This window comes from Artibeus jamaicensis, unplaced genomic scaffold (assembly GCF_021234435.1).
Source record: "Artibeus jamaicensis isolate MK-2021 breed Jamaican fruit bat unplaced genomic scaffold, CSHL_Jam_final scaffold_537, whole genome shotgun sequence".
NCBI lineage: Eukaryota > Metazoa > Chordata > Mammalia > Chiroptera > Phyllostomidae > Artibeus > Artibeus jamaicensis.
This window is the reverse complement of record NW_026522047.1, coordinates 12,797,628-12,941,806: the sequence shown is the minus strand read 5'-3', so window position 1 is coordinate 12,941,806 and position 144,179 is coordinate 12,797,628. Positions and strand designations below refer to the sequence as shown.

Below are 144,179 nucleotides of genomic sequence, written 5' to 3'. Positions count from 1 at the left end.
CCAGTGCTTTGGACATTCTCCGTCCACACAACAGGGTACCAAAGTGTATTTTGGTGACTTAGCAATTAATAAATGAGTGAATGATGTTTTCTCTATATATCCTTGCATGAGGATGAGGTTAATTCATACTTACTCTAATAAACCCACAAGGGACTTGCATTTTGAGGCACACATTCAGTTCCAAGGATCTGTATCAGTAGAATATTCAGCTGCTTTTTGTGATAATATTTGACATAAAAGATTTTATTAAAATTGACATTGCTATCTGTACAGATATTTTTATATCTGTACAAATTAAACATATGACAGAGGGAAATATTGCTACAAGTTATGAAATTAAGTACTTGAGGAATGCCATAACCAAAGTAAGCAATAGCGAGTCCAGTTTTTGTTCAGGGGCAAAGATGTAAAATCAGCATGGCTGAATCTACATCCAGCTCATCTCCCTGCTAGAACTATAAGATACTAATTTACAAATGACCTTAAAAAATCTTTTATCCCACTTCCAAACCATGTAAGAATCCCTGTAATAATATCTGTGGCAGTGGCCCTCTAGCCATGATTTTAATTCTCCACAACTATATCCTTAGAAAACTCCAAATAGAGATAATAATGATCTCGATAGCTGCCTTACCCGAGGTCGCAATCCGTCCTGAGCACTGTGCTGCATGTTCAATATGCCTCACCTCGTTTAGTTTTCACAGTGACCACATTAACTAGGTGTTATCGGCTCTACTAAACGGTAAGAGCCAAGGCAGAGAGAAGTTATGAAGCAAGTCCAAGGTCCACAGCTAACAGTTACTAGTGGTGAGATTTTACATTCTTGTCTCAGTGATTGTGACACCCAAGGCCGTTCTCATAGAATATTAGACAGGCTTTCAAAGAATGTATTTCCTCATACATATAATTAAAATGTCTTATTTTTTCTAACTCATGTATTCATTTTAGTTTTTTTTAGATAAGTGCAGAAAAATCTCATCCTTCTTTTTCAGTCCTATCCTTCAGAAATTTGAAAATCGTTCTTATATACCTTCTAATACTTTTCTAATGAAACGTAGACATTGGCTGTGAATTGAATTATGTCCCTCCAAATTTCATGTGTTGAAGTCCTTACCTTCCATACCTCAGAATGTAACCTTATTAGATGGTAGGATGTTTACAGAAGTAATCAAGCTAAAGTGGACAGTACTCCAATACAACTGATGTCCTTATAAAGAGGGCAAGTCGGACAGAGGGACCTGCCTGGAGAGGAGGTATTGTGAAGATATGGGAGATGCCAGGTGCCAGCCCCGAGAGCGGCACAGAGCAGCTCGTCTTCACAGCCTTGAGAAGGAAGCAGCCCCGACAACACCTCGGTTTTGGGCATGTAGTTCCCAGGACTGTGAGACAATACAGTTCTCTTGTTTCAGCCACCGCAGTTGTGGTGGTGCTTTGTTAGGTAACCCTTGCCAACTAATCCAACCTCCATAGAGCCTCCAACCATCTTTCACGGTATCATTGTCCTTGTGGCCTTTGTGACAAGGCCACACTTGAAATCTGATGCCAAGACTAAACAGTTTATTTCAGATATGGTCTGACAAGAGAATAGAAGAGAGGAATGGTTAGTTTCATTTTTGTCTTTTTTCTAATTACTGTTCCCCCATGAACATAATGAAAGTTGCATTGAGTTTTAACAGCAAAAATGATGGACTTACAGTGCGAGTTGGCTTTTATAGACTCACAAATGATGCTTTGAAACCCTTGAGGAAGGGAATGTTCCTCCACAAGGTCAACAGCTAATTCATCATAGATTCAAAGAAAAAACTTCTGTTTTTCTCCACCTTTTCTCTTTGATGACATGGAAATGGAAATATATCTTTTCTAATCTATCTTATCTCAGACCACTGACCTGAGGATGATCTAAATAATGATGTGTTTTCAGAATAGAGAAAGAGATGAAGGAATGGCTAGTGAGCAAAAGTATCTGCCACAGCTGTACAGTATACATATTAAAAGGAGCATTTCTAGTTAAATATGTATTCAGTTATATTAGGTTGAGTGCTGACTCAGTTTTGTTACGGAAGTTTTGTCTCTGCAAGCAGGTGATTACTATTGAAAAGGAACATGCATGAATCGTCAGACTGGCCCTCTCCGAGTAAGTGCATTGTATCATTAATGGCAATAATACACTTTTCCTCTAACCTGCATTCTTTAAACACCTACAAATATATGTTACACATTTTTTTCTTTCTGTCTATCCATGAACACAGAGATAGGGTTATACTTTCAGCAACAATTTTTCTTCTCTTGCAGAGCTAGGTAAGTTCCATGAGTATCGAGCATATGAATTTGCATCAGTGGTCCAAAGGAGCTCATGGGTCAGATTTCAGACACATTCCATATGGAAGCATTTATGGAATTATAGTTCATAATTTTACAAACACATTCACATATTCACACAGAGACAATGTGTGGGCACGAGGTATAGATGTTTGAAGTCATGCAACACAGTATACTGGTAAAGCCTCGCTTAGGAGTGTGAACTAAGCTTTTCATGTTCAAATTTTCAAGAATGACATTATTTGAGAGCCACGATTTGAAAGGCCATTTGAATGAATTGGGAACTGTGTTGATGCTGTCGTCACCGAGCGGTGCCACCTTGTCCCTCGCACAGGCCCTCTGCCACCCCGTCAGTCCCTGTGAGCCACACTGCTGGTGACCTGTTGGTGCACTGTGCTTCCTGGAGTGGGTAGGGGGGCTTCTGCATTGTTGTTTTAACATTCGCTGTGACAGGTAAATGTTAAAGCTCTTTTACACCTCAGCACGATGTGTACGATTTACTAAACAGTAAAGCTTGTGCTAACGTGAAAAAACACCCTTGATTATCATGAATGTTGGAAAGGACGTTGAATGTAACATAAGGTGCGCGTGTGGCAGGCAGCCCGCTAGGATGGCCCCACGGATCCCTGCCTTCTAGTTTTCCTAGTCTTGTCTTCTCTTCCCTGCTTCAGCGTGGGCTGGGCCTACTCACTTCCAGTGAATAGAATATAGTAAAAGGGAGAAGATGTCCCTTCCCAGACTGTTACAAAAGGCTGTCTTCAGTGTCTCTCTCATTCTGGCTTTTGCTCTCGCTCTTTCTCCCTCGCTCAGTCTCTGTCTTAATCTCCTTCTCCAGCTCTTCTTGCTCACTTGTTTTGAGGCAGCAAGATGCTGTGTAATGGAGATGCCCATGCGGCAAGGAGCTCTGGCCAAAGCCTGTGAGGAAGTGAGGCCCTCAGTCCAAGAGCCCACCCAGAACTGGATCCTGCCAGCAGCCGTGTTCCCAATGAGCCTGGAAGCGGGTCCTTCTGCAGCTGAGCCCTGAGATGATGGCAGTTTCCCTCGACACCTTGATTGCATCTTGACCGTGAGAGACCCTGGAACAACAAGCTTGCTGAGCCGTGCCCAGATTCCCAACAGGCAGATGCCAGAGGTAATAAGTAGTATTGTTTCGAGCCACCACATTTGGGGGTAATTAGGGGTCTCATTCAATGGACAGTTAATCACCACGTTCTGTCTTGTTGTGAAGGTAGGGAAGCAGATTCTGTGAGATACGAGAGAGAATGCCAAGAAAAGTAAAAGCAGGAATGCAGAAACACAATATCCTGGCTTTAGAGTTACCCTCTGGATGAATGCATTTCACCTCTTCTACATTTATTCCTGTGGGAAAATTCACCTTGAATTGAGTGCATTGGGAGTTCCACGTGATGTTCTAGAACACGTCCCCTCCCTCCACATGGCTGAAGTTCGTATATTTTAACTTTACTGCTAAGATGACAGAATCTTATTATTCTATATAATCCGAATGGCACTTTTGATAGAACTTCCAGATACCGAAAGGTCTTGTCCTTGAACTGCTGGTGATAATAATTTGAATCTTTCTCCAATTACACATATCTGTAAACTACTGATATAGATAACAAAATATACCATAAGGTTTAGTTTGTGTGAACAGTGCTCAGAAAGGCCAACGGCCTTCAAACTCAAACACCAACTTGCCACAGATAAAAAAAAAACCATGGTGATTTTAGGGGAAGGGAACGCTTTTTTTGTTTGTTTTAATTGTTGTTTTCAAACTCTTGTTTCTTTCATGCATGAGTCCGACTTTGTCCTGAGGCTGTAGCGACACTCCCAGGGCACATGGGTATGGGAATCAGCCCCCTTTTGCCCCTGCAGCAAAACAGTTCCCAATAATTTGAGTTTAAAGAGTTACTATATCTGTGAGGAAGGAGGTGCTTCATTTTGCCTCTGTGTGAGCGGAGGCCTCTCAGATGTTTAATTCATACGCCAGCCTTCCGAGGTCAGGATTATTATCCTTCTTTAGAGGATCTGGAGACCAAGGGGAAAAGGTTGAGTAATTTATCCTAGGTTGCAGGAGGGATCAGTGTCTGAGCTAGGATTACGGTTCAGAAAGCCTCCAATTCCAAGACCTGTGCTCGGACTGCACTTATTTCGAGCTAACTTGGCCCACTTAGAAAAGTCCTCCCTCCCTCCTTTCTGCCCCCAGAGCCCTCCATTGAGTTTGAACTCTGTCAGCAAATGTCAAAGAGGCCTACAGACAGTGTAGGAAATATTCCAGACGTGGGCTGGTTGCAGTTGGGCTTTATTATAGCTTAACAGGCAGCTTCTCTTCCAAAATGGGTTTTTATGTAGGGACATTGCATGGTGGTGGTTTTTTTTTCCTCAGGTAGAGATTATTAAAACAATTTAGTTTGCCTTTATTATTCTTCGTCTTGTGCATCAGAACTTGAACAATTTATGAGTAGGAAACAATAGTGATGGAAGCTGCATAATGATAACAGATACTATCAAAGTCCTTTTGTATAGTTTTAGGAACATGCTGGAGTCTGGCTTCTTTCTGTTCAGAATTCTTCCCAAGAAGGGTTTCTACATTTACCTCCTATGTTCATTTTGGTGTCTAGAGTTATTTGTGACATATACAGTGAGATACAAAGAAAAACAAGTGTGCACGTGTATGTGTGTGAGCAGTATTAGAGTTAATATTATTAAAAGTAATACAGTCCCTGAGCGGGGAGCATGTGTGGCAGAGAAAGGGAAGTTCAGAGAAATGTTTCAGAGCGCTGGACTACAGGGGCAATGCTTGGCTTCACCTCTGCTTTTTGCCAGCTTTAGGAACTTGAATAAGTCACTTGGACTCTTTGACGAAAATCCAAACAGCACTTTCTCAATAAATAGTTCAGAGTGGTGGGAATGATGGGTGGATACATGACTAGCTCTGATGCTGTGTAATTTGTACTATATTAGTGTTATGAACAAAGTGCTCAAGGAGCATCGGGGTATGGATATTCAAGCCCTGTCTTGATGTTCACTGTGTGCAGACAGAAAGTATTTTAATTAGCAAGGCCATCCCAGGCCTGAGGAGTAAAACTGCACAGCCAGGGAGAGAAAGGATAATTCTGGATGAGTAGACCATTTGAATGACCAGACAAGCTGAGGAAAATTACAGGAAATGAAGAGGCAAAGGAAGGAGGGGGTAAATCCAGGACAAGGCTAAGAAGTCTAGACTATCCTGTGGAATGAAGGAGCTGTTCATGAATACAGCCAGCCATCTATCCTTCCCTCCCTCCCTCCATCCCTCCCTCCCTCCCTCCCTCCATCCCTCCCTCCATCCCTCCCTCCATCCCTCTCTCCATCCCTCCCTCCATCCCTCCCTCCCTCCCTCCATCCATCCATCCATCCATCCATCCATCCATCTATCCCAGTGCAGAATCCAGGCACCAGGATAGATATCTAGCAGAGGCACACAGGTTAAAGACACAGTACCTACTTCAAGGGAGCTCTCAGTGTGGGAGGCCAGGAAGCAGGCAAATACAGAGCAGCAATGAGTACTGTGAAATATCAATGCACAGGAGCACAGAAAGAATATTTCATGTTGCCTGGGAGGGTAGTCCACAGACTTCCCTGTCTGTGGGAAGTCCACAGACTTCCTGGAAAAGGGAGTCCCTCGGGTGAGCCTTAGTAAAGAAATAGGAGGAAGGAAAGGAACGGGAATGATGGGAGGGAATTTGGGACACGAAAACAGCAAGAGACACCGATATGATAGTTCTGCTTTAGCTTATTCATAAGGCTATGCAGAAATGTTACTTATGTTCCCAGCTCACCTTAGAAGTGTGGGAAATGTAAGATAACCCTGGCCTAGGATGCACCGTGAGGGGTCCCAGTCAAGGACAGATTTAAATGGAGACTAAGCAGCTGTCCCTCCTGTGGGTTACAGAGAGACACCCTCGGGATTCAGATGGCGCCTCACGCCCAGGATTTGTCATTGCTTGGGGTCAGGACAGTTGAATGTGAATTTGTTGAATTAAGTTCTAATGATGCTTGCCTCTTTTAATTGCTTTCCTGGTCAGGAAATAATTTATTGTTCTCATCAGATTAATTATAGATTGAAAAACCAAGAAATGAGAGGTTGAGGAAGGGGCTTATGAGAGCCGAGGATGCAGAAGAGAAGAGACTATAGGGAAGAGAGGGGGGTGGGCTGGCAGACTCCATTGGAAATGGAAACATAGGTAGTCCAAGAAATCTTTGAGTCATATTTTGTAGAGTTAATTCTGAAACATATATTGTACTTTCAATAATTATTCTTAACCTTATCTTCTATTCTTCAAAATTCTCTATTTCCTATTTTTAAAAAACAACTTCACACTTTTCTCTTTTTGAGTGACAATTACTTTGAGGAAAACATGTATTATTTATAGATCAAGCCCTGTTAGTCTGGAGAGAAGCTCATAAATCCATTAATCACTGATATTGACAGTAAAATAATACATTGTTTTAACCAATAAAGTAATTGGAAGAGGTGTTTTTTTATGATCAGGTTTTTATTTAACAAATGAAAGTTCAGTTGTCTAGATTAAGTAACTGACAATTATGTGTGTGTATTTATCATCCAAACTCCTTATTGGAAATCTTAAATATTAAATACTGATAATCCTAAAGCAGATGATAGTAAGAGTATAAATCTGTCCCTATTATTTCATTTTCTACACTATTTTTCCTTGGCTTTAGACTTGAACATTAAATATTTTTTGCTTAATTCTTTTTAAAAATTTTTATTTTAATTAATTAATTAATTTTTATCTGTGTGGGAAAAATTTATTGAGGCCTAAAAAGCAGTGAAATTGACAAAGTAATACAGAAAGTTATGATTTTATAAAGATGAAGCATTTTGGTACACTTGAAAACCAAATATACCAAATAGACCAACCTACTAACCAAACAGAGACCAATACTAGAAATCTAATAGATATTTTTGAATATCCAAGGATTTAAATAACCACATACACTTTCTCTCTTGCAATGAAGCAAAGGAGAACAGCAGAAATAGAAAAATAAGGATGCTAAAGGAAATAAATAAAAGCTTAAAAAACTTGTAGCAAGAACTCACACACAATAATAAATGACAAATATAAATGAACAGTCAATTTATACACAAGAACATTTATGCTACTAGAGCAGTAACAGAACGCGGGGAAAGGCGTTTCCCAGGGAATTTGGCGAGGTGGACGTAACCCTGACTCCTCAAGCTCAGTGCAAGCAATTTACTTAAAGAAACTGAGCTCAATTACTTTTACGAAATCCTATAATCATCTTAAAAGATTCTGAATTTTTTTTTTATAATTTAACACCCTTTCCCGATTTTAAAAAATGCTATGGAGCTAAGATGGAAGGAAGAGTCTGCAGCTCAATAAAAATATCCACCAAAAACCTAAATCAAAAGTCACACTTATTAGGGAAATTTTGTAATTATTCTCATTAAATTCAAAGTTGTCTGTTATTGATGCTATTATTCTGGAACATTTTGGAGGTCCTGGCCAATTTAATATGTTATACAACTTAACAAGTTAATTTAACTTGTATATGTGGTGTGTTGAGGGCAGCGTACCTATGAGGTTGACCAGGTAAAGCCTCTGTAATTGCCTATGGCTGGGCCTGAAAGGACACACATAGGTAAATTTTATGTTCAAGCAACTGGTGGATTGATTGGCTTTACAATTTGAACATTAAATATTTTTGACTAACACACTTCTTTTAGAGACCTCTTTAAATAAAACAAAATTGTAGCTATTACCTAAACTTTAATAATTCTTCCGAAGTTCAGAATGGTTAATGCTTTTCTCTACAATCACACTGTTAATTTAACAATGGAAATCTATTCACTGTAGTAACGTATCTACATAGTTGTAAAATAGGAAAGGATGTGCCCTTGTTTAGAATGAGCCTTCTTCCGTGATTCCGTAACTTAGTGAGAGGACCAGTAAGAGACAAGCCTTTCAGATCCACAAGGACAAGTGCAGTGAGTGAAGTGAAGGGAGCAGAAAGCAAATGATACAGTGATTCATGGTGAATGCTTCGCTGTAATTATCAAAGCATAACTAAATGCATCCAAATATTCTGGCTGTAATGGGGGAAAAGTCCATTATTTGGCTACTTAATTTTAGAAAAGGGAGCTGTGGCCAAATACTAGAAAACATTGAAGTGAGAAGTATAAAAGAAACTTTTAAAGTCTTTAGGCATTGGGAGCTGCTTATTGAAAACCCAAGAGAAATAAATGGCTGGCACGTGTTAAATAGTCTGAGCTATTAATAAAATCCCTGTATGGCTAGGTTATAAAGTAAAATACAATCCCTCTTTGGGGGAGGGGAATGTATGATAGATCAGCTAATTGAGGACAGAGGAAACTATAAAATGTGACAGATCATATAAATTTGAAACCAGATCAATCTATATTTCATGTACTTATTTTTGAGGAGGATATAAATGATATAGAAGGTATGTCTTCTGAGCTAAGGGATCTTACTGTCTACTTGGAGAAATACGATGTACAATGGAAAACACTGAAGAATTGCATGAAGTAATCGGGGTTTAAAATCATGATAGCATCATTTAAATTGCAGCTGCTAAAGGAAAAATCACATTCAGAGCATCAGTGAGACTTCCTGGAAGAGGCAGGATTTAAGGATCGATTTTTACAAGGTGTAGCATTTGATTTCATCAGAAGGAAGGGAAAAACCATTTGCGTGTCAGGGTCATAAAATAAATCAAAAGGAAATAAAGAACGTCCAACAAAATAATGAGAGATGGAAACTTGCCAAAAAGGCAGATCATTACATAGAAAGCTAGAGGACCAACTTTCGGTCCTTGAATGTTTATCGGACGTCATATGTATGTGCCCAACTCATTGCTAGCTACAGTGGTGAAATATAGGAGCAATTTCTTCATTCAAGAGGCTTAGTCTGCTGTGTATGAGATGAGAATATTTGAAGATATTTGTATCACTCTGCAATGGAATATAAACTTGTGCTATATGCTAATTCGTGTGGCACAACCCTACACTTAATAGAGTTTAGGAAACAAAAAAAAAGGGCCAGAGTGAGAGTCAATGGTTTCAGGAAGGAAATGCATTTATCTGTGCTTTGAAAGATGCCTAGAGTTCAATACATTTCAGTGCAGGGAGCGGAGTGCATGTCCTGAAATCAGGCAAATTCATTATCTTGCAGCGGTTCTTCCGGGAGATTGCAGACACAGGGGGTCTGGAATTACTTCGGTTTGAATAGATGACTTTTGGGGGGCAAGTTTATGCCAAGTTCATAGTGCCTGTGTTCATTTTGTTTCTTTCATTTTCCCCTTGGTCATACTAGATGATGCTAACTGCCCATCTGACCCTTATGACAAGGAAATTTCTAAAACTGTTGATTTCCTTGTATTGTTCAACTCAGCCAGAGAGAAGTCATAGACTATGATCAGTATCGGGTTCCTTTTCTAATACTTGTTGAAGTATTAAAATTTTTTAAAGCTAGACTGTTTTTTAACTATTATTGTCATTATTCCCTTAAAATGTGTTTTCAGTATAATTCAACTATATGATCTAGGTGATGGGAATGGAATCTTATGAGTATTTTCGACAGACTCTGAAATACAAACACACATTTATTCCATTTCAAAAGCACGGAGTACCTGCTGTGTTGCCCCCCCCCCCCCTTGGGAGGTGCCCTGTGGGAGAAAGGGCAATTGGAGGCTCTGAAAGGGAGACAGTACAGGTGAAGGTTATGTCTCAACGAACAGTCTGTTGCTAAGAAAATCCCATATCCTGGTCAATGTGTGGTCTTCAAGCACAAGACAGTGAAAAACAAAAGAAAGAAAAGAAAGAAAGAAACACATTATATACCTGGAGGCACTGCTTATTTTATTTTGGCCTAAAGTGACATATTTTATGATGAGGGTTAAAATTGTTTGTGCTAGGCTAAAAATTATGGAATGATATTGTAACCGTCCCCCTCAACACCTGAGTAGAGCTGAGTGGCTTTACGGTGTCGTGGGCACGGGCTGCTGAGTAGCAACCAAGTTTATTAGTTATTTTCAGTGACGGTGGAAACCGGTTTCCCTCCCTTCCAACTGGACGGTGGCTGGACTCCTTTCTGGTTCAGGACCTGGAAAGTGCTATTATTCTTTGTTCTCCCAACTTCTGACAAACTGCTAACAATTAAAGGACATTAGTAAAATGTTCTGTAAATAACCATAACATTACTTTAGATAAGGTCATTTCTGAAGTTACCAAGAAGACCTTTGTATTATATTTACAGATATAGTTTGGACCCAGAATTGAAAAATGACGGGCTTCGGGGCTGGAAAGATCAGGAACAAAATTCCCAGCCCACTACTTTTGCTCTTGGGTGAGTGGCTGACCTCTACCAGCCTGAAGATCTGGACTATTCATTGACATTAAGTAGCCTGAACTCACAGCCTTTACTTGGAGAATTACATGAGATGACCAACAGACAGTCCCTCTTACCTTGGTGAGTGCTCAGTAATTATTAGCTTCCTTCCCCTGCTCAACAAAGTACAGGTCATCAAAAATTGGGATGGTCAGCAAAAACTGGAGGTTTCTGCCAACAAATTCTAGCCTATGAATCCTAGATAATTAGAATGACACACGAAAGAGGCTATATTTACAACGTTTGCCACTTATTTTTATAAATCACGCACTTCCACTGAAACCTTTTGATACTTCAAAAAAAAAAAAAAAAAGGGAAAAGGTGACAAGTTGTAATTATCAGGGAGGAGCTGTGAGGGGTGAGTATTAAGAATCTTATTTGCTAAGTGGCTGACCACAGACCGTTAAGGGGAAAACTCTCATAATTTTAAACAATTTGTGATTTCCCCTTCAAAGCTGGATTCTCAAGGGGAACTGAATATAACCTCTGTCTAATTCCACTCACTATGTCATTTCTGTTTTGTTTGGAAGGTATTAATTATTAAGTGTGGTTCATATTGATAATTACCCTGCATCTTATTTATTAATGACTCACTATTAAGCTTAAACCTAATCTCTCCAGAGGTTCTCAGATCTCTGCTTTTGCAGGTCACTGCTCTTTTGGTCTTTGCAGGACTGAGTGCTGAGAAGGTTTTGAGGCTTTGGGGTTTATGGTAGATGGGTCTTGATGGTGTGATTACCCACGATATAGTTCATTACCACTGATGGAGTCACCCATGCAGCCAACGAGAGAAAAGTGGGCCTGGGAAATAGTGGACTAATAGGCAATAAATTATTGCACCAGGGAAAGCAGTCATACAGAAAGGCAGTAAATGACCAGGGCCCAATAGAATGTACATGGTTTTTATATTACCTGAGGTGTGTGTCTCCTTTCGGTTCTTTTTCAGAAGGACAGATCTCATATTCAAACCAAAGTTTATTTCTTTCCTTTCTTCTTTGTGCCATATTCGTGTAGATATGTCAAGAGATACAAAATAATCAAGGCAAAAATGGAATTGAGTCCACCTCATGCGGCTTCCTGTGTCCTTATTGCCTTGTTTAGGCTTCTCTCAAATTCAGAATTATACCCGGTTCCTTCCATTCAGTATCTCAGTGACACAGATCACAAATTTACATTCAGAAAGGATAAAAGCTCACTGGCTTCTCCCATACGGGAAAAATGTATCCTAACTTGCAAACATTTGTGATATGGGTTTTAGAGTGAGAGACTTGATCACAAGAATAAACTCCTGTAAACCTCAGGTCTACAAATCCCATAGGCTCCTGAAGGACCGCAGTGCCTTTGGGCTCAGTCTCCCTCAGTCAGGAATCAGACTCTGAGAACTCAGTCCCATGCCACTGAGCAGATGAACTTTCTGCCCCCAGACCCCCAAAGGCCCCCCAGAAATTGTTTTCCTGTGGTTTACTGCCCCCAGCGCTCCCCTCTTTTGGGTTTACTCCCAACATCTCCAAAGTAACCCCTTTCTTGATTTTCACCTCAAGTGACAAAAATTCATATTGAGCCTTTTCTCATGCATAAGAAAGGAAGCTTCCCTGTGGCTTCAGGGCTCAGCTGAGATTTTGAAGCTCCTATCCATCCTTGAAATTGAAAAACCAGTATCTTTCATCCAGGTAATTCTCCTTTGCAGCCTCTCTTTTAGTCGTAGCCAGTAGTATCATCCCCACTCGTCCAAGGTGAGCCGTGACCCATGGTGGTTCCAGGTTGAAGACTTTGGGCTGCATTTTACATCATTTTATTCTTGGGGTGGTAAGTGTGCGCGGTCAGGAATGGGAGTATATCCTTTTGCACTGTTGCCTAGGAGGTTTAATATAGTTTAAAACTTTATTTTTTAGTGGTTTTAGATTTCTGTAAGGGTTGCAAAAGTAGCGCAGAGAGTTCCTATCTATTCACCTACTGTTAACATTTCCCATTACCATGGTACATTTGTCACAGCTAGAGGGCCAACATTAGTATATTATTTTCATTTGTTTATTTTTCCCCTATTGAGGTTTTAAAATAATTATATGTAGGTGTACAATGTGATAATTCGGCATCTGTGTACATTACAAAGTATCACCTCCCTAAGTCTGGTCACTATCCATCTCCATACGATTGACCCCCTTCCCCATCAGTACATGGTTACTAACTGAACTCCACATGTTGTTAGAGCCTTGCTCTTTTTTCCTTGATGTCCTTCTATCTTAGGGTGCACGTCACATTTAGCCATCATGCTTCCTTAGCTTCCTGTATGACAGTGTTTCTGACTTCCCACATTTTCGAGGACTGGACAGTTTGGAGGAGCATTTGTCATATGCTTTGTGCACTGTTCCTCTGCTTGTATTTGTCTGAGGTTTTTTCCCACCATTAGACTGGGGTTATGTTTTTGGAGGAAGACCGCAGAGGTGAAGTGCCACAGTCATCCTATGATATTGGGTACACTTTCCATCAACACCACCCATCCCCGGTGATGTTAACCTTGGTCACCTGGCTGAGGAGGCCTGGCCAAGTTTCTCTGCTGTGAAGTTACTCTTTCTCCCACTCCCCTTTCCATATGATTCTCTTTGGAAGAAAGTCACTAAGTACAGCCCACACTCAAGAATGGGGACTTTAGCTCCCCCTCCTTGAGAAGGAAATATCTACTCAAATGATTCTGAATTCTTCTGTAAGGGAGATGCATCACTTCACCAGGTCAACTTTTAATTATGAGAACAATAATGTGAATACTCTTAGGCTCCCAAGAAATAGTCTTCAATATCTATGAAAATAGACTGTGATATTCATGACCTATTTAGGTCTGTATTTGGACCTAATTCAATGTTATAAAATGTTTTGGTTTAAAACATCTTTATAATTTTTTTCTCAAAGACTTCACATACAAAAAGTACAGGAGTTTTAGATAAAGTCAGATATTTTCTTTTTTACCCAAAATACAGGATGCATAGAGGCCTATGTTTTCCTTGGAGAGGGCAGTCAGTTTTCCACTGAGAAGGAGCATCATTTTGTACCTTGTGTTCTCCACGGGAAGACATGTTCAGATGGGGAACGCCTGTTGGGGGCCCACGGTCTTCCCTGAAGATGTAAGATGCTCAAAGGGGTGTCTCTTCTGTGGACCATAATTACTGTATTTGGATTGGAACAGTATAGCCTGTGTCAGTGTGTATACAATTTAATTTTAACTTAGGCCAGTAGGTTTTATTTGGTTTAGCATAAAAAGACTTCAGACGTCTTTGGACACAGTGATAAGTAAATATGTTTTAAATGACATTGGTTTATGAAGCTTTAGACCACAATTTTGTTCACTTGTTTTTAATCAAAAAATATTGCTTTTAAAGATAACTGTCCTATCAGTAGAGCTTTGTGTGTGTTATAGAGCACTTACTTCTAAAACTGGAAACATAAAAAAAAATTAATAAAATTTTAGAAGAGAAATAGCTGTCCTAAGGCAAACGTTTTTCAATAAAAGAGGTATTTTAAAATTTTTTTCTAAAGTGCAAACATTCTCTAACATGTTTTCACATGTGCTGTCCAGGTAAATTGTCTCTCTGGGGGAAGCGAAGGTCCTGGCTCACATCAGCATTTGCTGATTTCTGTGTTGTAGATTCCTCCGCTCTGAGCAATTTTACACTATGAAAATGTAACAGCCAGCTCATAAAATTCCTGAAAATTTAGCAATCAGTTTTAGGGAGTCTGTAAGAGTAGGTTCTAGTATGCCTACAAAATAATTATTTTCTTTCTCTGGAAAATGTGACTATGGGCCCTACCTTGGTTAAAGTAAGAACTGTGTGAATTTTCTTTTAACTGTTACTACTTTTCTGGTCTTGGCCAGTTTTTGTTAATCTCGAGAGAACAGGGCAGTACCCTTCTGACTGTGTGGGAACTGAACAAGGTCATGGGATAGTTGTGACCCTTCATTTGTCTGAGACTTGTCAAGTTCATTGCAGCTGGTCTAAGCACTCGGTGGATATCATTCTGCTTTTTCCTCAAGGCCTTCCCTTGGCTTCCAAGGGATTTATTTCCTTTGTGTCTAGAACTAGGCTCACAGCATCGGTGTGACACAGTCTCAAGTAAGTGGAAAAGCCAAGCATTGACCAAACTTGGGGCTTGAATGCAGTATTTTCTCAATGCTAATGTGCCACTAGTTGCAAAATATACCTTTGATTTATTAATACTTCTCATGGGAAATAAAATAAACTATATGCAATATAGTCAACAATCCTACAGAGCATCCTCTTTCAGGAAGACGGGTGTGTGTGTGTGTGAATGAAAACTAAGACTATAGACCTTGGAAATAAGAAAATAAGGCAGGTAATATATGGATAATTTTGAAAGCTTTGGTATAGTGAGAGTACACCCCAGACCTATCCCTGTTTTTTTTCTTTTTTCCAATGGGGAGAAACTGACTTTTCCTCCTTCAATAGTTTTGCATCATTGAAGTTCTGTCACACCATTGATGGGCACTGTGTGGACTCCAAACTTTTCTGCTATCACCTATCAGAGAGTGATGTTTGCCAACAATGTTCCTATTCTTAGTCTTCTTTAAAAATGTCTAGCACAACCTCAGTTTAAATTACTAAGCAAAGATGATGCCCTAATGCAGAATCTCATGTGCAGGTGAGGGATGGAAGTACTGAAGCCGCCTTCGTGATGTCAGCATCTGAAGCAGAACCACATACTTACGTGCCTGACATTGGCATTGTTACCTTTAAGATAAAGAAATAAAAAGGATTTTACACTATGTGATGCTGTTACTAATATCATCATGTCCATTAATAACAATAAAAAGTTATTCAGTACTCTTTCTTTTTTTGCTACTGATTTTTTGCTGAGCTGAGAATCTTATGTTATCCATTCCTTAGTTTCCTACTTGTTGGGCGAAATGAGAAGTGTATTAATTATACCTAATTCTCTGTGAGGATTCATTTAAGGGAAAGGAGGTGAAAAACAGCTTAAACTATTTTTATTGATAAGTTTTGAATTTGTGAAGGCAAGAAACAGGTGTTACATGATGAACACATTGTTAATTCATTCAGTGTGTACATCAGTGTTGGGGTTAAAAAGACCAATAGGAGTGGGTTTTTAATGTGTTGTGGGAAATGTAAAAAATATATAGATTTCAGAGTTCTATTCAGACCAAGAACACCAGAATCTCCAGGGTTTGAACCTGAGCATGTATCGTCAGGAAACCTACAAATCTAGTTTTAATAACTTTATTATACAGCCTTGTTTAGAAATCTCTGGTGCCTATATCCTATATGATCCATAGAATAAGTCAAGTTAGCATTCCGATACCTATTTTCACTTGATTTAAAAGGCATACTACCTCTTTTAACTTTTTTTCTCCTAGCTCGATGTTTTTCTACAGAAAAAGTGCTTTCCATTTTTAACTCTATTCACAACTGTTTGACACCTTCTCTCAGACACACTTCCCACCTTCCTGAGTCCTCACCAGAGGGACACTTCCAGTGGGGGAAACTCAACTAGACAGAAGTCATTTATGTAGCCCTCAGTTCTACACTGCTTCTTATACGGAAACAAAGAGCGTTTTTATGGGGTCTTCCTGTGGTTCCTGACATCCTGTGCCTCCTTAATTTAATGAGCCCCTTGCCCTATGGCATACTGAACTTGGTAAGGGAGGAATATACCAATAAATACCATGTGCGCTGGAGTTCCGCTGGGGGAGGTCAGTGTGATTTAAGTAAGTCTAACATGGGACAAAAATCAGATTCATAATAATAAGTGGGAAGTTTTCATATTTCCAAGACTTCTTGGGTGCTTTCCTTTTATTTCCACCTAAAGCAGCTCAAGACCCCATCCCCCACACTGCGAGTTCAGGTAATTTCTAGAGTTTCCATGGATTCCGGCCTGCCGGGCCGAGCCATCTCCCAGAGGATGGCCACCGCATCTCCAACTCCGGCTGTATTCTGACAATCTCTTCTCATCAAGTTCTGCCTGGCCTTCCTCGACCTCAGGACTTTACCCTAAGTGTTGACCTTTCCCGTCCTTTGCCCAAAGAATCATTGAGTAACTGAAAATCTAGAAACAGTGGAAGTTCTTTAGAATACAGAACAAGAAACCAACTAAACTTTAATATCAGATGTTATTCCGAAGTCCCCCCCTTTAGTTAGACATTCCTGGTGTGTGGAAATCTCTCGTTGTCTATTTCTTTGGGTCCAAGACTTTCCACATAGTGCTAGATTTACCCTCAGAATAACCCAAATCCACCTTTGATCTCTATTTCCCTGACGTGAGATAAATTTTCCAGTTGCCTGGTGGAATCAAAAGTTGCTGATACTCAGTAATGCAGAACAAATTCACCCCCATTAATTCTAACCCCTCTCCTCTGAACCGTTGTGAGAGCCAGTCAGGGTACAACCAATGAGCCCAGACAAATGTTTTACAAAGCAGGCTGCCCTCCTTCAATATCAGTTGGAACAGCAGCAACTTCTCTCTCCATTCCATTATAGACATAAAAACAAAGGCTGTAGGGATGTGTAGCTTTTAGGATGAGACCTAAAACCTGGGAAGGGAGGGAGAGTGGGAGAGAAATTCACTTTTTGAGGTTAGGGACCATCTTTCTTCACCATGTGTCTAAATGCTCAAGTAGTTCCTGGCACAAAATTGTCACCCGTTATATGCTCATATACTGACTAGATAACTGAACACTTAAAAAATGTTTCTGGCTCTTCTGGCCATTAACTATGAATGCCAAATGGTTTTCCAAGTCTAGGAGACACGCAGCACCTGTGTGGGCTGAGGAAGGCGAGGTGGTGGAGTGTGGTCTTGCACTAAAGCAGGCAATTAATTTTTCAAGATAATTTGTTATTTAATTGACCATTCAGGAATGTTAATCCATTTCAATTCCTAATTAATCTCCATTTTATTTAAGGCATGTTATATTTATACCTCTGATTTCTGATTTACCCGTGAGTGGTCCTGACTCCCGGAGTGCACACTGCTAAGCACACACGTGTACATTCACACCTGGGAGCAGGGAAACCAGAGAAGTCAAGTCAGCCACAGTGGCTTCTTAAAAGACATTTAACAAAATCTGATGGATCTCATTTCACAGAATTCTATTAAAAAACATAGATTATTCAAATTTTTTAACCTGTTTTTTTTAGACCAAGGGTCACCAAACTTTCTCTGTCAAGGGCCAGACGGCCCTTTTTCTTGCCTCGTGGGCTACGCAGAACTGCCTGACAAACATGGATGGACAGTGCCACGTTCCACTGAAGCCCTGGGGTGACTTCTCCCGGGGGCCTCGTTTGCCAGGCCCGCTCTAGACCCCAGCACGTGGTTCAGATGCATCTATTCCCAAGTCCCAGGACTCTCGCCCTGGAGTGTGTCTTCCCGCTCTCTTGTTTTCACGTCTATATGGTCTCTCAGTCTTGACAAAAGTTTTTCTGGTTAAGAAAGTGCTATTCTAACTAAAATATCTCCTTGTCTATCTCCTTCATACCTGCAACCTTCCTCTTCTACTATGTGTTGTTCCCTTATTGTTTCGGGTGCCAATTGCCTAGAACCTCTGGAAGCCTGCAGCCCTGGTTTTGTTTTCCTCTTGTGCCCAGCACCAGGAAAATCCAATAGCTCTTTTTTCCTACTAGATGGTTCAATGAAGAATTTGAATTAAAATATAACGTACTTTGACACAGAAATATGCATAAATCTTAAGTATACAACCTGAAGAATTTTCCCAGAATGTTTTGTTTTTCAATTTCCATTACTCTAATTCTTCAGAAAGGGTCGCAGTGGTTAAGAGCGCAGGCTTGGCAGCCAGATTACTGAGTTCAAAACACAGACCTACCACTCACTAGGTCAGTGACTGTGGGCACATTATTTAATCTCTCTCTGCTTTGGTTTTCTCACTTGTAATACACAAATAGCAATACTACCTACATCATAGGGTTCTTTTTCTCAACTCTGCTGAGACAGAATTCATATACATTGTGTAAATGCAAAGTGTACAGTGTGTTGACTGGACATACATACTGCCAAATGGTTACCAGTGTAGCACTAGTTAACACACCTATCATCTCATATAATTACCATTTTTGTGTGTATAGTAAAAATATTTAAGACCTACTTTTTAAAAAGCTTCCAAATATACAATGCAGTGTTGCTCATTATTATCGCCATGCTGTGCATTAGATCCCAGAACTTATTTATCTTATAGCTGGAAGTTGGTGAACTTTGACCAACATCTTCCCATTCCCCCTCCCTCAGCCCCAGGCACCTCCCCCCACTCTGTGTTTCTGGGAGTTCAACTTTTGTAGATTTCACCTGTAGGTGAGATTCTACACTTTTTGTCTTTTCTTGTCTGACTTATTTCACTTTGCATAATGCCCTTCAGGTTTATCCGTGTTGTCACAGATGGCAGAATTTCTTTCTTTCACATGGCTGAAAAACACTCTGTACATAACCAACACCTCCTTTATCCATTAATTCATAGGTGGACACTTAGGTTATTTCCATATCTAGGTTATTGTGGATGATGGTGCAATAAACATAGAAGTTCAGATATTTCTTCAATATCCTGATTTCATTCTCTTTGGGTACATACTCAACGTGGGATTGCTGGAATACAGAGTAGCTCTATTTTTTAGCATTTTGAGGAACCTCCACACTATTTTCCACAGTGGCGGCACCAACATATATTCCCACCAACATTACACAAGGGTTCTCTTCCCTTCATTTCCTCACCAACCGTCGTCACTCATCTATTCAATGAAAACCATTTAATAGATGTGAGGTGATCTCATTTTAGTTTTGATTTTCATTTCCATGATGATTAGTAAAGTCAAGTGACTTTTCAGGTACCTGTTGGCCATTTGTAGGTCTTCTTTAGGGAAACGTTTCATCATTTTCTCTGCTCCTATTTTAATCAGATTGTTTTCTTTCCACTATTGAGTTATATGAGTTCTGTGTATATTTTGGCATACAAAACTGTTTCTCTCATGTTCTTTTAGAATCTAAATTTGTTTTGTTGACTTTCTTTTGGAAAGTGTGGCACAAAATTGTTGAAAAGTTAATTTCCAAGTTCAATTATTTTCCTTAACTCCAACTTATTTAATATTGTTTGCAAACCTGGGTGATTTTATATTCCATTTTCATGCATATTAGTTTTGTATGACTGCTATAACAAATTACCTTACTTGGTAGATTGAAACAATAGAGCTGTTTTGCCTTACATTGGACTTCTGGAGGTTAGAAGTCCAAAATGCATCTCACTGGGCTAAAATCTAGATGAGGACTGGGCTACACTTCTCTGTGGAGGCTCTAGGAGATAATGTTTTTTCTTGTCTCTTCCAGCTTCGAGAGGTTGCCCACAGGACTTGGCTCTGGCCCCCCTCCAACTCCAAAGCCAGCCATGACCATTCACATCATTCTCAGACCACATAATTCTGACACTGACTCTAGAGTTAAGGAACCTTGTAATGAATTGGGACCATCTGGATAATGCAGGGGCATTTCCCTGTTTTAAACTCAGCTGATTAAGAACTGTAAGTTTATCTGCACACTGAATTTCCCTTTACCATGTAATCTGACAGAGTCCCAGGTTCTGGGGATTAGAACATAGGTATCTCTTAGGTAGTATTCTTCCTACCACATCATTTTGTTGCATAAGGAACTATTGGTTAGAATGGATTAGGAAGAATCAGAGAGATAATAATTTTTTAAGATCACATATTTTAAATCAGTGGTTAGTATATTATTTTTTAAAATTTTGCCTTTACATGAGAATTTTTTTTCCTGATTGTAGAACAAAAACAATTGAAATACAGGAGTTGATTATTGCCAAAGATAATAAACATACATCAAGATACAGGATTTTAAAAATGTGCTTGGATATTTTGATACCCCAAGTTTACATAGTCCCAAACTCTGAAATTATTCATTTTAGTAATTATTCCTGAATTACTGCTTTATTTTTGATAATTTGTATTATAAAAGTATATCTTTGCTTTTATTATTTATACTATAAAAGTGAATAGGTTTGTCCTTGAAATGAAAAGGTCATTCAAAATGAATAATTACTTTCTCCAAAGCACGTTTTCTTGGCACAGAATTCTTGGGGAGCTACATCTCTAAGTCCTGAGTCTTCATCACCTGTCTTCTTCAATCCTGAGGTTCCCCATTCACAGGGCAACACCCCCACACACACTATTGACATAGTCTCAAACATGGAAATGTTAAACTTCAAAAATTTTTCTCTTGCAAGAAAGAGAGGGAAAATTCCATTCCATTCACCCAATTCATGGATGGAAAGGCTGTGCTAAGGCACTATTTACCATCTTCAGGGGTCTGAGGAGTTCTGTTTACTGAAGCTGGGGGTAAAGGAGGAACAAAGGGATGCGTGCACGTGGGGGCTGTTACCACTTTCCTTGGATTGCTTTGTCTTTATTTCCTTTTCCGAATCTGTGAAGAGATGGATGACTTGTACTTCAAGCTATCTTTCCGTTCCAAAATTGTATGATTTAAAGATCTCTTTTCCTGAGAGCTAAATTCTACTTAGTTTAAAAAAATTGCCGGTTGTGGTCATAGGTGTCTATAAAATTCTTTTTGCTTTTGAGCGCATCATATGTACTCATTGTGGGAATGACTGTCACCTCAAAACCCAGTCATCCGGGAGCTGTTCTTCGCTGGGTAAGGAAATCCAAAAGCACACAGGACACCCCTTGACACCATGTTGAGTGGTGTTCCTGCAGTTTCACGGACAGAAATAAAGGGGCTTTTCTTTGCATTGGTGCTTTCCAGATGAGTGGGCTGTTGGGAAAGTTTCTGCTGCTTCAGCTTCCTTGGGAAAAAGTGGATTTCTCCTCCCACGGAGCCCTGGCCCTGTTCCTCATAGCAGCACTGACTTTCCCCAAGACTTGAAGTGCCTCTCTTTTCTACGTTCCAGAAATTCATTTTGCTCTTCTTTTCCACATCAAACAGCCACACCAGTCACTTTGTACTTGGAAGATCCTTTCTTCACATATCTGGCCAGTAAGTGGAGTGCAAACATCCTTCACAGCCATCACATGTTCAGTCACTTACTTATTCATTTTCCTGTTGAACTCATGCGTCCGCTCCCCGCCTTCTCTGAGCCATCTGCTCTCTCACTATGCTCCAGCTAAATGGGTTTCTATTCAGCACCTCAACGTGCCGAGCTCCCTCCATCCTGAAGCTACACCGCTGCTGTTCCACCCTGCTGGGGTGCCCTTCCCCTTCACTGTTTGCAAGGCTGACTCCTCTTCATGGATGTTGCTTCTCAGAAAGGGCATCCCTGACCGCCCCCTGTAGGCCATTCTATCTCCGGCTTTACAAGTTGGGCATCTTCCGTTATTTTTCACTTTGGGGTAGAATCCTATCAGTTCACGAGTAGAAGATTTACCAAGTGGGCATCTGCTACCTGAGCGACCACTGAGGAAGCAGGGTCGGCCTGTCTAATTTAATGACTCTCGCTCTTGGAAGTCATCTCTGGACAATTCCAGGGAATACTCATCTTTTCCACTTCAAACCCTTTCAACTTCTTCTTTCTGTCTTCATAGACTTTGCCCTCCCTCTCCTCCTTTCTCCAAATTAGCTCCATTTAACTTCAGGAGAACAGGAGACTTGAATCTCGCCAACCTTTTATAACCAGGGCTCCAAAAGTCCTGCCCCTGGGATGGGTTGAGAAGTTCCAGCATCTCTGTGCCTTCCTGGTGCCCCCAGCAGGCTGCACAGCACGCTCTTCTACCCATTCTGTTAGATGAGCCTGTCTCCAATGGCCAGCGCTGACACTTCAGGGAGGGGTGTCAGTTCATAAGTCTTTGGCCATTCGTGTACAGTGTTTACCTTCTTGCTTCAAGAAGAAATTCAGTCTTTTGAGCAAAAAATTGAGTATTTGAGATGGTGTTTAAGTATCCCTGTCTAGGCATCCCTCTTTGACAAGAGTTCCCTGGAGACCGGGGAGGACTCAGCATCCTGAGTCAGCTCTATTGGGGCTGTGTTCGTGTTCTTTCCGCTTGAACCTGCAGCCAAGTACTTTACGTCCTCACAGGGGTTTTAATGAGGAGGCAGGAGTGTCCTCATTTTCAGCACCATCTCAGTTCTCTGATATTTCCCAAGCCGGCACTGATCTCTCAGGATCCACATCAGAGATCTTGCATGTCCTCAGAGAATGTCACAACCTTTATTCCAAAAAACTCATTGCATCTGTTCCTAGGAGTGGTAGTTATTAGTCTGTGTGTAGATAGATATGCTCCCCAGGAGAACTCATGACAATGCAGGGGCATATTTGGACATTTATCAAGCTCTGGACATTTAATGGTGTGATTGAACAAACCCGAAGTTGGTGGGGCACAAAAACATGAACCTGTTTTAGTTTTTCTCATCACCCTTGAAGGAGGCTTGTGATGGATGAGAATTCTTTTGTCCCCTTTCATGGGCTGAAGTCCAGTCTGGTCTAGGATAGTTTAGAATTTCAGTCTCATTTCTGATCTAAACCTCCCTCTTTTCCTCCTCTCATACATCCACCCTAAATTGTGTTTGTGGATGGGGATGGGGAACAGCTCTGATCCTGAAGCACTATCTCCTTCCTCTTGCATTAGGTTGTCTGATTTACAAAATGAAACAAAATGCAAGATACTCACTTAAATGTGACTTTCAGATAAACAGTGATTTTTACTATATCTCAAATATTGCATGGTGCATACCTACACTGTTTTTTGTTGTTGTTGTTGTTGTTGAGTGGCAGTAAAAAAAATGGATATCACATTCAAAATGTGGGGAGGGATTTAAATACTTTTTAAAGAGACCATTTACTTAATATTTAAGGTTGACTGATGTTTCTTTATGTGTATATACTACATTTTGTTTACCCATTCATCTGTCCACAAACACGAATTCCTTCTACGTTTTTGCCATTGTGAAAATGCTATTTTGAACATGGGTGTACAAATATCTCTTTGATACCCTGCTTTCAATTCTTCTGGGTACACACATAGAAGTGGACTTCGTAGAGCATATGGTAACTGTCTTTTCATTTTCTCAGGAACTGCCTTACTGTTCCTGCAGTGGCTGCAACCGTGTTACATTTCCACTGACAGTAAACTAGGGTTGCAATCTCTGTGTGTCTTTACCCATACTTTTTATTTTTTGTTTGCTTTTTTTTTTATAGTGGCCTTCCTAGAGAATGTGAAGTGGTATCTCATTGTGGTTTTGAGTTTCCCTTCCATAATGATTAGTGATGTTGAACATCTTTCCATGTGTTTATTGGCCATTTGTGTGTCTTCTTTGAAGAAATGTCTATACAAACCTTCTGCTGTTTAAAAAAATCAAGTTGTTTTTGTTGGTGAGCTTCAGTAGTTCTCCATATATTCTGGATCTTACTGCCTTAACAGATCCGTGATTTATAAATGCCGTCTGCCATTCTGTGGGCTGTCTTTACTTAGAGATGGAAAGTAGAATGGTGGTTGCCAGGGACTGGAGCAGGGGAAAAGGGAAGTTATCGTGTAGCAGGTATAGAGTTTCAGTTGTGCAAAATATAAAGTGTTCTGGAGATGGATGGTGGTGATGATGGTACAGCATTGTGAACACACTTAGTGCCACAGAAGTGGTGAAGATGGTCAATGTTGTACATTTTACCACCAAAAAAACAAAAAATCAAAAAAAGAATTAAAACCTCCTCAGGGAAAGCCTATGAGTGACAAAGTGAAAAGCTAACTTGTTATAACGCGATCAAAGTAAAAAAATACATTTCATCTATTAATTTAAAAGAACTATTTTCCAAAGTGTGAGCAGGATGCAGGAGAATTTAAAAGCTTTGCACTCTTACGGTCACTACCCCTAAGACTGCAATGCTAGGGAGACAGAGGCCATCACCCTGGAGGCAGAGCTGTGTGGCAAAGGTCACCCACAGGAGCTGTGTCTTTCGTCTGGTAGGAGCTGGTAGGAGCAGGATGCCCTCTGTAACGCCTGCGCTCTCCCTGTCTCCAATCTCCTGCCTGTCCTCCACCAGAGGGGAAGAAGAACCCAGTGAAGTGGCCAAGAGGCCAGCCTCTCAAGCAGAGAAGGTGCGGAAGGGTCACCAGGTGGACCTGCCAGGGAGAAGTGTACCAACATTCTCTCCTTAGACTACTGACTCTTGGTTCTCATGCATTGTCTTTGGATTCTGTAGTCTGCATTCCTGGGAGCCTGGAAGGCTGGGGGTAGTGTGTGTGTGCCTGGGGCAGCATAAGGCACCCTTTGCAGGTCAGGGCAGACATGTCTGTTGGCCCTCTCTGCACCAAGTGAGCTTGGCCCTCAACTGGAAGAGTGCTCAGCAGCATCCTGACTCAGGTTTAAATGAGGGCAAATTACTATCAGTTCACCACCTTGGGGTTGGCCTAAACTTAGACAAATTTGTAGAAAGTCTTTAAGAAAAGAACATAAAAGTATAAATAGAACTTTAGATATGAAAGAGACTATTTGTATAGAATTAGAAAACCACGGCATATTTTTAAAAGTTGACTAATGCTGAGGATATCGCAACATTCCTATATCACTATGATGCTTTTTCTTTCCATTTGTGGGCTGAATAGTCTTTGAGTACCTGTTTATATAAGAAAGACTTTATAGGACAAGTATATTCTATAATGTATAGAAAGATAATTTGGTCCTTCTTTTGGGCTGATTGATTACAATTTGTTTTTATTGGTATTTTTACCACTTACTCTGGATAGCATCATGCCAAGTTTTAGGCTTCTAAAATTCAAGAACATTGCTATAGGGCATCTATAATTGTGCACACTCCTTTATCAAGGGCATTCTCAACAGGAGTCAATTCTTTCGACTGGGTGCCAATGTGCATCAAATTCTCTGCCCACAGTTTTATCTTATGAAACGATTGGAAAATTTTCCCACAGCTCAGCTTCTGACTCTGTCCATTTCCCATCTCGCTGCTTCCCCGCCCACATGCTGTGGTTCCACGTGTTGTAGAATTTGCTCACACCGTGATCTGACGTCTGGACCTGTTGTTTGAGTTGGGAAGCTGGGCGTGTCTACCTAGTATAACGTGTTCCTGGAAGCCTCTCCCAGCTGGCAGTGACCTTACCATATACATAAATGACTGAGAACCACAGAAATAGATCTAATTAAACTCAATGTAAATGTATCCTTGATTCAGCTTCTGCTTTACTGGATCTGAAACATGCCTGCAACCACTCCTGGTGCAGGCAGAGACAGGGATGAAATGAGTTGGTAGTCCTTGGAATATATCTTATGTTTGCTAAATTTCCAAAAATTTATAACCATACAAATACTTTTTTACACACTCTTAGCACATTGAGGGTCGTGGAGCTGAAACTTCGTTTGTTTCATGGTGAACCCATCTCTGCTTCTGACCCCTTCCTCCCAGGGCCCATCTGACTGCCTGTGCAGCTGGGTGGGGGGCCTCTCCTCTGATGCTCAGGGCCCCTCATGGAACCCAGCATCCTGTGCTGCCTCCTTCAGCCTTTATAAAATATACTCTCTCGGGGCTTTAGCCTCTGTGAATAAGGGGACCTTCTGCTCCCCTTCTCCCAGTCCCAGATGCTTTAGCAGATATTTAAAGGCAAAGTTGTTTCATTTTCCTCCAGGAAGTGTCTTATCTCTCAGGTCAACCAACAGGCACCACCTGACACTTGGGGTGAGGTCACCCACATACTGCAAATATTTGAGTCCCAGTCTTCTGTTGGCCAGGACACCTCAGGATGACGGGGCAGGTTGCCTGGGACAGTCTCTTTCCTCACTGGACAATCAGCAGGAATGCCCTTAGAGTTATAGTGACCGATATTGTTGGTGTATTGAACACCTTTACATTCATTTCAGTTTTAGTCACCCCGATAAAGGATGGAATTCTGAAATCACTCTTGGACCACTGACAACTTTATTGTCAAGGTACCTGAAGGAGTTGATAATCTCTGCCCCTTTAAATGAGGCATGTCTGAGAAACTTCTGATTAAAATTCTTGTGTCTTCTATCCACCAATTATGAGTAAAATACCAAAGTCAGAAGGACGTCTCTCCAGGCCTGAGATAAATACTCCTCATCACATTGAATTCTGCTGCTGCCTATTTTGCACCTTAAATTTGTGATTTAAAAGCAAATGCTATATTTTGCTATGTATAATATGCACCCAAATTTTTGGCCCCAACTTTCAGGGGAAAAATCTTTCTTTTTAATTCAATTTATTTATTTATTTATATTTAGAAATAAAATTGAATATCATACTCCAGGGCATTATTTTGCATACGGATATTGTTATTGCTTTCTAAACTTAACACATAAGCATAAATAAAAGAATTAAGAATATATATATATATATATATATATATATATATATATATATATATATGGAGTTAGTACTACCCCTGTATAATGTACATTCTTATTTTTCCCTCAAAAATATGCAAAAAACTGTACATTATACCTGGCAAAATATGGTACCTAGATAGCGTATATACAGGTATATATAGTATATGTGATATTCACATGGCATACTGTTATTTTCCTCAGGGATTTTAACAAGCTGATATCATGTCCCTGCCCACAGTGAATGGTCTTCCTTGACACCTGGACAGACTAGGCTCCTGATAGTGAAATAAGGACCAAGGTTAGATTGCTAATGTTTCAACTGTGACTTAGGACACAGATGCACATGAAACAAATTCCTTATGGCTTCCCTGCCAGGCCGAGTGCAGGTTCTCTTCTGCTGTTGTTTGAGGAGAACAAAAGAGGATGCTGGCTGAAAGCAAGGAGAGAGGCTGGCACACAGGGATGCCCAGGCTGTCTGATAATACCTCATTGACCCGTGCATGGCAGAGGGTTGTTGTGATGGCCAGGAAGTTAGAGTGCATTACAGTACTGTGGAAAAATGTAAAGTGATATAGCCTATAATAATTATGTGTGTAGTTTAAAAGTCTATTTCTCTGTGTTTAGACATAAACATTGACCCAATAATCTTTGCATAGAGGCAGTTCTTAATTTAAGTGTTCACAAAAATTTAAATGGGTTTTCTAAAATTTTCTTGGAAGCCTCCTGGTTCTAATTGTTCTCACCACATTAAAAGTAGTTTAAAAAAAAAAGTTTGCTCTGAACCAATGCAGATTTTAGCAAATGGTACGTCTGAAGATGGTTATTACTGAGAGAATAGTTAAGAAGGCCAATAAATACATATTTATGAATAGCCTTGAATAAATTCAGCAGAATCAAATGTAAAATGAAGACTTACTTGACCAGTGTTAGCTTATGTTGTACCTTTCTTCTTCCTGTTTGTACCTGCCTGTTCTATTAACAATGACATTTTTCCATAAATTTCTATTAAAGGTTTTTCTCATACAATGGAGGTAATGATCACAGAACTTGGTTGTTCATGGTTCCCTTTTCTCTCCAAAAATTTACTTTGTTATTCTAAATGAATCCCAGAGAATAAATATCAGAAAAAGATAGAGAAATAAACCACTTCTACATTTGATTATTATCCACATTCTGATTACTATGTGTGCTTGTTTGTGGTTTGCAAGCTTACTCATTGACAAACTTGGTGTTTAGTTTATAAACTTCGAATAAAAATAAAAAAATTACAATATATTAATTTGAAGTTTTGTGACTTATAATTAACATACATTCATATGTTGATGGCTGTATCAATAAATATATATACATACATAATTTTAAACATTGTGCCAGAAAAGGTTAGACTTCTATTTTGCTACTTTATTGTGTGGTATCCCAGGGGTAAAAATAAGATATAGTCAATATACCAAGTATTTTATTTATTAGATTATTCAAAGAAATTGCTTTGCATTCAGAATTGGGGTCCCACACCTGTGGATACTTTTTAAGCCATAAAAAACATAACACTCAAAGTTGCTGAAGATCAAGGGCACATACCACAGTTCCAAACAGACAGAACATCTGAATTTTCATTCTAGCCAGACGCAGCCCATATTTCAGTTTATGTCTTTTCTAATTGATTCAGCAGGCCTGATGCTGAGCAGCACATAACACCATCAGTTTGATGAGGTGTGGCCTCTGCTAAGGTCACTCACTGGGTAACTACAAAAACATGTGCATGTGTCCCCAAGTCTGGGGCTCCGAAGTTGGACAGGGGTACTTTCAAATACATCAAAAATAAAGTTTCCCATTGCTATGCACTTTTAAGGATTATTTTGCTGAAAAGAATGTTCTTTGGAGTAAATAGAAATATTAGAGATAGAATAAAAATATTCATAATAGGAAATATTGGATGACTGCAGTGCAGCAATGAATCTTGCATTTCATTGATAAAACACAAATTGACAATGGGTAGAGAGGTAAGTGAGGTAATTGTGGCATTTTCTTTCTAGCTGTGAGAGTCTGTCAGTGAACAGTGGAGGTCAATACCCAAAATGAGAAACAGCCAAGTGAAGCCGAATGAAGGTTTCCTCCTGAGATGCCGTAAGTTGAATTCTTGTTCTGATTTTCCTCTTTAAATCGCGTTTTCCTTCCAAACAATAAGCATCCTAAACAGGAATCATCAAACTTACATGAAACAAAAACTCAGCAATGAGAAGAAAACAGCAATGACAGAAAGGTCACCAGTGTGGGTATAGTCCTACCACCCTTGTTCATTTACCTTGAAAATGAAGTTACTTGTGTGTTACCAGCAAATTCCTTAGCAAAACAACCTCTGAATCTGTTTTAAAGTGGTTAGATGGGAAGAGCAAAAAATAATTTGATTTCCACTCTCCCTGATATTTTCCCTTTCTCTGCAAAAAAATCTATTTGGAGGGGAAAAAATGTGTTGAAAAGCTCTTGTTTCTGCAGCCACGGTGGAGGCGATAGATACCACGTCTGCAGTCTTTCATGGGGCTGTCAGGCATCAGAACCCAGGAGCATCTGGTTGAATAAATCTCTGCTATTATCCGAAATGAGTTTTCAGTAATAAGTCATTATTCCCCCCTGGCATTCTGGTCTTCAGTGTGGAATGTCTCTCCTGTTCGAGCGTGTTTTGTAAAACCATTGATAAGCAGAGCTGCTGTGAGCCGAGATTGTTGCAAAGAAACATTCCCTTCATAAAAACTGGGCCAAATTTTGTGCTTGGAAAATGGGTGTGATTTATTGTGATATATTTGTTATTTGTGTTTGCTTTCCGATATGTCTCCTGGGTCATGTGGAATTTCTAAATGGAGAGTAGAAAATAGAGACACAGAAATGAAGGAAAGAGAGAATTTGGCAGGAAATTTCTACTCCTAATAATGGACCAAAACATTCCTGCCTCTCTGAAGTATATTTAATTTTTGTAATTAATTTAAAGAAATAGTGAATTTTTGAAAAATACCCACTTGAAAAATTGTGTGCATCATTTGTATACTGTCAGTTTTTCCCTAAAGTTTTCTAAATAAAAAGATTATTTTTTTCTATAAAAAGCAAAGAAATATTTATTATGGAAGCATCCTAAGTAGGGTAAGTTACAAAACTGCATAGAGTAGCATTTGGTATAATTTAATTTTCTCAGGAGTGTAGCTCTGTACCACTAATTCTCAATTATGAAATATGAACACCATAGATATTAAATATACAGTATAATGAATAAGTTAAATTATTCTTACATATAATATTTCATGCATCTTCTGAAAATAATATGGACTCTATTGGGATTTTTGACAGAATTTAGAAACAAGTCAGGATTATGCCAACCCCCCATTTTGTAGATAAGAAAATTCAGATGGAGAATTATTTGCCTAGTGTCTCCCCAGCACTTGATTTAGATGGACGATAAGGGCTGTCCTTCATCTGCCGCACTCGCTTTGTGGTGCAGAAGTCTTTCTAGGCTGTATGGCCGTCATAGTAATATGCACCCAATGTCCATCTAGTATAAGGGTATTTTTATGTAATTTCATATTGGAAGTATGTGTAATATTTCACAGTTGCTCTGATGCAACAGAAGTAAAATATCTTATGATACTCATAAAAGATTTGATTCATGGCACAGTACTTTCTAAATACCATGGTGATTTATTATTGGAATACTGTGCACTCCTCATGTAATTGGACACTCCACTTCAGTTATTGGACGCCCAGCACAGAACTTATTAATGGACAGAAGCTGTGCTTTTGCTTTTGAACTTCAGACCTCTTAAATGGAGAGAAAAGTAGTTTGACTCTTGGGACTGCAATTCACAATTGTGCAATATTTGCAATGTTTAGGAATTTGAATATTGAAAGAAAAATTTTAAGTTAATTTTATCATTCTTTGGAGTGTGCTGTCCAGAGATGCAGCTTCTGGGTACAGGCAACCTCAGAAGCTGATAGTTTAGAATAAATTAGGGCATTGTAGAGGCTACCTGGGACTTCTGGTAACATTGCTGCTTCCAGAGAATCCAATAGAAGGACGGAGAGATGAGTTTCTAAGCATACTTCTCAATACAAAGAAAAATGATGAAGAATATTAGGAGGTCAGGGATTATATTGGGAGGTTAGAGATTGAAAAGAGATGAGTGAACCCCTGAAGGCTTCAGAAAACAGGGAGACCTTGAGAGAAACAATTAGACACAAGATGCAATATGCTTTCTTGGAAGTCCCAGAAGTAAGAAAGAGCCTGGGCAGGGGCCCAAAGGTCACTGAAGCAAAGAAACATACTGTCAGCGAGGTGTGAAGTGGTTAGTGCGAAATGAGATGAGGGGAGTGGAATTGCATGGGAAGAGAATTGGACATTGAAGAGATGTGTGTTGTATATTATGCATATGATTTATGATTTCATAAAGTTCATACGAAGGGAAACTTGCTTCCACACCTATGTGGTCTGTGGCACAGAGCAATCAGAGTTAAGTGAGACAGTACAATTGGCGTACTGGTTCTGCTATACCCTGCACAGACGGTGCCTCTATCACTTGCAGATGAAGGAGAGGAAAAAGGGCTAATGCCTTTTGACTAGTCACCCTAGATAATGAGAAAAATAGAAATGTCTTTCACATTAGATTTTGTAGTTTTTGACTAAAGTATAAATGTTGCCTTAAAACCTTTGTATTTTCAGCCTTTCACATATTGTTGCTAATCCACAAGTGCAATATGAAGCATTGGGAGCCATCCTGCCTGGTTTCAGAGACTGTAGCCACAATAATGTACAAAAGAGTTTCACAGCAAGGGCTGAATGAAAAGGCCTTGGGGCCATGAGCCACTAAGGAGACAGAACCTGTTCTCCTGGCAGGAGCGCAGCCCCTGCCTCCCTCACTTCACCCTGCTTGGCCCAGGGAGGATGACTGGTTAGTCAATGACAGGTAAGATTCCTCAAGGGAGGAACAACATAAGACAGGCACAGTTGTGAAGAGACCATGAGGGAAGGACTTAGGGGCCTACAGAGAAGGGGCAGAAAGATCCTCACCCTTCAGCTTCATCATAGCCTAAGTCCTCATTCTATCTGTAAAGAGTCTCCTAATATCTTGGCTGCTTTGCTCCCCTGGCCTGACTTAGCCTGAAAACAATGGCAGAGGCAGCTGTGGCCTTGTACTAGAATGAATGGCTCCTGGGGGTAAATCTGACGAGAAAGAATGCATATTTTGTCTTCTGAAGCCTGCTCTGCTTTGCTTTGTATGGCTCTGTTGATATAAACTGGATGTTTAAGTTCAAGGCATAAGGAGTAAAACTCCTTATCTCATGAAACCTGTCTTAAAGACCCTCTGGCATCAGCATGACTAACAGACCCTGACCTATGACAAATCTCTGTGTTCCTTTAATTGTTATCTATAGATAATACCTGTTTTTGTATGACTATAGCCTTTTGACATTGATTGATGAGCTATGCATGTATACTCCTACACACACCATTCTCATAAAAGCCATTTGGGAGAAGGGCTCAAGGCATTCTCCACTAGAGGGAATTGCCACCCTATTTCTCATTGGAACAGCAAGATTGTGTCCAGGATGACTTATTTCTCATCCATGGTGGATGGGAGGGTTCTGCTGGACAGAGTTCTTCCCCCATGGAGTACATGATAAAGTGATTTGCCCATTAGACTCATGATTTCTGTCCTCAGGAAACCTGCATTTGGGCAAACCTTAGCGATAAATATGTATTTATATGAATAACATGACTTATCAGCTGTTAAATATCCTTGGAGATTGTTGGAATTTGTTTATACAATGCATTCAACTCAGGGACTTCCGCCAAGATGGAGGCATAGGTGGAAGCATTGTACCTTCTTGCACAACCAAGTCCAAAAACAACAAAGTTTTAGCAACAAAAATGCAGCCAAACCACAGAAAATTGAACTATACGGAAGTCCGACAACAATGAACCCTTCAGCCAAACCTGTAAAAGGGGCAGAGCCAGCAGCAGAGCAGGGTCGGGCAGGAAGGATCCACTGGACCTACCCGGGCGCCTGACCCAGGTGCGCCAGCGGCCGTGGACGGATCCCAGGTGTGGAGTAGTGGGCAGACCCACTGAGGGCGCAAGGCGGTGGACCCGCAGAGGGCTGACCATGGTCACACATTCGTGCGCAGATAAATCAGCAAAAGAGCAAGCAGTGAGACAGACCGTGCAGGCCCCAGCGGCGAGAAGCAGCAGAGGGGACTGCTATTGTCCCTCTCTGACCCCGCCCCCACATAAAGTGTCACAAACCAGCGAACTGGGTGCCCCTACCCTGGTGAACATTTAAGGCTCCACTTATACCTAACAGGCGCGAACAGAGCCAAACATTATGGCTCAAGAAGAACAGCTCAAAGCCCCAGAGCCAATAACTCGAAGCGATGAAGAAATAGCCAAACTTTCAGATGCACAGTTCAAAACACTGGTGATCAGGATGCTCACAGAACTGGTTGATTTTAGTCACAAATTAGAGGAACATATGAAGGCTAAACTAATTGAAATGAAGTGAAATGCACAGGAAACCAATAGTAATGGAAAGGAAACTGGGACTCAAATCAAAGGAGTGGACCAAGAGGAGGAAAAAAATGACCAAACAGAAAAGGATGAAGAAACAAGAATTCCAAAAAATGCAGAGAGGCTTAGGAACCTTCAGGACATCTTTAAACGTTCCAACATCCAAATTTTAGGGGTACCAGAAAGGGGAGAGGAACAGCCATGAGTGGAAAACTTATTTGAACAAATAATAAAGGAGAACTTCCCCAATCTGGCAAAGGAAATAGACTTCCAGGAAATCCAGGAAGCTCAGAGAGTCCCAAAGAAGTTGGATCCAAGAAGGAACATACCAAAGCACATTATCATTACATTAGCCAAGATTAAAGTGAAGGAGAGAATCCTAGAAGCAGCAAGAGCTAAGGGGACAGTCACCTACAAAGGAGTTCCCATCAGACTGTCAGTGGATTTCTCAAAAGAGACCTTACAGGCAAGAAGGGGCTGGAAAGAAGTATTCCAAGTCATGAAATCCAAAGACCTATGTCCAAGATTGCTCTATCTAGCAAAGCTTTCATTTAGAATGGAAGGATAGATAAAGTGCTTCTCAGATAAGATCAAATTCAAGGAGTTCATCATCACCAAGCTGTTATTATATGAAATGTTAAAGGGACTTATCTAACAAAAAGAAGATAAAAAATATGAACAGGGAAAGAACAGCAAACTCACAGTTAGTAACAACCACACCTAAAACAAAAGCAAACTAAGAGGACAGCTAGATCAGGAGAGGAACCATAGAAATGAAGATGACATGGAGGGTTAGCAACAGGGGAGTGGGAGAAGGAGAAGGGGGGAGAAGGCACAGAAAATAAATAGCATAGATGGTAGGTAGAAAATAGATAGGGGGGAGGGCAAGAATAGTATGAGAAATATAGAATCTAAAGAACTTGAGACATGTGGTTATAAACTAAAGGGGGGGAATGGTGGGGGAGGGGTGTGCAGGGTGGAGGGGAATGGAGGGGGGAAATAGAACAACTGTAATGGCATAATCAATAAAATATATTTAAAAAAATAAAGATTACTGAAAGGTGAAAAAAACAAAAAATAAAAAAACAATACATTCAACTCAACCTAATAGTATTTTTCTGTTATGATTGGGATGTAACTTCTTAGATATTAAAGATAATATGCTAAACTGAAGAGTATATTGTAAAAGTGGAGAAGTTGAACTATGATACTTTGCAGAAAAAGGGAAGAGGTAGAAATAGATTTTGGAAAATATTAGTGAGGATAAAATAATAATCTCAATAAAAATGCAGGAATCATATGTAGCCTGAGCTCCTACAAACTGTTAACCTCCCTGGCCATGCTCCAAGTAATCATCTTTCAGATTAAGTATTTTTTTTCTGTAGGAAGAGGCAATATGCACATTGATTTTTCAGGAAAATGAGCCCTTCAAGAATCCATTGATGCCAATTCAACTCTAAGTCTGAAAGCATTATTATATGCGATCTGATATTACTCATCTAGAAAACCTTTCTTTTTTCCACACCTGGAATATTTTCTTCATTTTTATTTTAATTTCTTTTATAGTACAGAGAATCTGCATTGACTCAAGTGATTTTTTTCTCCCTTTTCCTGTTCTCAGATTTATCTGTATTCTTTTGAAAGTGGCTCACTGCCAGTTGTTGACTCTATTACTTAGTCAACTTTTTAAATCAGTTTCTGCCTGGACTCAAGAAAGAATGTGGTTTTAGACTTCAAGGCTCTTTGGAAATGATGCCAGATCTTCCATAGTTGGAGAGGCAATATAGCAGAGTTCAGAGAATGCAGACTTTGGAGAGAGACATCTCTAAGTTCAAATCACTCCTCACGGGACTTGCCACACATCAGGTTCCAGAGTTTATCCGAGACTGTTCCCCCATCTGTAACACAGGCACTGTAGTGTGTACCCACAGAGTCATTGTGAGCCTTAGATGGGAGAATGTGTGATTAGTAAAGTATCCAGAGCAGGAATGACTGTTACAAGGGAGAGAAAATGTTTGTCAAGTCACCAGAAGAAGCTTGGAGCTTTTCCAATTATAGAAGATATTCCAGTCATATTCTTCCTCTGTGAGAGTTGAGTGGTAAGGTCTATAGTGTAGGCATGTGGGACACTTTTGGAAGGGAGACCCCTAAACTACCATTTCTGACAATGGAGTACAGTAGAGAGGAGCATGGTGTGCAGGTGATGGTAGGAGAAGATGACAGTGAATGGCTGGGCCCTGGACTGGCTCCCCCTCAATAAAAAGGAGGTGGAAGCAGCCATTTAAATAAGGGCCCTTGAGTGTCTTATACTCCTGTGGCCTTGTTCTAAACAAAGAGAATGGAGCAAAGAACAAAAGATTCCAAATTTTCTGATTTCTTAGAGTTTATATATGGGTGGATAAGACAGATGATAGATAGATAAGTAGGTCATTTGTAACATATAACAGAAAGTAGGTGCTTTGGAGAAAAATCAAGCAAATGCTGATTGGGAATGCTATTTGGGCAAAGATCTATTTTTTCCAGTGTGGTCAGAGAAGGCCTCCTTGCTCAAGTTGGAAAGGGAGGGAACCAGCAGATGCCTGGGGCTAAAATGTTCCAGATAGAGAAAAGGGACAGGTAGATGCCCGGCAGGAAAAAACTGGCATTCCCAGAGAAGAGCAGAAAGGGGTGTGGGCATGGGCAGGGGGGACAGGCCAGAGACATGGTAGGCACTTCTGCTTTCACTTAGCAAGAAGTAGTAACCAGAGAAGAGGCCTGATGGGACTTCACATTGTAGTACGTGACACAGATCCTGGCTCCTGGGGCCTGCGGCATCATGGATGAGATGAGACAAATTCACATGGGCTACTGAGTCCTGTGGAGGAAGAGGAGTGGAACAGCTTCTCTCTCAAGAGGAGAGTGCCTCAACTCTTGCCTGCACAAGCTTTTATTGGGTTCAATTTGCACAGGAATACAGGGTGTATACATAAAGCTCATCAATCACTGTTCGGCAGAAATGAGTAAGCAATAGATAACATCCAAAGAACTCTGAGGGTTTATTCTGAATCCGAGTCAGATAGTTAAAGGGCCATAAAACTTTGGGGAACAAACTCACTTCCTGCTTGGACCCTTACCATTTAAGTTGAGGGTATTAGCAAAGTAGGTTTCACAGGATTTTACATATTCTTTCTTAGGCCTGATCATCTCAGGGAACCCGCCCTTTCCAGCACAGGGCCTCACCCACCTCCAGCATTACTTTAGGCTTAAGTCAAGCAGGGGAAGTAAGGCAGCCAAGAAATTAGGAGACTTCTTACAGACAGAATGAGGACTCAGGCTATGTCAAAGCCAGGGGGTGAGAGTCCATCACCCCCTTTTTCTATAGCCCCTTAAGTCCTTTCCTGAGGGTCCCTTCATGACTGTGCCTGTCTTAGGTCACCCCTCTTTTGAGGAATCTTACTCGTCATTGGCTAACCAGTCATCCTCCCTGGGCTAACCAGGGTGAAGAGAAAGGGGGCAGAGGTGGGGCCTCTACAAGGAAGATAAGCTCTGTCTGCTAAGTGGCCTCTGGTCCTAAGGTCCTTTACTCAGCCTTAGCCACAGGGTATTGCATCTTCTAAAACCAGGCAGGGCAGTTCCTGACAACGATGACCACCACTCTGGCCCCTGTGTTGCAAGTTCTTGGTGGTCTGTGAAGGTGACAGGGAAGATGATTCATTTAAAATCTTCAAATATGAAAGTGAAGAATGAATGATAAGAGTAGTAGCATAGATTTACTGAGAGCTTTATCCTATGGCTCAACCCTGAATAGATTCCACATCACATCATCTCATTCAATCCTCACAACTATAGTAGCATAGGGAGTGGTACGTGTACGTACATGATCCCCAGTGTAAGAGGAAACAGTGAGTTTACAGAGCTTATGTTATTAAGATCGCAGGGCTAGTGAGTCACACTGTGAAGATCTAGTTCTAGATTCTAGAGTCCAGACTCCAAGTAGGTCTTCCTTGCTAGGTGAGACATTAGATGAGATTTTAAATTTGTATGTGCTATTTACATGTGTGTGTATTTTAAATTCTCCTTTAAATCCTGTCTTTTTCCTACTAGAAGCCTAATTATTAGCTTTTAATAAAACATTGCCATTGTATTAATGACCATGAGTGAAAGAAAATATTTTGGTATTCCCACCTCCCAAAGGTCAGCAGTTTTTTGTGAATCCTACCAGATACTCTTTAAATCAACATGAATGCTCAGCAGTGGGATGGTATTTTGATTCATGAATGTGTGCTCATCATGTCTTCACATACTTAAGCTAGTGCAGTGGAAAGTAAACCTGATGTTTTTTGATGCACAATTTGGCATTCTCAGTGAGTCTTTCCAGGAAAACAGCAGATTTTGAAATGTATTGAAATGAGTAGGTATTTGCCTTAAATCTAAACCCTCTTCTCATCTTTGAAGCTTCTTCTGCTTAGGTTCCAGTGATATAGTTTAAGTCTAAAGTGCACTGGCTGTTTCGAAAACTCTAAACATTTTTCGAGAGCCCCCAGGAACTAGTGTGGTTTAAGTCCCCGTGGAAATAGGATCATAATGACCAATCACAGCTTTAAGCAAGTAGAAGGCACATTTTACTTTGCAATTTATGCGGGAAGGCTGACTGTGGTAGGCTGAATGATATCCCCCTAAAGATGTCCCTATTCTAATCTCTGAAACTTGTGGATATATTACCTTGAATTGTGAGAAGAACTTTAGACATGTGGTTAAGGATTTTAAGATGGGAACATTATCCTTGATTACCTAGATTATGTATATGGCCCAATATAACCATGTGGGACCTCATAAGAGGGACAGGAAACTGGAGAGGAGTAAGAGATAATGCAGCCAAAGAAGAAGTTGGAGAGACAACTCCATGAGAAGCTGTGGACCGAAGGGGGCAGGCTGCCTCCAGCAGCCGAGAAAGACAAGAACATTGTCCCCTAGAACCTCCAGAAGGAGCCAGTCCTGCCAACACCTTGACTTTAGCCAGGTGAGGCTGATCTTGAACTTCTGACCTCCAGAACTATAGGGTAATGCATTTGGGCTGCTTAAAGCCACTAAGTCTGGGACTGTTTGCTACAACAGCAGTGATGTGGAAGCCAGCACTCTCTTACTCCCCTCCAGTGCCATGGTGCAGATGAGGCTCTCTCCCCCAGCCCTCCCTGCACCACTGCAGTGCTCTGCCTGCTTCCCTGATGCCTGCCACCCCCTTGGTCTCCAGCCCACACTCTGCTCTAGAGTCTCTCCTCCGTGCAGGGATCATCTTGGAAGGCAGCTTCACGTGGTTAGTTTCAGGAGTCCGCAGTGCCCATCAGTCCAGCACAGTCTCACATCACCGTGGTCTCTTTGCACAGAGCCATGACTTGGAGGTGAGGAGCCCACTTGTAATTGTGATGGCTGCTTAGAGGTGGCCCCACTAAGCTTTGCACCAAGTGCCCCTTGGTGAGCCAGGGCTCCTCCAGATGGCAGCGGTCCCCTTTGCCTTTCCTCTCCCTTCTCCTTAACCGCTGCCCAGGTGCCGTGCATTTGAACATTGTTCCAACGGTAGCCAAATTTTACATGTTTTTTTACTTTATAAATTCATTCATAGTTCTTGGCGATACCTGCTACTGTGAGTCAGCCATTTTATGGAAATTGTTCTGGTGAGTTCTGGCCCTGAATCTTCTATGGAGATTTTCATCTGACTCGTGACTGGCTTAACTAGATTTGAAATCACAGTTCATTATCATTTTTTAAATAGAGAAAACACATGAATTTGCTTAAGTGAGTGATAAAGACTCCACCCACCCCTCCTTTCAGTCATGCTTTACTGTATTTGCAGCGAGCCTCCGGCCAGCTCCTTTAACAAGCGCTTCCGCAGCACAAAGCGTGGAGTGTGGGGCCCCTGACAACTCAGTCGGTGAACACCGACATAAACGATATGGTCGGTGTGCTGTCAGCGGTGGCGAAGGGGGTCCTTTTCAGAGACTTTAAGAATTCCTGCTTCCTGAAAGCACGGGGAGTGGAAGTCCAAGTTGAGACTTGCCAGTAGTTGTGGTTAATGACTCAACCCACGATTGAGATCAAGGTACCTGATTCTTGTGCAGCTCGAATTTTTGAAATGGAAACACCACAACAGTTGTGGCTCTTCGCTTGTTCCTAGGAGCCAGATTTATATTTAGAACATGATTTGCCTTGCTTGCTTCTCAATTTTCTTCTTCTGGAGTTTACACATCTTCCCCCCCAAAATTTGCGGTCTAAAAAAGTTAAAGAATTTAATTACTGTACTTTAGGTGTTTTGAAGGTGCTCATTTATGAATGATTCTAGTTTGTTTAGGTTTAATGGGACTTTAACCATCTGTTACACAAGAGCACTTTCAGGCGTTCCCTGATGATTAATAAAAAGTTACATTACCGGAGGTTAAGGGCTCTCCAAATCTCTTTTCATGTCACAATTCAGGCTTAGCTGAGTGAAATAATTGCAGACAAGGTTGGGCACATCTGATGGGGACAGGGGTCCCACAGAGCTTCTTCCTGGGGTGCGCTAGGGGCCCTCGCTGGGAGTAGAAGGCTCACTGGGGTGTGAAATGTCACATGACTTTGTCCTGTAATTCAGTTACATCTTTTGGATAAAATTATGCAAACCACAGAAACAATAATATAACAAGCACACAGTGCCCAATTTAAACTTAACAGATATTTTCTTTTTTTTTTTGCCATGTTTTCTTGATCTCAAACCTTATTTTTATTTGAAAGAAAGAAAACATTACAAAGACTCATCCCCATAACTCTCTCTCCTCCTGACACATCAAAGGTAACCACTCCTTCGGAGTCGGTTCTATCGTCACGTGTATTTTTATTCTTTTGCTACATAGGAAACAAATTCATAAACAGTATGCAAAATTGTGTACTTTTAAATTTTATGTAAATGTCATATCGTGTGCATCCAACTGCAACTTGCTTTTTACCATTTCAGCTTATGTTTTTGTGATGCTAATGAATGCGAATTTAGTTTGTACATTTTACTATGAGCTGTATCTCATTTTATGGGAAAAAAGTAAAGTTTGTTTATTCCCCGATGAGTAGTTAGGATGTTCACCCATTTTTGTTGTTGTGAACACTGGTGCAGTGAAAGATCCTTGTATGTACTTGTCTCCTCTGAGCACTTGTATGGGGATTTCTTTAAGGTAGATTTCTGGAAGTGAAATTTATAACTGATAGGGCAAGTTCAACTTTAACTTTTCTAGATATTTCTAAATTGCTCTCTAATGTTGTATAAATTATACTCTCAGATCAATATTTAGGTCTCTTTTTTTCCCATATTCTCACCAACCTCTGCATGTTATCCATTTTAAATATTTGTCAGCTGGTGAGAGGGTGAAATACTAGCTTTTCTTTTATTACCCTGTGTAAAAGGGCTGGTTAAGTTTTGAGACCAAAGATGCTATTCTTTTTATTTCCTTCAAGATTTCAGGCATAAAAAATTGCATTTATTGTATTGCTAGGTTCATGTTACAAAATCATTTTTAGTTCATGAGTGGGCATTTTTTAATTTATCTGTTTGTTTATAAATAATATCCTGGGCACCCACAAACCCTCTCCCTTTGGTCCTATGACCCTGAATTTTGGAGTGGTTATCATTTCCTTGCCTTTAAAAAATTTAGTGTGTGTGTTATTGCTTTGGCTTGTTTTCGAACTTGATGAAGACACTTCACATTAAAAGGTTTTCAGACTGTTTTATTTAAGATATTGTCTAAGATTCATCCTGTTGTTGCACACAGCTCTAGTTTCTTCATTTGCACACCCAATAGTACAAACAAAACACAATTTATTTAACATTCTCCAGTAGAAGGGAATTTTTTCTTGGTAACTTTTGTTCTCTGGTTGTTCTTATGGACATCTCACGGTGCACATGTGTAAGCCTTCTCTTGGTAGATTGCTACGAGTAGAATCAGTGGGTTGAAGGGTAGGCAAGGTTCCGACTGTACTAATCTTTGAAAGCATTTGTAAGATTCACCTGTAAAACATCTGGATCTATGTCTGTGAAACTTTTACAGCTGTTCAATTTCTCTCTTATTTAGAGTGCCATTCAGGTGTTCTATGTCTTCACAGCTTACTTTTATGACATTAATTTTCTACAAGACTTTGTCCATTTCACCTAGGTTTTCAATTAAATCTGAATAGAGTTGTTGATAATATTTACTTATTATTTTTTCGATGTCAGTTGCATCATTAATATTATATCTCCTTTATCATTTGTAATATTATCTATGCATTCTCTCTCTTGTTATCCATCAATATTACCACAGGTTTGCTTTTATTTTCTCACCCTTCAAAGAAAGATCTGACTTGGAGTTCATCGAACATCTTTTTTTTTGTTGTTGTCTTCTATTTAATTATTTAAATTATCTCTTTTTCTTTACTTTTGTTGGGTTTATTGTTTCTAATTTCTTACATTGGACATTTATTCTTTTTTATTTTATTTTTCACATACAGTTTGCTTTTGACATTATTTTGTATTAGTCTCTGGGGTGCAGCATAGTAGTTAGACAGTCACACACTTTACAAAGTGTCCCCCGATGTTTCCAGTACCCACTGACACCACACAGTTATCACAATTATTACTGGCTACATTCCCCATGCCATGCTTCACACCCCGATGTGTTCTGTAGCTGCCAATCTGCACTCCTCAATCCCTTCACCCTTTCACCCAGTCCCCCAATCCCTCTGCCCTCTGCCCACCATCAGTCTGTTCTCTGTGTCCATGAGTCTGTTTCCGCTTTGTTTGTTCATTTATAATGTTTTTTAGATTCCACATATAAGTGAAATCATATGGTTTTTATCTTTCTCTGATTGACTTATTTTACTTAGCATAATAGCTTCTAGGTACATCAATGCTGTCGCAAATGATAAGATTTTATTCTTTTTTATGGCCAAGTAGTATTCCAATGTATATATGTCCCAAGTTTTTAAACCAACTTTGGACATCTACTCTTCAATTTTTATTCTTTTGTCTTTTCCAGTGTGACTATTGGAAATGCCCATACATTCCCCTCTCAGCAAGGCCTTAACTGCTCTTATAAATTTAGATACAATTTTTTCATTTTTATTTATCTGTATGACTTTTTATATTTCTTCTTCTTTTTTTGACTAATGAGTTCTTTTTCATTTTTTAAAAGATTTTACTTATTCATTTTTAGAGAGAGGGGAAGAAGAGAAGGAGAGAAATTTCAATGTGTAGTTGCCTCTCACACAGCCCGTAGTGGGGACCTCACCTGCAACCCAGGCATTGAACTGGCAACCTTTTGGTTCGTAACCCATGCTCAATCCACTGAGCTACACCAGCCAGGGCTGACCAATGAGTTCTTACTGGGCATTTCAGTTTTTCTGTTTCCAGATTTTAAGTTCCTTGTCTTATGGTCAGATGACATGATTTGTATTCCTTTTGTCTGAAAAGTGAGGACGTTTTTTCTATGTCCTAACGTGTGGTCAGCTGTGGTTACTATTTCATATCTGTTTAGGAAGAGTGTGTATTTTTTCTTCTGATTCTGTTTTGGATTAGACTATGTTAGCCTGGGGTCACTGGATGAGAAGGTTTGTTCATGTCTAGGCATAACATAGGGTAATTTGTAATCAAACTGCAGATGGTACATTTCTGAGACTGATAGATAAACTTGGCCCAGATGAGGTGGTCCTGGCATTTCCCCAGATGAGCTGACATGCAGGATTGCTCCAGAATTATTTATGTCAGGCTAGATCTAGAGAGCATATGTCATGCTAACAGAAAGCTAGGGGGACCTTAATCATCTCATTCATGTGTTATGGTTTGCAACTGGTGAATTTGAACCTCCATCTGTGCTCAAGAATGTAACTGAGACCTCTGAGGTATATCTTGAAAGCACTTGCTTCTTTCTCTGTGCTTTAAGTAGGTAAACTCACTTGACTTTCCCAAGTGGTGCTGGTCTTTCAATCAAGTTTATTATTGTCATTTGTCAAGAAAGTGTTGGTATACCTTAATGAGGTACACATTTACATGTTTTCTGCCAGTGAAGCTTTATTCTCTATGAATAGTCTGATTAAAACCTTTCTGTCTGAAATTATTTTTCTTATAGATTTGCACATATATCTTTATGTATCCAGGACTTTAAGTCTTTCTCCTATGAGAAATATAGATATCTTTCAGATATAGTCTCTTTCTATAGTTATGGTGATTTTTAATGAACAGAAGAATTTTCATTCTGGTAAATTCATAAATACTTGTCTTAGTTGGTTTTTATATTTTTATTATTCTACAAACATTACTGAGAGAATACCATGTGCTGGGCACTGCGTCTTGGGGATAAGAGAGTGAATTCAATAAAGTCCCTTCCCCCATCTCAGCAGTGGTAATAATTGCTGTGATGAAAAACAAAACAGGGTAGTAATGTAGAAAATGTCAAGCGTTTACTATGGGGGTTAGTATTGTATGTCTGGTAGTCAAAGAAGACCATTATTATTATTAGGTGACTCTGTGGTAAGTTCTTTTACAACAGAGAACTTATTGGGCAAGGAACTTATTAGGTAAGCCATGTACATGTATGTTTTTTAAGAAATATTGCATTATCTGCTGACATAAAATTTACTTTTATACATTCCTTAAGGTTTTTAAAAGTTTGCTCTTTATTATTTAGGCCGCCAATACATGTATTCAGTCTACTGTTTATGGACATTTGCATTACTCTCAGCGTTGGCTGGTATAAATAATGGCCAACATCAGTATTCTCATGCACACCTTCCAGTATGTGGATGTCTTGCATTTTTATTGGGCATGTCCCTAGGCATGGGATTTATTGGTCAAAGGGTGTATGTGTGTTTAACTTAGTAGATACTACTAAACGACTTTGCATAAACATGCAACAAGTAACACTCCCAGCAGCAGAATGTGAGTTCTAGTTGTTCCCCATTTTTATCACTCCTGGTCCTGTTGGTGTTTCTCAAATAAGCCACCGTGATGGTGGCGATGAATATCTCATGGTGGTTTTAGTTTTCATTGCCCTCGTGACCAATACTGTTGAGCAGTTGTTTTTGTTTCAACAAATGTTTTAGACATTTTATCAAAGCATTTATTAAAGTTTTTTTGCCTGTTTTTCATTGTGCTTTTTCCTCTTGATGTGTAGTAATTAATTTATTCTGGATACGAGATCTTTGCCAGCTGCAAATACTCTCTCTCATCTCATGGTTCACTTTTACAGTCTCTTAATCATGTGCTTTGGTGAGTGGAAATTCTCAACTTTAATATATTCTAATGTATCCTTATATATGGTTAGTGATTTGTCTGTCCCTTTTAGGAAACCCCTGCTTTTACCAAGTTGAGGAATATATCTACTCTCTTCTAGATCAGAGCTGTCCACAGAAATATAACGTGAACCACAGTTCCAAACCAGGCATATAATTGAATTTTTAAGTAGCCACCTTAAAAAACAGAATGAAATGGGTAGAATCGATATAAATAAAAAAAATTATTAAGGAGATATTTCTTCTTCTTTCTTTAAAAATAAGATTTCAAATTTCAGTGGATTTTGTTCACTTATAGCACATCCCAGTCTGAACAAGCTGCATTTTACTGCTGGTAACCACGTGTGTCTAATGGTCATGTGTCTCATCGACCCAGTTTAGGAGCTTTAAATGACATTCCAGTTGTACTGAGCTCTACCATTCACGTGCCGTTGTTTTGTGTGGGCATGAGGTAGCATACCTAGCAAGGAAATGAAGTAGTTTATAGAAATGAAGGACGATCTTTAGGATCCACAACCAATCTGGATCCCTTAGGAACTAAAACAAGGGCTTGATGACGCTGGCATTTTCTGTCTCTCATCTCTGTATAGTTTCAATTTATTTCATGAGCATTTTTCAACATGACAAGGACAAGGCCCCCAGCTGTTCTGGAGTCACATCTCTACCACTTCCAACAGATGAGAGAAGATAAAATCTAATTCTGCTTAGAAATATCCCAGCTCAGGTCACATTTCTATGCCTTGCAACCAGGAAGATGATTATTTTTTGGTCAGGTTATTATATGCTCATATTTATAATCATGGGGTAAAAATAATTTACCACAGAGGGGAAGCTACCGTAGTATATCACATCTGTTTCTTCCATGAGATGCATTTAAGGAGCTGGGATTATTCCTTGTGCACAGTAAGCACTGAATTCATATTTGTAAATAGCAGTAGAATAGTCTCCTCTACTTTGGAGGGAGAGTTTAAAATAAGGCTGAAAGCAGGAGGAGGAATAGAAATGCATTTGCTTGGAACTTATTTTTATGGTACATGCGTATTTGAAGACCATCCAGATTCTTAGTTTATATGTTTAGAACTATTTGTTATAAGGGTTTGTTAACACCGAAAATAACCTGCATTTTCTTTGTAGCCTGCATTTTCTGCCCATTTTTTTGTGATTAGAAGAGGGTTATTAGTATCTTCAGTAAGTACATGCAGCTTTGCAGAAGTTTTTTTTTTTTTTTCCGGAATTTTTGAGTGTGACTCTGACTCATATTTTGGTACAATTCTTTTTGACCATTAGTCTAACGAGTGATTTTTCGTCATAGATTTTTTAAGAATAGTATGAAGGAGGAGAATGTTATTTGATATTGGAAGAATATTTTTTCCTTTTTTAGAATTTATTTAACTTCCTCTCTGAGTGAGGTCTTGGTCTCAGTTTATAAATTCGCTCATTTGGTACAAAATGCCAAATTACAGTGTGACTCTGTGCTAGTTAGAGATGGAGTGTTGTTGTCCGGGATGCTGAATGTTCTACCTTCAACTCATATTTCTTCAGAGCTGACACGTTCCCCCTTTGGGGAAATGAAGGCCTCTCCTCTCTCCATTATGTTCACTCTTCAGGAGAATTTTGCGAGTGGAAGGACTTGGAGGGGGTGGAAAAGAGATAGAAGAACAATCTTTCTTTAGTTTTCTTTTCAGAAACTTCCAACAAGATTGAATAAAAAAAAAACAATAACACATTTTTGTTTTTTTAGAAGACACAACAGCTGGGTAGAAGTCTTTATTTTGGCTGTAGAAAAACCCTGACTTGGTCTACTGACAGCAAATTACGTAGTGTCAGGGAGGCAATACAAAAAGGTAATGATGGAGCCTCCATTATTTGGATGGTAGCCTACTGATGTGGCATAATTTTCCCAGGGGCAATGTAACAAACTAGTTCTGACCTTCCCCCTGCTGCTTTCCTGGTGGCTGTTCCCTCCTTGTGTCATCCTGAACCCCTCCCCATCCTGGCTTCTCACACATGGCTTTTTGTTTGTGGTTTTTGTCCTGGCGTTCAGAAGCATATTTAATAGCCTGTGTAGGGTAGCTTCAGGGGGACGGTAACATCCGACTCTCACTGAATCCACAGCCTCTAAACCACAGCCAAACGTGATGTTCAGGATTTCTTTCCTTTTGGTATTTGTTTTATGGACACTTAAGAGAGTGAGTAGGGTTGAAAAATGTTTTGCCTTTCTTACTGTTTCAAAATAAACAATTTAGTCTTAGCTTATGTTTCTAATTCATTTCAAATTTATAATTATAATATAACAATAGTTCGTACACTGTAGAAAAAGAACGGTGCACAATATCATTACATTCCAAACTACTGAGTCTTTCTTTTCAAGCTTTTGCTGTATGCATGTTTTTATGTCATTGCAATTATTGTTTATTTTTAAATTAGTTTTTAAGTAAGTCAGTGGGTTAGCATGCAAAGGAAGAATATTTATCTTTTACTTAGTTTAGGAGATCACCTAGTACTAAGGAGAATCAGACCGTGAGTATTTCCCAGTGCTCATTCCAATGAGTATTTTCTAAAACTTGTCCCACTCAGATGGTGATTTTTAAATACCGGTTTATTGTTGGCAGTAAGAAATAATTTTGGTCTTTTAATGTTGAGGGAGGCTCACAATTATCATGTGCATGACAGCAGCTACACAGGATCACTTTAGCTTTGTAAATATTAAAGTTGCCTGTGTTGCTAGGAAACCCCAACACATTAAAAAAAAAAAAACCCAGCAGGAAACAGATTATAAAATCTAAATTTTGTTGTTATAAACACTGCACTTCTGGTTTTCATTCTATTATCAAAACAGTTGCGTGTAAAAGAAAAAAGGAACTCTGCGATGCTGGGGTCATTTCCTGTTTCATTTTTCATTCTCTTTCTTGGGTCGGGGGCTTTTGTCCCTGGCTAAGAGTTGCTTTGATCTCTGGGAAGGTTTGTTCTGAGTTTACTGCTTCTGGGTTGGTTAAGATCTCTTTTAAGGGCATGCTTTGTTCTCTGAAAAGTTGAGGTCAGTTGAGCAACATGCTGCTACTGTTAAAAAAAAAAAAAAAAGAGCTGAGTCATGCTGGAGCCTTCTCCTGTGGCTGATGCAAACCTGGAGAATTTGCATCATCATTTAGCCGGATTAAGTTGGTGTGACAGGCAGGAGCTTAAATACCGGCCCATAAGGAAGCTGAACTGGCTTGTTATGATAGGGCTGCCGCGGCAGCCACAGCACGGAGGTAGTCGGGGAGGTGGAGGAGCCGGAGAGCCCCAGGAACACACAGGTGTTTCCGAGGAGGAATCAGATAGCTGTGAAGGAGAAAATACACCTCTGAGCTTTTTTCTTTTTAACCTGTGAACACAATTGCACTGAGAAACAATCAGAGAGCAAAGAGGAAGAGATTGGTCAGTCACACCAAGAGACAGCAAAGTTGAAAGTTTTAGTTTTTTCTTTTTCTTTTTCCCCTGTTTCCTTTTCCCCACCGTGTGTCACTACAATGGTCAGAAAGCCTGTTGTGTCCACCATCTCCAGTGGAGGTTACCTGCAGGGGACTGTTCACGGGAGGCTGCCTTCCCTGGGGGGCAAGGAGCCCCCCGGGCAGGAGACAGTGGTGCTGAAGAAGAAGATCACCTTGCTGAGGGGCATCTCCATCATCATTGGCACCATCATTGGCTCGGGAATCTTCATCTCTCCCAAGGGTGTGCTGCAGAACACGGGCAGCGTGGGCATGTCCCTGATTGTCTGGACAGTCTGTGGAGTCCTGTCCCTGTTTGGTGAGTGCGGCTGCTCCTCGGGGAGGGGGTGTGTCTGTGGAGCCGGCGTGCGCTCTCCCGGAAAGCAAAGGGTAGTTCGTTTTCAAGGAGTGAATGCAATGGCAGAGGCTGCAGCAAGTTTTCTGATTTCTGTTTGGGTAGGCGAACTACCTGAGCACCGTGTCCCCCGTTGGCAGGGTCCCGAATTCCTTCACATCGCTTCCTGCAGGCTGCACTCGCTTTTCCTGACTAAGACAGACTATTTTCTGACTTTTCCCCCTGGCAACCGGAGCAGAGGCTAACTCCGATGACCCGGTGAAACACATGCTTTCTGGACCGGGCGGGTGTGCTTACTTGTGTGTGTTGGGGCATCTTTGCCAGGTGGCACGCCGAATGAAACACCTGTGAGGTGGAGCCCGGCGTGGCTCATTCTGACGCAGAGCTGAGAGTTCAGCAGAAGTTTTACTGACTTTTTTTTTTTTTTACTGGCAAAGCATCGGGAGGCAGGCTTTCCCTTTTTAATTTAACTTCATGTGTTTGTCAGTTCCCGGTACTCTTGTTTCATAGCCCTTGGCGTGGAAAGACGTGTGACAGCACATAACTCCGTGACTGTCACGAGTGGGTATATGGCAAGGGTCAGATCCTCCTTCAGGTTTTTTTTCACCTTTGGTGTCCCCCCAGTGCCTGTAAACCTCTGCAATCTAAATGCGAAACTGGAGTTGGCTGTCATTTTGCTGTGTTTGCCTTGTTGTCTGTTTTCCTTGTTGATAGTCCCTTCGGTCTCTGGGGGTGCAGATCATTTGCCCACCTGTTTGCTGAGTGGGACTTCTAGAAGAAATATGATTATTAATTTTCCCCCAAGATCGAGATTTCTTCTATTGATTTGAGGATTAATGGTAGAGAGACAATAAACGTCCCCCATAAGGTGAACAAATTACTAGAAAGCTACGTGAGTTAGGTGCAAAGGTGACAAAAACTGGTGAATAGTTCAAAAACAGAAATTTCATTTTTGCTGTGGGGTAAATGTTTAAGATGTATTTGCTTTTTCTCTGGCAAATTGTGTGTTTTGATTCCAAAAGACACTACTCTTTAAAGGCACCACTTCCTTGTCGTAAGTCTAGGACCAAGTACTAACTTTTGGCTCTAATACACCTATCATTCCATTCATTCTTAAGGCCTGTGATGTTCTAATGCATTGGGTTGAACGTTCATTTAGAGAAATTAAATTTCTATGATCAGTAACAAGGCATTTTAGGTACTTATTTTTTTTTTAAAGGAAGAAGGTATTTTAAACAAAACTTGTTAAACCAAAACTTTAATATAAAAAGACCCATGGAGGAATAATCTTTTGATGTTTAAAGAGTTTGTTTAAAGAGTTTATAACAGTCTGGCATATACATTTATAGACAAACCTTTTGGATATTTTCACTGAATATCCAAAGTCTTTCTTTTAAAACTCTAAAACTCTGGAACTAAAAGTAAAGAATCTGTATATTTGGTTTACAATCTTTTATTTTTTTGTAAAGCTGTTGATCGACTTAAATGACTTTGTGCACCATTGGCCTATAACTTTTTGCAGCACTGTGTATATTCTGAATAAATCAGTGTCTTAATAGGAAAAACCAGACCCACTTTCCTGAACCTCCCGTACTATGTACATGCTGCTCCTGCTGTGTGATTCCATCTTTGTATGCACTAACAGGTTATTCAGATACAATAAAATGGGTTGTTCTGAGCACTGAAATTGCTAAAGTGGTGTTGACTTGTACTATGAAAATATGCTTTTGCCAATTTTCAAAAGTAGGATGACACACTGCAAAAGTGTATCATCCCAAGCTCAGTGGGGGAAATGCTAAAGGGACCAGCTGAAGTTACACCTGAGTTGGTATTCTGCAGTTAATTTCAGGGCGTGTACTCCTGTGTAAATCTGTGTGGGGGCTCCACCCGCAGGCCCCCCCTGGCCACCATGGATGAGAATAAGTCTACCAAGACATGATCTGTTTGGTGAGGAAAGGTGGCTGAGCTCTCAGAGAAGAAGGGCCAAGAGCCTTTTCCTCAATGGGCTTTTACTGGGTTCAGTTTGTACAGGAATACAGGTAAAGCTCATCAATCATCATTGTCAGGCAGTAAGGATCAGATAATAAACATACAAAGAACTATGAGGGCTTATTCTGAGTCAGGGTCTGTTAGGTAAAGGGCTATAAAACTTTGGGAAACAAACTCATTTCCTGCTCAGACCCTTATTATTTAATTGAGAGCATTCTTAGCAAAGCAGTTTTCACAGGATTTTGTGCATTCTTTCTTAGGCCTGCAAACCCTGGGGAACCCGCCCTTTCCAGCACAGGGCTGCACCGCCCTCTGTCATTGTTTCAGGCTTAAGTCAGGCAGGGGAAGTAAGGCAGCCAAGAGATTAGGAGACTTAATTGCAGACAGAATGAGGACTCAGGCTATGTCAAAGCCAAGGGGTGAGGGTCCATTGCTTCCCTTTTTCAATAGCCCCCCAAGTCTTCCCTGGGGCTCCCTGTGATCATGCCTATCTTAGGTCATCCATCCCTTGAGGAATCCGACCCATCACTGGCTAACTGATCAAGCATTGGGGGCCACGCAGGGTGAAGTAAAAGGGGCAGAGGCGGTGCCCCTGCCAGGGAGATAAGCCTTGTCTCCTTAGTGGTTTATGGTCCCAAGATTGCTCACTCAGCCTTAGCCATGGCAGGTTACAGCTTCTGAAACAAAGCAGGGCGGTTCCCAACAAATCTGCATATCAGTATCTGCTTGGCATTTGTCTCTTAATTTACTGGAAGCTTTTTGACCAGTGAGCTGTCCAAACACGAAGCAAAGCAAAGTGTAAGGGAGAGAGTCTTTCTTTTAAAACTCTAAAACTCTGGAACTAAAAGTAAAGAATCTATATATTTGGTTTGCAATCTTTTATTTTTTTTGTAAAGCTGGGATCAATACATGGATTTTTATATCCTGTTTTGAACTTTTTTCATCTGGGTAAAATGGTTATGGAGCTTGAGAATTTTAAATGAAAATCTCAATCCTCCAGAACTCAATTTAAACCCAAGGCAACCATCCTGGAGTTTCTGCAAAGCATGCACAGGTCTAGGTATTGATTCTCTGAAAATAAATTCTTTGCTACTTAAGACTCTTTCCAATAACATTTTATAGTGGATGTTTTTCTGAACAGCCTACCAACATGGCAACTGGCTTCCAACAGACAGTGAATTGCAAAGAGCCATAATTATTTATAAATAGGCCAGCTATATCGGTGACCGCCAAATATCAACTTGCAGACTAGTTACTTTAGAATCATCTGTGCCAATTTTAAAGTAATAGCTTCTCTTGGATCCCTCTACTGAGGAGTCTGCACTCACCTGGATAGAGAGCAGGTCTGGGGTATGGCCCTAGAATCTGTTTTTCATTTACTTTTAAATAAAAAAATCTTCCCTGGTGACTCCGATAAAATGCTAGGTTCAGGAATAGGGTAAGTGACACTAAGTTTTCACTGAATATCCAAATTCAACTCACATAGGGGAGTTCTACCTGAAGAATTACTGACTAGTGATAAGTTCCCACACTTTTAGTCTCTGAAGTAGCTCAAGTGAAAATTGTGTGTTACATTTGAGAATTTAGCAGTATGGTAGAACTTTTCACATTATATCAAGGTATATTGTTCATCATCTTGGTAAGTCGTTGTTCAAGTTCATCAGGAGGTGCTCATTCCATGTGTCAGGCCCAGCTTGTCCTTGGCCTCCATTAGCAAACCGATACACAAAATCTAAGTTTGGGGAGGTTACAGAACTTCGTCAAGTCCATGGGACTGTATTGCCGAATGCTAGAATTTGTCGTATAATTAATTCCACCTAATGTAATAAATACAACTTATAGCATCTCTTTTTTTAAAAGTATGTTATTTCAACCACCCAGAAGTTTATACTTTAAAAACACCCAAAAATATTTTCTGGAAATAGAATATGTAAATTAAAATTTATTTTGTTTACATACAAAACATATTCTGTAAAGTAAGTGAAGCCTTTCAAGACCTTGAGTTTATACTTTTCTGAAAAACAGATAAATCTTTATTTTGATGCACTACAAAAATATGTATTAAAAGAATTCTCATAATGAGGTCAGTTTGAGATCATTTCTTACCTTGGTGTAAAGTTATGTTCAAAGATGGTGATGAAAGGAGACTTGACTTGAGGTGGTGAACACACAATACGATATACAGATGATGTATTATAGAACTGTACACCTGAAACCTAATGTATTATAGGACTGTACACCTGGAACCGATATCATTTTATTAACCAGTATCACCCCAATCAATTCAATAAAAAAGAAAACAGAAAAATAGGTTAGTATTGTTGGCATCTAGCTCTTCTTTTTCCCTTGTTCCTAGCCTTGACATTCAAAATTCTTAATATTATGATATTGTTTTAGCAGTTTTTCATTACCATGTTGAGTAAACTTACATAGTTTAAATGGAATGGACTGGATCTCGAATTTAAGGAAACTACGTGAGGAATTTGGTGGCTCTTTAGCGATTAGATGACCGTTATTTGTCTTAAAATAAGGATGTCATTCAGACCAAAAGATGTAGTAATGTACCATGCAATAGAAACAATGCTGTATTAATCGACTGCTGGATGACTTGGTGGTATTTATCCTTGCACCTTTTTATTATAAATATTTCATAGGAGCCATGTCCTATGCTGAACTGGGAACCAGCATAAAGAAATCTGGTGGTCATTACACATATATTCTGGAAGTCTTCGGCCCATTACCAGCTTTTGTAAGAGTCTGGGTGGAACTGCTCATAATCCGGTAAGTGCATAAATAGGAAAAAATTAAGAAAAATAAACCTATTCATTACACCCTTCTTTGAATTACCATGATTATTTTAAACTAATTACCCTGGATGGTCTGGCTCAGTGAACTGAGTGCCAGCCTGCAAACCAAAAGGCTGTCATTTCAATTCCTAGTCAGGGCACATGACTGGGTGGTGGGCCAGGTCACCAGCTGGGGGAATGTGGGTATCTCTCACACAGCGATGTTTCTCTCCCTTTCTTTCTCCCTCCCTTCCCCTCTCCCTAAAAGTAAATAAATAAAATGTTTTTAAAAAATTTGAGAGCCTTTTAAAAAATAAGTAAATTAATTAAAATAGCTTAGGACACAGAGTCTGTGATGAAATACTTTCTCAACTAATGTTTTCAATGCAGTTTTGCCATGGGCAGTAGTCTGCTGACCGTGCCAAATGTTTTAGTAGCTGCTTTCCTTTAATCTTCAAGTATTCCTGATGACATTTCCAGGAAAGAAATTAACCTGCAAGGACATGAAGCATCAAAATCCACCCTGATAAACCATATCCTTTGACTGGTCAAAGTGAAGCGCTCTGCTGAGAGCTGGGATTTTTATTCTTGTACATCTCATCCCTAAGACATTTAACTGTACTCTGTTTTCATGACTAGGAGACTTCTGTGCTTCACAAGTTAGTGTGTTGGCAAGTTTGTTACTTAAAAAAAAAAGTAAGACTTTACTCGACATAAATGACTCACTTCCTCACATTAAACAAATCAGTGTCCTACAGTTGCGGAAATGTTTTTTGATTTTATTGTTGCAGCAATGAAGAATCAAACCCTATTGTGCTAAGTCACTGTGAATAGCAAGTTCCCGTCTGCTTCATGGGAAACTTGTGATGTCATTTGTGAGACATTTAGAGCAGCACAGTTCCTTAGGTTTACTTGCTTTTGGAAAACATGACCTGCACTGCGTGATTACAGAGTTTAACAGAGGTAACTAGGAAAACTTGTTCTTTGTGTAAATGTGCGGGAAATACACAGCTGAGCACTCATGTGAGCTTTTATCCCGTCATTTGTGGCGAGGTGGCAAAGACTGAGCTCTAATAAGAATCAGATTAACACTAATCTTGATTTTTATTGTCCCAGGAGTCTCTTTTTTAACCAAGATCTTGGAGTAGTGTTTACTTCTTTGTTAGGTCTGTTCTCATTATAAATAGTTCTGCATTATTTAAAACTTATTACAAGGAAATAATGATAAAGAAGTATTTTGTTCCTTCTCTAAAACATGGGATTTTCCAGGACATGCCTTCTACTCTTTTCTGATGATCTGAATCTTACCCTTTAAAGGTCAGCTGAAATTCCATCTCTTCCACAGTTAATTTCCTGTTTGCCCTAGTTTAAGGTATTTCTTTCCTCTCTGTTTCTCCTGAAAGGTGCAGTCTCTGCTTCTCATTTGACATGAACACGCTGTCTTGTATTCTTACCTAGCATTTTGGGTGTCTGTGTTCTCGATCCCTGTTTGAACTGCCGTCATATCAGGCACACAAGACCAGGTCACACACTTTTTGTAACCTTCTACTGCTTAATTCAGTGCCCCAAGTACCTTAGACATTAGATTATTTCAAATGTGACTGAAAGTTTAAGGTTATAAGATTTTGACTCAAATACTCAGCATTCAAATAAGCCCATTACTTAAAGTGTGGGGCTGTCTGGATGGTGGGCTTTGGAGCCTGAAAGAACTGGACTTGAACCCCTGTGTTGGTTGGATGGCCTTGGCTGATTGCTTGGCACTGTGATGAGCATGGTCATTCGTTTGCAGTAGCACAGGTAGAGTGCTCATTCAGTAATGTGTTCATCCCTCAAACTGCTCCTGACTCGGGACACGCAAGTGGAAGAGATCTAAAGTGAACTGAGTCATAATTCCTCTTCTGAAGGAGCTCATAATCAAATGTTACTTTAATTATAGTAGAGCTAATTCATGGTGTGCGTGTGTGTGTGTGTGTGTGTGTGTATTGGTAGAGGAAATTGCCCAGATGTACTCTAGAAGCTTTTTAAAATTGTTGTTCAGTTACAGTTGTCCCTGTTTTTCCCCACTACTCTCCCCTGCCCTACCCACTCCCCATCCCACATTTAATCCTCCCCTCCCCATTGTCTTTGTCCATGGGTCCTTTATACATGTTCCTTGACTTGACCCTGTCCCTCTGTCTCCCATTATCACTCCCCTCCCCTCCGGTCACTGTCAGTTTGTTCTTTAGAAGGTTTTTAAATGGGTTTATATAATTCCTTTATAATAATGGCTCACTTTGTGCAATTGGTCTTTCAAACAGAGTAATGAATGACTTGAGCAGTGATAAAATATCTAGATACTTTATTAACACTTCTCTTCTGTCAATGATAGACGTGGTGTTTAAGTATTTAATACTAAAATGGTACTTCAGATAAAGTCACTTTTGTAAGCCATCATCTCTAAAACATAGATTTCAAGGAAAAAAATAGCATAGTAGCACAAAACAGGAGCCATTGGATTGAATTCGTACAATCACCATGTAGTCACTATTGATTGGGTTTCTACTACATGACAGACTGAACACTGGGGGGTCAAACAGTGATTAGAGGGACGCAGTCTCATGCTGGTGGAGCTCCGGGTCCAGTGAGGGAGGTGGGCATCCATGAAGAAATCGCATATGGCACAGAAGGTCACTACTGTGATCAGCACCATGAAAAGGAAGCCACGGTTCACTGAGAGCGTCTCCCCTGGGGGCTCTCACACGGTCAGGGGGCTGGAGAAGCTTTCTGGGGGAAAGGAAGATTGAACTAAGATCCGAGGCAGAAAAAAGCTGTCTGTGAGTCACATGAGCTCCAGGTGAAGGATAAGATCTTCCTGGTGAGGAAAAGCAAGGGAAAGTGTAGAGTGGGTGGAGCCTGCCATTGAAGGATTTTCGCACATCATGAGCTTGTTCTGAAGGCACTAAAATGACATGATCAGAGTTTATTTTACACATCAGAAGATTTATAAATGGTGGGGAAAAATAGTCCTGTTTTGGAAGAGGAGAGGGTCTCTGGGAAAAGAAGAATGTCTAACAAAGTGTACAGAGCTGTGTGGTGCCAGCAGGCCCAGGTTGGAACGCGTACAGGTGGTTGGTCTCCTGACATTCCAGGGCCTGGGCGTGGGTGTGGGATACCTGTGAGAAGGGCGGGAAGCTGGAAAGGAAGATTATCTGGGGCGTTAGATCATCCCAGGGGCTTATCCAAAGCCGCATATCCAAAGAATATGCATTCATATACACATGCATTGAAACTGAAAAGATGTATAATTTTCTCAGAAATATTTGAAGACTTAAAGGAGAATGGTTTGTTCCCTGTTTTGCTCTATACCTGAACTTATTTCATTTTCTGATTTCACATATATTTTCTCACTTGTGTTAAATTACAAGAGTGCTCCTATTTTTCAGCTTATACTTTGCATCTAAATATTTCTGTGGAATTAAGAGTAACCACTTGGTTCTTCAAGGGTTCATCTGTACTGGAAAAATAATGATAATACAGTATCAAGGGTATAAGCCTATATCTGCAGTAAACACTAGTTTTTTGGTTGAGTTTTGCATTCATTTCTCCTTGCCAGACCCCAACCCATTCCATTTGCTCTATTAGCACCGCTTCTTGGGGCTGGGGTTTACCTGTTGATGTCCTGAGAACGAAGATGGCTTCTTCTGGAGCTCACCACTGTCTGGATCTCAAGTAATAAACTAGACTGTCAAGGGCGGAACAGGCAGCCATGGGAGGCAAAGTTGATGACACCCAAACTTGCTCCCAAGCGAATGTGAAGTTTAAAAACTATCTACCAAGGTTATAGACGATATTTCATCTGAAATGTATGTGAAGTCCTGGAAACTATATTCTCCTATTTAATGGGTGCCATACACTGAATAAAAAAAAAAATCCCTCCTGGTAGAAAAAGTCTGGTGAAGATAGTATTTTTTGTTAGTAACCTACATGTATGTGTTTTCTAGCCCTGCAGCCACGGCTGTGATATCTCTGGCCTTCGGACGCTACATTCTGGAGCCGTTTTTTATTCAATGTGAAATTCCTGAACTGGCAATCAAGCTCATTACCGCTGTGGGCATCAGTGAGTATGATAGCTATAAATATGTTTTAAAACCCCACAAAAGTCATTGGAGACACATTTCTTCAGACAGTTTCCATGGTGAGGCCTGCTTCCTGCATCGTTGTTCTTTTTGCTTCTAGTTTCTTGCCAAATTTGTGTTGGAAAATAATGAAATGATTAAGTATATGGAGTGGTCCCTGATATTGCTTTCCATGCCAGTTTCCATGCCACTGGCTAATCTTTTAAACCAGGCAAACAAAAACAACGTGCCAATAAAATAGAAATTGGACTGTATGTAAAGAAGACAATGACAGACGAAAACCCAGTTATTTGATGCATTTTAGATATTCGAAGTTCTCCCTCCTCAGCGATAACATGCTGAATTAGAACTCATTTAGCCTCACGGAGTGAAGTTTACGTGTTGGGTGTACGTGTGGCACTCATTCATTCTACAGGGTTGGCAGCCGTCGCTCTCTGTGTTATGGGTTCAGTGGCCCACTGATGGTTGTGATGAGTCTCTGGTCTGTATTTGATTATTAGTAGCATTTCTCAACTAGGAGCTTTCTTTATGGTCTCCAAATTCGTAAGTTGCTCATTTTTATCAATGGGCACAGAAAATCTTTTGAAAAGAAATGAAAAAAGAGAATTATACACAACATTACATAAGTGATATAAAGCTCCAAATATAGCTTTATAGCTACATAAAGAGCTACCTTCTGAGACGAGTGTAGCTTTCAAACCCTTGACAATTACTGGAAATGATAACATAATTCTAGATGCTAATTGAATCACTGTTTTAAGAATCAACATTTGATTAAGTTTCAATTACTCGGAAATAGAAAGCTACACAGAAATAACTGAATTCCATACTCATAAAACTTCCAGTTATGTGTAGGAAGGCATTGTGGCAGAACAGTGAAGGGAAGGATCGGGGCACCACTGGCGGCAGACCGGTGAGCAAGTGGTCAGTGGGAATTACACAAGCTGAGGTAGGATGCTTCCAGTGCAGGTTCTGGGCGGAGGCGACCTGGGATGGAAACCTCGTGTGACATTTCTTTTTAGGAGTATGATTTGGGCTAAATATTAAACCACTTCAAATGTTGGTTTTGTTTAACGGAAAAAAAAAAACTGTACAAAGGTAATTTGTCTTGAATGGCTGTAGAAAGATGAAACTATGTCAGATTTTAAGGGCTTTAGCAGAATTTCCCAGAGAAAATTCTTGATACATCTGGTGTTCCACTAAGGAACAGACTAACAGCCAATGTTGTGCCCATTATACTCTTGTCCCTAGATTGACTGAGGCAGAATCATATCACAATATCTGAAAAGGGAAAAATAGGAATAGCATTTCTGAGAGCTCTGTAATTGTCAGTAGAAGTTACTAATGAAAAGCCATATCTAGCAAACTTCAAGTACATTCTATGTGAACATATACAGACCCACAAATATTTCCCACTTCAGCCTTCAAATAAGATGGATAACAATAACACATTACTATTTTAGTAAGTCTCGATAATCATTGTCTTAGAAATCCAAATTTTCTTAAACTTTTTTAAGGAAAAACTTGAATTTTAGGGGAGTAAATGGTAACCATTCAAATCAAAATTTTAAAGCAATTATAGATGAGGATAACTAAGTATGTTGTGGTTTATAAAACTTCTTTCTGTAGTAGAGATTGGTGATAGAATAGTTATTTAACCAAGAGGCTGAGTAAACCTTGGCTGAAGCTAGACATTTCTGTCTATTTCTGCCATTAGTTATAACACTCGTTTGTAGAATCTCGTGTTCCTTTTGCAACTTTGAAATTGTGACGAAATATGTTCCTAAATCAGAAGCACTAAAACAGAAAGCTAGATATTGTTATGACTCAGTGAGAGGTAACGTAAATCAATGGTCTAATGGGGAAGTGAAGCTGTCTTAGCTTTAATGAGCAACAGGAAGTGGAGACAGGCTAGAGAAGGAGGGATTTACCTGGGGGCAGATTTCTCCCCATCTGCATTATTCATGGCAGGAGGATAGGTGTCTTTCTGTCTGCTGGGGTGGAGTTTAGTGAGATGTAGCAAGCTGAGTTTAATCCTGTGAACTACTTCCTTATGTTTCCCAGAGAAGGAAATAGTGTGTGGAGGTTTGAAATCTCTTTCTAGTACAGAAGAGCCGTGTTGTAATCAAATCACAGAGAAAAAGGAGTTTCAAGTGTTTTCGAAGTGTTAGCCAACCATTTGGGAAATGAGAGTGGGGGTGGAGTGGAAAGGTCCTAAATGCTCATTTTACTCCTCACGGTCCCCTTCCCCTTGAAAAAGTATAGACATGCCCACTCACCATGGTTCCACTTTTGATTTTTGGTCTTTATGAGGATGTGATAGCAATATGCATTCTGTAGAGACCAAACTTCATGTTTTGGCTTTATTTTTCCCAGGCTACAGTGATAAATGGTCAGATTCTCTCTCATGATGCTGGACAGTGGCAGCAGGCCCAGCCACCAAACCTGGTCCTCAGGGTCCACACCCCCAACTCTACCATGGACTGTGTTGCCAGGGTTTTTTGTTGGTGTGTTTGTTTGCTTGCTTGCTTTTTCATTGTGTTCTTAGCACATTCAAAGTAGACCTGGCTAAGCTACAGTATTCAGTAGGCTAGGTGTATAAAATGCATTTTCGACTCGGAATATTTTCATCGTAAGAATGGGTTTATCCAAACCTACTCCCATTGTAAGTCCAAGAGCATCTGGACTCCACTTCTGTCCAGTTAACAAAGACAAGAAGCTGTGCTTGTCCACAGACCTCTCCATCGTGTTGAACATGGAGGCGCACGGACGTGTGACTGGGAAACCTCACACTCGCGTTTGCCACTCCTCTCCAGCCCACCACTGACTGTACTTCTCTGACCTCCTACAGAACTCCAGGAATTCTCACTGTTTTTGTAGTTTCAAGAAGCACTGAAGTACATGTTATTTACAGTGACATTTTGTCTGTTGCTCTGGTCCCCTGAAATGAAACCCTCATAAAAAATATTGTCTCAAAATGTGAGAGCCAGTCTCAGATCCATCTCTCACAACCTCTCTGAGTCTGTAAGAGTTTAATTTATGTGGGTCAGTAGACAGCCCTGCCCAGCTTCTCATACCTGTTGGAATAATTAGGGGGAGCAAGCAGGATAACGTGATTGCATGGTGAGAAAAAAAATTAGCCTGTTCTACAAATGTGTTACTGTAATTTTTTTCCTGAGACTGTATTTCCTGGCATCAGTAACTTTCATGAGAGGAAATCTAGCTTTGTGCTAGCATTTCAAATATAGCATGCGGAGTGGCTTTGCTGCTTCTTCGGAAGTCTGGCTAGACTTAGTCCTTTTCTACCACAACCAAATTACCAAGACAGCCAGTTCTTGGGCAGGTATGCATAATATGGAAATACACAAGTCCTGCAGACATCCACCATTTTCTTTAAGAGAATGACAAATAAATTGTGGCATCCTAGTGTCCCGAAATCCCAGCCAAGACATACATGAATCTTAGCAGAGAGGAGGAGCCACCCGGGAGTCTGGGAGAACCAGGAGTAGGAGTGAGATCACAGGTCTTGTGAGTTACTTCCTCCTTGTTACCTGGGAACCACTGGAGTCAGCCTACTGGACTCTAACCCTCTCTCACATTCGCCCGAGTCACCATAGGCATGGTAATTAATGTCCTGAGTCTCATCTGAAAAATAAGGCCAGTGATGGTAACCATGTCTTAGAGATATGAACGTTAAGTAGCAGTATCCTTGGAACATCTGTGCACAGTGTCCACTATATAATAATAGTTTACATTTGTTACTGGGCTAAAGGGGTTCACTTGCCTGCATGCATCAGAGCCCCATAAGACACATATAATAGGAGTTAGCCCGGAGAAAGGGAGCGTTCGTTTTTGGGAAGCACCCATGCCTGGAGTCACAGGTGAGGTCATGCTCCAAGACCGTGCTCCCCAGTAGCTTCCAGGGGACTAGTTTCATAGGGGAAAGATTGTTAACCATGGTGACCCAGGGAGTTAGGGTCATGGTCAGTGTCATTGTTTCTACTGATGGGCCAGCACCAGGGTCGAGGGTCATTGGCCATTGCAGCTGGGCCTGATGTCAGCCATGGCATGGCTTTGTCTGGTTTTGCTGCTTTCTGGGCCTGCAGCTGAAACACATCTGAGCCTAGAAGTTATCTCTAGTTTGGCTGAAACTCCGTCTCTGGGGTCAATAGTCCAGAGCCTTTGTTCTTAAGGTTATTTGATGCTGATGAGAATCTCATTGTCCTGAGAACTTAGGGATGAAGGGAGAGGGTGTGCAGGGGAGAAGGAGGAGGCAGGTGAGTCAGGGTGCTGGGTGAGGCCAGTTTGAATCCAAGAAAAGAGAAAAAAAGGTCATATTAAAAAAATGAAGTTTCTGTGCATTCGCCCTCACATTCATTTAATGCTTTCCATTTTTATCCCCAATAGTGACATCCTGAGTATAGACTCTCTTTTCATTGCTGCACATCTTCTCTGAAATCAATGCATCCAAAAAATAAATACTAAGGAGGAGATAAAGGCAGCTCAGGCAGCTGTTAGCAAAAACAGCGGAACAGCCCACACTGGCTCACCCATGTAGCATCCATACAGCGTTCGGTGTAGCACAAAGCAGTCAGAAGTCAGAAGCCGATGTAGAACCTGAACCTGGGGGAAAACCCAGCATATCCAGGCTCAGTTGTCTCAGGCTGCAAGAGCAAAAGCAGACTTGCATTACAGGATTGCAGCAAGACATCCTTGCCACTCCTTAAATCACAGAGTCAGCCCGTAACATGCCCCCGACCACCCCCTTCAGAGGCAGCTCCCTTCAGACGTGTATTTCTTGTCTCCAGGATTTGTACATATGGCTTTCCTGGATGCATTTCATTTCTTAGGCAACTGCGTCATAAATGAGTGACAAAAACTCTGTGCTCCCGTATTTTCATTTGGGTAACATTTAAGATCAGCAAAATAAAAATATGGTTGTTGTCATTATCATAAACATCATCACCATCCCAGATTGATTTAAAAAAGTTCTTCCTGTGTGAAATTAGCAATGTTCGTCAAAGAAAGTAACACTAGGACTAGAGAGCTTACTCAGGTTTTTTAAATTATTCCTTTATGGGTAGATAGTGTATAAAAAACAAAGTAAATGTTATTTGTTTTAGAGACTCAGAGAACTCTTCCATTTAGTGAGTCCCAAAACCCTTCTCAATGTTGTTGGGTAAGCAGCATCCGTAGACTTAAATTTCTCTGTGAAGATGACACCCCAGCGGTTCCAGCCACCTGAGGACCTTTGTGGGGACTCTGCCCCCGTGCTTTTTGTCCCTTGTTCAGCTGTGCCCCTCGGGGCCTCAGAGATGCACCTCGGCTGGAATTTCGTGTGCCACATAATGAGTGCGGCGTCTGGTTAGTCAGATAAAGTAGAGTCTTGAGAAACCTTTGAGAGAGATCAGTCTTCACCAGAATTTTTGTTTTAGCATCTGAGAGCAAAGCAAGGGGAGATGATCGATTCATGATATTTCTTTTGTTTTGTCTTCTATTTTTTAAAAAATTTTATTTAGTTATTTTTCAAGTACAGTTTTTTTGTCTATTTCTCCCATCCCAGCCTCCCCTGCCCCTTGCTCCCCACCTCCCTCCCATTTCCACCCCCCTTAGTTCTCGTCCCTGTGTCCTTCCTATTTGTTCCTCCAAATCCCTCCCCCTTTTTCCCCTTAACTTCCCTCTCCCCTCTGGTCGCTGTTCCCTTGTTCTCTGTTTCAGTGTCTTTGTTTTTTTTTTTTTTCTGCTTGCTTGTTTGTTTTGTTGTTTAGCTTCCTGTTAAAGGTGAGATCATATGGTATTTGTCTTTCAACACCTGGCCTATTTGACTCAGCATAATGCTTTCCAGTTCCATCCATGTTGTTGCAAAGGGTAGTAGCTCCTTCTTTCTCTCTGCTGCATAGAATTCCATTGTGTATATGTACCACAATTTTTTGATCCATTCATTTACTGATGGGCACCTAGGTTGCTTCCAACTCTTGGCTATTGTAAATTGTGCTGCTATGAACATTGTGGTGCATAGGTTCTTTGATATTGATGTTTTAGGATTCTTAGGATATAATCCTAGCAGTGGAATTGTTCCTCTATTTTTTTAAGAAGACTTAACAAAATATGAAAGAAAATCCTGCATACCTTTTCTCTTTTTCAGTAGGTGCTAAGTACTCACACTCTTTATGAAAGTAACAAACCCTCTTTCCTCTTCTTAAATATAGTTAGCGGTTCCAGAAATAAGAATGCCTCTTTCTCTTTCTCCTCCTCCCTTCCTTTTTCTTTTCCTTTTTTTCTTTCCCTTTCTTTTTCTCCCTTCCTTTTTCTCCCTTCCTCCCTATGTAACAGTTCTAGTGTGAAGTACTTTCAGAAAGAGAGTGTTTTGGTTTTAGGAGCTCCATTCAAAAGAAAACAGTGATCTTTCGTTGGTGGTAGGAACATGAGTTTGATTTTTCCCAGCCAATGCTGAATCTCCTTAACTGAGAAAATAATCTTCATATGATGCCTCATTTATCCCGAGTCCTTTGCATAGAGACAGGAAAAGAAGCCACTGGATGATCATGAGGAGAGTAAGGTGGCACTATAGTTTGTTCGATATGTAAGTGCTTTATCCTGGGGAGAAAGAAATAATTTGACTTTTAATCCTGCCTTTGATAAAATAATGCACTGCGTTATTCAGAATGGGCCTGTCTGTTTCTTCATGTTTGCAGCTTCAAATGTGGAAAAAATGTCCCCTTAACCTCCCATGGAGCTTATCCAGGCCCCCTCCCTCCTGGTCATTCTCGTCGTTACCCCTTTGAAGCTTGTCTTCATGAGTAAACCCCTAGTTCACTTTGTGTGGGATCTACGGAGTCCCTATTTTTTTTCCGTCTTCAAATTTTTAGGAAAATAAAAAATTTATTTTATACTTTTGCACTTAAAAGGCTGCATGTTTATTATAAATAAAATCGTAAAAGTAATGCTGAAAAGTGAATAAGAAAACTTAAAAATTATTTAGTGTTCTATCATGTGGAGCACAGGTGGCAAGCACAAGGCCCACAGGCCAAACCCTGCCCTCCACCTTGTTTGACCCCGCCCAGCGGCAGCACTGAGCTCTCGCTTAACTGTTAAGGAGTCGTGACATTTCTACAGTCCTAAATTACATTCGGCCCTTTGAAGGCAACTGTGAGGCTGATGTGGCCCCTGGTGAAAATGAGTCTGATACCCCTGATCTACAGATACCTTCTGTTAATAGTTTTTAGATTTTTAAAATTTTCTTTCTGTCTTGTGTGTGTCTACCTGTCTATCTATCTATCCGTTGCTGTCACTTGCTGTACTAGTCACTGTTATATCACGAACACTCTTTCATGTGGTAAGTATTTACCCGCGTCATGATTTTAAGTGGCCGCATAGTAAACCATTAAAAAGATGTACCTTAGTTAGCCTTCCTTTAGGTTATTCACAACATTTGTACTGAATCTTAAATTCTGAAATGAGTTGATGATTATGTGAAACCGTGGAAAGTATGACGACAACTTATTGCTGTGCGTAAGAAAACCTTCCTTTTGCAACTTGAAATATAACAATTCTGTTTTGATTTTTTAGCCTTGGAGATGGGGGAATATACCTTTTAAAAATAAAGCTTATAGACAATAACTGTAGGAGCAGCTTTTTAGGCGGGGGGGGGGGGGGGGAAGGATGTGAGTAACACTAAGCGTAAGGTTTTGTAAAGAGCCTGAAGTTGAAATCCGATGTCAAGAATGGCCTCAGTCATGCCAGCAGAGTATAGGGGGCAGCATCTTAAAGTATCACCAGTCATTTCATGTCTTTTTGGCTGAAGTAGTGCTTTTTTTTAACTGAGTATCCAGCTCATTCATTCATTCGACAAAACTGTGTTGACTCCCTTCCTGCGCCAGGCCTGAGGCTGGATACTAGCAATACTGAGCAGAATGCTGCTTGTTCCGTCCTGGAGTTTCCCATGGTCCACGGCCTGGCCCCAGAGAGTGGGTAGCCGAGTGATGCTCGGGAAACTGCAGTCAGTGTCTTTCAGAAAGGGAAATTCTGGCTTCAGACCCAGTGTTCATCCTAGCCTGCACACTCTTTTAGACTCATCACTTAGTGTTTTTTTTCCCCCAAGTCCCAAAACATGCCTTGGAAGCCTCTTCATTTAGGGTAGGCTGAAAGGCACTCATTGACATGCTAATTGGAAAGTGAAGAGGAAAACTAAAGGTGCTGGCTAAGGCTAGTCCTGTGAGTCAAGCACAAGGTCCCAGCCAAGTTCTTGACATCTTACTGAGTGTGACTGAGTGTGACTCTCACTGGGAGGTGACTCTGCACACTTACAATTCTGGAGGGAGGGGGCAGCAGCTGCTGTGTCCTGCTGAAGTCACAGTCAGCCATTTGACTGCGTGCTGTGAGGACTTTGGGATTTGCTTAGAAGATAATTTTATATAATCATGAAGGCAGTGCAATATATGTTCACTCGTATGTCAGAAAAGAGTAAGAGATGACTTCTCACTGTCTAGAGGTCCTTAATCGAAACTCTTTTGAAACGTGAATGTGCATAAAATCACCTGCAGATCTTGTTGAAATGCAGAGTCGTTGTACTCCTTAAGTCTGGGGCGGTACTCGAGTCTCTGCATTTCCAAAATGCTTCCAGGTCACACCAACACCACTCGGTTCATGGATGGTCGGGACACATGATATATTTCATGCCAATGAGGATTCTCCTTTTGTTACTTAATCTGTTTGTTTTTTTTCCAGCTGTAGTGATGGTCCTCAATAGCACGAGCGTCAGCTGGAGTGCCCGGATTCAAATCTTCCTAACCTTTTGCAAGCTCATAGCGATCCTGATCATTATAGTCCCTGGAGTCATGCAGCTAATCAAAGGTATGGACCGAAATGTAAATGCTTGTTAAAGCACGTGTCTGCTTTGGGTCTCTAGAAGCACACGCATTTGCTTGAGCTAGCCGCATCCCTTAATTAGTTCCTGCTTGTAGAACTTAGCCTCCATACTGTCGTCTGATGGTCTGAAATGCCGCTATGCTGAGGATGAGCTGGCATTTGGAGCTAAATGGTAATGAGAGCGTTGAGACTGGGCCAGGCAACAAAATACGGCCTCAGTGAATTCGGTCTTGGTTTAAACTGTTTGAAGCGAAAACTCCAAGTGAAAAAAAAAAAACAAAACCCTGTTGTTAAACTACTGATACATATGTCTTCTTGTTTTTAACTTTAAAATAGTTCATTGATCGAAATGAAGATTAAAGATATCTGGAAAATAGTGAGAGGTGATCAACTGTCCTTTCCCTTTATGGTTACTGTGCCTTTTGGTTACTATAATAACCATAGTCTTTATGGTTACTGTTCCTTTTACTCTGAGAATGGAGTCTGGTTGGGAGAGGAGTCAGATAGGGGCGTAGCATTCCCGAAAACCAAATATTATATGACAAAAGTCATTGCGAAGGCTTAGTTTTTATTGCGACATGATTTTCATGTAAACTCCGCACTTCTACCATCTTCTGGGAGGACTTGCTTAATGGAGTTGACTGTTCAGAAAGAAAAATGAGATGGTTGAGGAGGTGATGTCATTTAGGATTTGGGTGGCTTTCGGGAAGGCTGCACATCAGTAGCCTGGATTCCGTGGAAACTGTTGGAAAAGAAATAAAGTCCGGGTGAATTCATTAATGAGCAAGGGGCATGAGAGCAGGAAATAAATAGGGCAGCGAGATGCAGGGGTGACTCATAACTTGGGCATGTTAAGTGTTTAATGTTTACATGGGCATTGTCAGTTCCAAGCAAGGAAGTTTTTGAGAAATTTAATAAAGTTGTAGAAGAATTACACAGGACAAAAGGAAATGCCAAAATTCTGCAAAATGGTAGTGACATTAAACAAGAATGAATGAGGAAAGGGCCATTCCCCCCCACCCCGCCCCCTCCGGCTGAGGGAAGGGAGTTACTGTTGCCCATTTAACGAGCCCAACGGGAGATCTCGGCGCTCTCCCGGCCAACTGTTTCCATCAGACGCAGCCACTGTGGCCAACGCAGAATAAACACAATAAAGAGAAGCCATGAGCCAGCTCTTCTCATTCACGTGGCCTCCACAGAGCCAGCCTGTTCATATTTTATCTGATCCAGGAGGAATGTAGGGAAAAATAATCTGTTTTGCGAGTGCTTTCTTTTCCTGGGCTAACTCTTTCGTCCTCTGTGCGGACTGTCCTCCATTTTTGGAAAGGGCAGAAACTCTGGGTCACTGACCCTCCTTGAGTTCTCGTTTAGGTTCCAAACGATGATGTCTCACCGTTGACCACTAAGGCGATTTTCTTTCTTTATCTCTTTGGTGGACTGTAAACCTGGAGTCAGTTTTTAACCGCTTACTTGCATATGTCTGGGAAGTGAGAGGAAGCCACCCAGGTATTACTTACTGTACCGCAAGTTCCTTGAGAGTGGAAGTCATGGCATGTATTTTGGATTTTTTTCTGCACTTTGCACTAGAATGATGTTCTTTTTTTTTTTTTTTTTTTAAGATTTTATTTATTTATCTTTAGAGGGGAAGGGAAGGAGAGAGGGAGAGAAACATCAATGTATGGTTGCCTCTCATGTGTTCCCTGCTGGGAACTGGCCTGCAACCCAGGCATGTGCCCTGACTGGGAATAGAACTGCAGTTGTTTGGTTTGCAGGCCCGCACTCAATCCACTGAGCTACACCAGCCAGGTAGAATGATGTTTTAATTAAACCTTAGGATGTCAATGCTTACCAGGACCAGGCTTCCTCATATATCAAATCTGAGAACGCCTTGAGAGTATTCCCACATTTAAAGTTAGCGTTAGCATTTTGGAGAGCATTCTTAGCAGGTATGTTTGCTCTGTTACTATAAAACGGCGATTTTCTTGATCTCTAACTCAATCACGTATTTCTCATATTAATTTGAAATTCAAGGAAGAGAATAATTTTTACTGGTATAGATGGTGCATTTATTTCTATTCCAATCAGATCTCAGATCCTAAAAATAGTTCCATGCTCTATTTACTGATGACGATTTGTGGAACTTCTGAAGTATCACGACCATCTTCCTATGACCTCTGTTATGCAGCCAAAATATCCCTCAAGTTCAGAAATGCCTCTCTTTTGTAATCATCTCAAAATGGCACTTTTCAGGATATTTGCTTTGGGACCTGATCTTTATCAAGTTTGGTTTCTCTGATTCATTAGTCAGTACTGCACCATTAGAAATATTGCCTCTTTAGGTCAAGTAGAGCCCAGATCACCATAAAACCACACACCAGATGTTTTTCTCCGAGTTCCAGCATTTTTAGTTCCCTTTTATGAGGACACAGAGATGTTTAGTGATACAGCCATTTCCGAATTCACTGTATAATTTTAAAAATTGAGCTACATTAGGGAATCTAATACTTCCAGGGAAAAATCGTTTAGCGTATAACTCAACAGCCGCTACTTTTGGTCTCCAAACTCACATACATCATATTGACATAGATGTTGTTGCTGGGCAACCAAGGCGGCAGCAGAGGTTTGAGTGAAGGGAGAAGGTCTTACACATCAGCCACTGCCTGTAATCTACTTGTGTGAAGACCAACATTAAAGTAATGGCCCAGTTCCTATTTGGGTGTTTTCCCGTTGGCTGTTTTCTTCAGGAGAGAAACTTTTATATGCTTAGTTTCTAATACTGGCTGATTAAATCTTAATTTTTGTTTTCTGGTAATGATGTAAAAGATACACAAGAAAGGGGCCCATCATGATTCATAAAGTAAAGAAAAGTGTGATTATTGAAAGTGTTCAAGGCACACATCAATGCAAAATGTGTTTACAATGTATCTGTTTTAGAATTCAGTATATTTCCTTTTCAGTGTTTCTAGAAGGGGCCCAAGCCATTCTCTAGAACAGCATTCCCGGACTTTCACTGTACAGGGCCTGTGGTCCCTGTCACAACTACCATACCTTACTGTGTTAGGGTGACACCGCCGTAGACTGATAGTGTCCGTCATAACACCCAAACTAGAGGACCCGGCTGCACTCCAGTGCAACTCCTTCACCAAAGAAGCCGGGGGTGGGGTGGGGTGGAGCAGATGTAGGTGCAAGGTTTTCCAGCCCCTCCTGTTGGTGTCTAATGAACTACAGAGGAAAAGCAGAAGGTTAAATGATGTGAGAGGGCGATTCTGGGCTCTCTCTCCACCTCCTCCTTAAGCACAGACCCATGGATACTTCTTGCCAAGCATTCTGCAGTATTATCTTTTGAGAGAATTCTATCATACACCTACCTATTAGAGTAGGGTTACCAAAGATCCTTGGTCTTCATTTGTGGTTGAGCTCTGTCAAGAATAGAGGCACACTCAAACAGGAAGATTTTTTTAAAATGTCATTTTCCTCTTTGCTGTAATTATATTAAAAGAGAAGTGTGAAGTAGTGTGAGGGGTGACCAATAACCTTTTGAGACTCCATCTCTAGAACAGGTCAAGTATTAAAAGATAACAATGGCAATGGACAGAGGGTGTGAAATCTGGACCTGAAACAGTAGCTTATAGCCACCCCTCCCACCCTGTCTTGCCCCTTCCCTGTGCTTGTGGTTGAAGAAGGAATAATAGCCAGTTCTTTGAAAACCCTCCAAATCTTTTGTCTTCTCATTGCAGGGCAAACACAGCACTTTAAAGATGCCTTTTCAGGAAGAGATGCGAGTATTATGGGCCTGCCACTGGCGTTTTACTATGGAATGTACGCCTATGCTGGCTGGTAAGTTGGTATCCCTTAGTCCAGTCCATTAACTCTGAGTACGTTCATTCACGGCCAGGCAAAGTGCTAGGCAAATGTGAATAGTTGTAGCCCAGTGCGATTTCCGTTACTCCAAGTGAAAAAGATGCCGTGGCTCACCCTACCTGGCCAGGTCCTGTGCAGGTAACGGTGCAAACGTGACTGAGGTTTCCAGTCGAGGCGAGCACTGGATTTAGCCCAATGTTATAAAAAAAACAAATGCTGGGTCTTAAGAACCAATAAAAATCACTTCTAAGTGTGCATCAGTAAGGACATAATAGTGTCATGAGATATTAAAGATTGCTACTTTGCTTGTCAAAAGGCCTTTTGGCTGAAGATTCAAGGGTGTTTGCACATAGGGATTGATTGATTGTTCTCCACCTTTCCACGAGAAAGAAAGAATTCAGGTACGAAAATAAGATGTTCCCAGGAGGTAAAATGGTGCTCTTAAAGGCAGGAAGGGAGAAACAAAGAGAGTGAAATCAGTCGTGCTAGATAATTTGTTACATTTCAAAGAACCTTACAGATTCCTCGAAGTGTACTCAGTGTTGGAAAACAAAATACACACAGCAAAGTTTGTTACAATCTCGACACCATGGGGACCTTTGAGGCGAGTCCAACTGTGATACCATTCTGGTTGGAGCATTGAACTTGGTATTTACGCCTTGCTTTGTTGGGAAATTTAACTAAGAATAATTGTGGGAAGAGTGGGATTTTCCTAATTGAATTTTATTGCTCTAGTACAGTGATTTTCAATCTTTTTCATTTCACGACACACATAAACTAATTACCAAAATTCTGAGGCACAGCCAAATACATATTTTTTGCCGGTCTGACCAAAAACAGATATAATTTTGAATTGTTCCCACTGGATAACTATTGTGTTGGGTGTTGTCATATTTTTACTTGACAATCAAAGGGAAATCAATGTCAGTGCCCGTGACTACCTAGGCAGGTAGTGAATGTTTTAACAATTCTTGGGGCTCACTGGTTGAAAGTCACCGGTCTAGTTAAGATTTAGTTGACGCAACTTTAGCTGGACAGCCTGTTAGGTGTAAAAGTATTATTTAAATATCAAAATTGCTGAAGGTTGTTAGCAAATTGTAGCTCTAAGGAGTCCAACATGAAATATTTGTACATCCCTGATTATTTCCTAGCCATTGTGTGTAAGCATTAGTCTCGAATCCCTCAGTATTTTGAAGCCTTTTAAAAGTTTTTGCCCAAAGCACAGTGTGTTGCTGGGCAGAGAAGAGAACGGAGTTGTGATCACAGGGTTCGCAGCAGAATCAGCCCCTCTGTGACTGTTCAGCCTGGATTGCGACTCTGGAGCCCTGGGGCATCTGCCAGCTGCCGGGAAGGTCCCCGGGAGAGACCGGAGTGAAGTGGGGAGGGGGCAGAAGCTTTCGGCTCGAGCCAAGGGTGGGAGCCGGGCAATATTCAATCGGGAGTGTGGACTGTGGAGATTGTCACCAGGGAGACTTGCTTAATTCTACTGAAAGAACTTTCTTGTGCTTTTGAGCGCCATGCCTCTGTTCCCACGGAATATTAAAGCAGTCTGCTGTGTCTCTCCTCGCAGTGCCAGCTCCTGGATATTCCGGTCGCCTGCTTTATGTGGAGCAAGTCCCCACTCTTGTAGGCTGTTGCGGACTGATAGATTTCTTTATGGATAAAGGCTCTTTCCACTGCGAATTATCTTATTACCTTACTGTTTAGTCTTGTCGATATTGAACTCAAAATGTTAGTCTTGTTAAACTGATTTAAAAAGAGAATGTGGGTGAGACAAACAACCTTGAGTCAACATTTCATGAAGTGGGCAGTTCTCACGGGCCCACAGGACTGCCCACTGGGGCAGAAGGCAAGAAATTTTTATTGAAGAAAGGATGAGAAACAAGGAAAAGAGGAAATAGAAAATGAATAGGCAGCAAGGAAATAACATAGAGCCCAGAGTTGTCTTGGTTTGGGGGAACGGAGTAGCTCCATGCTGGTCCCCAAAATTTATCTCGATGCTCTTTATAGGGTAAATGGGGTTTATATGAACTTTTATTTACACACTTACTCATAGAATCCCATGTTGACTCCCTATTTTACAGAACAGGAAACTGTTAGTCTTCTTATATTCTTAGGGTTCGATCATAATCCTGAAAGTTAAGGCCAGGATTCTGAGCGAGGTGTTAGCTGACACAAGGGGCCTGTGTAGGAGACAGGCAGGTAGCTATGTTTTGATACCAGGCTGCTGAGCTACCTCAGCACCGCTTCCGTGGATGGGTAGAAATGGCCTGGTTGCTAATCCATGGTCATCGGTCTTAGAAAAATGAAGCTGTGTTTGGAAGAGGTGGTCCGTCGGCTTGGAGTTCCTGAGGGAAAGTTCCTATCGGGATGTAATTGGAGCAAGAGGGAGAGACTAAAAGAGCTCACAGGGAGAGAGGGGCTCAGTCACTTTCTAAGTGCAGTCCTGCCTCTCTGACCTCTCTGTGACTTTCATGATGAATTCAGGAGACTGGGGCAGTGTAAATGAGCCTGTGGTATCTCTGCTGCCACCCTGGCAGTGCCCGATGAAGAGAAAACCGCGGAAGGCGTGGAAGCAGGCCAGAGTAGCCACTGCCATCAGTCCCGAACCACCGCGGGTGCCAGTCGAAGCCTCGGGACCCTGGCTGTCCCAGCGGTCTCACTCAGCCCCTGCAACCCCCTCCCAGTCACCTCCCTCAGGGTTGCATAGGACCAAGGCTCTGCCAAACCCTGGATGTGAATACAGTGAGATTTTGGCTGTGAGGAGTGCAGAACCTTTTTAGAATGATAAAAACCCCTTCCCAGAAACATGATTGGGAGAAAGGAATCATTAACCCACCAGGTCACAGAGTAGGGTCAGAACAAGTTTTATATTCTTGCCAATGTCTGTATGCAGAGAAATCTGCCTGTTCCCTCTGTGGCCCAGGGGAGCACCACCAATTTCAGCCCCATACCTGAGCCAAAGCTGAATATTGGTGGTTGGGAATTTAAAAAACAAAACAAAACTGTGTGATAGAAAATAGGCTTTAGTGTCTTTTTTCTCCCTTTTAAATTCCATCCTCAGTGGATTTGGTCTTTCTAAGGCACCTGCTGGGATTATTTTGTACCATTGTGTCAAATCTAATCTAAGAATACGCTTCTGTTTAAAATAATTCACACAGTTGGGTACTGGGATGCATCGTCAGCGCCTTGTATATACAACCGTGGAAAAGCTGAACAGTAGGTCTTGTGCACATTCTCAGGAGACCCAGAGGAGCTGGGAAGCAGAGAGAATGCTCTGAATTCATTGCTGGAGGCGAGGGGAGCATAAAGGTGTATTTCCCACCGGGTGCGAGTGTTTGGAACAAAATAAGAAGCTTTCCCCTTCTCCCCCCCACCTGCCCCAAGCCTTTTCCTTTTCTCTATTCTCTGGAGCTATGGCAAATATTTGAATTGTGTTCTTTTTTTTTTTCATAAATATGTCCTTTCTTGCTTAACATTGTTGGAAAATATGCTTCTAAAGCAAGTGTTAAGAAGGAACTGCTTATTTTTGACATGAGAAGCCAGGAAATATTTTTAGGTTTGTGTGCCTTTTTTTGTTTGTTTGTTTTGCTTTTTGCATTTTCTTTGGGTACTTCCCATTGCCTCAGGCTTAAAACAAACACATCCAGTCCCTCAGAGTGCACGTTCTAGATATAAGTATTGATTTCGGCTTGCGTTCCTGATATAACTACAACCTTGATTTTTAGAAACCTACACTCTGGTCATTAGAAAATATAAACTCACTACCCCCACCTGAAAAAAAAAAAGGAAAATATTTTTAGCTACTAATTTTTAAAATAAATTTTATAACTACTGTTTTTTCAGCGATTTACATTTCTACTTACAATACATCTTTAAAATATTTGATACTTTAGCCTTGTTAAAAGATAAATTGATAAACATAACCATTTAAGAGTGTATTTGAGCAAAATATCAGTTCCAGTTGGGCAGCATCCCGGCTTGTAGATAGAAAGGAGCTCTGAGGAGAGGTATAGAATGAAAGATTTTCATAGGCTGAAGAAAGTGGAAACAGGAAGTTATCATACTGAAAGATTTTCATAGGCTGAAGAAAGTGGAAACAGGAAGTTATACTGGATTAAAAGCAGATTAGTGATTGCAGGTTTACTTTTCTGTCCGTCAGGCGGGTGACCCAAGTAGTTCTTGTCAGATGATCCTGATTGCGTGGTTTCAGATTCCATTTCTGGGAGAGCTGAAACCTTCATTAAGTCTTGGTTTGGGGACATGAGGCTTAGCATAAGCAACTCCATTTTGAGCCTTGTGTCTTTTTGGAACAACCATGAACATCAACTACCTACTTGTTAATTCAGATGAGGTTTTTTTACAGAGATGGAATATGACAGGTTTTCTCATTGTTGTTTTAAGTCACAAGAAAGCTTAAGTGTATTGAAGGCTCATGGGATAACATTGTAGCCATTTGGTTTTAGACTGTGGAGAATTCGGACTTACAGACCCATTTGTGAACCTATGTAATTGGTATTTTACCATCTATGGAACACTAAGAAAACAGAAGTCTATTGAAAATGTCATTTTTTTTATTTTGTGGAAATTTCCCAAGCCTATGAAATAAAGAAGTAGAAAGGCCTTGGTCTTGATATGTTTAGGCTTTGCCATTGTGAGTCCTTAGTTTTCCTGCCCTCACTATCCAGCGATCTAAGCAGGTATATTTGAGTATGGCGTCCACCTCAGTCCTTCTTCCTGGAACCCTGAGAGAGAGCTACAGTGCTTCGAGGGGTGCCCAGCAGTTCCTTTAGGTTGGAAGAAGAAGTCGAAGATGCAGTAGACATTCCCAAATAGCAAAAGTAGGTCACAAAGTGAAGAAAAGGACCCTGAATTTCTCTAGGACATAACTTTAGGGTTAGTGTCTGCAGTCCTATAGAACTTGAAAGTGTAATGTTGTGTGCCCAGAATGCTTCTTGTCAGGTAATAGACCCAGAAAAGTGTTCAGGACTTGGGAAATACTCAGAAAGTTCTTCTCTCAGTTATCAACCAATGGTGTAATGACTCACAGTGTGCCTAAAATTAGCTGCCTAAATATACAAGGAAGAAAAGCAGCAACCGCAGAGCCTTGTGACCTGATAGGATGCACACTGGAAAATAGTGAATTGAAAGGGAGAAGTACGAACTGAGAATTTATCTTTCATCCCATTTTCTGTTCCTACCTGCCCTCTGTTTATATCTAGAAAGCTGGTTCCCTAAAACTGAGTGATGCTATTGTCATACTTCTATTGCCCTACAAGTTTTGATGGGCTTGTCACCACTACTGGAATCTGGACTCTCAGAAGCCAGAGGTCGTGTGGACTGAGATTCTGTTCTCACTCGCTGGGCCGCAGTTTAGAGTGCTCAGGTGTTACTCATAGCCCTGCGCACGGCGCCTCGCCACAGCCGTGCTCATGTGCTCTGCTCAGTCTGGGACGTGCTGACACCAATTCGCCAGGGTAAATGTTAAGCAGCTTTGAGGGCTCAGCCAATGCCTCCTCTAGGACACCCTCCCTGGCCTGCCACTCTCGGGGAGACATCACCCGTCTCCCATGGTGCCCTGCGTGTGCTGCGGCATTGTCTCCTAGGTGTGTCACGCTGTCTTGTGGACCACTCTATAAACCATGTGCTCCCTGAGGACAGAGACCGTGGGTTTTACACTTTCGTTTTCTTGGTGACTGACACGATAGTCTCATCTTTTCCTTGGGTTGAATGGGGGTGTGCAAAGAATGGTAGAAAATAGTTAGTGGATGAGATTCATCTACCCTATGACCCAGAGATCATATTCTGAGCACATAACCAAGAGAAATGAGTGCATGGTGCCCAGAAGGACATGTAGAAGCATATTTATAGGACCTATATTCAGAGTCACCATGAATTAGATCAAATACAAATGGGCCTCAACATAGACCATACAGTGTTACATTTGTGGGTTGAAAAGCAACAATGGAAAATAATGAACCGCATGGATGAAACTCACAAACACAAAGGCCATCAAAAGAGCCAGACACAAAAGAATGAACATAATGTAATAGTTACACAAGCAATATCAGTCTATTGTAATGAAACATTTAGTCCATGGCGATGAAGGAGAGTGGCGGCCTTTGCAGGAGACCAGGGGACGCGGGCAGTGACGGGGGCCGTCCCTGGGGACGGGCGTGTTCTATCTCTTGGTCTTGCTGTTGGTGACACAGGTGTATAAATGTATAAAAATTCTTCATCAGACATTGAGGGTTATGTAATTCGTTATTAGTTTGTTGTAGTTCTATAAAAATGTAAAATTAAAAAGTAACTCCATTATTATGGTTTAGTAGGAAAATGATTTGTGGGAGCATTTGGTTGTAGAAAATTTTCATCTTACTCTAAGCATTTATAAAGTTTTCATAATTCTCAGGTTGATTTTAAATATTTAAAATTTGAAACTTTGAAATATGATCATAAAATATATGAATGATTATAACTTATTTATGTCTCTTTAGGTTTTATCTCAACTTTGTTACTGAGGAAGTAGAAAATCCTGAAAAGTAAGTAGCCATATTTGCTCTGAAATGTTTATGAGGAATAAATGTAAGGTTATAGAGTTGAAAAAGAGATTTAACAGAGAACTGAGTGTGGGCTAGTCAACTTAATAATTATCATCGTTGTCATTCTCTTCAGTGGGTAACATTTATTTGATTTTATCATGAATTAGATATCAATAACTTTATTGTATATTCTATATTCAATAATAAACTTATAACCTAGAGGTATAAAAGAATAAAGTTGTATTTTAGGCAACCTATTATTTTAAATTTATATACAATTTAACATGGACTTAACAGAACCTTAGTTTCCCACATTCATAATACCAATGTTTCAATAGATACAAATACCAAAGAACAATGATGTATTAATTCAATTTTTTATTGCAAAAATTTTCTCTCATCTCCAAAATGTGAGAATAATAGCACCTACTTCACTGAGTTGAAGAAATGAGTTAATATGTATAAAGTACTTAGATTAGTGTCTGCCAGTTTTTTATTCTCTGCTCATGGTTACTATTATTATATCCTTATTTTGGGAACAATGTAAATGTTACTCATATAAGAGTGTTTTCTATACTTCAATTCCTAAGCAATTCTTTGAAAGAGATACGGGAAATTATTTTAGCCCATGTTGAAGCTTCTAAACTTTTGGTACTAAATTTGAATATGCATTTTACGATCTTTCCTATGTTTGTGCACAGATTTCATTGGATTTCTATATAGAGAGAAAATAAACTTGTATTTTAAAGGAGAAACAAGATATAGGAGTTTTATAATAATTTAAAAGTAACTATTGACACTGATGTAGACTGAGATCATTATCACTGGTTATGTTGGGTGATATATTTTCATTTGCTGGAAATCATGATTATCTACAAACTTCATTAAATATTTCTAGAATACTTTTAATTTGATATCATATTTCAAGGTCTTAAACTAAGGCACTTCTCAGGAGAGATTAAATAAGAATATCTGGATTTTAGGTCAAGATAATGAGTAACTGTTAAAACTTAAGTTGAAAAAAGACACATCTGATACCTTTCTTTTTTCATACTACATATTCAAATAGTTAGTTCTTTTGCATGGGAGATTTTGTGTAAGACTTACCCAACACATTTATTTTCTCAAAATCAGAATACGAGAAATCCACAAAATCCCCTCGGTGGAAGCTAATGATTAAATCTGTACCAATGTATTTATCAACCAAAGAAATTCAGGATTTTGAGCAATTTATGCAATGTATTAATTTTAAAAATAACAATGCTCTGCAACGTTGACAATCAGTGCAGGTCTTTCAAAAATAAATCTTATTTTTTTTAAATGCAAAGAATGCTTTGGGAAATATTTATGGTTGAATATAGAGAACAGATGGTAAAATTATGTGGACCTAGGCCAGGTGTGTAATTTGTACTATTCTGTAGGTAGACAGAGCTCCAAAATACCTTTCGTTACAAGGGAGAATGATCATAATTTCATCTCTTGTGTGACGTGCCAAGATGAATGTGTTTCCCGATCCGTCACGGGTGCAAGTGTTCAGGTGCGCGGCGATGTGCAGCTTCCTGGCAGCTGGTGAAATGAATCATCAGCTGCAGGTACAACACCCGTTAGTATCCTCCTCCCCGAGGCAATCCATTTTTTCCTAAAGCTGTGATTGAATAGAAAAAGCACTCATTAATTTTGATCAGTGGAAGTGCGATATAAAATACATAGCATGTAGAATAGGGTTTCAAAATTACAATTGGCAACTCTTTATATATAATTTAATTTCGGTGCAAACCTTTCAGATTACCTAACATTACTCGATGGAATAATTTCTGAACTTCTGCTGCAAGCATGACTTATGGAGAAGTTCTGTAAATGTTACAGCAAGTGAGAGAGAAACTGGGAGATTAATAGAATCAAAATATACTGGTTTGTGACTTCTTTCTTCTGTTAAGTCTCACCTACTCTTAAAAGCTTGTAAAGCACTAATCTCAAAATTCAAGGCAAAAATTCTACTCTGTTTCCATTTATAATATTAAAAAATGTTCCCATGATCTTCCTTCCAGTGTTTTCTTCTCTAAGAGCAGTTTGGATATATGAGTGTAGCAATACTGTGAGATGCATTTAATATTTTATGTGAAAACACAGTAATTATCATTGAAATGTTGTGATAATAGAAAAGTATTGCATTTCCTAATTCTCTATAGCATGGTGACTGGCTCCACAAATGAATATATTAAGTAGGAAGAGTATTTTGTGGAGCATGAAAATCCAAAGCTTGGATCACATGGTGTTAGAATCCTAAGGAATACCTGAATTTTAAAATGGCATTCCCCCTCTCCCCAGTGAAGTGTGTGTAGTAATGATTGCTAAGGGGTATATTTGCTTTTAAATATCTAAATGTTTTTATTTGCAAGTCTAATAGGTTTTGCCTATGAGATTACTTTTATGGCGACTGCAATCTATCATTGTTCAAAAAGTTACACAGTGCAAAGAACATATCATTGAGATGTATAATGTTTGTAATCCTGCTCTCAGATTGATAAATCATGTCTTGTGTTGATGAAAGCCAAGAAACGAATTGCTTGACTTTGACCTTGGGAGGCTGAGATTAGTCTGTTTGCCTGTTAGACTTATTTCAGTGTTCTTCTCACTTCATTTATTCCTTCTGTTCTAAAGAGTTGGAAATAGTAGACTTGCTGGAAGTCAGTAAAGCTTGATATCATCAGTCATTTTTGAAGAGCAGGCTATCAACATGCTCTGAATAATCAACTTTAATAGGAGGTTTAAATAATCGGAGTGTCATGTTTAATTAATACTGTGCCTGCTGCCAATTTATATTAATTGATGCCTGAAAGTCATCACACCTTGTACCAATGATAATTTGAAAGAAGAGAAACTTGGACTGGGGAAAGGGCCCCAAGACCTTGAAGGCAGTGCGAAGGACCAGACTGGACCAGACTGTTCATAAATGGTCCACAGTCACATTTCTCATTCAGTTCAGATGTTGCGTAAATACTTAGTATGTGTGTTTTTAACCCTTATTGACATATGTGAAGCTAGCTAGAGTCAAGGTGTTTATTAATAACATTATATTTTTGGAAGGCTTATTGCTTGTAGGACACAGACAACTGTTCACCTGATCAAAAACATAGCAAAACAACACAATTTAAAGATCTTGCCCAAATGTGCTGTATTAATGATGAATGACAGAACCATCAACGGCTGGTTTGAAGTCTTTAAACTTGCATTTTGGCATTTTAAGGTTGCAGTTTGTTAATGAGACAAGTCTTCCTCTTTATGTTTTGTAGCTTTCTAACTTAGCAGTTTCTACAAAACAGCATAGAAGGTCTCAACTATATATGTGCAAATTATAGCAACATGATATCTTGTGATTTTTTAATCAGAAATTAATATTATCTACAGTATAAGGAAACTTCCTAAGTTCCTTTTACAAATAAATACTGTATGTTTTTAGGGTATGCAAAGTAATTGTCACAGAACATTGCCTCACTGTAAATAAATGTATACAGAAAAATCTAGATTATTAAGTAAAATTAATGTGTAAATGAATTGCCAAATGAACCTCTTGAAAATGTTGTCTCCTAATGAGGTTGATTTTTTAAATTAAACTTGTACCCAAGTTTACAAAGATTTGTTTGGCAAAATGGGGCATCTTTTTTATTGTGGACAATAAGGCATTGTTAGAATTACTTAATACATGACTGTGCTTCTCTTCAGTTGTTAGAATGATTGATACCTGAGTCCAACTGATTGTATTTGGTGCATTTGTTTGTGGAAACATACATAAAAAGTTTTGCAAATTCATTTTTAAATGTGTTTCATGATAGGAGTATAATTATACTGGTTGAGCCACTGAGGCAGGCTAAAGGCCAGCGTTTGGCCACTTGTCCCAGAGAATAGATGGCTGTCCATTCAGAGAACAAGGTCATCTCGCCACTCACCCTTGCCTTTGCTCAGTCTAAAAATTTCTCACTAATGGAGCATGTGGTTGATGTACCCTGGGATCAAAATTCTTGCATTTCTCAGCTTCACATATGCATAAAAAATACATTTGGCTCAAACAGTTTGTTCAAAGAAGGCTAACGTGTCAGATAAGTGGTGCAGAAATTATAGGGTTTTATTATAATATTTTATCAGGCTATAATCAAAGAAGACACGTATTAATCCTTCAAGTGCTTTGTGAAAGCCATTTAGATTCTTATTCTTTTTTTTTAATTTTAAGGATTCTAACCCCATTTTGAGATAAAAATTTGAAGGTCAGTTCTTCTAACTGTTCTACATCCTTTCATATTAGTTGTTTCTCAGTTTTAATTTTAATATCATTGAAGTTTATATTCTGAGTATAGACTCATGGACTCATGCTTTAGGAGTGATGAGAGTGAGTGATTTAATTTTACCCTGTGTTCCTGCTCCCTTTCATTACCCATGAAGTACTCAACATACTTCAGAATGAGAGGGGACCTTGGATGCCATCTAATGTAGTTTCTCACCACATGCATGGATCTCCTCTATAACATCTTTGAATGGATAGAATCCGTGCAAAATAAAGGGAGAGACTGACTGTGACTTCCTTGAACTAGGTGACCAGTGTTTTCACTTACACGTGTTGATGAGCAACCTACTTGTCTCTGTGACCATTTCAGGCTTGGGGAAATTTTAAGCTGGGTGTCATGAGTAGGGTGGGCCAAATGTCATGACTGTAATGGGGACAACGCAAGTGAGAGAGCAAGTGATGCATGCCAGAGATGATAGAGTTCGCATCCTCTTTTTTTTTTTTTTTAAGATTTTATTCATTTATTTTTAGAGAGGGGGGAAGGGAGGAAGAAAGAGAGAGGGAGAGAAACATCAATGGGTCGGTTGTCTCTCATGCAGCCCCCACTGGGGACCACAACCCAGGCATGTCCCCCAACTGGGAACTGAGCCGGCGACCCTTTGTTTTGCAGTCTGGTGCTCAATCCACTGAGCCACACTAGTCAGGGCAGAGTTAGCATCCTCTTATCTGCAAGGGCATACCTTCTACAATCAGAAGTAATATCAGCCATTAGTAGGTCTCCTGCTTTTGAGTTTATACTTCTAGTAACTCCCCTCATGCATATTCTCATTTATGCAAATCAGCCATCCTTCTCTTTGCCTGGATTTATAAGTTAATGGTTGTACCCAATAGATGACTCGTAAATTATTTCTTGCTTGGAGAAAAACTTCTTTGACCACTAATCTCTGGTCTGTGGCCTGCCGCTTGGCATTCAGTGAGATCGGTGTTGCCTTAAGATTCTCGCAAAAATGAAATAATATCCCATGTTGTATTTTATAGGCAGAGACAAGATGTATCCAGCCCATTATATTTTCACTGCCATGCACTGAAAAAATTTAGTAGTTTTGTTCTAGTCATATTAAAACAATGATTAGGTTTATTAATCTATTCAGGAAAATGAGCAACTCTTCAGCTTATTTAGATAAGCGCTAAAACTGTATTACTAATGTAAACATCTAAAGTGAACCAAGTGAAGTCGAGACCTTCCAGAAAAGAAGAATTTCCGTTCCTTTTATGAACTGTAAAAACATTTACTTTCTGAGTCTTTGAAAATAGCACTGGTTCAGGAAATCAAAATTTGAATCCTGTCTCCTTTTAACTAGCTCTTTGACCTTGGATAGACCTCTAAATTGCTTCTGGATCTTTTAAATAGAGTGTAAGAATCCCTATACGATAATTCTCTTGAGATTATGAGGATAAAATATGTGAAATTCAAAATGTTAATGACTCGACAAGTGATGTAAAAGCACTATCTGCAACCAAAATGTATATCCTCAAGGACAGGAATGTTTCATAAGCTTTGGAAAAAATTAGAGGATTAGTATAATTGTTTTATGAGCGTGGGAGCCTTTTTTACACACAGGACCTATAAATCAGCTTGAAAAGTCATTCTGCATCATCAGCAAATTTTTGATTATTGGTAGTTAAATGTTCAGAAGATGATGAAAACTGCTTTTTATTTATCTCTAACCTCTCTCAGGTGGTAGTATGCTCATGCATCATAATCATAATGAATTCTTGGCAGATTTTTTTCCTTCTGTACCAAGTATTTATGTGCTCACACCCCAAGCTTTCATCCCCACACTGTTGGCTGATGGTGCCGGTATAATGGACAGACTATTTCTATTTGTGATGCAGTTGTCTATTTCTAGATTCACTATCTTACCAAGAAACTTCTTTATGAACTCTGACAAACAAGGTCTTGATCTGAGTGGTTGGTGTCATGTATTTAAATTGTGATTTTTATTTCTAAAAAAGAGCCTACTGAGTTGATACAAAATAGGAGAACACAAGTTGTTAATTTACCCCCCAAACTGTAACAGTTTAAAATTTAGAGACATTGTCATATCCTTTGCTGTCTATCCCTGAGAGTGACCGTGACAATAGACTGTCAGGGAGGAAGGAGAAATGGCATCAGGAAAGGCCAAGAGGACAGACATTTGGAGAAAGTGAGACGCAAGATGCCTACAAAAAGCTTTACATGGTGGGCAGCCTCCCAGGATCAAAAAATGCCTGCTGATAAAATCACGGATTACAACCATAAAAATCGTGGTTCTTATGAATTTTTGCTAAATCAAAAATGCATAGTCTGTATTAAAACTATAAGCAATACTTTCCAATCTGACTACTAGATGGGTTACGGGATAGCATGCCAGGTTATTTTTAATAATATGATGTATTATTTTCATTCTTTAGTTGAGAAAGTTGAAGTTTGTAGGAATGAATAACGTTCATGGCTTTGTAGTTAGTCCATGAGAACACTAGGATTAAACTCCGTGTTTGGCGTGATGCATGGACTATCTGTCTGGCTCCAAAGCTCGTACTCTCTCCAACTTGCTGGTTGGTCTCTTTGGGAGGCAAAGCAGAAGTGATCCATGGGTGTGCAAGGTGGTGTAATGGCTGATTAAGGAAGTAACTTTGCTAGAGAAGAGGAAGTTGGAAGAAGAGTAGACCTTGGAAGTGTAGAACAGAGAAGTGAAGGCATCTCAGACAGGGAAGCGTGCACATGAAGCCGTGGACTGTTGGGTGGCTCCAGGGAATGGTGCATAGACTGCTGCAGCTAAAGCAAAGGACTGTGAAGAGTAGAAGACAGGATGGCACTAAGGTGTGGATATTGGAATACATTGGTCCTTCATCTCCTTTACAAGAGTTTTGGACCTAACCTATTGGCCAATGGGGATGGGTGTGGGGAGGGTATGTTGCAAGTGTTTAGTGTCTATGAAGCAATGATCAAGGAAGCTGAATGTGATGTCAGGTTCAGTGGATTTTTTTTTGTTACACATACACAGTAAAGAGAATTATAGTCTAAAAAGTTACATTTCAATCTTTTATATGTTGATTTTTAAAAAGATTTTATTTATTTTTAGAGAGAAAGGAAAGGAAGGCGGAGGAAAGGAAGAGAAACATCAATGCATGGTTGCCTCTCCCACTCCCCCGCCACTAGGGACGTGGCCTGCAACTCAGGCATGTACCCTGACTGGGAATCAAACCGGCGACCTTTTGGTTTGCAGGCTGGCACTCAATTCACTGAGCCACATCAGCCAGGGCTATATGTTTATTTTTAATGACAGCAAATGTCATTGAGAAGTTCATTGCCTTCTAAAGTTGAGCCATCGCTAGAATCAAACGAGGGACAAATCATGTGGCAGAGAGTTCTGGCAAATAGACCACACTGTCCCAGCCCACCCACAGGTGTGCACTGCAGTGCTCAGAGAAGAGGCGTGACTGAACATGGTGTTCACACGCCCCCTTAAAAAATGTAAACTTGCCTTGTTTTTGATGAAAAGGACGCTATCATTTATTATCCTCCATGCCAATGGAAAGAGCAAATTATATCAAATTAAATGAGAAGAGAGTTCATTTTAGGAGAAAGTGTCAACAAAAGGGAATTTGGTTAGGCACTGGAATTCTCAAAGTATAAATAAAAGGGATTATTATTTAGCCACAATTCTTTAGATATGCTGGTTGAAAAAATGCAGCAGACCATTGTCTAAGTTTGCTTCCAGTTCTAGAACATTATGGTTCTACTTTTAGGCTTGCGAATAACTAGGAACCAATATGTGGAAGCATGTACCACACCACAGGTCTATGCCGTTGGGGTCAGGTACTAGTCAGATAAACACCCAGTTAGATTTTAAGATCAGATAGAAATTGTAAGTCAGAGTGTAGAAGTATTTCAAACAAGATGCTTTAAAGAGCTGGCTTTGAAACATTTTGTATTCTAGGGGAAGGGTAGGTGAAGGACGAGAGGGGAAGAGCCGTACCAGTGCAGGACAAGAGTCGTCTCTTGCAGGACAACTGCTGCCTGGGAGGCAGCTGGCTCTGCCAGGTGCAGTGAGACCCCCGCTGGTGTTGTGAAAAGAGCTCTGAACAAGTGACCACATTCTAGTCCTGCTTCTGGAAATACTCAACTTTGTGACCTTAGCTACATCCGCAATCCCCTCACTGCCTCTGATTTCTCCGCTACAAAAAAGATCCAGTGGAATACCAAATTCTGAGTTTCCTTCCCACTCGAGTGTGAGCTATAGTCCTTGTAGAGAACACACAAGTACCTGCTTTGAGAGCAGAGGATGTTATTTTGGGAGCGTGGCCAAGGAATAGAAAATTAGGCAGGACATCTGTCCCAGGAGGAAAAAGAATCACACACATAGACACACAGAAGGGATTCTGTGGCTGATTTCTAGACCTCATGAGGACTGGGAGATTAGATAGGACTAAAGTTTTTTGAGTTATTTTGGAAATGGGAAGGAGTTAGATTGGACACTTGGAGGAAGAGAGCTGCCAGACTGGCACCCCAGTGCTTGGGAACTGAATTATTTGGTCTGAAGATCTAGGGTTAGATCCAAGCTGCAGGACCTAATCCAGTCGGGTCGCCTTCGGTACAGGGTCTTCTATAGGCAGAGCGTGCGGGGAAGAATCTAGATGTTACTGTACTTCTTAGGGTTAGTCAGTGATGCGTACGATGGTAAATCCTGGACTCTCCTCACTATTTGATCACATACACCTACAGAAGGTGTGAAACGGTGTGCAGCCCTCTGCCGTACAGGAGGGCCACACTAGCCTTTTACTGTGTGTTTGTCTTCCTCAAGAGTCTAGAAATATACACTGAGGGATTTGCCTATGCAGAGAGGTGCTTTCTCCAATAGATCCCCTTCAAGCCTTATACATTTCTGAGAATCTGATTGGGGTTGCGCCATTCATTTATTATTTTATGCTGCCCCCCAGAGGGTGGGGTGCAGGGGGAGACAGAGGAAGAGAGAATGAGTTTTGTAGGAACTTGCAAAAAATGTATATTCCTTTACTCAACTGTTAAGTGGGTTTCCTACTGCTTATTTTGCAGGGTTTCTGTGAGAATTGGAAATAATATATAAATGGATGTGTGTGACAATACCTTGATTATAGTAGACACTTATTTAATGATAGACCATTTAGTTTTTATTAGTGTTATCAAATGCCATGTCATTAGCTCATTTGTAATCTGATAGAGATTATCAGACCAGGATTTGTGAATGTGGGCAAGCTATTTCTTTTCTCCTGCACTGCCTGTAGGGTGAGCTGGAGACCCATTACGATGCGGTGAACACTTTTATTTGGAACACGTTTCCATGGGAAGCAGAAAGGGTCTTGGTCTCAGATGCAGGCATTTCTAGTGTCCGACACTGGAGATTGTTTTTCAAAAATGCATCGTATTTCATTGTTTTCTAAGGAGATAAGCTCATAGCTTTTAACAATCAGATGGTTTTCCCAGCTTATTATTTATTACTGTGCCACCTTCTTATTTTTTCCTTTTCTCATATTCTCTCTCTTTCTCAAAATTTAGATGTGGAACAGAGAGAGACAGCCATCTGTGACAAAGGCTTAACAATATTGAATACTATGAATATCAGTTGGGCATTCAGTGATCAAACACCAAGGCCACTGTTTTATAGTAGGAGTACATTATTATACAGAAAATACTTTATGAAATGAAGTCTATGGCATTGCACTTACAATATAGTAAGTGAAAAATGAAAGCTTATAATATGTAACCAAAATGAGGAGACTAAAAATCGTAATCCGTGATTTTATCAGCAGGCATTTTTGATCCTGGGAGGCTGCCCACCATGTAAAGCTTTTTATAGGCATCTTGTGTCTCACTTTCTCCAAATGTCTGTCCTCTTGGCCTTTCCTGATGCCATTTCTCCTTCCTCCCTGACAATCTACTGTCATGGTCATTCTCTCAGGGATAGACAGCAAAGGATATGACAATGTCTCTAAATTTTAAACTGTTGCAGTTTTATGTGACCTGTGTATAAATAGTTCTCCACACATTTCCCTGCTTCTGTTCACACATTGGCATGGCTGGCCTAGTTTATTAGTCTAATTCACTGCCACAATTAAAAATACAGTGAACTTGACCTTGAGAGAAGAAAACACAAAGGCCTGGGATGTTAGAATTGGAAGTAGCCCTCAATTATCCAGCCTTGTCATTGTAAAGATAAAGAAATTAAAGACACAGAGATGGATTGATTTGTCTATGTTTACAAGTTAAAACCCCAGGTCTTTTCAGCCTTCTTTCCAAGCTGTTGGTGCTGTCGAATACAAACCTGAGAGACATGGATATGGCAAGACTGTAGCCTTGAAATTAGCTGGAGGAAGAATGTAATCACCAGGAGGGACCTGTGTGTCATTAGAGAATAGAATGAAACTGCTTTTAAAAAACGTGCAAAAGCATTAATGTTTGCCTGCATTCAACTTTCTAAAGCTGTTATTCAAACACATAATGGAAGAGGTCCTAGGCTAGCAGAATTAAGCACTTTATTCTAGGCCATTATTGAAGGTCACTGGTTACAAGATTAAAACAGAAACTTTATGATTAGGAAACGCTGAAATGGTAGAATACTATCAGGAAATGGTTGCTTTTTATTTTCTCTAACATCTTTATAGATGTACTGTACTTAAAATAGTTCTGATTCCTCTTTGGGGGGCAATATTTATTCTTTTTGTACTGGTCTTGTCAGGCGAACAAAATATCAGTTCCTATATTCTGGCCTGAGGCAAGCCAAAGAGAAATTAATATAGAAGACATGATTAGCTTAGTTTTGAGTCAGAAAAATGACAAGAGAAACGAGTGAGATAGATAGCAAGAAGAGGTCATGGTTTTAAAATACTGATCTGTAGCTGCCCAGAGTCTGGTGGACAAAAGGTCTAATGTCTTTGAAATGTATGCAGTGTTTGGCTCTTTGATCCTCATAAGCCTTAACACTTGCCAAGCGGAGGTGATCAAGTTGCAGATGCTGGGGGAACGCAACCGCAAACTGAACTCGCTGCTGCCCCCCTCTGGGCCTGGGGGCTGGCTGTCCCTGTGCCAAGCCACAGCCTGAACTCTGAATGGCCGTGGGGAGGAGGCTTCAGTTTGGGTATGGAGGTCCTTTTCAAACCGTCCTGTTTATGATGCTGGCCTGGGAGTAGCGGAGCTGGAGTTTCCTGTTCCCCCAAAGGCGGCACGCATGCTGTGCTTGTTGCTGAGATTTCTGCGGCAACCCCTGAGCCAAATGCCCTCCCCTCTCAGCCCAGGCTCCGGAGCACAGGCCTGGGACCCAGAGGCTCCAATAAGCACACCAAAGCCTGATTATCTTTGTTCTCTAGTTCTAGCAGATACAGCTTGTGTATTCCACTCTTAAATGGCTAGAACACCAATCTCCATCTAGTAGTTCTGGTCAAATGATCCATTCAGTCAGGTGATAGAGAGTAAAAAAAAAAAATTAATGTATTTTGTATCCTAGCAGAAAAAGTCAAAGTAGAACTTTGAATTTAAATATAGTAATTTGATAAGCTAAATATTTAAATTTAATGTCATTTAAATATGATCATGTGTTTTTACATTCTGTATACTACTTTTGTCTTATAAATCTTTCTGCATCCATAGGTCATTTAAATTTCACTCAGATTTTCTGTTTTTTTATTTTTTCCTGATTCCTTTTAATGACCAACTTTTTAACTTATCTGAAATAGATTTCTTTTAGTGTGATTCAATATATTCTCTCAGTTGTCCCCCAAATGTTCCAATATCCCAGCATTTATTGAAAAGTCATATAACCTCTTAGTTTATGATATTTTTTACTTATATAGTTTATAATACATTATAACTGATGACATTTGTCATATTATATATTAAGTTTTTTATGGTTAACTTGTATTTCAAGGTAATCTATTCTGTTGCACTTATCTTTTCTATTGATATATCAGCCAGTTATTATGCATTTTTATAATGAGAAGGTTTAATACTCTTATCTGGGGGAAAGTGGCATTAATTACTACTCTTTTTCGCCATATAAGTCCACATTGAATATAACTTGTATGAAGGCAGTTTCCACTTTTATCTTTTCAGGAAGGGGAAGAAAATCTGTATAGCCCTTTGAAATATAAAGCTCATAGTTTTTAAGTTATTTCGGTTTTATTATCTCATAATGTAATCCGTGTTATATAAATATATGTTCTACATGTATGGCTAAATCCTTTATAGTCCAGAAGTTTCCTTTGAGAACTATGGTTAGTTATTAATTTGGTTTCTTCTTTTTCTCCTTTCAGACTATAAACATAGTAGCTAATTAAAGTAACCTACAAGGTAGCTGCCAATAATATTAAGGTTACTCTTTTCCCGTTTTGGCATTTTTTTTAAAATCCCTAAACTCTACTAATAGAACATATTTTATAATGATTTTCTATTTTTTAGAATATTTCCTAACAAAAATGCCAAAATGTTAATGGAAATATCAATGGAAAAAAGCAAAAATTATGACCCTTATTATTGTTGAAACTGCCCTAGAAGGGGTTAAAGATGAATTAACTTAATTATTATATATGCATCCAACTAGTTCAATTTATATTTCTAAGAAATAACCCTTTACCACATTGGTTATAAACAGGATAATACACACAGTTACTAAGCAACATATTAGAAAGAATAAGAACTTTTCCTTGACATTCCTATTATCTTTGAGCTAAATATTTGTCAGAAAATATTTTAATCATATTTTTAAGTATCTCTTATATGTTTCCTACTCTTCCTACAAAATGAGAAAGGCAATGTTGGATTATTTCATTACTAGCCTTTGTTTTCCCACAGTGGTCCCAATTCACTTGGTGTGTTCTAAATTTGTGTATAAAAATCAACATGAAACATAATCGTGCCCCTCTCTCAAGTCCAGTGGTCATTTAGGAAGCTGGATATTTTGACCAAGAGTGGGAGCTGGCAGCTGTAGTATATTTAGAAGTGATTCTCTCTTGTGCTTCTACCCATCCCTGGTGACATCATTTCTGCTGGGGGCCCATCTCCACTGGCTGTTCCCCCAGACTGAGGGCCGATACTTCCCACGGTCTGACACCCTGCGCGTTTGTGCGACCAACCCCCCGCCGACGGCTGCCCGCCTGTTGTGCTATGTCCCTGTTTTATAGGGAAGTGTTCATGTGTGACTGCTGTGTTTGATATTAAATCTGAGATGAACTTCAGGAGGTTTCATGCTTTTTATTAAAAATGATTTTGGCTAGGGGCTGTGTTATCCTGTTCATAAATCAGCCCTTCTTGGAGATTTAATAATTTACAATTCACATGAGCATTGGGTGGAATAAACATTTCTTTTCTCTGCTAAAGCTGCCTCTTAACTTTGCTTTTTTATTAATTTTTTATTTTTCCCCTTCATTGCTTCGATTTATTTTTTTAAGTCTTCTTTGGGGAGGTTTGTACAGATTTATTTCACGGCTGTGAAAATAATGTAAGAGGAAGAGTCCACATGATAGCTTAGTTGGTGGAAACTTTAAATATGGCGAAGTTTTTCAACTGTTTCTATCACCATTGAAAATGAGCTTTTATTTTAATTTTTTTAAAGTGGTTATCTCTCTGTTTTAGGGAACCATTCTTGTAAGACATGTCCTAGAAGTAAGAGGTTGGTAAAACCAACAAAAAAATAACAGAGGTCAAGGAGCCAGGCAACTTTCAGCGCGCGCACACACACACACACACACACACACACACACACGGTTGCAAGCTCCCTACAGAGCAGTGTTATCCTAGAGGGAGCCAAGTCCTGGGAACCCTTTGAAAAATGTTTGCCCCAGAGAGTTAGAGCAAATACTTGGAGTGTACTTTATAACACTCAGAATGGCCTTACTTTCTTTGTAGGATTTGGTGAGTATGAATACATAAAGACATTTGAAAAGACAGGAGTTAGAAGATTTCTTTTCCTCATTAAAAATAGTAAGGAATGGGAAATACCGGGCTGGGTAGGGTCCTTGGAAAAAGGAGGGAAGGGGCGTCTGGGGCGGGAGCTGCTCTGTGACTACCTGGCAAGACCGAGGTGACCATGTGCGGACCCAGGGGTGACAGGAGAACCGTGTTCCAGGGCGAGGCCTCCGTGTCTTGCTGTGTTTGGATTTTAGACGACAGGAGAGAATAACTTGTTTTTGTCGCAGTTAATATCTTTGTCCCTTGAGAGATAACACTGCCCAGCATAAAGAAGATGTTAGATAACACTGACTAAATAACGAGTGACCGCTATGTAGGGGACTTTGATAGAATACATTTGGCATATCCTCAATAATATGGACTACATAGAATGCATATCCTCAATAATATGGACTACAAATGTCCTCTTGGAATTCAGGTGGAATTTTACAAATTTGTTTGCAGTAAGGTTTTGATAAACCTAAAGGTATAAAATATAGCAACTTATAAAGACAGTCCATGAGTGTCTGTGATAACATGATCCACATGCATGACCTTTGGTGGGACTGACCTGAGCTCCAGACCTCATTTGAGATTCCGAAAGAGTGGACAGACGGCTTATCCCTTAAATGGTCTTCCGTAATGATCCATTTTTTTTTCCAGCCATGCTGACATTTTGACATTGCGGTGATGGAAGGTGATTTAACGTGCTGGTTTCTGGTTGAGGACAGACTCATAATCTTCAGAACACAGGAGAAGGGATTATAAAGTCGGCATCCTAGTCTCTCCTCTGACTGACAGAACAAGGCAATGGCAGAAATTTCTTTAGGATGTTCTGATATATGAGCAAGTGTTCAGCTGACTTTCCAAAGTATTCTGTTCAACCATCTTTATGGGTTCGCTTTATTTGCTGAAGGGCTTGGATAATGAACTTTGAAGTGAATGGACTTTAGATTTCATTAATTCAACACCTTCTTCCAGGGGCGAGGAAGTTTGAGCCCAGGGAGATCCGGCGATCTGTGTCCCCACTAGTGACAAGGGCATGCCTTGACCCAGCAGCCTTCAGAGCGCCGGCCAGAGCATTTTTCAGAATTCTCTGAAATCCGGTGAAAGCAAATATCAATGGCAAAAACCCAGAGATAAGATGTTGCGAAAATACAGTTTACACTTTGGGTAGCGTCTATCATTTTTTCCCAGTTATAAGGTAACAATCGGGTGATGGGGCTTAGGCAGAAAGTGGAGCACAAAGGGAACCAAGCGGTGGGTGGATATCAGGGCTGTCCCTGCCGCTCAGGACAGACGGTCCCTCAGCCGTCTCACACGGTGCCTGGACAGGAGGACATTATCCCTGGAGAGTGGCGTGCCTTGGAATCTTTGTAGCCTAAGAGAAGGCATAGTAAATATACAGTGAAGGCACAAAAGCTTTTTTTTTTTCCGGAAGATTTAATGTTTGAGCTGAGAGGTAAAAGATCACAGCGTTTCCATTTCTGCTGGGAATATGAATCTTTGTAAACGGACAGCCCGAGGAGAGGTGGGGAGGACTAGCAGGAGGACCTGCCATTCTGTGGGCCTTGGTGACCTTTTCGGGGAGCTGTCGCTGGTTCCAGTCGCGAGTCCTCATCATCACTTTCTTGACAATGACATGTCATCTCTCTAAACCTGCAGGGTGCTTCGCCCATCAACTCTGTTTCTTCTCGTCTTAGCTTTCCCCCGCCGCTCCATTAAGCCCCTGTGTCCTGCGCTCCGGGGTCCTGCCCTCCGGGGTCCCGCCCTGCGGATTTACCTCTTTGATTAAGGACAGGCCCAGCCGTTGGCTCTCCTACCGGCTCAGCTTTCCTACGAAGACTTTCCCCCTCGGTCATGCTAAGAGTACAATAGAAATTGGTTGCACCAAAAAATTATTTTCAACTTCATCAATTCAAATGTATACACATATTAATTACTTAATCATTCGTTGGAGAGACACCTTATGAAACCCATGTACATATTTTTAATACTTTAGAGAGCCGTCATTGGGTTCAAAAAATGACCTAAAAACATAATTTGACATGGAGAAGCATCCAGAGTGTCATTTTAAAACCATTAGAAAGCACTGGAATACTTCTGCCAGGCCTGTAGTCTGGCAGAATATTAACACACAAAACAGGTAAAGAGGACTGAGGTTGAGGTGAAGACACAAAAGCCTGCCATCCAGTCTATTTATTGTCCCTTTTCTGTTTCGATTCCTTGAGCACCCAATTGGAAAGCCAATTATATACTTGACCACCAGATATCGAAGTGAATGACTTCTGATAATTAGACTAATCATTGTTGGCCAGAAATGTTGAATCAGTTCTTGGTGGGAGAAGCAGTAGTTCATTTGTCACGGTCGAGTGTCCCCAGGTTTACCTGTTTCATTTCCTATAATGTGACGGGCGCTGATTTATGTGTGTAGCGAAGTGTTATCAGTTCCTGCTAAGATGTGTTTGTGGCCTGAGGGAATTTCGACTCTCATTTTCATTTACTATGTAAGAGTGAGTGTATTTATTTTATGTCGCCGTGTTTTTAGTGTATGAATTTAATGTTCTGCTGTCCCATTGTGGGTCCCTGGGCAAAACAAGGGCCACTGTGTTCGGACCTTGTTGGGCTGATGGCAGCTGCCAGACTTGGAGGAGATGTGACGTTCGAGGTAATGCACAGGGGGCTCCCTCTTCGCTCTGTTTTGGGGGAGTTTGAATAATCACTTTTCACCATCCTAGCTCTTTCCAATGTAAATGTTTTTATTTGGTTTTTGTCACTCGGGGGCATTATTTTAAGGATTTAACATTACATACTGACCTCTTACCAAACGAGTAGTGTAGGACCCATTTTACAGTCTTATGTAAGCCAGTTACCTGAGATTAACAACACGTGTCAATATAATGAAGCCCTTCATTCCTTTGTGAGTTCCGCTGATGCCAGCTGCTTTAACAAACTACAAATTTTCAATGGCTCCAAACAGTCCACTCTCTAACTGTCCCTTAGCAAGACGGGCGACCAGACAACTCACTGCTTAAACACCTTGGCCTTCAGTTGCCACGATAATTGACACAGAAGAGTGAGGCCTGTTGCTGTGTAGAAATGAGAGTTTGGGCAATGAGGTCTATCCAAGCTGGTCCTCAGGAATAGCTTCTACTTTGGATGGAGGAACACGTTTGCGGTAGATAACTGATGGTCTCAGCCCTACGGCCGGATCTCAGGAACTCCGTCCATTATAAAGAGACGTATAAATACACTGAGATGCTATATCACCTCAGTGCACTTTAGACCAGATCCAGAGGAAAGTCATGAAAGTGTAAAAGCTGCATGTTTAAAACAACAAAAATAAGTATTGGCTATTAGTGTCATTAAAATATTTTGTCTCAGTTATTTATTGCTACCATTTTATTGGAAACCGATTTTATTTTTGTACACTCAGTCTTGCCTGCTAATATCTTTATGTTTACCCCTGATAAATACTGATAACTGTAATATACCTGGAAGATACGCTCTAAATGTTTAGAATATGAGAAAAAATGAGGTGCAGACACTGCAATTTTTTTACTTGTATGAAATGCAAGCAAACAAAAATGGACTCTCAAGCTACATTTTGCTGAATAATTTTAGTTAGGTGTGAATGTATTCTAACAGTAGGAGACAAAAGAAAGTGTTTAAGGAATGAAAGTGCTCATCCTGTCGCTGCCGACTGCCTTTTCCCTCTTTCCGAATTGTAGGTTTCAGTCCATTTCTCCCTGTGGTTCTGCTGTACCTTTCTCTGTCCTTCACGTGTCTGTGTACATTTCTCCAGGAGCCTCGTTCAGCCCTGCAGCCTTTAATCTGTGTCTGTTCCTTCCTTACTTCTCCCTCCAGGCCTCTCTGTCTTCTCTTGTTTCTGGAGTTCTTCGCCTGTGGACAGAGGAGAATGGTGAGATTCAGACTAGACCCTGGTGGTGCTGAAGTGGGAGCTGCCCCAGTGGGAACAAGCTTGGCCACGATGCTGTAAGAAGCTGAGGGCAGGTGTGCGGTGCTTGAAGTCGGTGGGGCCACTGCATACCTTTCCGCTACAGTCTCTTTGCCACATTGCTGTGTTTAGCCTTGGCCCAGAAATCGTCATTGACTTAGAACGTGGACTGGGGACCTTTAAGGAGGCTCGCAAATAGGATTATCGAATGTGTTTTTCCTCTCAGACTGCAGTTTTTTCTCTCAGCACAGCCCATGCCATCTCTCCAACAACTTGCTACGGGTCCTCCAGTGCATTTCTCCTGAAATGTCACTAACAGCCCAGTCCCCACGCGTGGTGGGGACCACACATGCAGTGGCAGCGCTAAGTGACGATGCGGCAAAATCACCGTACACACATCAGGGATTCGTGCCGTTCTGGGCGTCTGCAATCTAACCGATTCAAGTCTGGAAAGTTATCAAGAACACTTGTTTGTAATTCACTCCCCACTAAAAATACCCCAAATCACATAGCCAGATAGCAGAGCTCCCCGTCTGGGGGTCTCTGGAGAGTTTGGAAGGATAAGTGAAAAATATAGATACATTTTCTTTGAGGCATGCTCTGTCTTTTTGTGGGTAACACATGACTGGACTTAGAGGAATAAGATAAAATTAATGGCAGTGCTAATAAAATTAACACTAATTTTTCAAAAAAAAAAATTCATAAGTCAAAAAGAAATGCTTGAGTGATTTCTGGGTCAGATCTAAAGAAAAGCTTTCAAGGTCTCTTTTGGGTCATTATAAAGAAAATGTGTAGTAAGTATGATTCTAAGATGAATACTTAGAATCAAAACATCCTGAAGGCAATTTTAAATCCCTTGTATTGGGATGAATCACAGTTACATTTCAATCACGTGAACAAAAACTCCCTAGTTTACTAACAGAATTAAAAATACTTTCAAAAGCCCTGTTTTCCTTTTTCTTGTATCTCACATATTGAGAAGTTTGCAATATTCTTGCTCTTCTGAATTCCTCCTTTCATTCCTTCCTCCTTTATTCTGAATGCCGAATACATGTGTTAAAATAGCAACGATTTTTAAATAGAAAACGGGAAGCATCATCTCTTGTCCGAAAAGATCCCAGAACACCCGAATACCAAGGGTAGGTTCTGACACACCTGTCACCCTGCCTAGCCTCGCAGCTCAAAGGCAATGGCAGATGCTCCAGGAGCAGCGAGCTCCGTGGTCCCCAGCGTGTGTGTCCGACACAGGGGATCACACAGAGCTGATTTGGGTTCACACAAATCTCCGAAGGTTTTGTTCAAGCTACAGATCAATTCTAGTGGTATCCTAAATTCCAGTGATTACGGAATTACTCATGTGGTGTGAATATCAGAAATGCTCGTCACCTTCAGATGCGCTTAAGTGTCTGGAGACGCAAGCTGGGTTTACTCATTCTGTTTGCACAGCAAGGGTCTCTGCAGCCAGTAGAGAACCCTGGAACCAATGGCCATTTCTGATGCCCTGTTACAGTTGTGAAGCCTATTAGTAGCCCGTGCTGCATGTGTATTTGTGAGAACTATTAGCTATGTAGAAAATTATACTTGGCTTAAAATGTGCCACACTGTAGCAGTCTGATTTTTGTGTCACTTATGTCAAATGTAATATGTGCTTATCAGCATGTAAGTGCCTCGGGGACTTTGCAGAAAGAGTCAATGTCAGCACAAGGCAGCTATGATATGATGGGTATGTCACAGATGTGGAACTTAGAGCTGGGAGAGCTAGGTTCAAGTTCTAGCCCTTCCACGGACAGCTTTTGTGGGTTTGGCCATGGCACTTAACCCCTCTGAGCCTTGGGGCCCCTTGTGTGAAAATAGGCGTATTCATTACCTCCTATTTCACTGGGGTGTTGTGAATTTTGTTTATTAATTATTCATACTCTAGCTCATTCCACTCAAAAGATTTGAAATGACATGTGTGTATTTGAAGATAAAATATATTTGCTAGTGCTTTGGAGATTATACAAGTAAATCTTTGTAAAGTAAACTAGGAGCCAGTCCGGGTGGATTCCGGGGGAGGTCTGTCCCTCAGAATGGAAGTGCTTCTGAGCAGATGGTCCAGACTTCCTGGGACAAGTTCATATGGAACAAGTCTTTATCCATAGATGTCAGCTGACGTCAACCAGTTTTAGGTGCCCATTTAAAATAAACCTATAAGAAGACTACCCAACACCTTTTGAATGAAACCCATTTGCAACTAATGAAAATATCAGAATCTCCCATACTTAATGCCTATTCTCTGAAAGAACTGGATATAATGGCAAAAAGCTCTTAGACACGCGTGACTCTTTTCAGTGCATTTGTATTTTGTTACTCACAACAGTCACAAATCCTTGAGTAGGAGTAGACCTCACAGGTGTCGATGTCAGTCATTTTTTATCCAGCGGGACCACGCTAGTTTAGTGGCGTTTAGAATTAGCACCTGCCTCGCTGGCGTGCACAGAGGCCTGAAACGCCCGCGCCCTGGCAATGCTTTCAATTCCTTGTGTTACTGGGTGCCATGTGCTTTGATCTTGGGTTACTAACCAGGCCCATCTACCCTCCACATCCAAGGCCTTCACAGAGATTGGTGTGGCGTGGCCGAATAGCTTTCATCCGCTCACCCAGCTGCTCTTGTACTGTGACACTCGACACCCAGGAATTAACTGTGGGTGCCAAGCCCTTCTCAACAAGTCACCTGCTTTCTCAGTAGCTGGTTGCTGTTTATCGCAAGGCAGCTGGGATCCCTCTCCTTCTTCCCTTTGTCCAAGTGAAGCAGGACCTGGGGTAGAAGAGAGTGGCTGTTTTGCCACAACCCCCTAATTCCCAACCCCCCTTTTGACCTGGAGGGGAATCATCGGCGCCTTGGGAACTGGAGCAAGGTCAGACCCCTGTCTCCTCCTAGATTTTAAGGTCCTTTGAGTTTCCCCTCTAATATCTGTTTAGTAGACTTGGCAGATAGTAAAATTGTTCCTCTAATTCAGTTGATCTGACAAGTGTACCTACTTTCCCTTCTTTTCCACTGAAGTTGTCTAGGGAAATTAAGGTAGCTTTTTAAATTAAAAAAGTAAAAAGAAAAGAAAAGAAAACAGAAAATCTACTTCCCAAACAGTGAAACCGTACATCACAGTTCATGTTACACAGAAAATCTATGCAAATCGTGGAATCACAGCTTTTCCCTCCTTCATAGTAGGTGAAGCTGCATTTTCAGCTGCTGCAGGAGCAACATGGGCTTGATACAAGCTCTCCAATAAACGCGATATTCAGCAGTTCTGACTACAAATTAATGGTTAGCGTTGGAGGACCCGCATGCGGGGGAGAGAGCGCACACATGGGCGGTTAAAGTGCTTTGACTTCGAGTTAGGCCAGAGAGGCAGCTGTGGTCTGCTGGTCCCCACTCCTCAGCAGTGTGCCCTTCAACAGTGACGGAAGCTCTCCAGCACTTCATCTCCTCCCGTAGAAAACAGCAATTTTTCCAACCTACAGGGTTTCCCAGGGACAAAGGGAGGCAAACACATAAAGTGCCCAGTGAAATGTCAGGCGCATGGCAGACACCACACAGGTGATGGCGGTGGCCATGGTGTTGCTTCTTGTTCTTAACAAGCTGAGATAGAGAAAGAAAGGCAGGCTGACCTGGAAGGATGCTGTCAAGGACCTCTTCTGCTATGATGTGCTCAGAAAACCTTCCTCAGAAGGAAGATGCTCTTCGGGCTGGGGTGGCCTTGGTTCCATGTCATGAGCCCAAATCTGAGACCAACTTCTCTCTGCTGTTTTCAGCATCATAGGATGAGACAGAGCTACCTGCCCCAGTCGGGTTAGGTCACTGCACTGCATGTCACCGCCAGTCACCTCCCTTTTCATTAGCAGAACCTTTTCACTTCTTAATTTCATTCCTTAACACTATTCTTGCAAGGGATAGAGAATCACTCTCTCTCTCTCCTCCATGGAAAGAACTTCACATCCCATTTGGGGCCATCCTAAAGCTGAAAGCATTTGAGTTTAAAGCAGTGCAGTGAGTGGTTGAAAAGCTGCTTGTCGACCATCATGTTTATCTTCATCCCCCCTTTGCATTTCCATAAAAGCTTTCTTTCAAAGAAACAGAATTCATCTTTGATTAGTCATGTGCCATTCACTCTTTCGGATTTAATTGGCCCAGTGATTTCCTTTGCTTAAACGTAGCATTTATCAGTCACAACTGGCACTGCATGTTATGGCGTTAAGAGGCAATTCCTCAGGCTGTTCTTCGCCCTGAGGAAGGGGGCCGCCTCCTCCTTTCCTCTCAGGATGCCAGGATTTAGAGGTCAGTGTGTTTCCCCATCAACGGCTTTGGGGGTCGGGGGTGTCAGGCTGCAAGGGGCATGATGGGTGGCAGCTCCTGACTGGCTAGGTTTGCCCGATCCGCAATATGAGTGGGCACTTCGTGTGCTAAAAGCACGCCCAGCTTGGAGAGCGAGGCAGGCTGGGCCCCTTTTCCTGGTTCTGAACTGTATTTTTCCTCTTGGAGGAAATTATACTGAAGGCTTTGTTGGTGGTTCCCAGCAGGGTTAAGGCCCCATGAGGGCTGATCAGCTCTATGGCTAATCAAACCAAACCAAACCAAACCAAACCAAACCAAACCAAACCAAACCAAACCAAACTAAACCAAACCAAACAACACATCAGCCTTTACGCAGGGAGCTGAAGCTTTAAGTTGCCCGGCCTGGAAAGAGCCTGAAGAGGTGATTATGTTAAGGAAGTAATGGGTGTCGGGAACACGGGATCGAATTACTGGGGTCAGTAGCTTCCTGGCTTCCCCAGTGCATTAAACAAACACGCAACGTTGCCTCTGCGCCGGGTGTTTCTCGGTGCCGCGTCCTGTTGGCACTGCCTGGTCACATGCACGTCCCCTCTAATTGCACGGGATTATCTGTGCTGGGGCTTTAATAGATACTCATGATCCTGAGCTTCCTTTGAACTCGCAGCAGGGCGGTGCAAAGGCATTATTGTGAGTGCTTCTTTGCGTTTTGTGTTGTGTACAAAATTATTATTGTTCCCATCACTTAGAAAGGTATGGATAGCCATGTCTTGCTCTCGCACTTCCAAAAGGACTTTGGAAGCATTATTTGCTGTAAGGGAAGCTACTGGAGGGGAAAATCCCCTGCACCTGAGACACCCTGTGGGGGACCAGTGTCAGAAAGGCGTGGAAGCCGTGAACTGGTGTTAGGGCCATAGGGGACCACGGTTCTCCATATGTGGTCCCCTGGCCAGCAGTACCGGCAGCACTGGGAAGTAGTTGGAAATGCAGAGCCTACTGAGTCAGGCATTCGGAGATGGCTCGGTGGTCTGTGTTTTAACAAGCCTCCCAGGGGACGCGTGCTCTGTATGGAGCACGAGACTCGGACACAGACCCACCTGCTCTGGGGTGGAGCTGGGGACAAGACACCCGAAGTGTCTGCACCCACGGATGGTGTCGCATTACCGGGGAACCCTGGTGAAGCACTCATGTCCACCCGACAGCCTATGATTATCACACGTGCCATTTCATTTTTTTTGTTTGAACTCACTTGTTATCTTCTTTGGTTTTAGAAAATGACTTGCAAAAGATGGCTAATAAGCGATTCCATTGTGCGTTTCAGAACCGTCCCCCTTGCCATCTGCATATCCATGGCCATCGTCACCGTGGGCTACGTGCTGACCAACGTGGCTTACTTCACGACCATCAGCGCCGAGGAGCTCTTGCAGTCCGAGGCGGTGGCCGTAGTGAGTCCAAGTGGGGGGGCGCGCCGGCCTGGACGTAGGTTAAGGAGTTGTTGCCGTTTTATAGCAGCTCCTTCCAGCAGAAAGGGGTTTTGAAATTCAGTCATCTTTTCCTGACCTGAATGATAATGAGTATTCAAAATTTTAGAGCACACCTTAGCACGTTCCTCTGAACTGACACAGTGAAAGTCCCATATGGTTTCTCTGGGGTGTTAACTTCATGTAAAATATTTCCGTATGTACATGCATGGAAACACATGTCCACGCATGTACATCAAATAGAGGCGTTGTTCTTCCAACATGTCTTTAAGGACAGGTGGGCAGTCCCTGAATTGTTTTTAAAAAAACATTTCTGTTGTGCCGATTGCGTTCATGTTGTACTGTTTCCTGTTGGCAAACTTTTCAAACATTTTCCCCAAGTACACTTTAAGAAGGTCCTAATTGCCCATTAATGTTTGTTTCTTCTAGTGTATCCTTTTGAATACTAGTCCTGGGGTATTATTAATTTGGGGGAATACTGAGTTATTGAAGGCTAAATAGATATCATTGCCAAGTACATCTCAGAATAGTAAAGATGCTAATGTGCATTTTAACTTGCAAAGAGTAGATACTCAGAATTATACATTTTCCAGATTTATTAGAGGTCAGACCATCGATGCTCCAAAAGGGCATGTTAATGGGTTTGTTGTTCTGTGACCCAGACTTTTATTTTGTATAAAAATTTAGGTAGTCAGAGAGCCTTTATTCATGACCTCACAACAATCAAGGGGGAAAAATAACTTCCCATTATTAGATGTCAATTCCTTTAAAAATAGTCCCTACCAGCTCATATCAGCAACTTCCACAGGGAACTTCCCATGATCTCATTTCATGCGAACGTGTGAGGAGTGACTGTGTTTAATGCAAGACTCAGCCACTGCTGTACGTTCCGGCAGATGCCCTGACTGACGTGGGGGCGGGGTCGTCTCTTCATACCAGACGGAGGGTCGCTCTTGCTCTGTGAGTGTAATGTGGTCCTTTGAGGACATGGCCCCAGATGCATCAGGGCATGTAAAGAATCCCACTTTATTTTTATTTCGGAAAATACACCCTTTATGCTGTGGCATAAAGGAAATTGCTTGTTCATCTCTTGTATTTTCTCTGGCTTGACTTCGGACTTGGACTTGGACTTGCATTCTAGCCTTTTTATAGGAAACCACAGAAGAAATGGCTGGATAATTGAGATGAAGGGGCCGGTTTGATAAGCAGATTCAGCTGATATGCTTACTCTGAACGAAAGATTTTTAGAGCATCGCATAGATAGGATGTAAATAATTAAGTCATTTTTTCCCTGCCACTCTTGTATGTCATAATGGTGGGGTTTATATAAGAAACAAGATTCCAGCATGCTTCTCTGTGTACATTGGTGCTTTACTGTCAAAATGTGGCTTTCTTGGCTAGAGAGAAGGTGTATGCAAAGGGATTTCTGTCACCAAGAGCAGAATTTCTGAAGGAGCTTTTTCCATTTATCAGAATGATGGAAGATTTTGGCCGTAGCTGGTAAAGATACATTCAGTACATGCATCATCACTTTTTGAAAGTAGAGAACAGGTGCTTGTGTAGACCTTTGCCTGAGACTTTGCAACACACAATGCCCGGGACTGTTGTCCCGATTTTTATTATTGTCCACAGAGTTAGTCTGACACTAACCGAAGAGAAGGATTATAAAACATAGACGTATCACCAGGCTAATAGAAAGTCCTAGAGCAAGTCAGGTATAAGTTGTTCCATTTTATTCCACTTTCTGGGAAAGCATTAATTTGCGTTGTTCTGTCTTTCACTAGACCTTTGCTGAACGGCTACTGGGAAATTTCTCCTTAGCGGTTCCGGTCTTCGTCGCCCTCACCTGCTTTGGCTCCATGAATGGTGGTGTATTTGCTGTCTCCAGGTGAGTGAGTTCAAGCATTTCCAGAAATGTATTTCTGTTTCTGAGGCTGGATGGGATAAGGATAACTTTACAACGAAACAGAGCGTCCACATCTGTTGTTTTTAAAGGGACATGCCGGATGGAAGTCTTCATCCAAGTATCAACGCCATTTCTTATTCTGCCCAGTAGAGGGCACTGCTCCTCCACTTACAGCCAGCCTGAAGCTGGGCACGCTGCTTTTTTTTAATAGAATGTCTACAGAGTCTAGCAACAGCTCTTTTATTTCTGGTGATAAAATCTGTTGTTTCTCTAAAGGTGACAAGAGAAAAAGTAAAGTAAAAGACACCAGAAATCACCACCCCATCTGTATCCCTATTGCTTTCTTTGATGCAGAAGTCCCTTTTGTTTTAATAACATCAGATGAAAACCCAATCAGATAAATATGAATGTGAGATGTGTTGTCATCCTTAGAAACAGAACAGCCAGATGTTTACCGGGGGAATGAGCTTATTCGGGAGGAGCAGAGGAGCTGCAGTTCTGAACAGCAAACTGTAGCAAAACCATAGGCAAGTGCAGAGAACAAAGGAGAGGGGCTTGCTTTTATAGAGGAAAGGAGGGAGCAGGGAGGAGCGGTTTTGATCGGAAGGCAAGGCCCTTGGAAGAGCGGGAGGCAGTGCAGGGATGTTGTGGCTTCTCACCAGCTGGGTTATTGCCGGGCGAGGAGGAAAATGGCTTTTCTCCTGCTGAGGTGGTCAAAAAGCATCTTCCTGTCAAGCTCTGCTTTCAGAGCTTCCCACCTCCATTTTAAATGAGGTTTCCTTTATTCGTGTGTGTGTGTGTGTGTGTGTGTGTGTGTGTTGGGTTGAATTGGGTAGACAGCACACCTACAATACCGGGAACCTAGAACGAAATTCGTCATCAGCTGTTTACATGTGGCGAGAGCGATGCTGAGTCAGGTGCTGCTTTGTTTCTTCTCAAGGAAGAATATATGATACGTTGGCAGATTGTTATTCAATTGTAAGTCAGGTTTCTCACGATGTTCTCCATCTTATCTGAAAAGTGAAATCGGAGTAATCACCTAAAAAACGTTCAGAGCATTTGGTATGAAAAGAGATGCATGTTTTCTCTGAGCTTTCTGGGATCTTTCCCTCTGCAACCGTTGATCAGCTCTACAGTCAACTCCACCCCCATTTCTCTCCCATCAGGTTATTCTATGTTGCGTCTCGAGAGGGTCACCTTCCGGAAATCCTCTCCATGATTCATGTCCGCAAGCACACTCCTCTGCCAGCTGTTATTGTTTTGGTAATGCATATTAACAACTTTCTCTAGATAGAACCTCAGATCACAGGTTAGCAAAGAGGATGTTGCACCAGACTTTAGAGAGTGCTTTCCTTTCTCATGCATTGCAAGATCGGCCCTATGCACATCTGGGAGGGGGTTGGGGGGCAGGGTGTCTCCACTGCTTCCCTTGACTCAGTATTCCTGATGCAGGTTTGATGCAATGCGGCAATAACTGCATCACTTTTTTTTCATGTGTAGAAATTTCTGAGGTCTGGGGGAAATAAGTTAGCTTGATTCCTGTTATTAATACAGGACCTCGCAGAAAAGGGTGCAGAGTAGTAAGTCCCAATTCCAAGTACTGAGAGTGGAGCTAAAAACCACAGTCCAGAATGATGCAGATGTCTCCTCTTAGGCTCCTTATAATGAAATGCACACAAAATTATAGGGGGGGGGAAAGCATGAAATCCTAGACAGTGCAGTGATGTCATGGTTAAAAGTGAGACATTTGAGAGCAAGGGGAGAACTAAAAGCACCAACCCTTAAGTCTGAGCTGTAGGATTCTTTATGCAGAGAAGAGTGTGAAACGTGGGATAAGGAAGACTGTGTAAGGGTAAAAGTCTTCCAATACCCACAGGCCACGCGAGAGTCACTTTTACCTACCATTTTGTAACATTTTTCTCAAATGGAATCCGCAGTCAGGAGCACCACAGATAGACTGCATTGAGATACCCCTCCCCCGGCCCATGCATTTAATTAGTTTCAAAACATTTCCTTGAAATTTCTTTGTAAAGTACACAGTGCTCTCCGGGAGGCATCTGGAAGGTAATGGTCACTTGTGGGAACAGAGTGTACTATTCTGTGAAGAGGGCTTTTGTTTTGAGCTGCGGCTATCGGCTATCAGTCAGGCTGTCCTTGGTATGCGCAGCTGTGGAGACTGGCTGGGCTGGTCTTCCCTGCGGTGTGGAGGGTCACTCGTGGCGAGTACAGGGGGAGCCGGAGCCGGGAGGAAGGAAAGGTGACCGCTTTGCCTTCTGGGCACGACAGCGCCCCCTAGCAGTGGCTGTGCCTCATCCGTGCACCGCCAGGAGCCCCGCAAACCTCCCTGGCAGGGCTTTCTGCAGTTTCCAATAGGGTGCGCTTTTGATTTTTGTAATTTGTTATTTATCAGTCACCTCGGTCTCTCTGGGTCTTCCCATTTTGAGCCATTGAGAACGACTTTGAAAACTCAGCCTCTCCCGTCAGATGGAAAAGCAACTAAAAACCAAAAGTCCCTATGAAATTCCTTCTGAATACCGGGTCGTGAGGATGGCCTTCGCATGTTGTTACTGGTGTACAGAGAGAGACGTTCAGGCAGAACCCGGGCAGGAGGGTAGCATCTGCCCGCCGTGGCACTTTGCCAGTGTAAACGATCATTGGAAAAGATGGCAGGATGGCCTGTTACTACTGCCGGCCTCGCCCGTGTTCCCTCTGACTCACCCAGCTCGGTTTCTGTCCCCTCCCCAGTACCCTCTGACAGTCGTGATGCTCTTCTCCGCCGACCTATACAGCCTCCTGAACTTCCTCAGCTTTGCCAGATGGCTTTTCATTGGGCTGGCGGTGGCCGGGCTGATTTATCTCCGCTACAAACGCCCGGATATGCATCGTCCTTTCAAGGTAAGCTCGGCCACCCGGATGGGCTCACGTGGGTCTTTCTCCCGATGCCTAGTCCTCCCCCGCTCCTTGGGGATGGAGCACTGGGGTGGGGGCCCCATCCTGTCCCGGAAAGTGGTTAACGCTGGCCGGTAGTGCCCTCAGAGTGGATTGAGTTCAGCTTGACAAAGAGGTCATCACTTTTTTTTTAAAATGTAATGTACCGAACTTGGTCATACTTTTGAAAAGAGGTGGTATTAAGAGGTTTGTTGTGCTGCTGTTTCACGGTGTGTCCAATGACCTGATGAATTCAAAGTACGGGAGACTTTGATCTGTCTTTACGCTGAATATTTGCAGACAGCCAGCCAGAGAGAGTGAGGCAGGTACATATACATCGTATTACTTATTAAAACTCAAAAAAGGATGCTTCCTTACCAAATAGGCTTTTTAAGTATTTTTAAGGGTTATGATTCCTTACATTGCTCTTTTTCTACATTATACACTATGGAAGGAATAAATATGTAAACTATAAAGGGAAAGTGAAGATGTGTGAACCTAACACTTAATCGAAGCACATTAACCATAACTAAGCATCCTTTAGAGAGGGCTGAAGAACATGCTACTCACCCCCTGCGGCCTTGAACCTGCACAGATTGATTTGTCCTCACTGTTTATAACAGATAAGGTTGTCAGTCGCATTGTTAGAATTTGTTGCTAATTATATTCACTGCCTAATCCTAGCAACATCTTCATTGGCGGTTGAGTAGGAGCTGGCCTGTTTTGTTCTTGCCGTTTCTGACTGTGCGTCTCCAACAGAAAATCAATGTTCCCTGAACGGATTTAACACGTAACTAGCAGCCCATGGTCTTGGCCCCATATTAAAATGGATTCTAATCATAATTACCAAAAAGCCCATCTTTTCATATTTAAACCAGAGATTAGAGTGATACTTAGCTGGGAAAAAAACTCAAACACAACTCCTGTAATGACACGTATTCATTTATCCTTAGATTTTATTCTATCCTAAGGTTTAAAAAAAAAATTAAGCGAGTATGTTTAATACATTCACTGTGCCCCTTTAAAGAGATGCGGCTACTAAGGTGAGGGAGAATGGTGCCCGTCACCTGGTCATGTGACCAGCGTGTGACCCAGGTACGTGGCTGACGTTCTCATCACGGGGCGCCGTGCAGCGCCGTGCGTCTCCTGCGTCTGCCGGAAGTGACTTGCTCCTGTGCTGCGTTGCAGGTGCCGCTGTTTGTCCCAGCGTTGTTCTCCTTCACGTGTTTCTTCATGGTCGCCCTTTCGCTTTACTCGGACCCGTTCAGCACGGGGATTGGCTTCGTCATCACGCTGACGGGGGTGCCTGCGTACTATCTTTTCATCATATGGGACAAGAAGCCCAGGTGGTTTAGAAGAATGTCCGGTAAGCCTTTTAAGCAGTTTCAGAACGTTTTCAGAGACCGCGTTGTAGAAAACCCACCTATGTGTACATGCATGATGCACACGCCTTAACGTTAAAAAGCGTTCATGGGACAGGTGCTAGCTTGAACACGTCATTGTGTTTCACCCAGGATCTGGAAGAAGGAAAAGCAAGAAGCATGTTAGGGAGCAGCCGCAGTCCTTTCAGCATCGTGTTTAGTTGGGCGGCTTAGTCCCTTCTTGTAGCTTTTGTAGGGAGAAGTTTACCAGCAGTTCTGAAAATGGCCTAGTTGCTGTCCTGAGTCCTTTAGTAGACTACTTATTTTATTCTGGGTTGAATGCAGCTTAGTGATTCTATATCATAACAGGCTCCTACATGAGAGCTTCAGATTTGGTGGGAGGTTAGGCAGCGGCCTACAATCCCTGATGATAGCACCACCCTACCTCATAGGCGTGGCAAGGCTCGCCAGGGCCAAAGACCAGCCAGAAAAGGAAGAGAAGAATCCCAGCTCCCATGTATTGTGTGATTCCATATATTAGCACAAATATGACCCGAATCTTTAAAAACCTTCTGAGGTGGGAAAATTATTATTACTGTTTTATGGACTTTGAGTTATAGCGTGGTGGAATTCACATAACTTGTTGCAAGTCATGTAGATATTAGGTAGAAGAGCTAGAATTCACGCTCAGGCAGGTTTGTGTTTTAGAAACGTCATCTGGGGGACAGAGAGGATGGCTTTGAGGGACTCGAGGGTGAAGGCAGAGCACAGGGGTTGTCGGTTGTCACCACAGTAATCCCTATGAGAGTGGGAAGGGTCCAAAACAGGCCACTGCAGCAGGGTCCAAGGGCAGGGGGAAGATGCTGAAGAGGAAAGACCCTCAGAGCTTGGTCAGCAGGTAAGTTGGAGGAGGAGAGACTAGTAGGTCAATAGTAGGAACGGTGCTTAGGTACAGCCTCTGTGGAAAGCCCAACCTTCTGTCCCGGGCTCTGCTAAGGGACAGCTTTTCCTTAGGTCATCGTCCCTTCCGGTCCTCCATGAGATCCGTGGGTGAGGCAGGATTATTCCTGCACCCAGGCGGGGAAACCAGGCCTCGGGGAGGGGCGGTTTCATTCCCGAGTCTACAGGAGTCAAACCTTTGAGCTAGGATTTGAGTCTGCATCTGCTGGACTGCAAACCCCATGATTTTTCTAGATTGGGTGCCTGGGGGAGGAGAGACAGGGGTGAAAAGTACAGCCAGGGAAGCAGATACGTTCTTGTTGGTGAGTTGAGAAAAGAACTTTTGTTCTCATTTGTTTCAGTTTCTTACTTTACCGTAATTAATTTTTAAAAGTTCAGCAAAACGTTCAGAGAGATTTCTGGTAAAATTGTTACTAAAAATAAAATTAAATAAACCCCAACTTGGTGCATCTATTGAATCTCCAATGTGCCCTGTGAACTCATTTAGAAACCAGGACATGAAATTAGAGTTTTGCTACAATTTCTCCTTATTAGCTTTTAATTGGTGTTTGGTAGCTTTAGACCTCGTTTGTCCTGTTTATATTGAACTTTGTTTCCTAGTTGGCAACGGGATTCCCTGAAGAAGCGTTCCTATACAAGTTAGGTCCTTTAAGGCTAACACAGGCACACCTAGCAGAGTATTTAATCTCTATTTCTTGTTGGATCACATTAGTTTTCTGTAGAGTATTTGTAGTTATGTTTTCTCAGTGGTAGGCAACACAATTCTGAAGGAAAAAAGTAATTCTTGTTCAAGAGCATGAGGGTTGCTCTCCTCATTACCAGTGTCCGGGACAGATTAATGCTCATCACTGAGAGACTGGGGTCTGTCTCAGGTCCTGGTGGAGACGGTGAGACCCTGGAGTACCACGGAAAACCAAGGGCCCCTAGCATGAAGGAGCCAGCAACCCTGGAGTCGGAGACAATTGCTTGTTTGCTCCCACTTAGTAGGCGTTTTGTTCCTCCCGCTTGTAGTCAGCCTGCTGTGAGACTTCTTTCCTTTTGCTAACATGTATGCATTTTGTACCGTTCTTTTGGTCAGTGCATGCCTGCTACTGTGTTCTGTGCTTGGTCTTTCTGTGATGTGTTTCCCCGCTATTGTACTTCCAACGTTTGGGGTTATTTTTCTGTCTCTAATGATGTTCTGAACATCTCCAAGGACTCCAGATTTAGTGGTGGCCGTTTGTGAGAGTAACGGCAATGCAGCAGTCCCACAGTGGTGATTCGGTTCTCAGAAATGCCACTGAGCCTCACCAGGACTGCGTGGCAGTCCTGCCTCGAATCTGCACTCATTGCCACCCTTTGTCTTTATAGCTGCCTTGGAAGTCCTTCCTCGATTTTGTTTGATTTTCCTCTTGGGCAGCGTTCTTGTAATAAAACAAAAAAAAATTCCACAGTATTTATTGCTGCAATAGCAAGTATTTCCCTAGCCTTTGGCCAAAACAAAACGCTCACACACAGGCCGACAGAGCAGCAGAGTCCTGAACCGGAAGGCCTCGCTCCCCGCAAACACCTCCTTGTTGCTAGAGACAAACCCTGCGTGAACTTCAAGACCAGAGAGCCTCTGCTTGGAGTAGTTCATTCAGTAATTTAATATCAGATTGTCTTGCTGGGTAACATTCTTTAGCCTGAGTATTAGCCTTTATTCTCACCTTGATACACACGAACCCATTAGCCGGGTGAAAGGATGGTTTATCAGAACGCATGCCCCTGAGGGCGCGTCCATAAAACACTCAAGGTCACTGCACAGCTGTCAGGAAATGGCGAGAGGCCGCTCAGCCCAGACAGCCAGGGAGTGTTGTGAACCCGAGATGTGAGGCTGTCAGGGAGCGGGTGCACTTCTCCGGCCACAGGATGCCAGTATTGAACCACGTTATGCCCCATCGCGTTCCTAGGGCGGAAAGAGAATGGGCTCTGGGGGGAACAGTTAGGCACCCAGGAAGCTTTTCCCTGCCGTCTGTGACAGAGCGCTTCCTTTGTCGGGCTGTTTATCTGTGTGTATTTATAGGCACATGGGCTTCTCACCCGGGGAGAGCAGGGCAGGCATCCTGCCGACACGCTCAGACACCTGGGGGTACCGAGGCCGGCAGACCCGGCCAGGCTGCGGGCAGCCGCTTTCCGTGCCTGCTGGGATCTCTGAGCCCGACCCCGTCCCGCGGAGAGGGAGCGGCATGGCTGGAAGTTGGTGCCTCTTGCTCAGGGCGAGACTGGGAGGACAGCTGCAGGTGAACACAGTCTTTGGTGATAAAGACTCGTACTGTGCAGCCCCACAGAATGTACCCGTCTGCGTGGATGGTGACAAGTGCAGAGCCCCAAAGTCCCAGGCTGCTGGGACTCACTGATGACACCTCCCAGCGAGTGGCTCCGTGCTTCCCGAGGACCGGGGACCGCGGTGCTGCACGTGTGGCCCGTGCAGCTTGAATACATTCCCCTGGGGCCCAGATGAGACCATCCAGAGGAAAAGGGGCTCGGGCCTTTTTGGGAAGGAAGTACATACTATTTTTCTTGTCCCGACGTCTGGAGAAGATTTTGCGCTAATATTTCACGACTTCTGGCTGTATAGGTCCTGGGCTTGTACCAGGCGTGGCTGGTGAATCCGATTCCGTCAGGTCCGCTGTCGTTTCCACTGGTTGCAGGACACCTGCTGACCAGGAGCAGTGAGACTGAAACCGGGACCTTTGCTGTTTGGCCTTGTAGCTTGTCGTGACCGCAGACACCCAAAGCAGACACACTGGCTCCACCTCATTTAAAGAAATAGTATCACGGGGTTGTTTATCCCGTGAAGCCAAAGGACTTGTATAAGTGTGGATGTCGCTGAATGCCACCCCTGGGCTTCCCTGGGCGAGCAGGCAGCTTCCTTGGAGGCTTCCCTGAGCCTGTGGAGTGGCTCTCTGAGCCTCTCTCTGAGCACAAGGCTGTAGATGACCGAGAACAGAGGTGGCAAACTCAAGGCCCGTGGGCCAAATCCAGCCCCCCACCTTGTTTTATCCAGCCTGACACCTTGTTTCTACCTGGCGGCAGCGCCAAGCTCTCACTTAACTGTCAAGGAGCAGGTACATTTTTACAGCCCTAAAATTACATTTGGCCCTTTGAAGGCAACCGCGAGGCTGATGTGTCCCTCGGTGAAGTGAGTTGGACACCCCTGACTAGAAGAAAATGTTGGTGTGGAAAGGACAGCGACTCAGAGCCAAAACCAGTCACTCCGCCCCAACCTCCTTCCGATGATGGACATTTCTCCAAATCCTGAGGTTCCGAGAGAGCGTAAGGAAGTCACAGGAGACACAGGACTGAATGGGCGTGGAAGAGGAGAAAGGACTGGGAGTACGGAACCCGAAAGGAGATTCTTCAGCCCCAGATGTGCAACTGAATGGAAGCCCCAGAGTGAGTGAACATTCAGGAAGGAAACGTCACACTTGTAGGAAACCAGCAGGGTCTGTAGGTTGCTATCTCTTTGTCAGGACCAGATGTAGCGCTGTGGCCTGGGCAGGCGAGATGTCTAAGAAAACAAAAGACTGGTGGTCTCAGAATGCAGACACGCACTTGGAGAGGCTTCTGTGTGGAACAGGAAGAAGCAGATGCTGCGTATGAAAGTCAGTTATTAAAGAAAAGGAAAATCGCCGTAGATAAATCCGTGAATAGACACACACGCGCGTGCATGGGGCAGGCGTGGAGATAGTTCAGGGAGCTCCAGCAGACTTCTCCAGGGAGGAAGGAAGGGCTGGGAAGGGTGTCAGTTTAACTGAACTGCTTTGCACTTGACCATGGCAGATGCTAAGGCCTCTGGTTTCACCCTTTCTGATGGCTGTACCTCCTTCTGTGCCTATAAAGCCACATCTTCCTACTGTTGATCGGCACTTTTCTGCAGTTTGCTTTTCTAGGATGATTTTACCATTTCCCTTTCCCGTAATGGGTCCATATGCTCTTGAGTGTTCCCTTGTGCTTCAGGTGCATTTCAGTGTAGAATGGGCTGCGGCAGAGTACAGTCTACGTAAGAAACATTTACAGAGTCTCCCTTTTGCCAGAACGGTGCCCTGTGTAAGTGAGGGATATTATAAAATGAGGTGCTGAGGAAAATGACTTTGGGGGAAAACAACTGTTACAAAGTGAAGGATGAAAAAAACAAACGTTTTTAGTGGTATTAAATATTACTTGGAAGGGACTTGTTCCAGGTAAGACGTCGTAAGCGAGGAGGAAGACTGTGCGTCTGGATGAAAGATGATGTGGGACTCTCAGAGGAAGACTCTAGACGCTAGACGGGGCCGCAAGCAGTTTGAAGAGTTTCTGCGGGGACTGATGACTAAGATAAGAGGTGGACAAGAGCTACTGTCCCGGGAAACTGGAGTCACAAGTTCTAGGACTGCCGAGATAAAATGACCTTGCCCAGGGGCTCCTACAGTTAGGTCTCTATCAGAGAAACAGATTTCTGGACCCTACGTTCAGTTTCCGGTTCAGTATGTCCGGGATGGGGCTCAAGATGCCTTTCTAACATGTCAGCTTCTCTGCGGAGTATACTTTAAGAACCAATGGACCTGGACCGAGTCTCTCATTCTTCTCTTTTAAGTTAATTTATTTTCATTGAGACGTAATCAACATGTAGCATTGTGTGAGTTAAAGGGTGCAGTATGTTGGTTTGATACAGTACATTTGTGTATCGCAGTGTGATTACTGCAGTAGCTTTAGCTAATGCCTCTATCATGTCATGTAGTTGTCACTTCCTTTTTATGTTGGGAACAGCTAAGATTCGGTCTCTGAGCAACTTTTATAATACAGTGTGTCAACTATAGTCACTATGCTGTACATGAGATATCCAGAAGTCACTTAGTAGTTGTCAGTTTGCACCCTTAAACGGCATCCCCCAGGCCCCCCTCCGCGGCCCCTCATCCTCAACATTCTACTCTGTACAAGTTCAGGTCTTTAGATTCCACGTAGAAGTTACTGCGTACAGTATTTGTCTTTCTCTGCCCGACTTACCTGTATTAGCACAATGTCTTCATGGTCCACCCAGATTGTCGCAAATGGCAGGGCTTCCTTCTCTCTCATGGTTAAATAATATTCCATTGTGTGCATATGTGTGTATCACATCTTCTTTATCAGTTCACTTGTTGATGAACACTTGGGCTATTTCCAAATCTTGGCTATTGTGAATAATGCTTCAGTGAACATGAGTGTGCAGCTGTCTCTTCGAGATACTGGTTTCAGTTTCTTCGCATGAGTAGGATTGCTGGGTCATACGGTAGTTCTATTTTTAGTATTTCAAGGACCCCCCTACTGGTTTCCACAATGGCTGGTCCAGTTTACATTGCCACCAACAGTATATACTTGTAAGGGTTCCCTTTCCTTCACATCCTTGCCATCATTGCCATCTCTTGTCATTTTTTTAAGAATATGCGTTTCTTTTTATTGCCTCTCTTATGTGAGTGTCTGATTTGAATGTTCCAGGCCAACAGGCCTCTATATTCCATGTAGTCATTGGGAACCCTGGTACCTTTCACCGTGTCTGTGCCACTTGGAGTGCAGACTGCAGATGAGTCTAGTCCGTGAACTGCATGGTAACAGTACCATCCATTGAGTCGTAACATGCGTAAGGTGACATCTCACTGTGGTTTTGTTTTGCATTTTTCTGATGGTTAGTGATGTCGAACTACTGTTTATATATATGTTGGCCATTTGTTTGTCTTCTTTGGAAAGTGCCTATTTAGGATTTTTACCCTTTTTTTTTTTACATTGGATTATTTTGTTTTTCTTCTATTGAGTTACCCAAATTCTTCATATACAGGGTCTGGCAGAAGTAAGGCTTGTTTCAGTGTGGTTGGTAGAGTACGTGAATGTCTCACACGAGATGGACAGCAATTTGACCATTTCACCTAAAATGTCATGTGGCGTGTTTGAGTGTGACATTGTTATGTTACTGAATTACATGCTTATGATTTTGTAATACAAAAGGGTCGTTATTTGTGCCAAACCCTGTATTTTAGATATATGCTTTGCTAACATTTTTTCCTATTATGTATGTTGTCTTTTCAACTTACTGTTTTCTTTGCTGTGCAGAAGCTGTTTGGTTTAATGTAGTCACGTTTGCTTTAATTTTTATTGCTTGTGCTTTGTTGACTAAATCAAGAAACCATCACCTAGACCGATGTCGAGGATCATTTTTTTCTGTGTTTTCTTTTAGAAGTGTTGTGGTTGCAGGTCTTACATTTAAATCTTTGCTCCATTTCAAGTTAATTTATGTGGGCGGTGTAAGGTAGGGCTCCAGTTTCTTTCTTTTGCATGTAGGTATCCTGTTTTCTGTCCTTTCCCTATTGTGTGCTTTTGGTGTCCTTGTCAAAAAGAAGTTAATTAGCTATATATGGGGGTTATGTGTCAGTTCTCTTTTGTTCTACTAATCTATATGCCTATTTTTGTACCATACTGTTTTGTTTGCTATCGTTTTGTAACATAGCTCGAAATGAGGAATTGTGATGCTTCCACCTTTGTTCTTACTCAGTGTAACTTTGGTTATTCGGAGTCTTTTGTGGTTCCAAACAAATTTTATGATGGTTTTTCTATGTATTTTAGAAATGCCATTGGGATTGTGAGTAGGGTTACACTGGATCATATGGACATTTTCATAATACTAATGCGCCCAACCTTGGAACATGAGATATCTTTCTTATTCTATTCTTATGTAAGATGTCATCAGTGAACAGATGATTTTACTTCTTTCTTTCTGATATGGATGCCTTTTATTTCTTTTTCTGCCTAATTGCTCTGGCTAGGACTTCCAGTACTATGATGAGTCAGCCTTACATTTCTGAGATAAATCTCACTCAGTCATGGTGAATGATCCTTTAATGTGTTCTTGAATTTGGTTTGCTAATATTTTGCTGAGAATTGTTGCATCTATACTCATCAAAGATATTGGTCTGTACTTTTCCTTTCTTGTAGTGTCTTTGTCTGACTGGTTTCAGGGCAATGTTGCCTTGTAAAATGAGTTTGGGAGTGTTCCCGCTTCTTTACGTTCTTTGAACACTTTGAGATGTGTTGCTGTTTTTTCTTTGTGTTTGGTACAATTCACCACTGAAACCATCTGCTCCTGGGTTTTTCTGGTATTTTGATGGGTCTACGTCTTGAACCACCTGGGGAGTGAGGCTTGCGGTAGTGGCAGTGCCCCTGGCAATGGTGGGAACTGAGGCCCAGGGGCAGGGTTTGGGGCAGCAAGAGCCATCTCAGCAAAGACAGTTCAGAGTCTTGGCCAAGGGTGGGGCAAGGGGAGGGCTGGGCGGCAGCAGCATAGCCCAGTAGTGGCAGCCCAAGTGTGACTATGGACCCAGGGGGCAGGGCTCCGGAGCAGGGGGGCTGCCCACGTCCTGGTGGGAAAAGCGTGTCCTGGGGCTGAGCTGGGCAAAGAGCAGTGGCATCTCAGATCTCTCGCATGGTAAGGTGCCGTGGCACTGAGCACCCGTGAGTGGGACATAGCATCCGCCAGGGGCCCAAGGGCAGCTCTCTCCTCAGCAACAGATCAAGCATCTGGGAATAGATTCAGAGTGAGTGGGCCTCCAGGCTGCTCATTTGGGGGGATCAGCCTGCTGAAGCCCGGGGAGCCCTCCCCAGCAAGAGCTGCGGCTGTCCTCAGTGGTGAGGCTCCTGCTGGGGACCGTCCTCAGGTCTGCTGGGGGGCAGGGCGACGTGGGCAAAATGCTCTCTTAGCTGTGTGGCCATCCTTGCGGTTTGAGCTCTGCCAGGTTTTTGCTGCTTTTTTGTTGTCTAGAGCTTTTCCGGAGCTATTTTCTTCAGTTTGTCGCTTTTCCTTCTTTTTGTTTTTTAACTGGGTGATGAGCGTTAGGACCTCTTAGCCCTTGATCTTGCTGAAGTCAATTCCTGAGGCGAATGAGGTCCTGGGAGATGAGCAGTTTTGCTCGATAATCTACAAGTTTGAGACTGGAAATTTTATTCTGATTCTTCTCCTGATTTTGCTGAGGAATTAATTATAATCTCATAGGTGAAAAAACAAAGCAATTTTAAACTGAATATGAAATGTTTTTGAACATTTATTTATATCCTGATTCTATTCTCTCAAAATATTTCGGCTACCCAATTCGTAGTAAAATTCTTATTTAATATAAAATATTAACATAGTCTTGCTGAGAAAGTCATCATGGGAAGTTATAGAAGTGACACATTAATTGAGCATGATAGGATTCCAATGAAGTAAATAATTCTTGAACATGCTCTATGAACTAGCAATTGTGCACTTTCAGTATTCAACCCAAAATAATTCACAATTTTCTGTTTTCTATGCATTTCTGATTTTTTTGCATTTTTTAATTTTTCTTCATTATTTCTTTGTAGGCAGAATAACCAGAACATTACAAATAATACTGGAAGTTGTACCAGAAGAAGCTTGTCATAAATTATGAATTAATGCATTTGAAATCTTGGTAATCTATCCTTGGCCGTGTTTCTTCTGCCCAAGGGCTGAAACAAAATATGGACGTTCATTTTATGAAAACCCAGAGGATTGCAACTTGGGTGATGGACTAAAGGAATCAGTTATTTCTATTCATATCTTTAAGCATATTCAAAGTGGTTCCCAAGAAATGTAGTTTTAACTCCATGTAGTTATAGAAAGCTGATATGCAACTGCACCGTGAGTTCCCATGATCCTCGAGTCCCGATACCTGCCTGTTGAGGTAAGGGGAAAAGACTGTGGACTGGCCAATTACTTCAGTGGTCTTTCTCTGTAACATGTCACGGTGAAGAACCTTCAAAAACAAAGACTGGGATGTTTTCTGTATTTATGAGTTTTGTAAAAACAACTTTCACATTGTTGAGATGACCATACTGTGAAAAGTATTTTCTGTTAATCTTGAGAAAGAAAAAAAAAAGCATACATCATTATTATGAACAGAGGAAAGAAAGAAATTTCTTTTATGTGGCATTGCATTGCTTCCCTGCAGCTGCCAACTTTAGGTATCACTCCCCTTTTAAGGGGTGATTCTCAGAGCATTTTGAACAAAGGACAGAGGGGATACGCCTACTTTTTAATGAATACTTTGAAGAAAAGCTTCTAGGAGCTGTTGCTTATGGGACAAATCCAGGAATTATGTTTAAGTAAAAACACTTGAGAATTTATTATGTCAGGATGTTTTTTTCACTTGTCATCGGGAAGCTCTGAGGTTGGGTTACGTGTTATTTCTATAGCAGCCCGTTTGATCAGGAAGGGATGTGAGCCCTCTCTTACAGCAAAGCAACAAGCAGTTTGGTAAGCTCCACCGTCGGTTTGATGAATAATTTACCCTGATAAATGCATCTAAATACGTGCATTTTCAAGTCTTCAAGTTACAATATCAACACAAGACAGAAATCACCAAGAAAGAAAGTACCCAAATGTTATGCCCAACCCTATACTCGGGTGTCTGCAGTGACAGGTATTCTGAACAGTTTTTTTAATTTCATAGTTATTTTTACATGGTGATGGATTTTGACAGGTTGTACATTTCCTTTATACATTCTATATTCTGTTAAAATACCTCTTTGGATAAAACTGTCCAGATCCATTAGGAAAAGACGTATATTTACATAAAAATTGAGGAAGAAATGTCACTGCTCAATAAGATTCACAACCGATGTTTCTAAAAATTTTCCACCTCTCTATCTAGGCTTTGTCATTAATTTCCTCACCATAATTATCATTCTACTCACAGAAGAGATAACTGATAAAAAATTCACTGAAAGAAGTAGAAATTGTGTACGCATGTGTATATCCAGACGGGTGTTACGCTAGGCTCAGAAAATATTGTGCAGTTTTCTACTGAGAGTAGTATCACGATGCAATTTGTTGCCTATTATTTACACACGACTAAAAATAAGTACTTCATCATAACCAGAGTGTGTTTCATCTTTTAATTTTTTTGTCCATTTGAAAATAAGGATTTTAGAAAGAATTACACCGATTAAAATCATCAAGAGAAGATTTAGAGTTTACAGACAGTTGGCCAAAGTAGTAATGATAATTCATAATTTGAAGCAATTCCAAATTTCAATTTTTGTTCTTGATAACATTTACTATAATCTAAGATTGACATCTTTTAGCCAGACCTAGTGTTTGGGTCTTCAAGCAAATTCATAAAAGGTTTTCTTTTTTCTTTTACCAGAAGGTTTCAAAATTCGACCTGTGGTCTCTATCTCCCATGTCTGTTTGTCCATCTGCCTTCCCACCATGTTGTTGCTGGAGGCAAAAAGTAAATTTCCTTCACATTCCTATTTTTTAATCCAAACCAGAAAAGTCCTCTTGAATTATTTTTTGTGTGTGTGTAAGGATTAAAAAAAGTAAAGTCACGTGGAGAGGTTTGTGTGGTGCTGGGTGATTCCTGAGGTTGATGTGCTGATACCCACAGAGGGCTCCGCATTTTATTTATTAGCTTATTTTGGGTACTGGCTTCTCTTTCAATATATCATTGTACAGGCTAAGTAGAATACATATTTATTATTTTTCCCATCATTATCAAAATGATTTTTCATTATTGAAGTTCTAATACTACTGTAATACCATTTAACCAAACAAAATCAGTCAGTAAGTTTTTAAGAAAGTGATGAATATTAAGTTACACTTTATTTTGGGGGTGCATCATGATAAGACGCAGGGTTTCTGTCGTCAGAGAGTCAGTGTTTGTCATTGTTACTCAGGATGGCATCGTGTAGAAATGCCCACCGACTCCGGGCCACACACGCGTGTTAGGCGTGTGCACGCACACGTGTGCTGTCCTACCACCGGATTCCTGCCAACGCTGCTGGTGCAGACTTAGGGCAGGTGGTCAGGGTGCGTGAGAGGTGCGCGCCAGCATATCTGACACTAAAGTAACGATGTCGAAGCAAATTTCCAGACTGTCTTATGTGTCTGGTAAGATATTTTCCGCTATTGCTATTTGACACTAACAGAAGTTTAACGTGAGTATAGTTACATCACTCAACAGAATTCTTTTCCAATGGTTATCAGTCTTCAGGAAACTTTAATTTATCTGTTTTTACATTTATTTGGAGATAAATGGAATGATAACTAAGAAAGGGGACATCTTTGACCTATAGTTGACCTACTTATGATTAGGTAGGTTATGAAAGGATGGAAAGCCAAAGATCAGAGTAGCAGGAAATGAAACTAGTGTGTGTTTGGAGGTAATGATATTTTGGGTGTCATTTGTTACGCAGTGTAGTCGGAGAGATAGTGAAAGTTAATTGCCTGCTGCGCCAGGGTGGCTATCTGAACAAGCTCATGAAACCAAGACTTTGGTGCCTCTCACCTGGGGGCGTGCCCCGTCCAAGGTCTTGGACCTGATTTCGCATTAGGGATTTTGTGTTAGTTTTCGTGAAGAAAGTCAGCAAAATTATATATACTTCTGGCCCTATGTAATCAAATACCACTTTGATTGAAGTAAAACATTTCCATTACTTTTGCTGTTAGAAATAAGCTTGGGGTATATTTGTGTGTGTGTGTGTATATATACACACACATACAGTATATAGACAGTCCAGCACAAATAATACCTCCTTTCTATGAGCTGGTAATTTATATGAAATCTTTTATTAGAGAGTCATAAGTTTGTCATTCTGTAACATAACAATACCACACTCAAGCACTCCCTATGACATTTTAGATGAAATGGTCAAATTGCTGTCCATCTCGTGCGAGACACTCACCTACCCTCCCAACCTCATCAATGGCATTACTTTTGCTGAACTCTGTATTTTTTATTTTTATTGATTTAAGAGGGGGTGAGAGAAAGAGAAAAGGAGGGAGGGAGGGAGAGTGGAGAGAGAGAAAATGGTTTGTCGTCCACTCACTTATGCATTCCTTGGTTGCTTCTTGTATGTACCCCGATCAGGGATCCAACCAGCAGCTACCTTGGTGTATCAGTACGACTCTCTGACCAACTGAGCTACCCAACCAAGGCCAAAATATATTTTTAAATAAAGTTGTGAATTAATTGAATTATTTATATATGTGGCTTTTTAATAATATACATTAAGTAGTATGTAAGGAGAAAGTTTCACCTTTGACATTTTTTTGTTAGTTCTGAGTGATAGAAAAACAATACATAGGATTCTAATTGTAGTTCTTTTTTTAGGTTGGAAAGAAATGTAGAGAGATTTGGGATTTGAGAGCAGATGAAATTTAATTTTACTTAATTGTAATCTTGCTTCATTTTACCCCATGATATGCCGTGTGTTGATGCAGATGATGTTTACAGAGTTACATTTGACTTTTCTGACGGAAGTCAGAATTAAAGCCTGTCATTATTTAACTGCCTACAAACTCCTGGTGGCTATTAACTAGGGTAGAGAATGAGTCATTTTGACTGCTTTTGTTTACATTATTAATGTACAGGTAAAATAATTATTGCCCATAAATGTTTTTAGGATAATTCCTCTTGAATGGCATTTTTAATCTTTCTCAATATAACACCTAAAAGTGTGACCTCTAGGTGGTATTCTTACTGTACTTAAGAGATATTTTAACAGTCACTTTTAAGAAATAACCCTTTCTTCTTTTTGTTGTATTTTTCATAGTGGTTTGTGTGAAAAGAGAAATGCTCAGTCTAGTTTCAGGTTTGATACACATACACAAAGGCATAACACGTGGCCTCCCAGAGAGCGTGCCAGCTTTCCACGTGTGGCGAGGTACTGTTCTCTACATCCTCCAAGGGTATTAACGTGATCTCTTTGAGCCATTTCTCTGACTTTTGGAATGAATCAGTGATGCCCTTGGTACTAATTGTTGGCATTATGTCTTCAAGATAGGAGTGAATTTACACAGTTACCGATATTCTCAGAGCGAAATTACCACTTAGGTTTACCTCCTTGGTAGCCCGCCCCCTGCCCCTCTCTGGTACCAGAGCCTTTAAATATCCTTGGGGGATGGTAATGGTCCCCAGATAGTTGTCTGTTACATGAGTGTTTTTCAGCTGAGTAGACCAAGGACACGTGTAAAACATCAGTAACCGCCTCAATGGTTTTGTAGGTGACCATCCTCTCAAGAAACCGTGGAGCACTAGGCATGTGAGCACCGTACAAAAATAGATGCACTGGTTTGAAAGTGAACATACTCCCCCCCCCCCCTCAACATATACACTACTGATTTTTTTTAAAAGTAAGACTTTCCAGTGATTTAATTTATTGGTTCAAGACTTGCTCGCTGAATCCTTATGACCTCTCATTGCCACCTCTACAGGCCACTCTGAAAGCTAGAGGAAAAATAAAAACTAATGCAGTTATCTCTTTTGCAGCAGTGATTATTTTGAGCACCTTGTGTGACAGGGTATTTTGCATAGTATCTTGTGTAAGTGGGTCTTTGGATGTTACAGCTGTACCGGTTGGGTTGTGAAGTTAGACCTCACTTACTCCTGTCCAGGCTCCAGCGCATGCTCTCTGGCGCATGCTCAGAAGCTCATTCATCTCATAGTGGGAAGCAATGCAGTGTGGTTCCCTGGGTCCAGGTTAGAACTGTCTGATTTCAGAGGATTTCTTAGCTCTTTTTCCCTAGCATTTCTCCTTCATTTCAAATTTCCATTTACGGACCAATGTAATATGAAAAATATTATATTTAAGTAGAAAAATAGTTTGGAGAAATAAAATAGATTGTTTCAAATGAATGTATGCTTATAGAGAATTGGCCTACATCAAACTACTGTGTATATTCATAATTTTAGACACTACCACATAGCACTTTTTAATTGCTCTGGAAGCAAAGAACAATACATTTAGTAATGTTTATCACACAAACCACAAGAATCCTCCCAAAATTTTAAGTAGTCTGGGATTATTTTGATCCTTTCCTTGGAGAAACATTTATAATAACCTAATAGTTTACCTTTGTGAATGTTATTACTACTGCTATGACTCTGGAACTAAAGTATTAATACTTAACATTTTGAAAACTGGGGTCTTCTTTTTACATTACTCATGTTTAGAGAATTGCATATCTCCTTTTGGGCTATTTGGGGCCAATGCCTGTGTTCAAAATGGCTGGTTATTTTGAAGACAGGTATTGCCCCCCCCCCCCATCTCTCTGTCTTCCTAAACTGGTTGCAGCGCACTAGTGATGAGTTTACAGTGGTACCTCCCAACTGTTTTGAGAATTGCAAACATAAACATCCTGTGTGGTAAGAGTGCATTGCTTCGTGCCTTGAAATAGAGTGTCTCTAGGCCAAACCGGGGAACAGACATGTGGCTGTGTTTCCCTGATGTTAAATGCTGGCTCCCTATGGCTTTGTAGTCAGCTCAAGTCAGAGAAAGGCAAGCCATGCGGCCGCCTGGACTGAATGCTGGGAAAACTTAATTTGTCCTAGTTTTCTGATAAAGGTTTGACTCAAGATTTCACAGAGCTAGGTTTTTGCTTATTGTAGAGTGGATTAGGTGGTAGTGGTGCACTGGTAGACATGGTTTTTAGTTACTGACTCAGAATTCATCTCATGATGAATCTTTTATGTTTTTTTATAGTAAGTATATCTGCATTTACTTTATGAAAATGGGTTTAGTGAGCTTTGTGTTAAAAGTTTGACTCGGTCACCATAACTTCTTTTTCAGTTATCAAGGGGTAGAACAATTTGTATGTGTGTTGATATGTTCATATTAACATCTCATTAGGTACTGTAGATGAATGTATTTAAATGCCTTTTATAGTCTGTGTCAAGCATCCATAGTTTGCTCCCATGGAATCATTTCAGCCCAGTGGGAAAGCGGTGGTCGGGTCCCTCGGGGGATTGTGCTGGCAGTTGTCTCTTTGATCTGTGCTTAAATGGTAATTTATGGGCCAGGTATACTTCTTAATGTGGATCTGGAATGCCTCTGTTACGACTCTGTACCATTCCCCTAACTGGGGGGCTTGGGCAGGGAAATGCTGGATTTGGCCTGGTGATCTCAGATATGGCAACGGAGAAGTCCAGCTGAGGAGGAGTGAGCCTCAGTTTCCTGAACGGTCCTCATCTGTGGTGGGTTTCTTCACCTTGGCATTGTGATGGTGAAACATGGTAAAGGGGATCGTGCACATTTTATACAAATTTTACACGTCTTGTATAGGTAAATTCTTAAAAAGCAAAACTCCTTTCCTGCACCTACATCCCAGTCAAATTGGGAATACAAAGATATGTAACAGTGAGAATATAAAGGGTGCAGAGGGACTTTCATTTGTGGATTGTGTTGCATTTCTTAGGGTTCACTGGCATCGATGCCTGTACCAGCATGTGTCGTGTGAAATAAAATGGATTTTTCTGCAGCTTAATGATTTCCTTCTGGGGAGAGTTCTGGTGCAGAAATCACGCTGCCAGATGGTGTTTATGGGCTATTTGTGTAAGTGGTAAGATACTATGAAATAAGTGTGATTTCATCTGGTGGAAACTCTCAATGCATATGTTTTTTGTATGGAATACATTTTGGTGCAATATGATGTCACTCAGTTTTGCATTGAATTTAATTTCATTGTGTTAATGTGTATGTATACTTGTCATGCTTCTAGTTGCTTCAGTTTTGTTTGCATATATATTTTTGTACATATTTTTACTTGAAAATATTTGAAATGGAAATTAAATAAACATTTGATAGTTTACATAATAAAAGTAATGTTCTGGTGTTTTTTTTTTTAAGTGCAGACAATTCCTTTTTCGTTAAGTTGAAGGTGTGGGATCTTACATTGATTCTGTGAATTTGTTGGTGTCTCCCATTTAGCTGCAATTTCCTGTACTAAAAACTTAAAGGGGTGGCAGATTCAGTAAACAATGTGGGAATTCTTCTTCCTCCTGGCCTGTATCCATCTGTCCTCTGGTCCAGAATATTTAGCAACTTCTTCCTTGTTTTCCCTTGTCTTAATTCAGTCTTCTGATTTCTTGCCTCTTGACAGAAGTCTCATGTCTTGTCTCTCTCTGTCTTCACATGTTTCCCAAGAATGTTCTTTCTAAAACAAAAATGCTCTAGTAATCACTAAGGGTTTCACATTTTTTTCCCCAGGGTAGATAAAAACCAAACTGTTCCATCTAACACACAGGGCTTTCCATAATCCATCACCTTTCTTTTTCCAACTACAAATGACCACTTCTATATTTTCTGTGGCCACATTGAGTGTCTCTTTTGGTAGTTTAATAAAGAAAAGGTGCCATTATTTCATTTGACCCACTGCAAGTTCTTACAAGGATTATATTTTCCTCCCTCATTTCCTATCTCCTGCTCCCCACATAGGAAACTCAAACTCACTTGAGACTAAATTCAAGAAAGTTTCCCCAAGCTGGTTCAGAACCTGACTCCTAAACACCTTCATTATCTGGAGCACACCGTTTTATGTATCTGTTGGCCATTAGTATAACTTTCTGAAAAATGTCTTTTCAGGTCCTCTGCCCATTGTCAAGATAAGTTTCTAATGGATTTTTTATTCTATTGCGTTATATGTGTTCTTTATATGTTTTACATATTAACCCCTTGTCAGATATGTGGTTTGTAAATATTTTCTCCTATTCCACAGGTTGCCTTTTCATTTTGTTGATTGTTTCTTTTAATATGCAGAAGCTTTTCAGCTTAATGTTGTTCACTTGTCTATTTTTTCCTTTTGTTGCTTTGGCTTTTAGTGTCCTCTGCAAAATATCATTGCCGAGACCGAGGTCAAGGAGATTTTTCTCCGTTTTCTTCTAGAAGTGATATTGTTTCAAATTTTACATTTACGTCTTTAATCTTTATGAAATTATTTTTGGTGAGTTGTGTAAGATAGGGGTTCAAGTTCATCCTTTGCATATGGATGTCCAGTTTTCCCATCACCACTTACTGAAGACTATTCTTTTCCCCCCCATGAGCATTCTAGATTCCTTTGTCAAGTACTAGTGGACTGTACATTTATTTCTGTGTGCCTTTGTTCCTGGGCACTAGATTCTATCCCACTGATCTGTGCGTCTCAGGCCAGTACCATCCTGCTTGATTGCTAGAGTTTCTAATGCAGCGTGAAATCAGGAAGTGCAATGCCTGCAACCTTGTTCTTCTTTCTCAACAGTGCTTTGGCTCTTTGGGATATTTTATGGTTCCATAAATTTTAGGATTTTTTTCTCTATTTCTGTGAAAAATATGGAAATTTTAATATGTATTGCATTGAATCTATAGATCACTAGGAATTGTATGGATATTTTAATGATGTTAATTCTTCTGATCCATGAACATGAGAAGAATTTCCATTTATTTGTATCTTCTTCAGTTTCTTTTATCATTGTCTTATAGTTTGAAGTGTGTAGATCTTTCACCTCATTTAAATTTATTCCTAAGTCCTTCATTGTTTTTGATGCTACTGTGAATAGGTTGTTTTCTTGATTTCTTTTTTCAGATAGTTTGTTGTTAGTGTCCAGAAACACAATAGATTTTTGTATGTTGATTGTGTATTTTGCAACTTTACTGAATTCATTTAATAGATCTAGTAGTTTTTTAGTAGAGTATTTAGAGTTTACTAAATATATGGTCATGTCACCTGCAAACAAAGATAATTTTGCTTCTTTCCTGATTTGGATTCCTTTTAATTCTCTTTCTTGCCTAATTGCTCTGGCTAATATTTCTAGCCCTGTGTTGAATAGGAGTGGTGAGAGTGGGCATCCTTGATTATTCCTGATCTTAGAGGAAAAGCTGTCAAACATCTTTATTATGTTGAGGTATATCCCTTTTATACCCAATTTTGAGTGTTTATAATCTGTTATAAAAGGATGTTCTATTTTGTCAGATGCTTTCTCTGCACCTGTTGATAAGATCACATGATTTTTTATGATTCACTCTATTAATGTACTCTATCATAATCATTGATTTGCATATATTGTCCCATCTTCGCATCCCAGGAATAAGTCCCACTTAGTTGTTGTGTTTAATGCTTTGAATATGCTGCTGAATTTGAGTTGCTAGTGTTTTGTTGAGAATTTATGAATCTAGGTTTACCAGGCCGAGCTCCCCAGCCAGATGGTATCACTGGCTGGACTTGGTTCAGTCTGGGCAGGCAGCTGGCTGGGCTGCACTCTTGGGCCAGTTCTCTGGCCGTCATCCTGGTGGGGTGGAGCTGCCCACTGCACTCTGCACTTGGGTGTGGCTGGAGGCTGTGCTGCACAGTTAGGTGGCTTTGCTGTCCACGCTCCCTGGATGGGTGGGGCCACAGGCTATGCTCCGTGACTGGGCAAGTTGGCTAGCAGGGCTCTCTGCCTGAGGCCACTTGCTATGCTCAGCAGTTGAGAACTACAGTAGGCTTGGGCTCCAAGAGTGCCTGAGGTTGCTTTTTGGGCTGCCGTGCAGACGGGTGGATATTATGCTCCACAGCTGGGCAGGGCTGTGGGATGGGCTCCACAGATGCTCAAGTCCTCTGGCCAGGCTCGCTGATCAGGCGGGGATGGAGGCCGTGTCCAGCAGTTGAGTGGAGCTGCCAACTTGGTTCGCTATCAATCTGGGTGGGGTCGTCGAGTGGGGTTTGTCACTGGGACCCACTGGGACCCAAAGTGAGCAGAACTGCTGACCAAGCTCCCTGGTCAGACAGGGCCACTGATTTGGGTCTGCAGTTGGGCAGAGCTGTTGTCTGGATCTGGGGTCAGGCCACATTGCCAACAGGAGCACCGTCTGCCGAGACCTACACCCCTGTTACTCTGAGGGTTACCCCTGTTACCCTCCCTGCCACCGACTCCCCTAGGGACCCCCATGAGGCAGTACCTAAGTGTGTTTCCTGGGGAGCTTCCTGGAATATGGGGAAGCTGCGTGTCTACCTGTGGCTCTCCTCTATCCACTGGAGAAACTGTAGCGGGGGAGCCCCTGGCATTTCTCTGCCTGAAGGATAGGGAGATGAGGTCAAAGTGGAACCTTTCCTTTACCCTGTGAATGCAGTTTTTCTTGAGTTCTGGATTCCAAGGTGGGTGCTTTAGCCTCACCCCCAGGTTCTCGGGTCTTCACAGAAATGTCTTGCCTCTGAGTCGTTGCCTGTTGCTCTTTCTCGGAGGGAAACTGAAGTCAGGAACCATAGGTTTTGCCATGTTGCTCTGATACAGTTCTTACACCCAGGTTTCCTTTACCTGATGCTCCATCACCAGGTGTTTCTCTGTGCACTTTTAGTGACATATTGATTTCCTTAAAAGAATAATTTGATATCATCCAGGTGTGCCTAATGATAAGAAAAGGTTAATGTGGAAAGTCTATGATTATTAGTTAAACACTTTCTCAAATTAAAGCTCTCAGGTTTCAGCGAGAGAATATTGAATCAAAGGACTGAAAGGGCAGAAGAAATTGAACAATGGTTCAATTTTGTAATAGATGTTATTTATCATTTTTATTAAACTTTGTATTAGCCACGTGCTTTGCACTGACTCAGATACTTCTCACCATTGTCTGTGAATAAGACAGATGACAAGTCTCGCTTCCATTTTTAGATTAAGAGAATGAGCCCAAAATAGCTAAGGTGGCTTGCTTAGAGTAACAGAGAAAGTCAAAGAGGTCAGGTTAGAAATTCTGGTGATCAAATCACTCCTAAATTTCAGACTATTTAGTTTAACCATCTCTTAGGTGAAGACAATTCCTTTTTTATTTACAAGTCAATCAGTCATTAAATATTTACTTTGTCTCTACGGCACAATTAACACTGGATGCTATGGTATAGGAAGCACGCCCTGATTCCTCAGCTCCAGGAAATCACAGGGAAACAAAGAAGAATAATAAGCCACAGGACACACCAATTAATACAGGGTGTGCTTAGCTGGGAAACGGTGTGGCGCAACTGGAAATGCATGAAACGATGAAAGCACTGGGCTTCGCACTAGACCTTAAGCATTTGGAGGAGATGATTGGGAGGGTAGAAGGTGATGCTGGATGTGTGTGAGGTTTACAATTTGAGAAAAGGCGTGTATGCAAAGCAGACCATGATTTCGGTTCATAAGAGTTAAGTGTGAGGAGAGCCAAGGATAACAAATAGAGAAATATTGACTGTATCATGTCTGCTTATGGCATGGCCTTTAAATCCAGAGAATGAGTTTGATCTGGAGTCAGGAGCCCCTGGAAACCTGTTTGAAGGAAATACTGTCCATGGTCAAAGCTGCAACTGAGGGAGTTATGTCAGCTCTGCTAGAGAGGAACAACTGATGAGGGGAAACTTGGGGTCAGCCAAATCTAGCTGCGGAGCTTACAGGACAAGTAGATGTGAAGTCTAGACTAGGAGTAGAGCTACAAGAGCAAATGAATGAGAAATTCTGGCGAAAACTCCAACGGCTCCTTGTGCCGAACGTACTGCAGAGGAAGAGGAGGCAAAGGCGAATGAGCTGCTGAATGAAGGAGCATGTGACTGAGACAGGCGCATTTGGTGGTGAGCTTCTGATACTCTTTTATGAGGAGGTTGAAGCACCTTTTCATGGATGAAGTCTCGAGTCCAAGGGTGTGAAAAATTCCACCCGGATACATCCCCAGAGCATTAGATCTCAGGCGAGAGCTCAGATGAGGGCCGAGGATTCGAGACACGTGTCAATACTATTCTTGGGATGGAATATTCTCTTCCCCACTTGAATTATAAATACCTTAAGACATAAGTCAAAGTTGTAAGGCAGGTAGGGGAACAAAATATCACCTTCATTGCTGACAGCAGCTCACATGGAAGAATGTGGTTCATGGCCATGGGCAAGTAGGCTTTCTCCTTGAACTCTACGGGTGGAAAGATTTGCTCCTCCCATTGCAGGAAGTCTTGTGCCAGTTCAGGCCTCTTCCCATGGGTCTCTGACCCTGGGAAACTTAAGACCTGGAGCCGCACAGTAGAATGAATGGTCTCTAAGAGAGAAAAGACACAGAATCAATTTTTTCCCAACTCACCAATAAGATAACGACTCTTAATTTTTTAGAATGAGGCAGAGTGTTTCCCTAATGTGGCTCCTTGCCTATGCAGTGTTAGGGTTGGGTAAGAACCTCATCTTCTCCGCCACATTTAGGAGCACTCTGTGTAGACACGCACCGTAGGTTCAGGAAACGTAGTTTTTGTACCTGAAATCTAACTTGAGCATGGTGCTTAGAAAATGCCACTTACTCAACAAATGCTTTTTGAATAAATGAGTAGATAAAACTTGCTGTTGAAGATGATGGGAATTGATGGCTTGCAATGGAGAGAATGTAGAGAGAAGAGTGTGGCCCGTGGAGTCAGCAGGCACGAGCTGGGTGGAAGGAGAGACGAGCCGGGAGCTCAACAGGAAATGGGCAGTGGCCACCCAGTAAGTCTCTTTGGATCTAAGCTGGGAGTCTGTTTGGGATGATGGCACAATTATACTGTAGCTTCAGAATCCTCAGATGTCATTCTCTTTTTCTCTTATTTTGTTCAAGTTGGCAGCCATCCTGGGCCTGGTGATTTCAGGTATGTGGTAAGTGAAAAGATGTCAGTGATTACTGATCCCAGAAAGAAAGTCATGATTTTCAGCCTTTGCAAGCATGTTTCAGCCTTAACCAACTTGTTATGGTGCATAATGTTATTTAGGATTCTTTTGGATGCAGCTAACAGAAGCACATGTTAATACTATTCTTGGGATGGAATATTCTCTTCCCCACTTGAATTATAAATACATTAAGACATAAGTCAAAATTGTAAGGCAGGTAGGGGAACAAAATATCACCTTTGTTGCTGACAGCAGCTCACATGGAAGAATGTGGTTCATGGCCATGGGCAAGTAGGCTTTCTCCTTGAACTCAAATTCAAATAATTGAAGCCAAAAAAAAAAAAAATGAGTCTGATAAGGCTGAAGCCGTGTCTTGAAGAACCATTTGTGAGGAACACGGCCTGGCCTCAGAAAAGACCCTGAATGTAGGACAGAAAAGCGACAGAGACCCAGGTGTCACGTCTTCTTCATTTCCTGTCCCCGTGTCTCTGTGACTTTGTTATCCTGCCCTCCATGCACCGACATTCTCTGTAGATACAATGCCTGAGTTTATGCATCTCTTCCAATCAGAAGAAAAGCTCAGATGAAGACTCAAATGTTTCAGTCATAGTTACAGGGAATACACTGACCCCAAGCAGGACACAATCATGGCCCTTGGCCCTAGCGTCCCTACGCAAGTGAATAGCTGACTGCTCTTGAGGAGGTGGAATTCCCAGAGACTACATTAGCTATAAAAGGTTCCTTCTCTCTCACACTGGCTGGCATGGCTCAGTTGTATACCAAAAAGTTTGCAAGTTCGATCCCTGGTCAGGGTATATACCTGGGTTGTGTGTGTGTGGTCAGGACTCGTGTGGGAGGCAACTGATCGATGTCTTGCTCTCACACTCATGTTTCTCTCTCTCTCCCCCCCCTTTCCTTCGCTCCCTCCCTTCCTCCCCTTCTCCCCCAGGCACATGTGCACACATAGCATGAATAAATCAAGAAATTAAAAAGAGAACAGGAAATACAGCCAGTGATAAAATAGCTAATATTGAGCAAGTACATATTGTGTGCCTTTAGTGCTATTCTCAGCACTAACTATGTACTCATTTAATCCTCAGGACTTTGTGAAGTCCATGTTATTGTGACAAAACTGAGGCAAGTTGCAGTTAATTAAGTAGTTTGTCCAAAGTTACAAAGTAAATATCTGGCGCATGTTAGATGTTTTTAAAATAAATGCACCTTAAAATTACTCCTACTCTGACCACCAAATGTTTTATTTTCAGTCTGTTCATCATATTGAACTTTATTTGCTTACTGGGCAAAAAGCGGAGGAACCGTTGATCAATAGAGGACTGACGATGGATATTACTGGTTGTTTAGGGAATCCATAGGTCACGGGGCATGCTGGAGTTTATCCAGACAGTTCCTTGTCTGGCTGCGGGGAGATGTTAAGAGTGGAAGTATAATTTGGGAGTTCCTCTCACAGCTGGAAAATCCTACAAGTAGTAAAACAACTCAAGTCGAGTTCCAGGCCTCTTTTCTATAACCCTGCCATGAGGCCAGGGCCAGTGAGTATAGTTTTGCTTCTAATTAATAATTCCACCTTCCCCTTAGTTTATTGTTTTCAGAACTTTACTGTTTTGGTATGGGTAGGCATTAACTGGGAGATTTGGCTGAATTACCAATTTTAGTGGGAGATTTTAAAACTTCCTCAGAAATTGTTTGTATTAAACCAACAAGACATGAAGTTAAAGAATGTGTGAAAATCACAATTAATCACATATAATCGTGTGTATATTTTTACATTAAATTACACTATGTTTTATATAATTATATATAAATACACTGTCTGGCAGAAGTAAGGCCTGCTAGAGTGTGGTTGACAGGGCAGTAATGTGGGCATGATAATTTATAGTTTTAATTTGAACATTTCCCCCCAAATGTTATGTGGTGTGCTTGGTTGTGATATTGTAATGTTATAGAGTTACATGCTTATGATTTTGTAATACAAGATTTTATAATAAAAAGGGGTGTTATTTGTGCTGGACACTAGGTATCTACATCTATATGTATATGTATAAATATATATTAAAAGCAAAATTATATGTATATTTACTACTTGAACAAATATTTTTGAGTATTCATGGACTGTTCACAAAAAATTTGGTTTTTATTGGGTTCATTGAAAACCGACTAAATTTCAAGGAAGCAGTACCTTGCAATACCTTGGAGACTATGATGATACTATAGCAAAATTAAAAGTCAATAATAAAACTTTAAAAAGCCTGTGGATCTGTAATCTTCAAAATAGACTGCTAAGCCATCTTTGCGTAAAACAAAGTAACAAACAAACGACTTAGATGATAATGAAAACAGCAAGCCAGCATTTTTGAAGTTACAGCCAAACCATTTTAAGAGAGAAACTGAGAGAGCAAGAGGCCTGCGCATGTGAATCAGGGGGACAGAACTTGGACAACAGGACAGCAGTCAGCAGACCCCGAGAGGGACAGTTCTGGGTGATCAAGGGGAAGGGTCGTGAACTGAAGAACTGCTTAGTGGTATTTTTAAAAGACAATAATCTTGAGTGAGTTAGATAATACAAGGATAATGCACCCCATTAAGACCTGTTTTTGGAAGGGAAGAGGGGTTAGGAAATTACGGTGCCGTGGGGGAGCTGGCACAGAAAGGCCTGTGTCAAGGAAATCCTCGTCAGCGCAGATGCTAAACCCCCAGCACCTTTTCCATTGTTTCCACATTTGAGACCCTTAAAGAGAAAGGGAAAGAGAAAGAAAAAGAACGTGGGTGGTCAGTGTGTCGGCCCCCTGCCTCCCTATCAAAGGAATCCACTGCCTTTTTCCAGACCGCAGAGGGAGCCGAGCACAGGATGAACTTCCTCCTTCTGGGCTCGCCTGGCAGAATTTCTGACCTAATAATCTGAAGTCCCCAGAAAGTGTAATTTTCGAACACTAATAGCCACGAATCATAAGGTATTCTCCACAATTTACCTTTAATGCTATAGTAAATGAAACAACAAAAAGAAGACTTGAGAGGGGCTTATTACCTTTCAGCTGTATAATAAGATAAATGTGGCAAAGAACGGTCATTCCCGAGGCTTGCCTTTGAGTCCCAGTATGGAGATGGGTTTTAAATGACTGCTTCTCCCTATGAAGCCTTTTTCCTTCATTTACCAAACACGAGTTCTCTCTGCATCATACAAATGCAAAGGTAATTTACACTCTTAAACGGGGGATTCACCATCACCACCCTGGTTTGCTTTGCGCATCCCCTCTCTCATTGGATTTTCCAGGTTGTAACTAACCGAATGAGTGGTAATGTTTTCCGGCATGCTTTAAAAAGTTTCACTGGTGACATATGTTTCTACCACACTTCCTCATTATCATCCACTTGCCGTTAAATAAGTCCCTTTGCTAGAAATTGATCTTTTACTCACGTATGATATTCTGGTTTTTAATTCAATAATTTCAGTCAACAAAGAATGAACACGGACTATATTTGCAGCCGAGTGTGCTGCTCTCGACCATGAAGCACAGTTGTTGTCAGCGGACAGCAGACTGATGGAAAAGAGGCCCACAAACCCGTATAAGACTGTCGTAAGGGGCTGGTAGAGGCGGGTATGGGGGCACACGGGAGTGTTTAATGGTGACATCTAGCCCCACTCATGGAGAATGGAGGTGAGACACTGGAGAGTACGATTTGGAAACTGGGATTGAAGGCCCACCCAGCCAAGCTCCTGTGGCCACGTAAGGAAACGTAGGCAACAGGTTCACAGGTTTGAGGGATTGGGCCGGTTAAGTGTCTTTGACGGCTGTTGTTCCACCACAGACACAGTGAAAACATATTTGGGAGGACTTGGTAACTTGGGAAGCTGGTGTGGGAGGAGTGAAAGAGAAAGTAAAAAGAAACCAACCCGTAAGTATTTAACTTACTGGCATTAAGAAAGATACCAACTGAAGTGAAGTACAGGCACACCTGGCTTTATTGGGCTTCCCAGGTGGTGTGTTTTACAAACCCAAGGCAAGACTCACCACCAGCAAAAAGACTACGGCTCGTTTTGTCATGCTAATTGCTTTACTGCAGTGAATTAGGCAAGGTCTGGCACGGACCCCCCCCCCCCCCCCCCGAGCTCTCACAGGTCTGCCTGCATTTTAGAGGAAGGAGCATCGTTCAGGTGGGAGGCCTGCAGCCCGTGGAGGGTGAGGCGCCTGGGGACCTGGAAGCCAGCGGGCGATGATGTCTTGCAGGTATGTTGCCATTTAAACCTGGAGCTGGAGGACAATGGTGTTAGAGGTCCAGACTTGCTTGTTCCCAGCCTTCAGGAGCAGAGTGGAAGCCATGTTGGGTGAAAACTCAGGGAGGGATTGGGAGTGAGAAACTGAGAGGAAGCCAGCCCTCGGAGGGTTTGGGGCACGAGCAGCCCTCCCTGCTGACGGAGGAGGGTTTGTCAGAAATGGAGTATCAGGAGCGAGTATCTCGGGGACTCAGGGAACAGAGCCGTGGTGTTTACACCGTCCTCCCCAAAGTCCAGCTGGAGGTCATTCCCTTGTCACTGGAGCGGAGACAAGTGACTAGATGTGATGTCCACCTCTCTCCAAAATCAGAGTAATTGTGCTTTTGAGTTATCAATGTATTGGGTTGACCAAAAAGTCCATTACATATTTTCTGTGAAATAAAAGACACATTTTTTTCATTTTCACCAATAACTTTATTGATTTGGATATTGTGAGCCTGTCGGCTGTCTCCTGCTGTTGGCTCCTAGCGGGTAGAGGCCAGGGCTGCTGCTAAACATCTTCCGATGCCTGAGACGGCCCCACAGCAAAGACTTGGCCTAATGTCAATAGTACAAAAAACTTCACAAACCGCTTTTGACACGTTCGATCAGTCACAGCACCTTCTCTATACACTGCACAAATCTTTTCTGTGTGTGTTTCAGTTGCACTTTTACCTTTCTTGAAATAACAAAGCGTGATACACCAGAATGTTGCGAACTTTATTCCATCCTCAATATGAAGATGGCTGCACAGAAGTTCACCAATTTTGATGTTTTTTTAATGCACGCTGATATGACAGCTGTCACAATACAATCAAATGCAATTCTTTCCAATGGAATCAAAGACAACAAAGCACTACTAGAGCCATTATACGGAAAAAAAAAAACAAAAACCTAAATGAACTTTTTGGCCAACCCAATACATTGTTTCATTGGGTTTTTATTTGAATAAAGTGCTTTGTGACAAAATTGTATTTAAAATATACAATAGAGACGGAGAGGGTACAACTCTCTACCCTCTACTGTAGAGAGTTTGAGGTGGAGTGAATTATGAGTATCACATGGTTGCTTGGCTGGAGCCTGCTGTGAACACAGCCCAAACGAGGCAGCTACTCAGTGATTCCTTCTCCCGGCCCTTGTAATCAGTGGCGAGCCTTGCTGGGTCCCTGTGCTCTCACGCGTCCTGTGCGCAGCTGCACCACGGCAGGCGCCTGTCCTTGTCTGTTTTCATTTTCGTTTTCACTTCTCTGTGGCCCCCTCTAGACTGTACACACTCTAAGAAGTTCTCCAGTGACTTTCATCTTTGTATTGCAAGTGTGGAAAAGATGAAGGGAAAATTATTCATTAGATCTTCTTTCTGTTAAGGAAAAAACTGACCGTCTTTGAATAGAGAGCATGATACTCACAGAACTGCTCTGCTGGGGAAAGAGAGAGCAGTTGTTTGGCTCCTGAGGGGAAAGATGAGGGGAAGGGAGAAGGAATAAAAAATAAGGGAGAAAGAAAGATGGCAAAGAGGAAGCCGGAGATGTTAGGATGAGACTCAGACCCGTAAATTGTCAACAATGTTTTCCCACTTATATAAATCCTTTACTTTAAATTAATAACTGATAAGGGTTATACATTTTTGGCCGAACCAATGTGGAGTGAAAGAGACCGAGTGTATAGAGGAAGTATTTGACAAAAGGTGCTGTGAAAATACAGTATCTGGGAATTTGAAGAGATTGTGAAGAGGCTTTGAATTTTAATAGGCTATGGGTATTGGAAATAGGATATTTTAGATCAGGGCTGCGCAATAGAAATATAATGAGTCATGAAAGGCAAGCCAGCTATGTAATTGTAAATGTTCTTATAGGCACAGTAGAAAAGGAACACTAAGTAAGTAGAATTAACTTTAATAATATATTTTATTAAATAAAATATGTGCAAAACATGTTATTTAAACATGTAATCAGTATAAAAAGTATTAATGAACTATATTACATTCCTTTTTTTTTTAACCAAATCTTTAAAATCTGGTGAGCATTTTGTACTTACCGTAGATTTCGATTTGAACTGGTCAGATTTCAAGAGTTCGATAGTTGCATTGGCTAGAGTAGCTTCCATGTTGAACATGAAAAAAAAATCTAGATCTCCATGGTATAGGTAACCTGCGGCCAATGTTAACATTTCCTTTTCAGTGCTCCTCTGAATCAATCCTGGGATTGATTGAACTTGGACCAGCTATGGCCCTGCATCTGGGATGATGCCTAACCAGTAACACTTTCTCACTGCAGCTGCCTAACTGTTGGGTGCATGGAAGTTAGGACTCAACAGCATCAACGAACACAGTGTCCTGAGTTCACAGGGAATGGTTAATCATCAAGTCTTCAGTCTGTTCTCTCCCTTTACCTGGAAATGCCTCCAAGGAGGGGTATGGGTTACCCAGTCAGGCCCTCTCGTGAACACTCTAACTACAGAACTCCTGGGACACACACGAAGGCGGGTAGTGGTGGGAGAGCCTTTATGGGACGAATGCTTCAATCAGATGCCTCTGGTCCATCAGTGATTGCTAGGGCAGTCTGGACTTTGGGGGATGGCATCTAGGGATGAGGATGCATGGAGTTTTAGGAAATGTCATGAAAGCTGTTTTGGGTATAAAGCGGAGCTATTTCGTGATTAAAGTAGGTGTCTTCTGTGTGAGTGGTGTAGTTACACACACCGTTAGAGGCCTCCCACGTTGATCGGGGCCAGAAGGTATTCTGACAGGGTGGGAAAGCACTGGGAGCTGCCCTGGAAATCCTAGACTTCTCCTGGCTGTGTGTGCCATGGAGTCTTCTCAAGTCAAAATTATCAGTGAGCTTGCAACTCTGATTCATATGAGTCTGGTTTGATAATTTAGTCTTTTATTTTTTTCATTTAGAGATGAGAATATTTAATATGAAGAAAATGAAGTATATGAAGATGTGCTTAATAACGGGGTTCCTAATACTGCTCCAATTACTAAGCAAGTACTTGAATGCCTAGCAGGGGTTACTTTATCTGGACTGCTGTTGTCCTATTGGGCAGCCACTAGCCACTTGTGGCTATTAATGGAAATTAAATAAAATTAAACATTTAGTTTCTCACTTGCACTTGCCACACATTTCATGGAAATTCAATAGAAATTAAATAAATGGAAATTAATGAATGGAAATGGAATTAATGGAAATTAAATAAAATTAAAAAATTTAGTTTCTCACTTGCACTTGCCACATTCCCAATGCTCAGTAGCCACATATAGCTGGCAGTTATTCTATGGATGTTCTGTCATGTTTTGTTCAATAGAAAGTTCTATTGAACACCCCTGTTCTATAAAGGAGATATTACTGGGAGATAAAGAGTCACACACTAGAGAGAGGCTTTGTTTTGACTTAAGACATGCCAATAAAATGAGTCAGTGATGTCAGGCATGCAACCCAGGAAATATTTAGTTTTGACCTTGAAGGATGAAGGAGAGTAGGAGAAGCGGGGAGAGATTATAATGGGGAGAGTCAGGGACGTGAGAAATGGGAGAAGGCTGCATATTCTGCCGCCTCTGGTGAGCACCAAAACCATGCTGGTGAGCACTGCGTTGTTTCTGAACTCAAGAGCAAGCAGGAGCGTGCCTGAGTGTCTACTGCTAAAGGCACCGAAGCTTCAGATAGGAGCAGGTTTGGAGCAAATGACACCGAGATCAGGCAGGGCCCTGGAGGCACAGCAATCGAGAGAAAGATGTTGGCTTTTCTAGTAGTTTAGAATTTATGATTCAAGCCATAGATCTAGAACCCTAAGATAGGCAGGGATGATGCTCCTAAAGTTGCATTTGTATTAGTACCTGACATGATGTCTGATGTAATCCTCAATAAGTCATGGTCCAATGAATGGACTAATTCACTATCAGTTGACTTTCTTTCTTTCTTTTTTTAAAGATTTTGTTTATTTTTAGAGAGGGGAAGGGAGGGAAAAAGAGAGGTAGAGAAACATCAATGTGTGGTTGCCACGTGAGTGGCAGGCATGTGCCCTGCCTGGCATGTGCCCCGACTGGGAATTGAACTGGCAACCCTATGGTTCACATTGTGGCCCTCAATCCACTGAGCACGCCAGCCAGGGCCCAGCTGACTTTCTTGAAGCAACTTTTGCTCATAGACAACTAGAGTGTGGCAGCAGTTTTCAACTTTTTTCATCTCATGACACACAAAAGTAATTACTAAAATTTTGTGGTACATCCCCAAATGTATTTTTTGCTTATCTGAATAATTTTGATTCATTCACACCAGATGATGCCTGTTGTATTGGCTGGTGTCATTTTTTTAAAAAATCTGACAATCTAAGGGAAAAGAGGTCAGTGTCCCTGACTAAACAGTCAGGTATTGCATTTTAAAGAAATTCTTCCTGCGCACTGGTTGAAAATCACTGCTGTATGGAAGGTTAACGCAGCACAGTTTTTTTGACTTGCCCTGATTTTGCAATGGCAGCATCAATTTAGATCAACGGCAGTTCAGACAGTAGAAGTACTGAGAAGGTAAAATGTAGGCTAGCCTCCCCTGAACCCTTGGAAGTCTATAGCATTCCTCCATGTTAAATGTATCACTGTATCTTCAAAACTCTGAGGGAACTAAATTTGCAAGAATCTGCCACACATCTTCCTCAATTTACAGAACAAACCTTGTAAATTGAAAAGGGTTTTACAGACACCATTAAGTTGGAAAAAATGCAAAAAGGAGATCGCACAAAGATGTTGCCCTTCCAGACTCATTGAAATAAAGGCAGTTCTAGAAGTGCAGCTCAGTTTGATTCCAGCAAACCAGTCCTGGGACTGACTTAGGTGCTGAAATGGTCTTGTCTGGACACTGGTCTAGATGCAGTATCACCAGACTATGGAAAAAAGACTTCACTAAGTCAGCTTTCGTAGAATTTATTATGGCTTTGCCATTTCCTCCAGTGTTAAACGTTAAGTGAAAATAACACGTCAGAAGTCATTGCTGAAAGGCCTGGAGTTTGCCTCCTGTTATTTATTGTGACAGTCCTCTCCCCACCCACCATGACACTGTAACAAGTCAGACACAGTGGAAGGGTGTTTAAGACCGTGTCATTCACAGCCCCGTGTCTGTTTTGACGATGTTTGATGGCCAGCGCTGACTCCAAATGAGTTAAAGCGTATTATTGTGTAAGCACTTATTTTTGACTACTTTACTGGCCTGTTAAACATTTCCCTATTCCTGCACCGCTTTTCTCCTCCCTTGTAAGTTTTAATCACAGGATGTAATTAGCTAATAAACAGGACTAGATACTGCACCAATCAGGTGGATAAGTGTAGGAAATTGCCACCAAACTGACAAACGGGTAAGTGCACATATGTGCACCCAACACCCTGGTCCCGCATTTTCCCACATGTCTGTAACTACATGAGACTTTTCCCCTTCATCTCTGCCCAGCTTGGGTTTCCCTCTCTAGAGAATAGCATTACCATTTATATTTTTGCTTAAGTAAGAAAATTGGCTGGTATTTTCAACTATTAGCCCTACTGTGTCTCATACTTAATATACTTTTGGTAAATATAGAACCTAATTCTATAGGGTACAAGATAATTTGAATGAAACTAATTTTTTCCCTTCACCCCCTTTTAGAATGATCTAGATTGTTTGCATGAATATGTATCATTTACAGGTAATTAATTATATAGACTATAGTTTTTCTTTTATTCACAGTAATTTTCTGTCTCACAATAAAATCAGCCATGATCCTGACTTTTGAAAATCTCTGTATATTTAATAGCTTTCAGTTATTGATTAAGAAAAGAAATAGAGGTTCGGATATATTAAAATACTGGTTTTGCTATTTTTCTTAAATTGTTTTCTAAAGAATTCTGAGGAAGCCTGGACTTCTTATGAGCTGTAGAATGGAACCCAGTTTACAGGCTGGGATTAGCTTTCTTGTAAATGCATGCAAATGTGTGTACAGCGAGGTCACTCACAGCAGCTGTTATCAGGAAAACATCCCAGCATCCTGTCAGTCATCTCCGCAAGAGTTGGAGGAAAGTGTGTTCGTAGCACTACTGGTGAGTTGGCTAGTTATAATTATTCTCTGCATTAGCTCTGAGTAATTTACTGGAATAAGGAGATTAAAAGAAAAAAAACAATATCTGCATATAAAGAGCTATAATCGAATGCAAAGGGCAATACAAAAATAGATTTTTAAGTAAGTAAAATTCATCATTGACTAAGACTTGTAAAATAGCATACTCAAGGCTTGAGTATCAAGATCAAGCTTTTTTAGAGTGTCCCTAACAATGGCAAGTAAGGGGACACAGCCAACATGTCATGGTGCTGTAAGTGAATCAAAGGGACAGAACCCAACCATTAAAAACGTTGCTTTTCCAAAAAGTCTAGAACAGGAAAAATGAGTAAAAGTAATGCATGAATCAAAGTCCAGTGCACTGTGAGGAAATCGAATCCACGCAGCTTCCAGAAACTTCCCTTTTCTTGCACAAAAAACCCAAACCTCTTCTGCTGCTCAGTCCGTACAGCTGTGTTGGCTCTGCCCCTTCTGTTGGTCTCATCTGTTGCTACCCGTGTCATTTGAGAAAAGCCTTGGCACCCGCCTTACATCCATCAGAATAGATTATTGTTCACTGCGGTAATAGACAAAAATCTTACTAACGTATAAGGATAAATATTTCTCCCATGCTATTGTCCTTCACTGGTTAGCTCTTGCTCTGGTCCTCGTTACATTTCCTCTAGAACTAAGGATGATGGAGCCATCCCTCTCTGGCACTTTGTCGCTGCAGAGAGAAGAGAGACATGGCCAACCTCACAGAGGCCCTTTGAGCCTCTGGAGAGCATTAACTCACACCGCTTCATGCACATTGGATTGGCCAGAGCAAGTCCAAGTCCAGGAGTGTGGAAATGTGGAAGCATTCCTCCAAGAGCAGCACCAAGCAAAGGGAAGCACTAGTAATGGATGTCCAAGTAAACGGTGATTCTCACCTCTTGTGTCCTCCACCATCTCATGTTCAATGTTTTTTGCCAGGGGCCATGCTGATTATCCAGACGCATGTCACATCCTGTGTCAGGTACTGGCTTCTCCAAAGAGCTCAGACCCTGCACAGCCTCTTAACTCCTCACTCAAGAAGAAATACTTCATGTAACAATCCTCTACCACTCAAAGCCAAGATGCAGATTATAATCCACCTGGAAACGGACAGGGGCTTTCTCTGGGCTGAGCTAGAGTGGTCTGGTCCTGGGGCGGCCTGAAGCAGCTTCCTTTCTGTAGATGGCTGGACCACTTATATTGACCCTCCCACTCTCTTTTGGATCTTCTCCTGCCTAACCAGATAGGATGGGTGAGTGGAATGGAGATGCGCCAGTGAGTGCTTAATAAAAACTGAGGTAACTATCCTCTGTCTCTAAAATATCTTAAATACTCTTTCTGCTTCCCTCCTCCCCAAAATGATGGCTTTCCCTTTCATTAAATATTCAAAAACATATTGTCCATCATTTGGGCTTTGGTCTAGAAGTAGAAAGAAATTTCCTTCCATGGCTGGTGTGGCTCAGTGGATTGAGTGCTGGCCTGTGAACCAAAGGGTCTCTGGCTCAATTCCCAGTCAGGGCACATGTCTGGGTTTTGGGCCAGGTCCCCGGTGGGGGGGCCATGAGAGGCAACCACACATTGATGTTTCTCTCCCTTTCTCCCTCTTTTTCTCTCTCTGTAAATAAATAAAATCTTTAAAAAAATTTTTTGAAAAGGAAGAAATTTTCTATTTAACATTTTAGCTCCAGAATTTTTAGGCTTAAACACATCATAGTAGGTTTTCTCTAAAACATAGTGATTGTCTCTGGCTTGTGGGGTTATATATGAGTTATTATTTGTTTTCTTTTTTGTGGTTTTCCAATTTTTCTATCCTTTTACTTTACAAAAAAAGCTCACCATGACTTACTTTCATATTTAGAAAAATATAAAATTATTTTCAAAAACAACATAAGAGAAAATAAAGAGAACTATTAGGGAAGACTGGCTCCAGGGAAATCAGAAATGATTCCAGGTCGTCCGAGTGTACTGTCTCGTTCATTCTTATAGTTCTCGTAGTTCCCAGTGTTGAAGGGTGTTCCTGTGAGCGTACGGTGGGGTTAGTCCTTGGAACACACAAACAACCAAGTCTGCATTAGATGAACCAGCCCTCATTTCGTGCTTCTGGGTGAAGATGTACACAGGAGGTAAGACGGGAAGAAGACACTGCAGGAGTTCCCGGGGCTTTAGACCCACCCTCCAGTTACGGAACTCCTGTGACTTATCCTGAACCAAAAAAATGGGGGGCATTTTACAGGGAGTTTCTTCATCGAAACCATTTAGGTTCTAAGTGCCTGGAAGTGGCCCATGTGTCCTATCCTGTTACTCCCTTAGAAGCCTAAATATGTTTAAGAATGTCTAATTCAGAGCACACCCACCAGCAAGCAAGGGAGAGTGCGGGGATAAACAGCAGGCTTTTGACGCCTTTTTGAACATTTTCTTAGGCACAGAAAAGCTTTTTGTTTTGGGATATATTCCCAACAGGGGTAATTTAGGGAAAATGGAATCAATAAAGTCAAAGACCTAAAGAGAGGCACCTTGGGAACGACAGGGTTGGAGGAAGGATTGGGGTGGGGGGTGGGGGGAGAGGAAGGAGAAGGAGGAGAAGGATGAAGATTAATTACCTCAAGGGGTTTAAGTCATGGGACATTATTCCATGAACACAGGAAGAAAAGGCTTAGAGAAGGTACACCCGCAAGCATTCATTACTGAAGTGACCAATAAAATAGCCTAGGATCTGAGCATTTTGTACCAACACTCTCTCGGTTGAAAAGTGAAGCTTGTTTGGAGAGTTGTGTAGCTAACGCCCAAGGCAGCTGCAGAGGCTGGTCACTGTGTGTGGAAATGAGATGGGTGTTAGGGTGGATGAGTTCTCTAATATTTCAGATCAGAGGTAGACTAAGGTATTTGTTTTTAGAGATACAATCTTTGGTCTTTATTCATCACTATGTTAAGTCTTTATTTCAACCAAGTGGAAGATTTACCATGAAATTATCATGCATAAATGTTATGAATGTTAATAAATTCTAACATGTAACAGATCTAAGAAACATGTATCTGAATTATGTAGTTAATAGTCACAAAATGGACTATTGATTTGAGGTTTGGCTAACACTTCAGACCTCTGTGCTGTTGATAATTCTCTGTGTTGTTGATAGCTTTACTCAGTATTATGTAGGAGACTGTTCTGTGTGGTGTGGGCCCAGCTTCCACTGGGAGATGCACAGGACCCAGGCCCACGGATAGGTTCTCCTGTGGGAATCAGGCCTGCAATGTGCCTAGGCCACTTTGAGTCTTGCTTTTCGCTAAAACTCCCTCACCCTGAATTGAGACAAGTGCTTATTGTAACTTCCTAAAATCCATGCTAAACCTTCCAAGGACCAGTGTAACAGGTCCAACCACTTTTGCCTTTTCATTTGCAAATATCCCTCTTCTGTGATGTGATTAGCGGCATTGGCTCCTTTGTTGCCTATAAGAGGTAACCACCTAAAGCAACCTGTGCATAGTAAAGGAGGACCATCATGTAATGTGCGGAGAAACCCAATACAGCTGGTCATGACAAGGGCCTTGACTTTTGCTCCCCCAGAGAGAAAAGCCATATTGTCCCTTTTCCTCCAGTGGACTCGGTTGTCCGTGTGAATGTCTCATTTCATCCACAATGACGCGGACACTGCGGGCTGGTGTCCGCATCAGTATTATTTGCATTACGGTACAGATAGCTTTTAGGGACATTACTGTTGACCGGAGCGATGCCTTTGTATCATCAAAGCTTCTCTCACTGTTAAAAACTTCCTTCTGAAAGCACTTCGGAAGATATTTCTGAGTTAAAAATAGAATTCAGGTCAAGGAGTGAAAATTAAAACAATCCTTAAGTCAAATTTGACCATGTAAGAAGTGGGGGAAATTCAGCATAAGAAGTTAAAGCAATCTCCAAGAGTTTAAAAGAAAAAAAATAGCATTTTCATATAAAAAGAGAATTCTTCACTGCCTTAATCCATTATTAAAGGTGACCATTCATCCTTAGTAATCAGATCAATTTGTGCTGAAATTCAGTTCTATATGTGTGAATTGCAAGTGATCTTATTAGTGTGCTTCTACATCAGGTTTGATAAAATCCCCAATCCATTTCAGTTAAGTTTCTATTGATCCACTTAAGAGATCAATTTGGACTTGTTCGATTCTTTTGTCAAGGGATTCCATCTGGCTTGAGTTAAGGCTCTGAAATAAACGTGATTTAGGAATGCGAGATGGAGTAAGAAGGAGGCCAGATGAGTGCTGACAATGATTCGAATTCGAGTTTTTGCATTTGTGTGTTTATTTGATAGGGCTTTGCCGTTTAGAAATGGGCTAGAAAACACGCAGGACAGAGGGGTGAGCCGAGTGCCTCTCAAAGTGCTTAGTCGTCACAGCCCCCCTCACTGCCA

General features: G+C 41.3%; 1 protein-coding gene across 4 annotated transcripts; it reads left to right on the top strand.

Annotated features, from left to right (window-relative positions):
• The first annotated feature begins 48,118 nt into the window (after positions 1-48,118).
• SLC7A11 (solute carrier family 7 member 11) lies at positions 48,119-123,546 on the top strand. Of its 4 annotated transcripts, none has more exons than XM_053658706.1 (12): positions 48,119-48,681; positions 53,361-53,487; positions 57,473-57,588; positions 66,335-66,460; positions 70,213-70,312; positions 76,834-76,878; positions 100,707-100,830; positions 102,651-102,754; positions 103,939-104,035; positions 105,562-105,667; positions 106,889-107,066; positions 116,389-123,546. In XM_053658706.1, the coding sequence occupies exons 1-11, from the start codon at positions 48,405-48,407 to the stop codon at positions 107,053-107,055; spliced, it is 1,389 nt and encodes a 462-aa protein (XP_053514681.1). In that variant the 5' UTR covers positions 48,119-48,404; the 3' UTR covers positions 107,056-107,066; positions 116,389-123,546. The 4 variants fall into 4 exon arrangements, with proteins under 4 accessions (XP_053514681.1, XP_036982063.1, XP_053514682.1 ...); XM_037126168.2 differs by having other exon boundaries at positions 105,518-105,667; XM_053658707.1 differs by lacking the exon at positions 116,389-123,546 and adding an exon at positions 114,230-114,305.
• Positions 123,547-144,179: the final 20,633 nt, after the last annotated feature.

Excerpts from the sequence above, each read along its gene's own strand:
- SLC7A11 (XM_037126168.2), top strand. The coding sequence starts at position 48,405 with ATGGTCAGAAAGCCTGTTGTGTCCACCATCTCCAGTGGAGGTTACCTG. Across the intron at positions 53,488-57,472 it reads GTGGAACTGCTCATAATCCG|CCCTGCAGCCACGGCTGTGA; the intron begins GTAAGTGCATAA and ends TGTGTTTTCTAG. Across the intron at positions 76,879-100,706 it reads GAAGTAGAAAATCCTGAAAA|AACCGTCCCCCTTGCCATCT; the intron begins GTAAGTAGCCAT and ends TGTGCGTTTCAG.